The sequence below is a fragment of the Leguminivora glycinivorella genome, chromosome 1, assembly GCF_023078275.1.
Source record: "Leguminivora glycinivorella isolate SPB_JAAS2020 chromosome 1, LegGlyc_1.1, whole genome shotgun sequence".
NCBI lineage: Eukaryota > Metazoa > Arthropoda > Insecta > Lepidoptera > Tortricidae > Leguminivora > Leguminivora glycinivorella.
In genome coordinates this window covers 22,094,778-22,238,956 of record NC_062971.1, presented here as the reverse complement: position 1 = coordinate 22,238,956, position 144,179 = coordinate 22,094,778, and the positions used below count along the sequence as shown (strand labels likewise).

Here is a 144,179-nt window from a genome sequence, read left to right as displayed (position 1 = left end):
GTGTTGTGAATGTCACGAATAAATGTCTTTTACCTTTATATTTTATCTAAATTGTGTAAAAATTATATTTTATATGAACACTAATAAATATGTGGAATACGTTTCAATGGAGAAGCAGTCACGCTCGTCTTTCCATATTCCTCTTTAAGTTGAGATTTTGAAAGTGTGAAAGCGGTTCCTGGCGGCATGCCACGGCTCTTTGGCGAGCGCCGGAATTGGTCGCGGCTGTTGCCTGTAAAGGTTGCAACTATGAGCCGTGACCTATGGAATGTAAACGGGTGGGGTTGATGGGTTAGCAACGAAACGACATGTTAACTTCAGCAAGAGCGTTTGGATGAATTGGTCTATCGGTACGTACTCATTTCTGTAGTTCTATAAAAGACGCGAACCCTACTTCGGTTGACCGTAAGGAGTTCCTTTGGTACCTACAAAAATATAAATATTCGAAACATGTTAAACCCGCTTATTTAATGCTCATATATAGGTACCCCTGTTCTCAACCACACCATATTATGATCATACCTACTCTTTACTTCGTGAGAAATATTTATACATCATAAATAATGAGTTATATTTCCATTTTATCACTGAAAGACTTAAAACGATCCACATACATTATTTCAATTTACGATTTAAATTTACTAGTACCGAGTTTACCCACTGACAATATTCATCGCGCCCGTATAAACATAACACTATCATCAAAAAGGTTTCAAATTCAATATAAAAGCAAATCCTCAACGAATCAGAAGTGTTTTTATTTACTTTTTTATCGCCTGGGATTGGTTCGCTGCAGTCTGATGGCGTCGTCAACCTATCGGTGAAATTTTGTTGCACATTGAGAGTCGATTGTATTAGATCAATGCATAAAGGGTCGTTTCTGATATCCTTTATGAGCTCGCTTGGACACTTTTAGCGGTAAGTTCACAGATAGAAAAGATATTTTAATTTAAGACGGAAAACTCTCTCAAACACTGTTATTTAAAAGGAATAATATAATTCTTCATCTAATAACATGGTCTTAACCTAAAGGGATATTCCTTTTTCAAAGAAGAATCAAAATTGTTCAGTCGTAACTTTATATACATTTGGTACAAATAGGACAGATTTGAATCAAAGAAGTATTTATTTGCAACAAAATATTACACCGTTTTAGTATGAATATGCTAGTTCTTAAAAAACGTCTTTGGTTCAAGTAACCTTTATCAAAGCAAAAATAAAAACCTGTTAAAAGAAGATTCACCACAATTTAACTACAAGAATTCTGCGTTTTTAATAGGAAATCATAATTTCTTAATTTAACTTTTACGTTCTACAGTCAAGACATAAAAGTTTAAATAAAAAAAATACACGGTTTTACGTCAAGATTTAGTTCAATCTTGGCTTGATTTTAATAGTTCTTGATTTGATGCTTTGCAACTCCATTCAAAGTTCCAGAATAACTTAAAACAAAAATAAACACAGATTTATGTCAAGATTTATTAAGTTCTTGGCTTTGTGTCACAAATTCTTGATTTAATGTCTACAAGCTCCATTTGAGAATCAACAAGTTCAAATCAAAAAATATCAAGGTTTTACTTCAAGATTTAGAACAATCTTGGCTTGATTATAATAATTCTTGGTTTGATGCTTATAGACTTCATTCATAATTCGAGCAGGTTTTAAATAAAAAATCAACACGGACTTAGGTCAAGATTTATTACATTCTTGGCTTCATATCACAAATTCTTGATTTAATGCCTACAAGTTCCATTTGAGAATCAACACGTTTAGATCGAAAAATAATAAAGTTTTGCTTCAAGATTTAGTTCGCGCGCCGAGCGGCGACACCGGTTTAGTTACCAAAAAACTCGCTAGATGGCGCTGACCCCAGCCCATAGAATTCGTACATCGCGGTGTTAAGATTTTTCCCGATTTGGTTAGGCTCGCCGGTTGGAACTTGATATGTATCGAATCATAGGAATACAAATTCCGACATAATAGCCCCCTGCTTCCCTCTGGGAACTACGCGCTATTATTGAGGACTATCCTAAACGTGCTTCCGCTCCAGTTCTCTCTCTCTCTCTCTCTCTAACTGGCTGGGGAACTCGTCTTCGTTCTGAGTTATAAGCTTGTAACGTACGGGTTATTGAACATAATACACACCTCTCACGTCATTTCGGCTTTCCCTTCTCTCCCCGCGCGCACCCCGCTACAAACATTATTTACTCAATCTAAGAAATATAAAATTTCATTTCAAGAAATTATATATTTTAAATGAAATAAGATAAATTACATCCAAGAAGTAAGTATATTTGGTTTAAGATACTTACTGTTTCACCCCAAGAAACATTAAATCTAACTTCAAACATGTAAATCTTCATCTAATACCGTCAGAACTTTTAAAATGAAAAATGTATATATTTGGTGTAAGTAACTAATTGTTTCACCCCAAGAAACATTAACTTTTACTTTAATTATGCATAACTCTTAACCGAAAACCGTCATAACTCTTAATACAACAATTTTATTACTTAGAACCAAGAAATATTATACTTGTTTTTAAAACTTGCTGATTTGCTTCTGAGTAATAATTATCACTGAACAAAACGTTTACGCTCTTGGAATAAATGATTAAGTTTTTAAAAAAAGATTGTTTTGCTAATCATGTTAAGATATAAAATGGTTAGTGCAAGTAATAAACATCGAGACATTTTATGTTTTATATCAAGTAATTAAAATCTTCCTGATATGGGAAACTGGATATCTCTTGGTTCAAATAGGTTTCTTTGGTTGAAGAGATATTTTCTATCTGTGTTGTGTCTCGTAGTTTTGTATCAAAATTTATATTTTCGCATGACACTTTGGAATTGTTTTCTATAACTGAAAAAGGATACTTTATTTGGCACATAAGCTTGTAAGGCCCTGTAAGGCATTAATATTAGGATTTATGTCACATAAAACTTGTTATAAACGAGCTATTAAGGGCTAATATTAAACTGGATATTTTAAGATGAAATAAAATATGGACACCGGGCCGTCATGACAAATATGAACGTAAAAACCGGTGCATATTTAAATGTACTTTAGTTGAACGTAAGTGTATTTCGACGAAAGTTTAGTTTTGTGGTACATAAATTGATTTACATACAATTGGGACATGATAATTTTGTATGGGATATAAACACACATCTCACGGGGTAAAAAAAAAGGTAAAGATGGAATTAACATAAAAAAAAAGTAATAGTTACTTTATATTTTTCGTTCGTCATATATTTTTAAATTGACCTTGTTCACGGGACACAAAATTCACCGTAAACGTAATATTTTTCTGCAAAAATTTCGGTGTTTTTTCTGTAATATTTTTTGACCCAAATATGTTTATTAAAAAGCATAAAATTCATATTTGAGAAATAGCATACAATAGTCACGTACCAATTAATTCTAAACCAAAATACAAATTCTAAGGTGTCCCACGTGTTTCATAGTTAATTAATAAGTGGTTTCCAAGGAAGCACCTTTCCATCCTAATTAGTAACTGCCCGCGCCCGCCGCAGACATCGCTCCGAGATCATCCAATTATTCTTTACATAAGACCGGCACAGATAGCATTGCTATGCAGTGGATTCACTTAGAGGAAATGTATGGGGTACGTGACAGTGTATTAAACAATTTGACTTTAATAGGAGTGAAACTAATTACCTAAGTAAGTACTTACTTTGACGCGATAGGCCAAATTGTACATTATTACTATACCTACTTGTAAGCTGTCGGGCGGCCGATGGTGATGAACTTCAGCTGTACAGTATATTACAATTATGTACACAACACACACAGAAAAAGCAAAGAATATATACAAAAGTTGTGCAAAAACTATACATTTGTTGCTCACTGACATTACAGAACCGAGAGAGAAAAAAATCTGTACATAAAAACAAAAGACGCGGGCTGGCAGCGGCATCCGTGCCGCCCAGGCTGCCGGCACGCGCGCAGCACGGAGGTTGGTAGTTCCGTCGCCTACACTACTCTTATTATGAAATTGCTTCTGATTGCATATTACTTTTAGGTACTGCGGTTAGTGCGGTTAACCCTTGCTCGCCACGTAAAAAGACAAATAAAAGGGGAAGGCAGAGCACAAGAAACCGCTCAAGTTTCAATACTAAGGGCACCCACACCACAATTGAACGCGTATCCTAATGTCGACTTCTACAACACCCATTACGAAAAGGAATGGTGAAATTTTTAGCCCGTCACCAAATGGAACAAATAAATATTTTGCACTATCCGTTATTAGTTACGGCTCTCTAAGACGAACGACAATCGGTCTGTACATTCTTGACCGCTGCTTCAGACCGAGACGAGGGTTCACATTTATACGAAACCTTACCCCTTGTTCGCCACCTAATAAATGATAACTACTTATCCAAGAATGTACGTAGGCGTCTTTCGAACATTTTAAATTAAATGTTTTCAATAATTTATTTAGAATTATATCATAACGTAATTAAAATATTATATTTTATTACTATTCTGTTATTGCGACTCACTGCTGTGTGCGTAACTGCGTACTTGCGTAGCCGAAAGCCCAAACACTTCACGATTCGTGAGCGTTTCGTGAAGCGTTTGCGCGTTTGGCTCCGCACACAGGGCATATTAGGCCTTCGTCTGTGATTTCCACAGCTACCGTTGCAGTATTTACTATCTATGGTCAGTTAATCATGAAGATGTCGAAATCGTCCCGTTTGAGTTTGCCTCCCTTAACCTTAATTATATAGAAAAAAAAAACATTTAAAAGTGTATTCTAATGGCACATTAGTTTGCTTACATTCAATTCTGGTATCTACAGCTATCTGGTTCTATACCTAGTACCTACCTTTATCGGCTTTATCTGGTACCCAAAGCTTAATAGGTACACGAAAAGTTACTTTGCGAAGTCTAAATACTAACCTCAGTCTCAAGCGGTCTATTAGCGCCGAACCGAGTCGCGAATTGAAGCATTTTCCCTAAATTACAAATAGAAGGTAGTTCACCAGTCAGCGCTAATCCTAATTCAAATGAGGTAAATCCGCCGATTCGAGTACATTTGCATAATCACCCCGGGCTGATTAATTTTGTAGGCGGCGGTTATTCGAAACTAAACACTAATTTTGCATATTAGCCGTTTAATAATGTATGGAATTAAGTTAAAAGTGTGCATAGTTCAAAATGTATTTTTAGTTAATATTTAAAAATAACTTACTAGTTAATAGACATTAGACCTTGGTAACCCCGACCCTTATCTTATGGCTTAAGCTGACAAATATAAAGTTTTTCGCTTAAACTTTCTATACTAGCCATAATTTTATTGTTCTAGAAAAACTCTCCGAATTAAAACAATTTAAAGTGGTGCAGTAAATACATATCATCAACTTATGCAGACATTTCTAGGTATCTTTGTATAGATACTCGTATTATAGATACAAACCCTCTTATCTTAAGATTAAGCTCATTTAATTGAACAAAGCTGACTTCTTGACAAAAAGGGGCATAAGCCAAGTTTAATTACCAACTTCATAGTCCAGTTCCACACATAGTTTGAATCAGGCTTCACACTTTCCCTTAGAGATTTCTCAACTTAACGATGTACCTCTAAGTGTAATACTTCGAGCGAGTTTAGGTTTCTGTTCTGGTTTTATAGGTCCAATAAAATATTACGAGCAGTAATAATATATTTAGTTTTATACATTTGTTAAATATAACTGAAACATAAGTACTTAAACTGTCTAATTTTATACCTAGTAATTGACGCAATGGAATAATTTAATGTCATATTGGGTCTGGTACAGTCAGCATCAATAGTATTAGCAGATGAAATAACGCACCAAAAGTCCTATCTGACGTTTTAAATACTCGTAACTTTTCTAAATAAAGGTAATTCTGTAATTCGCACAATTTCTATGTATATACACTGATCTCTTTTTGTTCTGCGGTTACAGAATGGTAGTTACTTCTGAAGCATTGTTTGATCCGCGGTGGCTCGCTTTCCATACAAAAAACATCTACCATTTATTTAGTCACCGAACACTACAACTAAATAAAAATATGCGCATACATCTACTATACATTATCCGTCGTCGCGGTAGTGAATGAAATACATTGTTTCATACAGAAATCATGGACAAATCCTTGTGATTTTTTTATTAATTTTACGTAAATGTGCGTGCCAAATTTTGTGTACAGACACAGAGCCGTCATATTTCGCGCATTTTTAGTTGACATTGTCATCAGTGACATTTGGCTCTTGACAAGTAATTATTTAAAGATATTGGTTTAGTTAACTCAAGCAGACTCAGAAATAATGACGCATTTTGTCAACAAAGATACATATCGTGTATTTCGACACTGCTAATGTAAATCGAAATGGCGTCTCGGTCAAACGACTGACTATGATGCAGAAGATCGTGGGTTCGAATCCGAAGTTTTTTTTAATCATTTGAACTTTTATGGATTTATTAAGTATTTTTTATTTTTTTAATGGAATATTTGACTATTACTATATTGCTTTCCTATTTTTTATTTTCATACAAAAATACAATACAATCCTTTATTATGCCTTTGTTGATAAAATAAAATATTACACGTCTGGTATAATACATTATACATAGGTCATAGTGTGGGCATAGTATTAGTAAAGTATTGCATTTACTGAGCTGGTTGACCTATGTTATTGTTGTGTGAATGTTTTTCTTCAACTAAATGGTTATATACAAGAATATGGGTAGCTTTTGCACATTGTAATTTTTCCTCAGTCACCCGTTGATCACGAACGCTGTAAAGTGTTTGAAACATTGGGATGAATTTTAAACTCATTATACGCGATTTAATCCGTTTTCATAGTTTTTATTTCATGAGTAACTATCGCGGTAACTGAAGATAATATTAACTAAATGGTTACAAATAATAAATATCATCAATATAATCTGGTCCAGGCAGGCAATTATGGTCGCGCGATAAATGATAAAACATCTGGCCGTCCCTATAATCGCACTTACTAATAGTGTGACAGGGACGGCCTGATATTTTATCGTCTGTCGCGCGACCATGCTACCCGTGCTGTACTAGCTTTTGCCCGCGGCTTCGCTTGCGTTAGAAAGAGACAAAAGTAGCATATGTCACTCTCCATCCCTTCAACTATCTCCACTTAAAAAACATGTCAATCCGTCGCTCCGTTTGGCCGTGAAAGACGGACAAACAAACAAACACACATTATCTTTGGTGAAACAACGAATTCTTCCACTTCAGATTATAGAGTAACCAGCTTTATACCGCTTTATACAGCTTTATACCGCTTTTCATAAACTAGCTTTTGACCGCGGCTTCGCTCACGTAAGAAAGAGACAAAAAGTAGCCTATGTCACTCTCCATCCCTTCAACTAAATCCCCTTAAATAATCACGTCAATTCGTCGCTCCGGTTTTGCCGTGAAAGACGGACAAACAAACAGACACACCATTTCCCATTTGTAATATTAGTATGGATTTGACATTATTATTTATATTTAATTAATTATATATGTATAGCCCAATTTCGTCGGGAACAGCGTGTTATGTAATGGCGTCGTTGGTGTACAGTCGTCTGTCACGCCGTGAAGGTGCGTTCGATTCCCAGGATTCTATTAACTTTTTGTATTTTTTTGGATATAAATTTCGTATTTTTTATTGACCGAGCAAGAATGGAGAGCCGAAGGTATCAATTTTATCTTAGAGAACCTATTGATATTTTTATTGTCATTTTGATTTTCTATTTATTAAGTTGAGATATAAAACACAACTTTTAATACCCTCGCTAAATATAATATTTTATCGAAATTACTCCATAGATAAAAAAAGACCACTTGAGTTTTTAAAGCATTACGTTACTCAGTTAACTATTGCATTTTCATTTACTAATTTAAGATTTCAAAAGCGATTTGAATACCCTTGCTCCATCGAAAATAAACAATTAGAAAAAAAAAATCATTCGAATCGTAGTTTAGAAACTAAAATTTATCTATACTTTTTTGGAATTTTTAAAAATATCAGATTAGGATAATTATGTTAGAAATTCTGAGTTCGACGAACCCAAAAATTATTACCATGTAAGAGAATAGGTTTTTAATTTTTTTTGTGGTTAACGCTCAGTAACTACTGTACGAGTACATATACATTTATGTATAATAATAAAACAAAAAATAGTGTCTCATAGTGTTGTGTTCCTGCCGGTGAGTAAGGCTGCCAGAGCTCAACGAGGGTGTGGGGTGCTGACGACGGGAGGACTTACGGAACTAATTTGTTCCGTCTATTGTCCTTTGAGTCGTCGGCAACCCAAACCCTCCTTTGAACTTGTACACTCCTTTTTGCTGTGCACACGCAGCAAAGGGGAGTGTACAGGTTTCTAATGGGGCGGCAACGCGCATGCGACACTCTTTGAGTTGCAGGCGTCCATAGGTTACGGTGACCGCTTTCCATTAGGCGGACCGTATGCTTATTTGCCACCGACGTAGTATTAAAAAAAAAAGAGAAAAAGTCCTGGATTCGAACCCAGTACTTCCATGCAAATCATGCGATGGCACGTATTTACCGCAAGGCTATTTAAACAAGCTGTCGCCGCGTGAAATTATCGACTAGAAGGAATACAAAAACACTGTTTGTATGTGTGAGTGGTACTTAGAAATAGTGTAAAATAGTAAATTTATCTACATTAAGGGGATTAATGTTACAATGAGAAGTTGAATGTTTGTTGTAATACGTCAATTTTAATATTAAATGTTCGCGAAGCATAATTGAAAGTATATAAATGCCTGTACGACTCCACAAAAAAAATAAGACTGGTAATTTGAAGATTAACGCCATCTAACGCAGCCTGAGCTTCGGGTAACCTAAGCGAGCCACCTTAAGGTAAAATCTACGCTGCCGTCATCCATCGACCGCCCACTTTAGCGTGCCATACTTTTCATTTGGCAGTGGGTGTGTCGTAGTTCTTCGTTCACTAACACATAGACAAGCAGGCCAATAAGGGCAAAACATTGACACATCCGCGTTTCACTAATGACTTAATCCAAAGGCGAGGTGTCAAGACCTAACACTTTCCCAGTGGTCACCGAGGAAATGCTTGCTCGCTCGCGAGGGTCAGTCCTGTGTGCGTAGCCGAATGCACAAACGCTCACGATAATATATTTCGTAGCTATCTATCTCTATCGCTCTTGCGTATTGGCGCGACAGAGCCAAACTGCATTTCTGTCTGACGATTGCCATTCGGCTACGCCGGCTGACGTCAATTTGAGTGACAGCCGTACTAAACGCCCGATGTGTTTGCAAGTTTGTTGGCTTATTCTGGTACACAGTTGAGCAAAAGTACGGTCCGATATACCTAGCTATTTATGAGTCGCGGATCGCCCGTGACTTACTCCAAAGACGAGGTGTCAAGACCTCACACTTCCCCAGTGGTCACCGAGGAAATGCTCGCTTCAGGCGCGAGGGTCAGTCCTGGCGTCAATTTGAGTGACAGCCGTACTAAACGCCCGCCATCCCTGAGGGCTTAACCTTTGGAACTACGCTTTTGCGAGTGACGTGAGTTTGCAAGTTTGTGGTTTACTCCGTTACACAATGAGTAAGGGTAGCGATATTGTGTAGCTCTTTATGATTTTTCAATCAAAAACTCGTACAGCTAGAAGATGACAACTTTAATGCAGTCTTCTCCAAAACCACGGGGACAACGCCGTCGTCGAAACGTCGGAGCTCAATTGTAAACATTTATTATATTAGGTACGCGATTTAGTCTCGTTTCCAATTTTAATATGTGAAGAATTGTGTATGAAATACCAGTACCGATTTTACTTGTAGGTAATTGGAAAGTTCTGTCGTTAATCCGGTAGATGTTGCGGGCTGACAACCACTTGTGGTTGAAATTAGTAATTACCTATTGATGGCTGATGATGACCATTTTCCTTAATGTTTTTCATAATATAAGAAATTAAGCATTTACTTTATAACAACCAGGAAAGTGAAACAGTCCACTCTCTTGCTACCATATTAGACGTATTAGAATAGTAGTAGCCGTCAATTGTTTATAGTTTGTTAACACTTTACCAAGTAACAAATACCTAACTATGTTTGTAGAAGCTGAATAATCTTCATTTTCATATTGATCTTAATTATTGTTTCAAACAAAAGAAAAAAGGAAAGATGTACCCAAAAATGTACCAAATAAAATATAACAGATTATGTTACGAATCCGAAAATTATAACATCAGAGTTTTCGTATAGTTTATTAAAGCGTTCCAGTAAATTGCCTGTGGCCGTACCTATATCAGCCAGCTTGGCTCCAGGAAGATTATTCTAAACGTAATTATCATAAGTTGGGCCGCGACTGCACTCGCTTCCCGCTCCGCAGCGCGCCCCTGGGACTAAACATTTGCTTTCATGAATACCTTACCATAGCAGACGCTCTGAACCTACGCTATAAAAGCAACAATGTAAATTTAATCTTAATTTTCATTGTAAATAACGCTTTTCCATGCAACGAGACCAACCTTTTTCATTTCAAGATATTTTTAACGTCAGACATTTTGTATTAGGTAGCTCTAGGTATACTGTATTGTATAGACTGACGGCAAAGTAATAAAATTGGTGCCTTTGTATCTCAATTACTTCGCAAATTGAATAATCTCGTTTTTGATTACAGCTGGGGAAGGAGGCAAAAAGTTCATATTGTGTCAATATAAGTTCTAATCGCTTTTTAAACGCGTTAACGCGCGGCGATAGCGAATAAATTTAAATTTATTAACGAACAGATTTGACTCCGCCCACTTTGACAATTTTAGGGGGAACAAAATAGAGTTTGATTGAAATCCTATTTAGCGTTTTGGCCCAAATAAAAACACAAATTATCTTCGTTTCCTTGCTTGGAAACTTTCTTCTTCTTTACTTTTGGGTTTTTCATTTAACTTCCATACCTTGACTGTGGTAAAAATAAAATATTGCTTGTTGTTGTTTAATAAAACTGATTTAAGTAGTAAAAATGTTAACAAAATATAAATCGGTTAACATTGACCATATATAACAATATAATCGTTATATTTAGCTAAACAAAGATATTGAATGACTTACCAGTCGTTTCTATGTAAATTTGGAAGGACCCAGCAATGTATACTCTCAGATTTAATATAACGACTGAGAGCTGAGAGCAACGCTCCAATAAGCGTAAATTTGACAGTTAGTAAGAGACAGCGGATGTATTTAGGTATACCTGGGTACTTATTGTATAATGTTATGTTAAGTCTTTTTAGTATTTCGTCTTTCTTTATTTTGTTTTGTGTTGCAAAGCATGTAAGTTTGTGGTTGAATAAAGAATTTATCTATCTATCTATCTATCTATCTACTTAAGTATCCATTCCATAATTTCCATACTTAAAATTATAAATGGGAAAGTGTGTGTGTCTGTTTGTTTGTCCGTCTTTCACGACAAAACGGACTGTTTTTTGTTAGAAATAGTTGAAGGGATGGAGAGTGACATATGCAACTTTTTGTCTCTTTCTAACCCCCTACTTCCCTAAAATGGGGGGTGGGATTTTGTACGGATCATTCCGCAATTTTCGAATTTAACGCGAGCGAAGCCGCGGGCAAAAACTAGTCACATATAAATTTATTTATCAGTTCCACCATCAGAGTTTAAAATTCAAATGAATACATAATGGGGCTGCTGAATTAGGTATCACATTTAATGTTGTGAAACTGAATTACTTCGTAACTGAAATTACTTACCAACAATATTAAAGACATAGGTACCTAATAAAAATATAAATTGCAAGTAAACATTACTCCAGAATAAATCAATTTTCCGCTCATTTATCGCCGCTTCCAGTTAAAATATTTCATAAGGAAGGTATTTTCTTTGAAGCGTTTATATAGAAATCCAATATTATTATTATTTAAACTGGAAGCTGCAAAACGGCGGGTTTAATGCACGCATTCCTCTCTTATTAAACGACTTGATGCGGGTAGGGTCGGCAACCACTTTCATATCACACTTAGTAATATCTTAATTGTTTTTTTTTTGCATAAGTAGGTATTTTATTATATGTGTTATAATAAACCTGCGACTACGCAGGCGCCTGGTTTTTTTTACAATATAATAAAATATGTAATAAAATACATTAGTTTCCTATTTTCAACTCCTTTTATTTTAGAATATAATTCGTAACTATTTTTAAACTGAGAATACAAACATGTTATAGGTGAAAAACTTAAGAAAGTCACCTGTTGCATGTGTGAGTGACGTGTTCGAATAGGCGTTTGTTTTGTTTGTGTTACTAATTTTAAATATGTGTTCTCTATTCGAACACGTCACTCACACATACAACTGGTGACTTTATTAAGGTTTTCACCTAAAGCAGATTACTTCAATGACATTTTGGAAGCTCCAACGTAGTTCAATGACATTTTGGAAGCTCCAACTTAGTCCTAGTCACTGACATCTTTTAAAACATAAATAGGTACCTAACCTACACATGTAAGTATTCCATACAGTGAATTAAGAGTCTACTTGTACAGGTCAATTCACAAGAGCTGGGAGAAATATATGGAACGAATGAATAAATGAAAATCTATCTGTGTGACAGATTAATCAATAAAATAGTGGCTCTTGACAGTTACGACTGCACGCCCATACAGGTGTCACTCATACAACCAAAGTTTCGTTTATTCTATTCGTGGCCAGCTTTCTTGAAGTGTCCTGTATCTATAGTGTTTCTCTTGCTGCACGTTGTTCTTTAGTCAGCATTATTATTTGAATTTCCAAATTCGGTAACCCTAGCTCCACAGACTGAGCGGAACAAAGGATGCAGTGGAGCGTCGTCTGATAATTAATATTGTTTTATTATAAGCCGCGTATCTCCGGCCCCGCTGCCCGTGGCGCAACCATGCGTGCCTCATCCAATAACGCTGCTGCTGTTTAGATAACTCCTCATTCGGGGAAACACGGTAGGTAGACTACCTATCACATGTATTAAATAAAAGAAATAATTTAAAAAAAAAAACCGTCGCCTTTCGGGTTCTGGTGAAAGTTACTTGCGAATGTTGGATTATGTAGAAATGTGTAGGTATTTTTTAAAACTGCTTTTAATGCTTTAATTATTAGATGGCAACACAAATGAATATACGTATAACGTTAAGGTTTGAGGAGTTTCCTCAATTCCTCATGAATCGATATATTATATTATAAGAAATCGAAGCTTGACAAACTTTGACTTGAAAACTCAATATGCTTAACAAACATAACTAAATAAATAAATGTCACTGTTCTGAACTTAAATGCATGCTTTTCTTACAAAAATACCAAAGTCACTTATGAGTGTGCCGTTCAGATTTGAGGAGTACGGTTCTGACTATCATCAGCAGTTCCACTGCACCAAATGTCACTGTTCTGGACGTAAGCGCATGCTGTTCTTATAAAAATGGCAAAGTCACTATAAGCGTGCCGTTCAGATTTGAGGAGTTCGGTTCTGACCATCATCAGCAATTCCACTGCACCAAATGTCACTGTTCTGGACGAAAGTGCATGCTGTTCTTATAAAAATACCAAAGTCACTATAAGCGTGCCGTTCAGATTTGAAGAGTTCCGTTCTGGCCATCATCAGCAGTCCCACTGCACCAAATGTCGCTGTTCCGTACCTAAATGCATGCTGTTCCTTTAAAAACACAAAAATCACCATATGTATGCCTTTCAGATTCGAGGAGTTCCCTCGATTTCTCCAGGATCCCATCATCAGAACTGGGTTCTGAGAAAAATGCGACCAATCTGTATGCATATACATTCAACCAAAAAAAAAATTTTCAAAATCGGTCCAGAAACGACGGAGATATCGAGGAACAAACATTAAAAAAAATAAAAATAATAAAAAAAAAAACATACAGACGACTTGATAACCGTCCTTCTTGAGATATGAGGCGACGGTTAAAAATAAAGGTCATTTGAATTTAAATAGTGAAATAGTTTCAATTTTCGCTGAAGGAAAACATCATGAGGGAACCAGAGTAATCCCAATAGGGTTTATTTGGGTTAGAAGGCCAGATGGCAGTCGCTTTTCAAAAAACTAGTGATTCAACCGAATCTTCAGATAAGTTGCCAAAGTAGACGCCATCAGGCTGTCATGAGACTGGGCAATAATGCTATGAAGATTGTAGGTATGTAAGGTGTGTTGATGGGTTAAGAATGTCACCACCTCCTTTCCTCGTAGAAGTTGACTGTGGGAGATGGGTTCAATTGTGATGTAGACGATAGGGCAGCATCTGTCACTCCCATACCACAATTTCATTTTTTTCAACCTCTTAGTTGCCAAGAGTGACACTGAACTTGGGCAGTTTCATGATTGTGATTTTTGGCATTTGTTTTATTGACTTTTGAGAATACAGACGTGAGTTTACTTTCTATCTAAGTACGCTGGTGCTATTGTGTTTAATAATGTCGATGCTTGCAAAAACCAACAAAATACAATTGACTAATACATGTTTACTTAGGATGAAATAATTAAGCAATTTTAAGCACACAGTGGCTTTTCCCGCTCATATTCAGCGTTGAATTTGATATCTCAGCGGTTAAGAGTCGTGTGAAGGCTCATACATTATGCATGTGGGCGGGTTAGCCTCCGTTTTGGGTCGCCGGCCCTTGATTGATTGCGGCTCCATCCCCTGCCGTTGATGGACGCCTGCTACACTAATTGGTATTTTAGTATTAATTGCTTAGATTTTATTACGGGACGTGACAGTTTTATTGTTTAAAAAATGCGACAGGTAAAACAAAAATAAATGCTCGCTCCTCGGGGGATCAAAATATTGGTTCTACCTTTTTGTAACGTCGCAAATTAATGCGACATTAAAGAAGCTATTAAGAAAATGGAAAAAGTGAAACAAATTGACCTTTTACCAAGAGCAAAGATTGTTAACTTTTAGTTTACAAACTCAGTTACATACATTTTAGGACATTTTATTAAGAAATAATGTTCGAACAACGTAAATATTGATTTTGAGATACATAAACAGAAGCGCAGTCTCCGATACAGTGTCATTTCTGATACCTACCAATTCAGTGTTTTTATATTTATATTGTTTTGTTGTGGGAGTGTACTTATGAGACGGCTTTGTCACTGACATTTCACCAGCCTCGCCCTTTTGTGGATCGTTTTCAAAGTCTCGACATCCAAAACAGGTGTAATGTAGCAAGCCATCTTATTCTTATACGATAATGCTTGAGTTGCTTCGAAGCGTTTTCAGTTTCATCGAAACAAAATGATATGCAGTGTATTTATTTACCTAATATATTTTTAAATTATTTTTTTCATACTAGTACGGCTTACTACTTAAAAATAGAAACTTCGGAAAAAAGCGTACTTAAGCCTAAATAGCAATGCAAAAGAAAGCTTTTATAATGATAAATAGTTTTTCGTTACTTTTCTAACTCTGTGTCATTTAATTTATTTAGCATGTTCTGCGAAAAACATTTGAAAATGCAGTAGATTACAATAGATTTAGAATAGGTCCACAAGATTTATAACACGACAGGTGAATAAATAACTACACAACACACCGCTCCAAATCTTTGCATAAAATCTTCACAAACCCTTACAAGAATTTATGCCTCGAGAATATTCTCAGAGGAATTTTATTTACCGAGGCGTCACCGAAGGTGTCATAGCACCTGAATTTGCATACGAGTGTGGAATCCACCTTAATTTACCCGTAATGGTTTTGGAACGAGCCGCGAGTGTTGCCTCTGATTGCCAGACTCCCAGGAGACTGTATTACGGATAGTATGCGAGTACGACCTTTGCTTGCGTGGATCCAATCGTAATGGAACTCTAAAATGTCGTGTGAGTGACGTCAGTGTGGAGCGTAGAGCAACGTCTTTGCATTGATCTAAAAGGTAAAGTGCTTTCTTCTTTGGAGCGTAACGCAATGTGCTCATTAAATCTAGATAAGCTTCACTATGGGCCTGTTTCAAGAAGTTCGGTGGTCTGTCATTTTGCATCTTTGCGTCAGAATGATTTTTAAAGTCGCGTAATTTACGTTGTTTCAACTTATAATATCTACTCATATTATGGTAAACGGCTTTCTAGCATAATCGGGACTGATACAAAGCAAGAAGAATTCCAGGTTTGAAATAGTACGCATCTGTAAAATCCCTCTTAGCTCTTCATATCAGCCCTTAATGCGTTCTAAAAAAACCTTCATATATTTCTCGGTCTGAAACAAATGATAGCCAGTCAGAGTCAAGTGCGAGGCTGCACATTGCTCACCTGTCATATTCGAATTGTATCCAGCAAGGGTAGCCATCCATCTTGCAGGCGCCCTCTAATGGGGTGTGCTTAATATTCAATTTTTTACCTAATTTCGCCTACTGCGACGCGTCTGCATGGATTAATGATCCTATTCCGCGTAGTGTTGCGATACCTCTCAATGTTTGAAATTAAAACGACAAATTACATTTATATCGATAACATTTGTTATTTTTGGCTTTACTATGTTAAGTCAATTTAATGAATTATTTTATCTACAGCTGCTCTGCTTCATTAAAACAATAACTAATGGTACATTTTTCGTTCATAAGTGTTTCGGAATATTATACACCGTGTTTTTATTGAATTCCGTTAACTTTAAGGTAAGGTTCTTTAGATCAAATAAAATTAACTTCTCTAAGAAACTAGCGTCTCAACTCTTACGGTTATCGAGTTAGTGAAAAAATAAAGATAATTACTGGACACGTGCCTTTACCAATTCCTAATGTTATTTATTTTGACATGTGCCGTCAATCACCTGACACTAACTTGAATGTTATTCTTAAGGATCTCTCACAATAATAAATTCATTTATAATGTATGAAAATGATGTTTTTTTTTGCGAATTTAACTAAAAGTGATATACCTACAGGCTGGTTCCTGATAATGAACCTAACGACGTGTGGAATTTAACGGAAAACAAAAAAAAACACGGTGTATATCATTTTGGGAAAAAAATCGGCTAAGCAAAGTAAGCAATTGCTCAACCCGTTGAAGAGTATGAAATGAAATAATTTTAGTTATTTATTTCGGAAAATACGTAACGTTCTGACGTTATATGAATTAATAAAATACTAAGTAAGTATCGTGTTACCGCGAGTCGGTAACAATTTTGTTTAAAATAAACTTAATCACAAAAAAATACCTCCTTGCAAAGTTTGTAAGTTAAATCCTGTTGCCGCAATACTGTAGGAGATTATTGCTTGGATTTGTCGATGTTTTCCCTTACAACACTAATTTATCCATGCGATAAAAAATTGCGCTACAGGGTCGCGCCACATCATTGTGTCGTTAGTGTCGACGTACCATCAGTCATGCGTGCGCTAAATCTATTTTGGATATGTCCGATATGTAACTTAATTTCGATGGCGCCCAAAGGGTCTACATTGTTCGCCGTGACAGCAAATTTAATAGTAGCCGTTGACGCCAAAAGGGGAGTAGCGCGTTTCTTTGTGTCATAACTAAACGGATATATTCAATGAACGTTAATACAAAATAAGTGATTCCGGCTCTATTAACGACAAAGAATATAATGCACGTATCCGTCTTAAAAATCTACGTAATTTTTGCTAATTTTTTAACAAAATTAATAAATCCAATTCTCGAAGCGTGATGGTCACTCATTGTGACATCATGACATGTCTTGCTATAGGTCAATTGTAGGTGTCTTAACCCTTTGTCTGTGTTTGATAAGGATCCTAACATAAGGTGTTGGACTTTAAAAAAATATATCGAAGTTAATTCGTCACTACTTTTAAAAAATCTCGTATCTCACGCTGCTCCTCAAAGTTAAAACGCAGTAAGTCTATATGCATTCCATACATATACCTACTACAAGTTTCTTTTCATTGACAGACGAAGATACAAGTTTTTAGGGTTCCGTAGTCAACTAGGAACCCTTATAGTTTCGCCATATCTGTCTGTCCGTCCGTCCGTCCGTCCGTCCGTCCGTCCGCGGATAATCTCAGTAACCGTAAGCACTAGAAAGCTGAAATTTGGTACCAATATGTATATCAATCACGCCAACAAAGTGCAAAAATAAAAAATGGAAAAAAAATGTTTTATTAGGGTAGGTACTCCCCCTACATGCAAAGTGGGGGCTGATATTTTTTTTTTATTCCAACCCCAATGTGTGATATATTGTTGGATAGGTATTTAAAAATAAATAAGGGTTTACTTAGATCGTTTTTCGATAATATTAATATTTTCGGAAATAATCGCTCCTAAAGGAAAAAAAAGTGCGTCCCCCTCCCTCTAACTTTTGAACCATATGTTTAAAAAATATGAAAAAAATCACAAAAGTAGAACTTTATAAAGACTTTCTAGGAAAATTGTTTTGAACTTGATAGGTTCAGTAGTTTTTGAGAAAAATACGAAAAACTACGGAACCCTACACTGAGCGTGGCCCGACACGCTCTTGGCCGGTTTTTTTTAAAAGTAGTGACGAATTGTTTAATGACAATTTTTGGACAGAAACAGACGAAGGGTTAACAGTTATCAAGGTGGTGATTATTGTGACAGGTAACATGTTAGAATGCATTTTATTCATAAAATGTCAGTCTAGATAAACAAAAAGGTGAGTTTATACTACAAAACTAGGTTCGAACTATTTTCTCTTAACAACCTAACTAGGTAGGGTAACCAATGTAAACATGTTGTGACCAAAAAAACAGGGTGTAGGAAAACAATGATATTAATGATTATTAACTAGTTTAACAACACGCGCCCTAATAAAGTGTTTTAGCAATAGGAAGACGAGTTTGAAACACATGTTTTGTATTACGTTCATTGAAACATCCTGTATTAAAAAGTCACTCGTAGTAAGTTTGGACACCCCTAAAGATTGTTCTTTCCAATCCGGTCAATTTGTATAAGTCAATAATGGAACTGCTATCTGTATAAGTCAGGCAACTTTTGCTCAACTAACGTAATTACGACAAGACCAAGAAGTAATTCCACTTTCTCTATAACGTTATCACCGCAGCTACTAATTGTAAATGTATGAATAAATCATAGACTTGAGAAACAGGTAGACAACTATCTAGAATAGTAGTTATGAAGGAATATTGTTGGACATTAAGCCAGCAAGTGTCTCCTTGATTTATTGACTTGTAAATTGTCTGAGTAGCGGCATCTGAGACATCTACACCGTGTCCAATAAGTTTGAATACAGCACAAATAGCCAATAAAACAAAATGAACAAATAGTTACTACATTATTATTATATTTTATGAATGGCACTCTTATTTACTACATTCACAATAAATGTTTTGGAATAACTCCAGCATTAACTTGTTTACCAGCCTCAAACGCTTCTCAAACGGATCACACGCGGCACGCACCGTTTTCTTCACATTTCATCTCAAATACTCTCGATAACCTTTTTGAAATGATCTAGGTTTATGATTTTATAAAAATTTAGTCTTCAAAGCATGTATGACCATACAAAATAGTCTAATATGCCTAAACCAGGAGGCCTGGGTGGCCACTCATGTTTCGGATAAAAAACTGCCAAATTAGTCTGAAACTACGCTAGAATACCATTTGCCGAATGTGCTGGAGTTGCGTCTTGTTGGGACACATGATACTCATTCCCAAGCATCCTTTTTAACTTTAAGGCATTTTTTTCTCCAAAACCTTGGTTTTAAAGAAAAAAACGTTGATTTTAACGCTTTTATCTGTAAGTACTGAAGGTAGTTTACCTCGCTTACATACTGCATCCCACACCTGGGCCGATGGTGAGCTCTGGAACCTAGGTACATTTTTCTAGTTGCCCGGAACGTTATCTATCCTCGGTACCCATAATAGTTTATTTTGGACACGTGGCGTCTGTTTTATCACATACAGATTCTCCTTATAAAAAATAACTCGACACTTGCGTGCCGAGCAAGTATTTTGTTGGCACTTTACCTCTTTGTTTTTCTTAGACACTTCGGAAATTTCATGTACTTTGTGCTTGTATTTTATTAAGAGGAATATACTCTTTAGTTTAAATAAGAATTTGATGGCCTGTGATCCCTATATCTTTAGAACTGAGGTAAAATTTGAGTATTCGGACTTATTGGACACGGTGTAAGTGCCACGGCATTGTAAACGGAATCCTCTACGAGGGTTTCGAGACAAAGTAAAATGCAAATCTTCATGTATTACCAATTAGCGCCGCCAGCTGTTTGTAATAAGTTTGCAAAAGACGAGCCATAGACATATCGTTAGCACAAAATATACATAATTTATTAAGAAGTAGCAACGCAGATATGTTTGATATAATTATATAATTGAACTTCAGTAGGTATACGTTCAATATAGGCAAGAAGGTGTCACTATTTATACGAGAAGCATTATAAGAACTCGGGAAGTATATTGTATAAGTGATAAAATTAATCATAAGCTTTTTTTATAATATTACCTACACATTATTACAAAATGTTTCTATGTCGTGTTTTCACGGAAACAGACGAATGTAAGTAAATAAGTACTTTTTACTTTTTGAGCCAGTCTCAATAGACATTCATATAAGTGTTGTATCGATCTAAATTCGATATATGAGGTGTTGACTGAATAGGTACCTACATACGAATCATACAATATTATGCAAAACATCTGTACAGTTACATTCCTAATGTATGACATGTAGAAATAACGTGTTTTAAATTCAAAATTCCCGAACACGCGGTAAATATCTAAGTAATCTCGCTGATTTCGCTGCTTCGTGCGTCCCATGTACAAACGCCCTTAGCCGCGGGGCGACAATGCCTACTCTCGGAGACGTCTACTTTATAAATAATACATTTTAATCCTTCTACGGACCCTGGCTGCTTGTAAGATGCACTTTAGAGCTGTGGAAGTGTATTTGTCTAGTGGGTTTCTTCTTTACCTTTGAACTTTGTGTTCTGTCACTTATTTTTACACTGCTTTAGATTATAAAGCCTGGGGGCCGATTTTTGAATCTCACGGCGTTCGAATTCAGAAAATTGTCACTGAAAATAATAGGCAATTCACCGTTTTCAACCGGTATTTTAGTGACAGTGAGACTCAAAAATCGGCCCCCAGACCGGAAAATAATTTCATTGGAACTATTTTCTTCATATTAAAGTGAACGGTCATCCCATACATCAGAATAACAGCGCCCTCCTGACAATCCATACTAATATTATAAATGGGAAAGTGTGTGTGTCTGTTTGTTTGTCCGTCTTTCACGGCAAAACGGAGGGATGAATTGTCGTGATTTTTAAGTGGAGATACTTGAAGGGACGGAGAGTGACATGGGCTACTTTTTGTCTCTTTCTAACGCGAGCGAAGCCGCGGGCAAAAGCTACTAGTAATATATTTCTGGTCAGGCTTTCCATAGTTTGATTATTGTTAGCGACGCGTCGAAATATATGTAAAATAGCATAAGAATTCGATTAAGACTGTATTCGTAATAAAGATTATTTCGTAGGTAGGAAACGGGTAGAACTGCGTTAGTTAAGTTAATTTTGTCAATTCCGATTATTAAGTATGATAATAAGACTCATATGTGATGTATTCGATAGCAGGCAATTCCCATATTCCTTCCTTCCCAAGTCGCGGAAACCGAGTCCAAAGTTCAATCTAAACTCAGACTGTCCATTGGACTACGATTAATAGCCAATAAGCACTAACGTGAGAGGCTTAGAGCGAGAAAACCGAACTCTCCTCTGATTGGCTAAAAATATTTCCTTAAAGTTCCGAAATCATTTTCCTTTCACCCGAAAATTGCCTTAGGATTACTCGAATCCAAGCCAATAACTCGATAACTATAAGACATATGAAGATGTAAATAGTTTTAAAACGTAGCTGGGAACTTACGTAACACGATAACCTACATTTCCATAGTAATATGCCGTTATCGATAACAATGGAGCTCAAGGCAAGCTGAGAAACCAGTCTATTGTATGGCCCGAACGGCTAATCACCTCTTCTATTGTGTAAAAACGTAAACAAACGCAGGTGCATTCCACTCGAGGTGAATGACCCTAGTGTCAGGTGCATTGTTACGTAATTTCGAAGCGATAGCCTAATTAGTTTATAAGTAATTAGGATTTGAACGAAAAATGATAGCGTTAAATTCACGTAATCGAGCGCCGTAACGCGTTCGACCAATCACGACGCGCCATCCGTCGCCTATCGGGCGCAATTATTTACCTCTCTATCGCACGGAGCCTCGCGCTCAGCCGAGTCGTGATTGGGCGAATAAATTGAAATGTTTCTTTCCGTGAAGCGTAGGCGCATTCTGAAAAGGGGTATAAAAGGAACGATCGCTCGGTATGGGACATTCGAATTCGACCGGAACAAGAAGAACCAGCAGCCTCCAAGGAAAACCAGCAGCCAGCAGCCTACTACAAGCAGCCTACAGCCAGCAGCTAGCAGCCTACAGCCAGCAGCCAGCCACCCTCCACGACGGGTAGCGGCAGCAGCAGAAAACGACAGCATCGCGACGTATCGTCCGTACCGAGCGTTTCGTTAGGATCAAGTTAGGATATTAGCTTAGGAGTATTTTTATAACCGCGTTAAAATTAGAGTCGTTGATTTTTGTAAATATAAACCATTTGATTTGATTCGTTTTTTAGTTAGTTTAATCCAAAATCATAATCGGTACGGTTGATTGCTGAGGACGACATCGAAGCTCAAGGTACAGGCCCGGGACGAAAGAGTGAGTCGCACGAGCTCCAGCACATTCTCTCCACTTCGAGCCGTCGATAGGAAGCTTTGCGGACGCGGTCTGCAACAGTTTCTGGTCCTTCGAGCCGGATCTTCGTGCGGACTACGGGTCTACAGCGACGTACCTGTCATGAGCGACGACAGGATGGTAAGGACGAGGTCCAGGTCCAACCGAGCTGCGTCAGTGACGAGCGAAGAGGAGAGGCAGCAACTACTCGACGAAGGCGCGTCGGCGGCCCGCGAACGAGAGGCCGCACGCGCAAGCGCTGAGAGGGCGATGGGCGCCGACGCGGCGCGCCCTCCCTCACCTCCCTCCGGACCCGCTGGCGTAACGGAAGGGCTTAGCGTCGCCGGCGCGCAACCGATGGGCGCGGCGACAGCTAACAGCACGCTCAGGTATGGATTAACCGTAGAGACACCGAGGTCACCGTCCTACGACACGACATTGCTATGGCGAAGGGATTTAGCCAAGCGGTTACGGCGTCGTTCCAGACCCACGCCGATCCCAGCTAGACATCCCAAGGCTGCCGTCATAGACAGAACTACCGAGAAACGAAAGTCGCTGCAGGAAACTACCAAGGAGGTAAATAAACCAATTATTAAAGCTCAGTCCGTCAGATCACATGCGAGCAGTCGCACTGTGATAGAAGCGCAGCTGTCTCAGGCGGAGCTCGAGGCCAGCGAACGGCTAGCGGAGATATCCCGGAGGGAGTTGCAGCTAGAAGCGGACATGGTACGTAAACGGCTAGACGCCAGAAAACTGCAGATCCGCGCTAATGCGGATAGCGCAGACGAGCACGAATCTGCTGGTAGCGTGCGGAATTCGAATCAAGATCGATTAGACGAATGGCTAGAGAACTCGCGAGACGCGACGTCAAAACCCATTTGTAAGAGGTTAACCAACGAACCTCTACCCAAGTACGAGACTCCGAGACGACCTGCGCAGGCGGAGCGGCATATTCGAGGCCTCTCACCGGACCGCCAGGTATATCGGCGATCGATATCGCCACCGTCGGAGTCGCGTAGGCGATCGATATCGCCACCGGAGCGACGCAAGCGATCGACGACGCCGCCGGCGCGTCGCGAGCGATCGACGTCGCCACAGCTGGACGCGCGTACTCCGCACACGGCGCACACGCGCGCCACCGAAGGTACTGTAGCAGAGTCCATGCTGCACCTGTTCGAGAGGATGCAGATGGCGGCCCGTCCAGCCCCGAAGGATATATTCGAGCTGCCGCATTTCTACGGAGACGTCAGCGAGTGGAGAAGTTTCTACAATACCTACGCAGAGACATCGAAGCGGTATAAGTTTACTGACTACGAGAACGTGGCGCGGCTCAGGATGGCTTTACGCGGGGACGCAAAGACGTGTGTGTCTCACGTGTTATCGACAGCCACCAGACCCGATATGATCGTGAGAATACTGAAAAAGCAGTTTGGACGCAGCGAGGTATTGTTAGACAAGGCGATTGACGACCTGCGAAAGTTGCCGCAGTTGGGGCCTACCGCGAACGACCTCAACACTTTCGCGATAAAAATAATGAACGTGGTATCTACAGTTATGGATATCGATCGAAGGCACTATGCCGATAACCCCATGCTCATCAGAGAGGTTACGGACAGGTTGTCGCCGCATCTTCGAAGCAGATGGTGCGACTACGCGAAGAAACATCGAGACAGCAAGGACCCGGAGATTCTGCAGTTGGCGGATTTCCTCATGGAGGAGAGCGAACAGGAGATGTCCTTCTGTCACGCCCGCGCCGCCCCGAGGCGAGCGCAGGCGCCGTTATCAGTGCCGCACGCGCGCGCAGCCGGCGCTCGCGTGAAAATATCCGCAACGCACAACCCGCCGAGAGCTCCCACAGGACGTCAACACGAGGTGCAGAAAGTGACGTACGCGACACGTCAAGCCACAACATCCCGTTCGACGACGTGCCTGTTCTGCGGTGGCGGTCACCCGACGCCGGACTGCCGCAAGTTAGCCGCCCAATCCGTGGGCGCTAGATGGGAGTGGGCGAAATTAAATCGTATATGCTATCGCTGTATCGACGCGAAGCATATGAAAACACAATGCAAGGCCAAAGCGTGCGGCGTTGCAGGCTGTCCTCACGTACACCATCGACTGCTTCATGCGGACTCGCCGCAGGAAGTGCGTGAGGATACGGCTATGGTGCTAACACAAGAAATCAGGTCAGTACCTACATCGTCAGCAGTGACGTCATCGGCCGAGCCAGCGGACACGACGGAGCCGCGAGCTGCGGACGACGAGAACGACGCCCGCGTGTACGTGTCGTCAACACCGGACTACAGCGTGCTGCTAAAGGTACTACCCGTAACCGTATCAGGTCCAAAGGGAACGGCGCATATCTTCGCTTTCCTTGACGATGGATCCACCTTGTCAATGATCGACCAGGACGTCGCGGACGAGATCGGCGCGGTCGGTCAAGACGAGCCGCTATGCATAAGAGGTATTCAGCGGTTGAAACTTAGCTCAGTGACACAGACGGTCAAGGCTAAAGTAAGCCCCGCTCGTGGCGGCTTGACATACGATATATCCCTAAAAACGGTAGACGGACTAGGGATACGCTCGCAGTCATTAAATAAGAAGCGTCTATTGGAATACGAACATCTGGCGGACTTGGGCGACGAGTGCTACACGGGCATGGGCGTGCCGCAGATGTTAATAGGCGGAGACTTCAGTCATCTTATAAACCCGACGGAGGTGAGGCAGGGCGGCGAGGACGAGCCGTGCGCAGTTAAAACCTCGTTAGGATGGGTTTTCTTCGGGCGAATGCCGAGGTATGTACCAAATAACGAGCAGGTCGTGATGCACTGCCACAGTGACGACAGTGATCTCGTGGAGCAGGTCAAGAAACACTGGGCAGTCGAGGCGCTTGGCATAACGGCAAAGGACAACATTCGACCCGACGACCAGCGAGCGATCGATACATTCGAACGAACAGTAAAAAAGGTAGGACAGAGATACGAAGTCGGCCAACTATGGGCTGCCGACGACATAAAGCTGCCACCGAGTTTCAACATGGCGAAGGCGAGATTACGCAATCTAGAAGCCCGCATGTCGAGAGATCCTGACTTCGCCAACGAGTATCAAGCACAGATACACAAGCTTCTGGAAAAGGGGTACGCAGAGCGCATCATGGAACCACCGCAGTCAGATCGGATGTGGTTTCTGCCCCATTTCAGCGTCTACAATTTAAATAAAGGAAAGTATCGCGCTGTATTCGATTGCGCCGCGAAAAGTCAGGGATGTGCATTGAACGATTTCATCCTCGCGGGACCGGATTTACTACAGAGCCTGCTGGGGATACTACTTCGATTCCGTGAGTGGGAATTCGCCGTCACCGCGGACATACAGGAAATGTTCCTTCAAATACAGCTGCGAAGAGAGGATCGGCATAGTCAGCTCTTCATCTGGAGGGGATCGCGGCGTGACGTGACACCGTGGACGTACCAGCTAAACCGGGTATGTTTCGGTAACATCTCTTCTCCTTTTCTCGCACACTCGGTGCGGAATAGGAATGCGACGGACAACAAGGATCGCTATCCGGACGCGGTCTACGATATCCATAATAATCACTACATGGACGATTATGTGGCATCATATGAGACAGAACGGGAACTCATATCAACAGCGACACAGGTGAGACTAGCACACGCGGAGGCTAGCTTTCGGCTGCGCAGCTACGCTAGCAACAGCGAGTTGTTAATGCAAAACATCGATCCGGAGGAGCGAGCGACGGGACCTTCTCATCTCGGAGAAAAGCAACAGACCGTCCTCGGAATGACGTGGGACCCAGAGACGGATACGCTGGGGTACAACACGAAAATGCTACGAGTGCCAGACGACGTGAAAAGGTACGAGCGATCGCCCACTAAAAGGGAACTTTTGAGTGCCGTAATGTCAGTTTACGACCCATTAGGCCTCATAGCGCAGTATATGATAAGCGCTAAGATCATATTCCAACGTGTGTGGACAAAGGGCACGGACTGGGACGAGCGGCTGCCGGCGGAGGAAGCGGAGGACTTTTTCCGGTGGCTGAGGGCACTGAGCGACGTGTCCGCGCTGCGAATACCCCGACGATACGCCACGCCCACCGGTGCAGTTAGAAGAGAACTGCATATTTTCAGTGATGCATCGACCGAGGCCTACAGCGCGGCGGCCTATTGGCGAGTATCGAACGACGAGGAGGAAACGCAAGTGAGCTTAGCTATAGCGAAAAGCCGAGTTTGCCCGCTAAAGGTAATGACAGTTCCCAGGCTCGAATTAACCGCAGCAGTCGTCGGCGTGCGGCTGGCGGAGACAATTTTACGCGAGCAGCGTTATCCTGTGACAAAGGTGACTTATTGGACAGATTCCATGGTTGTTCTCGGATGGGTTCGCGATGACGCGCGAAACTATCGTCCGTACGTGTCACACCGACTTGCGGAGATCGCCGAGAAAACAGATAGAGACGCGTGGAGGTATGTACCAACCGCTCAGAACCCCGCAGATCGAGCGACGAGATGTCAACCAGCGCAGAGCGTGCGCATCGAGGACGAGTGGTACGAAGGACCGCGCTTTCTCTATGGACCCGAGACATCATGGCCTAGTCACACATCGAATCGAACAGACGACCTGCCTGAGAGGAAGGCGAGGCCGTCAACCGAGACATCACTGGCGATCATCTCAGCGAAGCCAGACCCTTCGAGCGTACTGCCAGACGTGAGACGATTTAGCAGTTACGACAGACTGTTGAACGCGACAGCGAACGTCTTGCTATTCATCGAGAAAATGAGAACGAAGAATAGAGCCTTGCAGCTACAAGTCAGACATTTGAGAAAGGCAGAACACATGTGGTTGCAATACAGTCAACGACGAAGCTTTCCCGAAGAGCTTCGAGCCTTAAGCCAGAATAGGCTCATCGATCGCAAATCGCGATTATACGACCTGGCACCCGAGCTAGGCGATGACGGCGTGTTACGCATGAAGACGAGGCTGGGCAGCGCTCCAGTATTGTACACCGCGCTACAACCGATAATACTGGATGGCCGCGAGCCGTTCACCCGTCTACTCATCCTGCGAGCTCACCGACGATCAGCGCACATTCACAACGAAGCAGTAATCAACGAACTGCGACAAGAATATTGGATACTACATCTGCGGCCGACCGTGAAGTCTGTAGCTCGAAACTGCGCGCTATGCACACTACGACGAGCAACACCGAGAGCGCAGCCCTTAGGCGATCTCCCGCCCGAGCGACTACAGGCGTATCAACGTCCCTTCACTCACACCGCACAAGACTACATGGGACCGATGTTCGTCACGATCGGACGGCGCAGAGAAAAACGCTGGGTGTGTCTATACACGTGCCTAGTGACGCGCGCTATTCACCTTGAAAGCGTGCACAGTCTTTCAACCGACAGCGCGCTACTATCACTACGAAGATTCGCCGCGAGAAGAGGATGGCCCAGGACGATGTACAGCGATAACGCGACGTGCTTCAGGGCGGCGGCGACGGAACTACGTGAGGCGTACCGGCAATGGCTGCCTGTACTGCAAACTTACGCCACTCAGAACCGAATGGAGTGGAAATTCATCCCACCTGGCAATCCTTCGGCCGGGGGCGCGTGGGAGCGAATGATAAGGACAGTTAAGATAGCGATGTCCTACACTTTCAACGAACGAGCACCGAAACCCGAAGTTTTCGAAACTCTACTCGCCGAGATAGAGAATATCGTCAACCGACGACCACTTACACATGTCAACGTCGATCCAGACTCCGAAGAAAGTTTGACTCCAGCACACTTTCTACTTCTTCATAACGCTAACCTACCGATGATTGGCGTTTACGACGAGAACGAGAAGAAGCAATGGAAGATGGCCCAAGCGCTTGCCGACCACTTTTGGCGGCGCTGGACCAAAGAGTACTTTCCTCTACTGGCACCGAGGAAGTCGTCCCACGACGGAGGGCGGCAACTTCAACCAGGCGATGTGGTCATCGTCGCTGAACCCAATGGTCCACGCAGCGTGTGGCCCCGAGGCGTCGTCGAGACTACCTACCCGGGACCCGATGGACGGGTCCGCTCCGCTGACATCAGAACGAGACACGGGACGCTACGCAGGCCCAGCTGCAGGCTGGCGGTCATCGCGTCGCAACCCATGCACCAGGAGTCTTCGACTGCGGGGACAAAATGTTAGCGACGCGTCGAAATATATGTAAAATAGCATAAGAATTCGATTAAGACTGTATTCGTAATAAAGATTATTTCGTAGGTAGGAAACGGGTAGAACTGCGTTAGTTAAGTTAATTTTGTCAATTCCGATTATTAAGTATGATAATAAGACTCATATGTGATGTATTCGATAGCAGGCAATTCCCATATTCCTTCCTTCCCAAGTCGCGGAAACCGAGTCCAAAGTTCAATCTAAACTCAGACTGTCCATTGGACTACGATTAATAGCCAATAAGCACTAACGTGAGAGGCTTAGAGCGAGAAAACCGAACTCTCCTCTGATTGGCTAAAAATATTTCCTTAAAGTTCCGAAATCATTTTCCTTTCACCCGAAAATTGCCTTAGGATTACTCGAATCCAAGCCAATAACTCGATAACTATAAGACATATGAAGATGTAAATAGTTTTAAAACGTAGCTGGGAACTTACGTAACACGATAACCTACATTTCCATAGTAATATGCCGTTATCGATAACAATGGAGCTCAAGGCAAGCTGAGAAACCAGTCTATTGTATGGCCCGAACGGCTAATCACCTCTTCTATTGTGTAAAAACGTAAACAAACGCAGGTGCATTCCACTCGAGGTGAATGACCCTAGTGTCAGGTGCATTGTTACGTAATTTCGAAGCGATAGCCTAATTAGTTTATAAGTAATTAGGATTTGAACGAAAAATGATAGCGTTAAATTCACGTAATCGAGCGCCGTAACGCGTTCGACCAATCACGACGCGCCATCCGTCGCCTATCGGGCGCAATTATTTACCTCTCTATCGCACGGAGCCTCGCGCTCAGCCGAGTCGTGATTGGGCGAATAAATTGAAATGTTTCTTTCCGTGAAGCGTAGGCGCATTCTGAAAAGGGGTATAAAAGGAACGATCGCTCGGTATGGGACATTCGAATTCGACCGGAACAAGAAGAACCAGCAGCCTCCAAGGAAAACCAGCAGCCAGCAGCCTACTACAAGCAGCCTACAGCCAGCAGCTAGCAGCCTACAGCCAGCAGCCAGCCACCCTCCACGACGTTAATACAACCATTTCAGTCGCAAAATCTTCAAATCAGTAACTAACTGTCAAATGTGACATAACGCGTGGTAACGTCGTGCAAACAATGCGACCGTATTGATACAATAACAAAATGTAGTCGTCGTGTGCACTCGTTACGGTAACAAAATGTGTACGAATTTGTGGCTGTCAATGTCACTGTCAGAATGACTTTTAACGACACTTTATTAGTCGACGTTTGCACACATAACGGTAACAACATGTGGACGAATTTGTGGCTGTCATTGTCACTGTCAGAACGGTTTCTGACAGTGACATTGACAGAATTTGTACACACATGTGTAGGTCTGATTACCGAACTGCTCCTAAACCACTGTATCCGCAAATGACAATCTGAAATACGAAGGTTTCTCAAACTGTCTTGTGAAGTTGTGGACTGGTTGCTTTGAATCATTTAAATATGAGCGAATTAAATAATAATAAACGACGACGACCATTTAAGCACTCTTCGACATTTTATAGAAATGTGGGAAAGTTAAGAAAAGTGCAGAATGATAATACAAATAGATAAGCACTTTATAGTTACTTAATGTATTAAATATATAATTTTTAATTCTTATTGATAAAAATGAAGTGTAGTGTTGCTTTACACAATAAAAGTAGGAATCAAATGAAATAGAGTATTTACTGTGATATTAATAGAATTTCTGTTGCGCAATGATAGTTTTTTCAGTACAGATGCTGCTTTTTTTAACGCAGTAGTGCGAGCAAATCAAGCAATGATTCATTTCTTGTCTGGTCGAAACTCTTAGCTTAGATTTAGGTACTGAAAATCGTCGTACGATACACGTGCGAAAAGGACATTCACAACTCGTGTCGATTTAAAACACTCCCTTCGTTCGTGTATTAATTTATCGCTACTCGTATCGATTTTCCTCTTTTCCGCACTCGTATCTACAAGTATTTTGTTTGGGTTACAAAAAAAACACATTATTTACTCTACTACGTTTTATTTATGTCTCTTTAACATTACAAATTTGTAGACACTTATCTATACAAAAATCTTGACAAAAGAAGTACAGATCGCTGAAATTAATGTTGATAGTAATATTAATGACGACTACTTCAACAAGTGTCAATTGTGAAATGCCGCAAAATACTAGTTGCTCTATAGAAGACCATAATAATATGATCCCCGATCCTTTACAACCCAGCAGCTCGGTACGCACGTTACAATTTTTTTTTAATCTTCTTTAGTGAGGGCAACTGAGTACGACGGCATATTTAATTGTTTATAAAGTTTGAGGATACCTGGAAAAAATTAATACAAGAAGCCATTTTGAAAATATAATAAATATTCACTGCTTTCGGTCACGCGTGTACGCTGCGACCATTTTGCGACCGTTTGTCGACCGTTTGGTGACCGTTTGGCGACTGTTTTTTACATGGAATATTACCGTCTTAATCCATATTTTAACAACTTTATTGGTTTTCTAGGCATTATTTTTATTATTTCAGTATAGTATATGCACCGGAGCACTAAAACTTCACCAATCAATATACATAACACGCAAACACCGAGTAGTCAATAATATTATTACTGGTTAAACTGAGGTAAATTGATGGCGCGTTGATAAATTTAGACTTATTTTATGAAATCACTCGAGCAATTTAATTGGCCATGGTAATTAGCCCACATTATATTACAAATGCAAACAATATTTATCTTTAACAAATTCTTACGCCATTACATTTTAATGTCAAATGATTTTATTTCTTTTTTACTTTGACGTCTCTGACAGTCGCCATTTGAAAAGAATGAAATGAACGAATGATTTTGGGAAAGTAGTCGCCAAACGGTAACAATGTGTGCACGCGTAGTGCACACTTCTGTCACTTCTGTGACCATTTGTGCCTGTTACCAATCGTCCCCATTTGGGTCGCCGCGACTAAACGTCGACCGTACTGCGACTAAGCATTGAGACCCGAAGACCTGTGTGTACACAAAATAGGAGGATTTGCGTAGGAACGGCGACCGATTATGGTTATATGGGTATGTATGTATTTAAAAAAAAAAAAAAAATATTTGTATGACTTAAGGATGTCAAATACATTATAGGACCCATATGTGCACGAGGAAGATGTTAAACTTCGTAAAATAAAAAAATAAGTAAAGATTACAGTACCTATTTATTTAAAAAAATCTAACACAAAAAAATCCGAAAAATTGGCACGATGGTTCCTAGGATCCTAGCCCTCGTCTTCAAATAACTCTAAATCCAATTCTATATCATCTTCGATGAATGCTTCGCGGTCCATTACACTGTAACAAAAAATAAAACAATGATTATCCAAAAAAGTTGAAACAAACCAGCAAGCAAACTAAAAGTGACAGTTATTCAAACACTAATATACCTAGAATTATCACAGTTGCCATTACTGGTCTTGCATAGGAGTGTGCATGGCATTCCTTCTCGTCTACAAGAACAACGGCCTCTACAGCTGTTCTTACATCCACATTTTACCAGCTCTCATATGGACAACCCAGCACATTATCTGGGATGCGGCGCGAGAGTTGGTAAAATGTGGATGTAAGAACAGATGTAGAGGCCGTTGTTCTTGTAGACGAAAAAGAATGCCGTGCACACTCCTATGCAGGACCTGTAAAGGTGCGTTTAAAAGGCGCGCGATAACGCGAGCCGAGCCTGGCTCGGCTCGTGATCCGGCGCGCCACGCGCCGTTTAAACAGCTACGCTCGGCGCGGCTCGGCTCGGCTCGGCAAAGTTCGCGCGATCCATCATTTGTCGGTTTTTTCGACACGGATCAAAGGCGCGCGCGCCATCTTCGGCTCGGCTCGTGTTAATACGCGCCGTCTAAACAGATGGTACAAAGCGCGCGACGACGGAAGTCGAGTTTTAAGTTTTTAACACGCTTTTATTAGGTCGTCGTGTATGTAACTAACTATGTAATGGAATCTACGGAGGCTAATTTAACCATCTTCCAAGGATCGTAGCGTAATGAAAATTGGCAGCTGTATGCAGTTCTGATGACAATACAATAATATGGTACTGTTGAACTGATCTGATGATGGAGCCGGAAGATATGAACTGGAACTGCGATAATTCTAGGTATATTAGTGTTTGAATAACTCTCGCTTTTAGTTTTCTTGCTGGTTTGTTTCAACTTTTTTGGATAATCATTGTTTTATTTTTTGTTACAGTGTAATGGACCGCGAAGCACTCATCGAAGATGATATAGAATAGGATTTAGACGTATTGGAAGACGAGGGCTAGGATCCTAGGAACCATCGTGCCAATTTTTTGGATTTTTTTGTCTTAGATTTTTTTCCTGTCCTATAATGTATGTGTTCCTGCCGGTGAGTAAGGCTGCCAGAGCTCAACGAGGGTGCGGTGCTGATGCCGGGAGGACTTACGGAACTAACTTGTTCCGTATATTGTCCTTTAGAGTCGTCGGCAACCCGAACCCTCCTTGGAACTTGTACACTCCTTTTTGCTGTGTACTTAACACAGCAAAAGGGAGTGTACAAGTTTCTAATGGGGTGGCAACGCGCATGTAACACTGTTTGCGTTGCATGCGTTCATAGGTTACGGTGACCGCTTTCCATCAGGCGGACCGTATGCTTGTTTGCCACCGACGTAGTATTAAAAAAAAAAATACAAATATGGTACCAAACTTGGAATAGTAGCATAATGAATACCTCTATATAGATTGAGACCCTATTTTCCTCCAGAGCAGAAGCTACCAAAACCTCAAAAAACTAACATCAATAATCACGGTGGCCCCACTTCGAAAATCCATCCTTGGGCCCTAAGGACCAATCCTACCAAAGGAAATCTTTGGTTCAGCAATAGCCGTATAATTTACCCTACAGACGCAACTACATATAAAAATAGGTACGGTGGCCTAGATGGCGTTACACTTTTGGGGGACGCTCGGCTAGATGGCGCTAATATTAACATTTGACATTTTAACACATATCAAGCTGAGAATATGGGCCAAATTATCAAAACTGAGGTTTAAAAGTTTTAAGCTTGTGTCGAGGGATGGCAGTTTATGCACTGTGATTACATATTTTACTTTGACAGTAACTCTCTATAATACTTGATCCTCTTTGCGTCGGTCGTCGATACGAATTGGGTCGAACCCAATTACCGACGTTAAAAAACTCCTACAAGTTGAAATTTCGATGAATGAGATATTATAATATTAAACTTTGCATGCCGCTCTACATTTTAGTTGCGACATTTTAGTTAATTTATAGTCTCATATCAATATCATTTTCGTTTCTTAAAAACTTTTAAGTTAGAGCTAATTATATTATAATAAGCAGGCACTTATTATATAATTAGCTCTAACGCCTCTAACTTAACTAGGTACAGTCAACCAATTGAAACCCTAGGCCACTCTACAACCATGTCAAAATGACAAGCAGTAAGAGATTTTTGACAATCTGATTTATAACGTCATTATGACATAGTTTTACAGTGGCCTAGGGTTCCAATTGGTTGACTGTACGTTGACACTTTTAATTAGCCGAAAACGTCTGCATTCTTGCGTTTTCATGAATTATGGAATGTCAACGCGTCGCCAGCCACCGTCTCAAGGCGTCGCGTAATGACAAGAAATTAAATTCAAAGTGTCTCTTCTTTAATTTTAATGTATATTATCAAGGTATAGCTTTCACAAGGCCCTATTATTGCATATTTATTAAAGAAATGTATACTTTATTGTGTAGAATAAACGGCTCTTTATTAAATACACCGTTGTGCCAAAAACGATTGAAGCAAGTTTGTCTCTTTAGTTGTTATTCAGATACTTAATCATGTTAGAGGGTGCAAGGTCTCATTATAACAAAAGGTAAACGTTATAACAAAAAGCTAATAATATTTTAGTATACTAATTGGCAGCGTCCATATTAATTACATTATAATTATTATAATGGATTATTTTACTTGTGAACCTACGCTTTCAATATAATAAAAATTGAACAATACAAAAAAAATAAAACATGAAATAAAAACATTTTATGTGCTTACGTTTTGCAAAGCCAACGTTTAAGGCAAAAATCCAAAAAATATTACCCCTACGATACATTTTGGCAAAACAAATGAATTTAATAACATCCAATCCAATGTCAATGCCCTTAGAAACTTGAGGCTGAGTTTATCGCACTGAAATCGTTATTTGCAAATTCTTGTGGACGAAAAAATCTACAAAATGGCTGCAAAAGTGCAAGGTCGTATTACAAATTAATTAGTTTCATAATCTGTGCATGCAATTTGCATCTCGCGGTACAATCAAAATCTTAGTCATAAAAAATATCAAAGATCCCTACTCTTTGTCCCTAGTGCTTACCTAAATAAACAAATTACCCTATGTATGTGATGACCGTACCGGGAACCCTTTGGCTTAAAAATCCCGACCTGTTGCGGGCATTTTGCGATTCAATAGAAAATCCGGCTTGAAACGGTGGCGTTGAATAGTTATTGACCTTATCACGGAGGAGTTTAACTTTATACTGTTTGGGACTTTTAGAGCTTCGTGGAGCAAGCAGTTGTGACATTTTATCGGAAATTCATCTGAGGTCTATCCATACTAATATTATAAATGGGAAAGCTTGTGTGTATGTTTGTTTGTCCGTCTTTCACTGCAAAATGAAGTAAGTGGATAAAGTTTAAGAGATGGAAAGGGACATATGCTACTTTTTGTCTAAGCTCTTTCTAACGCGAGCGAAGCCGCGGGCAAAAGCTAGTTATATTATATATTTAAAAAATAGACAATACTATTTTAGGACATTCTGAGAAATTGACTAGGCATGGGCCATTTATTACCTCAATAACTTTGTAACATCGGCAAGCGTATATTATACTTGATTCTTGGTGTCTTTATTTTACGTTTAATTAATATTCCTTAAATATTTCAGTTCGTTTAAAATAATAATACTCGCTTACAAAATCTAACCACATAAATTTTCATTCAAGCAAAATATTTATGTTTGCCACTCAAATGAATTTGGTGAAAAATGCCTGAAATAAATGCCTTATAGCATACTAGGAGACCAGGAATGCGTAGCGAAGATCCCGAATACCGCGGCAAAAACCAAACTTGGGTAGCGGTGCCACTTATACCACCGGTATGATAACATTGATAACTAAATATTTTATTAAAAAATACGTATTATTTTTGTAACTTGTGGTATGAGCACCGATAGACAGAGAACTGGCCCCGTAGCCGAATGGCATTTATCCGACGCGAAACGAAACGCCGCGAAAGGTAGTTTGGCTCTGTCGCGCCAATACGCAAGAGCGATAGAGATAGGTATCTACGAGCGTTTCGTTTCGTGAGCGTTTGTACCATTCGGCTACGCACCCTTGAAAGATAGACTGGCGCCTTTCAGCAGAGTTAAACACTCTACTTGTTTCTTAATTCGAACGAGGAAGGTTAATTAATACATACGGGTTATCTAATAATTACCTAATTACCTGGATGATTAAGTAGAAGAGAAGAAGTAAACTAAAAAAAAATATATTCTACTTTAAGCTTCCCAATGTCCGGGAAGTTAAATGCCAGAATGAAAATTTTATAAACAAAATAATTGTTTACGTTTATTTAATAGGGACCTAAACATATCCACTTTATTTATAGATAAACCTAGTGTCCAATCTTGTATATGATTAATCTGCGACACGCAGCACCGCGAGCCATAAACACGGCGGCAACCTCCCGAAGCCCGCTCCGCTTATGCCAGCTATTTCTCCATTTACCCCCACTTAAATATAAATCTCAAATAAAATATATTGTTTGGGTGGACATGCGACGGACCAAACACTTAACCTGATTGACCCCCGGCTGGTATTTTTATTGCATCTCAAGTCGCCGGTGTTTCGGCCTCAGGAGACACTTCTGCGTGCATTCGTTCCCTTCAGCGTTTTTCTATAAAATAGCTTTCGCTATTTATTTGAGAGGAGTTTTATTTGGATACGTAAGTGAGTACCTCGGTGTTTGAGAGAGTAATGAACTTGAGATTTTGCGGGGTTTGGGACAGTTTTCAATTTCAGAGTATTTAACCACTGTGTAAATTTGATTTTCTTGGCTTGCTTGCAATAATAGTAGGGTAGCCCGAAAGGGGATTTTTGTAGTTACTTCGAGTTAGATTGTAGAATTAATATATAGAGCTTTTATATTAAATACATATAAATCATAGCAATAACTTGAGCCAAAATGACTAAATACAATCGAGTGACTGTACCTACCCATTTGGCATCACTGGGTTTCCGTCCTTTCCGTGTTATTTATGTAGCTACGCGTATTATCTTAACACACTGTAGCACCTATCCTATCTAATGTAAAATACCCTATAATGGACGGTGATGCCATTACACCGGTCAAATCTTACATGAAAATCGGCTAAAAAAACAAAGTGTGATGTAAAGCTGGATTTTTGGTATGTTATTTAGAGTCCTTGGGGGAATGTAAGACTACATTTTGCAAGCAAAAAAAAAGTGTGCTAACTTCGTAATTTAAAAAAAAAAGGAAAAAAATCGGACATTTTTTGATCTTTATTTTTTTATTAAAAAACTATGCGTTTTTGGTCAAAAGTTGCTGTGTAATGTTGAAAGCGCATTAAATTTCAAACAGTTTGACATCTTTTTTATCAATGTCCGTCAAATAGTTTTCGAGATATGAAGCGTCAAAAAAGGTAAATTTTTGACGCATTTATAAAATGTAGCGTTTTGCCAATATTTTTAAACAAATATCTGCAAAATACTTCATGATATGATATATATTGCAATATAACATTGTATAAAATTTATTTTGCTTTAGTTTTAGTGCAAATAAAGGTCAGTAAGACGAATAGTTACTTTGGTAAACAAAAAAAATCTATAAATAGAGAAGCCAAGAGTCTGGTAGATTGGTTAAGGTAAAATAGTTTACGCTAAAAGTTTTAGGTTGAAAGTGCTATCTATTCGATCTTACTTTCTTTGATATCCGTTTATCTGAAAAAATTGTCTTTAGCTAACTTTGCATCGATTTGACTATTACTAATGAAGAAATAAAATACAGTAAAATTTTGAAGTTTAGTAAATTAGAAAAATAAAACAAAATTAGTTACATTTTACTTTTCCTTTTTGAGGGTCCTGGTTCTGCATCTTGATGGCACAACTCCTGTAGTGATAGAAAGTCCACTTGAGTTGTATTTGACCACCAATTGCTGTGGAATAAACTACGGGAACGGAAAGCGCCCACGCCAATTATTAAGATACTGGAGAAGTGGTATTCCCAGCAGAAGAACGTAGTAAGATGGAAGTCAACTCTGTCCACAGCCAGCGGGCTAAACTGTGGCGTGAGACAAGGAGGCAGTATGTCTCCGGCTCTCTTCAGCGTGTACATGGATGGGCTGTCGCAGGCTTTGACCAGTACCGAGGTTGGCTGCTCCATCAATGGACAAATGATAAATCACATCGCATATACAGACGATATGGTCCTACTAGCACCATCTGTGGGAGCTATGCGTAAGTTACTTGCAGAATGCGAGAGATACGCCAGCCAGCATAACATGAGATACAATCCGGACAAGTCTGAATTTATGCTCATGGAGGCAGCACATATGCCCACACATGTACCACCTCTTTTGCTTGATGGAGTTCAATTGCGGAGAGTACACGAAGTCAAATATCTTGGTCACATCTTGTTGTCCAGTTTAAAAGACCAGGAGGACATAGAAAGGCAGAGGCGAGCCACCGCAGTAAGGGCAAACATGTTGGCTAGAAGATTCGCCAAATGTAGTGACAGCGTTAAAAGACAGCTGTTCCTCAGTTTTTGTACAAGCGTGTATACTGTCGAGTTATGGTCCGACTACACCTGCGCGGCTGTGAGAGACCTGCGCGTGCAATACAACACATACTATGTACTGATATTTCGTTAAACGGAGAATACTATGATTCGGGCACGTCCACGACAACGCTCGTGAGATTACATCGATGTTATTGACCCTCAGTGATATGCTTTAAAAACCAGTCCGTACAAGAACAATTTCGAAACAATCTGATTCAATTACTTAATGAGGGTTTTCTACTCGTAAATATTTTTTCCGGCAAACGGCGATCCTGAGGTCTTTCTGACCGTAAACTTAACTTACTAAATAAATGTTGATTTGATATACGCAAATATGTGTCTGAGTAATACTTGAACAGCTCCCAAATAATAATAATTCGTTCTCCGCTACGCCTCCTGTAAATATATGTAAACTATCCCATTTGGCCATTACCATCCACCGACTATTTCTGATCCAGTTATACTAGACTTATGATATAATCCTATTTTTTAAATAACTGGCACTCTTTTCGTCTTAAATGAAAGCTAGTGAAATTTTCTACATCTTTATTTTACAATTTATGTAATAGACTGAGTTGTTTTGCTGATATCTGTCTCAAAATATTAGCAAAACGAATATTTTCATAGAAAGGGGAAAAATGCTCTTTTTTGACGCTTCATATCTCAAAAAATTATTGACGGACATCGATAAAAAAGATGTCAAACTGTTTGGAATTTAATGCGCTTTCAACATTACAAAGCAACTTTTGACCAAAAATGCATATTTTTTTAATAAAACGGCAAAAACCAAAAAAAGTCTGATTTTTTTACTTTTTTTTTTAAATTACGAAGTTAGCACATCATTTTTTTGCTTGCAAAATATAGTCCTACATTCCCCTAAGGACCCCAAATAACATACCAAAAATGCAGCTTTACATCACACTTTGTTTTTTTATTTCTCTTTTTGACCAGTGTACATTATGGACAAAAAGAACAGAAATCCTTAAAAATTAGTTTCTAAAAACAGACGGCATTGTACCATAAACAAAAGTCATAGAGCTTTGAACTTGAAGTCATATAAGTAGAATTCTGAAGTTGAAGTTTCATTTAATACGATTATTTTTGAAGGACTTGGCGGCAAGATAAAAGTCATCAGTTTACTGAAAAAAATATCAGGACGAATTCTTAGTAATGTTGCTAAGAGAGTTGAGTTAATGTATAAAATAATTAAAAAAAAAAATACTCGGTGTACACTTGAATGAGTTTTACTTACTGCACTAACCAATGAGATAAGGTATAAAACACTAGTTTGTTACTCCAAAGATATAAAGAAATAGTGTTATTTTGCGAGTGTCCATAACTGTAACCGGAAAACTGCGTACCTCCTATGATTGACAAGGAACAATTTACGAAACCAAAATTTACAAAAAACAATCCTATGTTAAAATAACGCAAATTAATTTTATTTGGGGTTATATAAAATTGACTCATTGAGTATCAGTTAGCTTTAAAAGCACAATTAAACTTATTTCACTGTCCATAATGGGGGATCCATTACTGGAGAACTGCCGTCCATGACTGGAGAAAAAACTCTTTTTATTTGTTAACTATGAAGAATCCAATAACAGTATCTATTCTGCAATACGCTTGAATTGTAAAAGAAAGATAGGATATTCAAGTTTTAACACGCTTAGGGGTAGAATTTTTACATGTATCAGTGAAATATAAAAAACCGGCCAAGAGCGTGTCGGGCCACGCTCAGTTCCGTAGTTTTCCGTATTTTTCTCAAAAACTACTGAACATATCAAGTTCAAAACAATTTTCCTAGAAAGTCTTTATAAAGTTCTACTTTTGTGATTTTTTTCATATTTTTTAAACATATGGTTCAAAAGTTAGAGGGGGGGGACGCACTTTTTTTTCCTTTAGGAGCGATTATTTCCGAAAATATTAATATTATCAAAAAACGATCTTAGTTTACTAAGATCGTTTTTTGATAATATTAATATTAGGTATTCAAAAATGAATAAGGGTTTACCCTTATTCATTTTTGAATACCTATCCAACAATATATCACACGTTGGGGTTGGAATGAAAAAAAATATCAGCCCCCACTTTACATGTAGGGGGGGTACCCTAATAAAACATTTTTTTTTCGATTTTTTATTTTTGCACTTTATTGGCGTGATTGATATACATATGTATATCAATCACGCCAATAAAGTGCAAAAATAAAAAATCGAAAAAAAAATGTTTTATTAGGGTAGGGTAGCACTAGAAAGTGCTAACGGTTACTGAGATTATCCGCGGACGGACGGACGGACAGACATACATGGCGAAACTATAAGGGTTCCTAGTTGACTACGGAACCCTAAAAAATAGTAAAAATTGTATTGATTGGGTCCGTTACCTTATCTATAAAGCGATTTAATATTAAACATGCAATAGGTTTAACGAATACAGGATACCTATATATATTTCACTATATATAGGTAAAATTTCCATCGGAAATATTCGGAATGTTATCCACACGTGGTCCCTATCTTTGCACATTTCCATTCCCGCTCAATATTCATGTCTTCGGCAATGTAATTGTAACTTTAGTGACTGCAGAGATTGAAACAATAAATTGTATGGAACAGTAACATGTGGCGACACGCAACCTACAGCAATTGGCACTAGGGTTGACACTTTATATCAACTACTTAGGAACAAAGTACATGAATATATTGATAACCATGAAACGTTTGCAATGGTAGCTTAGACCTACATATTTCAGCCGACTCCGGAAATGGATAGAGCAGATGTTTTTATCGTCCTGACACTTTATAGACATTAGGGGATTTAAATCTACCGTACCTAACCGCCTTAAAACTGTTTGAATTGTATAATTTCGTTGTACCTAATTAAGTACCAAAATTAAAACCGGTTCAGCTATCACAAACTACTCACAATTCAACCCAATGTTGCCAAGCAATATGAAAGTTGGCAGCCCTACCGAGCCGCGCCCTACCCGACACCATTAGAGCGAAATTAAGACAGCTTGCGCTACCAATATGCAAATCCTGTGTACCTACACATGTACCCAGTGTTCCGAGCCTAAACAAATATTGTTCATAACAAAGTACCCGCGTCAAAAGCAACATTTCTGTAAATAAACGGTATTAATGAAAATATTACTTTCTGACTTGTGTCCACAATTACGCTCGGAATGTGTTGAATTTTATTTCGGTTCTCCCTTTTAGTTTGTAACTTTGTTTATTTTCGTGAGGATGAAAACCTAATGATATTTATCAGGAAATAAGATCCATTTGTAGAGCTAGAAGACACAATATTTTTATTTTGCGTAGCAATGAAAATGGTAAAATCATAAAGAATGATTTCGGTACCCACTTATTTTAAGCGTTATCAAGTTTATTCAAGTTGGTCAACATTCGATACAAAGGCTCATTTATGGCGATAACAAATGTATCGTTCTATTTTATCATCAAGATGCCGAATACTTTAACCACTAAGCTGTGGCCGTAGCGCTACGCCGTAGTCGATTACATGGATTTCCCGGTGAGTAGCGATGGTAGCGAAAACGCGTCGTAGACGCAAAACGGCGGGCTCAATGATTTAAAAGGATCCCCGATATTTTTTATGTTTGCCTATCTACTTCTAATTACGTAATATTTATGTTTTTAAGGTTTCAGATTTATCAGTTTTCTAAAAAGTGTTAAAATTAAAAATTGCAAAGACAGCTGAAAATACTGAGTTATATTGTTATTTACGTCCCCAGGTAAATCTGGCTGCGGCAACTATTGCACCCTTTGTTACTTTGAACTTAGTATTCCTTTGATTCGCTTCGTTTTACAGAATAAACGCGAGTTTCCATTTCCGCAACGCATTTGTTTCTCGTTTGTCAGAGGAATCCTTAAGTTCCTTTCTATTCGCGATAAAATATCGCAAGGCAGTGCGCATTCCTGCCGCGGCCCGCCGGGCTGGAAAACATCCTTTACGTTCAAAGATACCACTAGTAGACCGCGCTTTAAAACTTTTCTCGAATATATCTATTTTGACACGCACGCAAGCACGAATAAGCGCGCTTTCCCTCCTGCAATAAAAAAAACAACGTTCTTTTATGGAATAAGTTTACTGCGTCGTAACAATCCTACGTAGCAGTTAGGTACCTTGTGTAAAGAAATAAGAATTTTCTCAAGCTCATTTAACGAGATAAAATTCAACGGTATTGTAAATTGAAATTCATTTTCTCACCACTAATAACTACAACGTAAACGTGCAATCACTACGTATCGTCGAGCACCTCTTCACAAAGTTTAAATAAAAATCAAGTCTGAATCCCCTCGGGGCGTTCCTGAGCAATTTTCCAATACAGCCATCAGAGCTGGTACATCCGAGAGCTAGTCATCTTACAAGCTGAATTGATACTTCAGACATCCCTTGAAGTGCTATTCTCTTGAAAGCTTTTATATTATATTATCTAAGACCTTTCAACACGTGGCGACCGTCTGTCGAAGCGATCTATCGATTTCGATTCTCGCCTCATGGGTAAAGAGCAAAGTGCTTGCTACAGCAAAGCAGGTGATATCGAGACGGCTTAAATAAATTTGCGAGGTACTCACAGACCGTACTTGCGCATCTTAGGAATCTATAATAATATCACACTCTCTTCAGTGCTGCTCAGTAATACCAAAAGCTTTTTCTTTAAATATTGACTACATATTTAGGGATACCTGTAGTAGGTAGGTACCTGTTATTTTCTTCATCAGATTGATAGGCTTATTCATTCTAATATTAATAAACGTCAAAATTGCGACATCGATATTTTACCATAGTCTAGAGAGTGCAATTTAGACACATTTATTAGAATCATAATAGGCTTGTAAATCCTGTAATAAACCGACTGTAACCTGCTTATTACTAGGAGTGCATGCTTAAATGAAGGTTAAGGCATCACATTCGCGAAAATTGCTCAGGGCTCAGACGAGAGGTTCCGCTCAACGATCTCGCGCTTCGTATAAATCCACATTATGCAGTAACAACGTTTTGGTTCCCTGCCAGCAGACGAGCATATGCACATACTCTATACCGGCTTGCGATTTAAGTGCTGGCGTTAAGATAGAAGTACTATGTATAGCACCAAAGTCTCCTTGCTAATATAATCAATCAACGTCGATTTGCATATTTTCAATTATGTTTTCGTCCTTTAACTAAGTTTTATTTTAACCATGTAGGTATTATTTATTATCTACCGTAGATACGAGTAGGTTAGCGTATGGTAAAATTATGCCTATAATTTCCACCTATTTAATTACTAACGACCGCTGTTTTTATATAGGTACCTATTAATCAAATGTGCTTTCGTAAAAACAAGTGCCTATGAATGAGTCGAGCTCTCATGAGCAGGATGATGATGAAACATATCAGTGAAAAATAAATTCCAATTCCATTACAATTATCTACTGCCAGCTACCATTCATTCTATTAGAGATTTTATACCGAAGTCCTCAACTTATAAACAATGAAATCCCTCAGTAATGAACTGAACTAATCAGATTAAGGCTCGATTTACATTAAAGAGCCTTCAGGCTCTAATATAATTAACGATTCTTTTCGACTGTCTCAGTTCCGTGGGAGGGGAAGCGATTGAAATTCAAATCCCAAGTCTCGAGCATATCTAATGTAATTTGTCGCCCTGGTAGGTAATGGAGAAGACATCCGTATCTACTGTTTAATTTAAGCGGTAAAGTTATTAAGGCAAAAAACTTTGTTGTCTGGCTTGCATGTCATTATCATTAGGTACTTACTTGCATTAATTACTTAAACAACGTACATAACTATTCTTTTAATCATCAAAAGAACGTTCAAGTTGATAGCGCTTTCAGGCACTTTGGTCCTATAATTCCCATAACTTTTTTCATCAGCGCAGCATCACTCACAATAAATCATAGGCATAATCCTAAAAGTAGGTAGATACACCGATATAGCTTTAAGATTGAACTTTTTTCAAATCAACTGCGATTATTCCAAAAATGTATCCGAATGTGTGTACATAATTCTCATGTGTACATAACTCGTACTCCTAGATACTCGTACATACAGAGGTAACGTTACTTATACCTAGAGGTAAGTATAGGTGGAGCCGAAAGCGCGACCTCGGTAACGTACTAATAACATTACACTACGAAATCTACTTTACCCAAAATGGCTTTGTCAGTAAACATTAGTCTGAGATTTAATACGTATCCCGCACGTCACAACGTCAACGCATAGTAACAAACAATCTAATAGGAATGCCATTAGTGATACGTAAGTTGTGGCGTGTCAGACAGTGTAGTAACAGTATGAATAGGTATTAAATAAAATGTCATTTACTATTCTAACTTATTCAATTGCTGATTATGTTGTAAGAAAGGTAGCTTAGGCTGTAGGCACGTTTGTTTTTAGATAGGTATGGCGAAAGTGTGATACCGATGGAAACATGACGAACATAATTCTATCGGTGTAGTGTAAACTACCACTTTTAATACAATTTGATGTTAATTTTTTTTGGTAATGTCATTTACCGAGTACTGGCAACCCGCTCTGCGGGTTCTCTGTTTGTACTCGCTTCCGAAGATATATTATAATTATAGGATATGACCTTAGCGCTACGAAAACAGTGAGCAGTGAGAATGTGTCAACTGGACGGGCCAGACACATTTTACAAAACGACCTTTTTTTCTAGGCAACGCGAATGCTACACACCGTAGACATTATTTTATAAAACTTTCACCGGGCTTGCATCGTCAAAAGGTACAGATATATTGCATAATACCTACACCTACCGATGTAGGAAACATATAAATATTTTTAGGGGTGAAAAAATAGGTAATTGAAATACTTAACCGTATTTTATTTATTTATCAATGTCATTAAAAAGCTAATGAGTATTAAGCATACATTGAAAACCTATTTGTTTCGATCTACTATGCGAAGACAGCACCGTATAAGTATAATATGCAAATTAGAGCAGACGTTAGCCCGCAAACACAGGGTGAATTAATGTCTTACCAACGTCTCAGTCCCGGGGGTGAACAACTTAAATTGTAACAACATATCCATACGCACTTATAATTTGCTATTTAAAATTGGAAACGAAGCCCCGGGGCTTACGTGACGGGTTGTCTCACGTGTTGGTGCAGTTTATATTGAATTATCTACTTGCGAATACTTTAATTACTTACTGATTAATAGGGATGCGTGTTTTAAAGTGAGGTTGAATCATAAGGGCGAGTTTCAAATGAGAAGAAATAAATTAATGTGTTTAACTGTTTACCTACCCTATATCCATTAAGGTACTTACATTTTATTTATTAAAAAAAAAGAGGTTTAACGTGAACAAATTAGTAAAGTATCTACTTACTTATTGGATAAGAGGGTGTTTTTCATGTTGCTGTTGAATTCTGCTGCTACTAGCTGAATGAAATTAAGTGAAATATACATTACTTACAAAATATTTTATGCGCTCAATTAGTGCAAAGAAGAATTAGTGCAAACGAGCATAATGTTGAAAAATACTAGGTAGTTATTAGGAGAGTTCAGTGCGACATAAAGTAGTAGAAATTAAATATAGAACCCCAGTGGCACCACTTTCACAATTCGTGTAATTAATAATCTTTAGTTCCATTAACCCCTGGAACCCCGTTCTTAAAAATTTGCTACAGAATTAGAAACCTTCAAAGTAATAATTATAGTTTAAATTGTCTGTGACAGATCTGGAACACGGCATTTTAGGGGTTAATTGAATATCTACTATTTCATGTCGCATTGAAGGTAGAGCGTGTAAAATAATAACAAAAAATTAGTAAATCAATTAATATTTATTAGCTACGCAAAAATATCTCAACGTCTAAATTGTTCACAATAATCGGATAAACAATTAATATGGCGTGTAGCCAATCACATGGGCAAAACTTAACGAATGTCATCATTTAAAACACTGGGAAAAAATACAAAACTATGTATTTACGAGTTGATGATTTAGTTTTTCTAACAAACATTAATATATCCAAGCCAATTTGAGTATTTTTAACTTTCTCCTATATTAATCGTAAGTTTTCGACATACATTTTGTTAAGGTACCTACTCAAAGATTCCGTAATTATCTATTGACTTTATTATTAATTGACACTTATGGGCCTTATCCACCATAAGTTAAGGCTTGGTAGTAAGAAATCAAATTATAAAAAGGAACGTAGGTACATATTTTTTTACATTCCTAAAATATTATTCAATCGTAGATCGCCCCTTTCGAAAAAAATAAGAATATTTTTTCAGTTTTTTATACTGATGTGCACTTTCTGATGCGCCTTAGTTGTCTTACGAAAATACACAGTGGTGTGAGATAATGAAGTAAATTTCTCGTTTTACGAGTTGTTGTATATCACTTAATAATGCTTATACATCTTAATATAATCTTCATTAAAATATGGCACAACTAAATAAAATTACGTATTGCTCATAATTTTGCACACTTCTTTATCATATCATTTATCCAATAGGATTTTACAAAGGTGTTTAGAGACGAATCAGTAGAAACATGGACCCTACTAGGTTGTAGCAGTTTATTATAAATGTGAGTGTGTTTTGTAAAATATCCTACTTTGTCGGTTACCATTAAGGCGAGATTTACTTGTATATTCATATGAATTAACTGACAACGCGGCTTTATAGCAATCGACAAAGTGGAACGTTTTCCCACGCACACTTACAAATATTCTCACCATCAAGGAGTAGCTATTAAGAGAAAGTTGTACACCTCGGGATTGATTACTTTTCAGGCAACTACATAATATTTCTCTCAAATTGTAGCCAAAAACAGGCAGTGCGCAGGACCTCACTTTGACTTATAATCAGAGATCGGAAAAATTTGCGACATTGCTCGCAATAATGTGGACATGTCTCCAAAATTAATCAAATAATTAATCATTTAATTAATTTCTTACTTGACATATAATTTGATTCCTAGTCAATAAATATAAAAGTTTGTTAAAGTGTAGATTTATTAAACTAGTTCGTCTATTTCTCCTTAAGACCTCCGTGGATTCACTTATTCTTAATATATATATTTTGACATTGATAGCTAGTACTTATTCAAATTACAGTCGTATTTGCCGTACCTAAATTACGTACGTACCTTATATAAACGGCAGCAAAATTAAATAATGGCATTTTCTTTACTGATGAGTACCCAATATCGCCAGTTTAAAAACGAATTAATGGCGAAAATTGAATTTAATATAATACGACGTGAAAATGGTACGTATGCGTATTTATCTATACTATTTATATTGATGTAAATTCAAACAATTATGCAGATACTAAATCCCGATTTTGAGGTTATCGCCCACAACTTAGAACAGAAAATAACTCTGAATTATACTGGAATAATAATATTCCTATAAAACTACTTAAGTTTGCCCCATTAACATCAGTGGATTGCGAGCGGAGTTTTTCAGCACTTAAGTATGTTTTTGATGTAAACAGAAATAAACTGACTGCTGAAAATTTGGAAAAAAATACTGATTATTTTATTTAATAAATCTATACTTTAACAAACTTTTGTGTTTATTGACTAGGAATCAAATTATATGTCAAGTAAGAAATTAATTAAATACTTAATTATTTGATTCATTTTGGAGACATGTCCACATTATTGCGAGCAATGTCGCAAATTTTTCCGATCTCTGCTTATAATAGTGGCTGATTGGTTATAGATGTTAACCTTTTAACCGCCTAGTATCTTTTCAAAGAGCGTGCTCGTCTTGTCGCGGGTTCGAAGTTGCACGAATATTTGTCTTATTTTTCCCGGATATTTTATCTCTTATAACTATGAGACTACGACGGTTAAAAGTTCAATAAAGTGATATGGAAGGTAATATATAACTAGTAACTACAATGTTTAACATTTATTTCTTCATTTCCAAACCAAAACCTAAACAAGTAATCGTAATTAGTGCATTAATTAACGTTGTTATTTCACTATTTAACAATATTATAATTTCGAAATTTTAAACGTATACCTTTAGCAACTAAATATCGACGTTAATTTAGTTTGTAGTACTAACAAGCATTTAATTTACAAAGGCACTGTTGCTTATACATATTATTGTAATAAAACACTAATGAGCACCATTAGTTTGTGTACTGATTTCTAGACATCATGTTCATGTAGTATGTAACTTAACGAAAATGGGAATTGAAAGTAAAAGTTTACACTGACACACAAATCATATTCGCATTTTTAGGGTTCAGTAGCAAAAAGGTACAAAAGGAACCCTTATAGTGCGACTCTCCGTTTGTCTGTCTGTCACATTATTTTTATATGGTTGACTTTTCGAATACAATTTTGTAAGGTTTTACCTTCGAATACACAGGAGATCACTAGGTACCGTTGATTTTAAAGACTGGTTATTATTTTCACTTTTTTCAGCGACTAAAGTGGTTAATTTAGCCATGATCGCGACGTCGCAAAAATCTCATGTCTTTTAGCATAAAATGTATAGACGATAAACACGACAGCTAACAATATATGAACGTAATATAATTATTAGAATCCCATATTTTTATGTGATAAAAATGTTTGGAGATTCGGATCTGATCATAATTTTACATTTTAATATATATTTAAACAACTTAACATATGATACACTTATATTATTTTGAACTTTTTATGCAGCCGATAGCCTAAGAAAGATAGTATTAATTTTAAATATTCCTAATATTAAATAAAAATGTAAATATGTTATTTACAATAGATCGATTACAGTATAATACCTATCTCTGCGATATCTAGATACATATTACATAAAAATACCTATATTTACATAGCGTTATATTGCGGGTGATACACTCAAGGCGTCAAGCATGTTTATGACATTAGACGAATGAACAAGCAAATTAAACGACACAACTATGCAACAAAATGACTGTCAGCATTATTACTCATAGCAAATTCGTCTATTGGGACGAATCGTCTTATTATAAATTTAATTTGGTAGGTACATGTTTTTACGTATATATTAGTCGTTTAGGGCAAATGATTAGTTAATGGCATCAGCATCAATAAATGATATAATTATAGTCTGTCAATCCGTTTCCGTCAATAGAAAACAGCGGAAAATTTTAATTATGTAGGCCAGGGTTTACATGGACTCATTTAAATTTTGTTTTTCGCGCCATTTTCTGGTGACAAACTTGTTGGACCGACTATAGCAGCGTTAATACTAGACAGTTAAAGATACCTAAGGTACATGTCAGTACAAAATTATTTGAATTATAAGCTATTTTTATTCCAAACTCTCATATAATATTATACGGTTATTGATAAAAAGTACCTAGTAGTTCTACACTCAAATCTACACAGATATGCTTGTCAGGTACACCAGCCGCAAAAAAGAATGGAAGTCATTCATTAGGCGTGCATGCACTTTTGCGGTTAGGTGTACAAAACCCATATATTCCATATATAACGTAATTTAGAAGTACATATTGCCTTAAAATTGCTTGCACGCGTGAAATGTAATTTACATACTTGCAAAATAAGTCAGCCATAAGGGTGCTTGGTATCTCATTGGTCCGTTTGAGATTTGTGGACCGGCAGACAATATTGTTTTTTGTCCTAGACCAATCGTGATAAATTCTGACTCAGCCTTATCAACAGCTTCGCATCGATAACCAAAGCAAACTTGCTACACGTGCACGAACTACCTACATGTACTGGTGTGTCTCCAAACTCTCTGGAAGGACTCCATCGGAAACTATCTGAAAGTGCGTATCCGAAATCGGACACTTCTCACATTTTTCCTAAAGGGGCTTCTAAACGGACCATATTTTCACTGCAATATGTGAATTAACACTTTCGAAACCGGGCTCTACGCGGCGCTACGACATTTTCGCTACATACGGGTTTCCCCATGTAATCGGCTACGCTTCTACGAGCGGTGTGCCCGACAGTCGGGTTCTTGGTAGCGAAAGTGTTAAACGAGGGGTTAGTGGTCAAACCCGATAAATCGAAATTATGTTTCATAAATTGCACATTGTTCGAATTTTGAAAACAAAGCTCAACTTATCTGATTTGACCACTCACCCGTCGATATTGGAGTGAAAATATAGCCCGTAGAAGCCCATTGAGGCCATTACAATAGGTTTAACGATATGGATTTGTAACTAGAGCCCGGATTTCTGAGACACTTTTGAATTTCTAACTGTAAGGCCTGAGTGCACGTTCATATTGAGCATGCAGCGGAGCGGGGCATGCGGCGTGCTTTTCAAACAATGGAAGCTCATACAAGTCTCCTGAGTCGACGCTGCATTGGGTGGACGCGGGCAAGTTTGTACCGCTGCACGCCCCGCCGACCGAGCCTCCACTCAGACCTTACACTAAACTTGCACGTTGCACAGTAACACGGAACCAGCAGCTGGTTTTTTTTTTTTATTATAAATGGGCTTACTCTTGGCCACAGACTAGCCAAAGGCAAAGACGTGGCCTACGATGGAGTGAGCTCGCCCAGAAGGTGCCTGTTCACTCTTGATTTGAAGGTTGCCGGGTTATATGAGCTCGGAAATATAGCCGCCGCCTATGGTTACCGACGCCTGGAAGCCCGCTACTGCAGAGTGCACCACCCTCGTAATTGTCAAAGGTTGACGATGCCGTTGTCCGCGTAGTACTCGGCGACGGTCTCGTCCCCGTTCGCCTGCTGACGGATCACCACCGTCGGGTTGTTCGAGCAGTTTGTGTTGCTCGACATGTTGGACATGGTACGCCGCGTGGATTTACATCTGGATGAACGAGTTAATAAGTAAGCTTGATGTCACATTAAGAAGTAAGAGTGTGTTTTTTGATGGGATTTGCAAGTATCAACGGTTTACATAGTTGGCGCCATTATAACTAGAATTTATGTTAATGGCTGGAACCCGGGACAATCAGGGCAGGGTTATTAAAGGGCGTCATCTGGATAATATTTCTACTGGCCAACCCCATTGTTTTAGTCTAAATACTTGTTTTGAGATGTGGTTTCAAGTCTATACTAGCCGTCATTAAGTCAAGAAAGGTGACAAATGTATTCAAAAATTCAAACTGTTACTGTATATTATGTATAGCAATAGCGGAGGGTTAATAAATATCATGATATAACAATATTTACCCCGTAACCTCAAAGCACCATCGTTAAACGCCAGTTTTGTTAAGTATTTATGTAACTAATTGGATTATAATAACTTAGATATGTTAGCATGCGTAATAAGATGTATTCCACATACTTAGGACGGTAGCAAGCCGGTGGATTGCGGCCGCCTCAGCCGGTTACGTCGTGCGGACCCAACCGCCGTTTACGGTTAGTATTGTTAGTATATCTGCGTTAATCAAGCACCGGTTTTATAAATAATAATACGAAAACTAAACTAAAAGAGCTCTTTCTCACTGGCCAGACATCTAATTTCTTGGAGTACAATTTGTGTAGGCTACTTGACCCTTTTTTAAAGCCGGTCTTATATGATTAAGTACTGTCCAATTAACCGAAATAAAATATAACCATATTTTAGTATAACTTAAAAACAGCAAAATATATTTTTAAAATATACTTTTTCAGTACAGATGGTGTTTTTTTTACGCACTAGTGCGAGAAGTGGTTCATTATATATCAGGTCGAAACTTCGGAGGGGCATCTGTACTGAAAAACGTCGTACGATACACGTGCGAAAAGGAAATTCGTAACTCGTGTCGATTTAAAACACTCCCTTCGGTCGTGTTTTAATTTATCGCCACTCGTTTCGAACTTCCTTTTTTACGCACTTGTATCGTAATGTACTATTTCTTACTTTAAGTGTGAAGGCATAAAGTTCAATATGTCAGTGACTGTTTTGACATGCAGTAAGGTTTGAATTCGATGACGTCACTACATCGCTGACAGCGTTTTCGGTGGCCAAAATAAATAAAAGATTACACACATTGTTAATCGAAAATACGTCAGTCATTATACACTTTTAATACCCAAAATCTATAAATATTGTTGTTTTATGTCAAATACTACAGAAGACAATCATTTATTGTGCCCAATTCGATATGAGTCTAGTAGCCTATTGCAGTCTGTTTGTGAGACACTGAACGCATACCTACTACAGAAAACTGGCCGGCTGATGCAAAAAAAAACTGAACGTAAGTACGAGTAGGAAAGAACTCTTAGGCAGTTGTTATCTACGAAATATACTTTGCCCACGTAATAAAAAAATATGTTGCAACTTCAGAGCATTTAAGTTCATGGTACATGGTACTCGATAGCATAAATGTCACGGAAGATGACATTTATTACACGGAGAAAGTAAGCACTGAACGGAATTCCCAAACGGTTACTGACTGTAATCAAAAAGTTACGCGACGTTTGCTATATCGAGTAACGTATTCTAAAACGTCAAAAATTCAAGAGAGGGGCTCAGGAGTTTTCGTCGCAAAAGTTAATACATTTAAACTACAGTTAATACATCTAAACTACACACAACAAGCATTAGTAGTTGAAAAGTAAACAACATACCTCTGACATTCAACTACGACGATGGAATTGTTGTCTATGTCAGTTTCTGTGCTGCTGGTCCGCCGTAATCGCTCCGACCCATTTGTTTGTAGCCGGTGATCTACAATCGCTCGCCATAGGCGAAGCTCTACGCCACCTCTGTGGAATTTGAAAATGCACTGAATAACCTTGAAATAAAATGATAATGCTTATACATTCATTAACATTGTCGACAACCCATTGCCGTTTGTTAAGTTATTAAAAAATTGTGACCTTCTGGTGCAAAAGGTATCACATAGTTGCTGGCCATAATTTGCGTGTATCTTTTTGCGAGTGATTTACACACACATTATCCTTATGGTATGGCAAGCGCTAATGTGGAATATTTTATACGAAGTCGAAAACGTCGCTATTAATCAATACCCAACTCACTTGAGATTCAACCTCGCCAAATCGTCTCTCTGAACATGTTGCAACACGTCTTCCAACGTAAACTCCTGATCAATCAGAACCTGCGCAGCACTCGCGGGCACCCCTCGGTCCGTCAGCCAATCACGGAGCGGCGACGGCGTGACGTCAATTTCGGACACGACGGACATTGGCTGAGATAAGTCAGGGCTGTTCGACGGTAACGGTGTAGGACATTTGGTTTCCTCTGTTAAATCTATATTTTCTTCACGATTGCTGTTTCTGGAATCAAATTACATATACATATTGTTGTACATACAAAAATATACATTATGAATTTATTACTGAATTGACATTAAACCTACGATGTTTACCTGTTTCTGCTATTGACGAAGTCTCGAAGTATTTGTGTTTGTAATTTTTGCTCTTCCAGCATTTCTCTGAGTAAAGATTGGTACTGTTGGTAACTCTCCAACAGTTCTTGGTGTAACCTGAGTAATAGAAAGAGCGATTAAACGCACACTTATATTTTCAGTCAACAAACTACATAAATCAGAGTTTCTAACACCTTGCGATCCTAACAAACACATAATTGTCAACACATAAGTTACTTTTGGTCAACGAATAAATAAATTGTTCTACAGAATCCATGGAATAAGTTTGACTATTCACATATTCCATCATTACCTCATACAATGCAATGCAATCAGGAATAAATATACTCATATAAAGCAGATGGATCTACCACAATATACCAGCAAAGAGGATCGAGTATTACATATGTCTGTGATACCAGTGACATTTCATCTCTCACACATGTTTCATAAGAATCATAAGTGTGTTTGCATTACGAGGTTCGAGGTGGTGTACCAGGATATAAGGAGTGTGGTATAGTTACTTTTGGTTCTCCTGGCGCAGTTGCAGCATGTGGTCGCGGGTGGAGGTGGCGGTGGACATGGCGGAGGGCGTGGCGGCGTCGCGCCGGTGCTCCTGCCCGGCTATGCTCGAGGTGGTGTACCAGGATATAAGGAGTGTGGTATAGTTACTTCTGGTTCTCCTGGCGCAGCTGCAGCATGTTGTGGTCGCGGGTGGAGGTGGCGGTGGACATGGCGGAAGGTGTGGAGGCGTCGCCCCGGTGCTCCTGCCCAGCTAGGCTCGAGGTAGTGTACCAGGATATAAGGAGTGTGGTATAGTTACTTCTGGTTCTCCTGGCGCAGTTGCAGCATGTTGTGGTCGCGGGTGGAGGTGGCGGTGGACATGGCGGAGGGCGTGGCGACGTCGGCTGCGCCGCTGGGCGAGCGGCCGCCGCCGCGACGGTGTTCCTGCCCGGCTAGGTTCGCTCCCAACTCTGCACAGTAAATAGTCTGGTCAAGTCTTCAAAAATATTTCTTAGTATTGTACATATGTGACGCTAAAGTAGGTAGGTATTAGGGGTCTAGTTTACTCTTCGGGTTGGAAGGTCAGGTGGCAGTCGCTTTCGTAAAAACTAGTACCTACGCCAAATTTTGGGATTAGTTGCCAAAGCGGACCCCAGGCTCCCATGAGCCGTGGCAAATGCCGGGATAACGCAAGGAGGATGATGATGTGACGCTAAGGTAACACATTGTTGGATGTCGATAAAATCGATTCCAAGTTGAAGCTGTTATGGAAATAAGGCTATTTTGACGACCGACAACAAGACCCATTTTTATTAAAAATAGCACATAATTATGCCAAATAAACGAAGAATATTTCAATGATTACTTTGATCTGCGGACTTCTACGGACCCCTTATAAAAGAAACTTATATTATAAGATAGTAACCCGAAGAGAGACGGAGCGGATAAGGGTCAGCAGTTAAAATCTGTGCTGCTGCTCTAAACTACAGGAAGTTGAAGTTGACTAGTGTGTAAACTGCATACTCCAAACAGTTCCTTGATATTGTAAGCCGCTACAGCATGATATGTTTTCTTTTATAAATTGTCAGCACTTACCAGGTGTCAGCACAGTAATAGCAGCCTGCACAGCGTTCCTCACTAAGTTATCAAGCGCGAACATCCAATGCGGCTTGATGCTATGCATCCTCAGCACTACATTCACCGCCTCTTGGAACATGTAGGTCGCTGCGTTCAGTTCATTAATGGCGTTCGAGTCGTAATCCAGGTCTTCTTTTATACTCATTATGGCTTGCTCGATGACGCTTCTGTTCTGGTCCATTATGTAGTCTTTTAGCGCGCATCGAAGGGTTTCCAGATGATTCTGCCAATAAAACATATTTACATACATAAATAAGACTTTTTTCTAGAAAGAAAAGGGTAAATATTGTCTCACTTCGCCTAATAACTGGTGTAGCATTTTGTTCTAACTTAGTATTCAAATAAGGAAGTTTGTACAGGGAATCAATTAAAAGAAGATTGGAAAGCTACACAAATACTAATTTCGCGGAGACAAAGTTGCGGGCAAAAGTAAGACTTATCTGAGCTGCTTTGTACTTAGAATAATAAGCAACATCATATTGTGTTCGAATCAAATCAATTATCTTTATTTGCTAGAAGGTGTCTTATGGGTAAGTAGTAAGTACCTATCATGTCAAAATACCTATCCCGACAGAAATCTTACCATTGTAAGCACTGTGTTGCCAAAATCTTGATGAATACTGTGCATCCACTTGGAGCAGATTTGTTCGCTGTCCTGCTCTAGCACCCGGGACAGAGTGAGACGGCGCTGCGAGTCCTTCTTCAGTAGATAGAAACCGTCGTGTTCAACGTCTATAGATGAGCGCTGTACGGTTGCCATGTCCACCTGTTCAAAATATGTGTAAACAGTTTCGATTTATGAAGAGTTTGAAGAAACTCAAAGGACATTTTTTATGTGTAAGTAGCTAATACCATTATTCCATTAGCGTCCATACACTTGGAGGTCAATAAGGGTAAGTGTGCCATACGGGATAAATGTGTATGGCATTTTTATTAAATGATGTCTTTGTGAGGTTTCTACATTTGTTACACATTTGCTACTCGTCTTTAATGGCAAATGTATGAACTGATCATTGATTAAATTGGCCAAATATGAAGGCTCAAATACATTTCTCTGTGCCTTATGATATCGTCACTACTTTAAAAAAAACTTGTATCTTCGTTTGTCAATGAAAAGAAAATTGTAATAAGTATGTATGGAAAACATATAGACTTACTGCGTTTTAACTTTGAGGAACAACGTGAGATACGAGATTTTTTAAAAGTAGTGACGATATTCTAAGTGCAAGGCCTGAGTGGACGCTCGGAGCGTTCGGTTCGGTGCCGTCCACCCTATGCAGCGTCGACTCAGGACACTTGTATGAGAGTTTTGAATGATTCACGGTTATTTTCATTAGACTTATATTGACCGGGATATAGACCGTGATTACCTTTTTGATTTTTGTCGAGCTCCCGATATCTATCTATCTATGCAACTTTAACATCCACCCGCCTTCGTCAGTTTTCCGTGATCATGATGCATGCAACTGCGTCGAAATATCGGGAGCTCGACAAAAATCAAAAAGGTAATCACGGTCTATATCCCGGTCAATATAAGTCACTTGTATGAGCTTCAATTCAGAACAATTATACAAACATTCGCTTAGAATCTGGTGAAAAGGGAGAATATTTACCTCGGGTGAAAGCAATCCCCCTGAGGAGCTCCGCCGGTTGAGCAGACTATCGCTCGTGTCCATCTCATCCGTTGACGGCGTATTGGGCATAGTACTGAAATACAAACGGCAAACTAAAATTAGGTCCTATCGCATGTACAGGTCAATTTAGAAATTGCTTCTAAGGGTCACTTGTGCCACCGAAAATGGAGGGTTAACCCACTATTTTATATGGAATTTGACAGTTGACAGGCCACTATCCTTGAGTTAAGCGGGTGGTTCAAGTGGCCCTAAGCAGTATAAGGGCTGATTTAGACGGTGCGAGATCATTACAATTCGGCGTTAATCGGTCGGCTTAATTGTATGTAATCTCGATCTAATATCGCATGCGAGATCGCGCGCCGTCTAAATAAGTGTGACGGTTCACTTAAGAAACATTTTCGTCGTTGTATTTTGTTTCAAAGCAGAAACTAGCAATAGATGATGTAAACAATTTAAAAAAAATCACTTAAGTATTAGTCAGAAGATAAAATATGTAAAAAAGCGTTATTCTAAGAAAGCTTTAGCAGTTTAGGGAACATATTTTATTTATATTAGAATAAGAAATTTGTTAAGAGTATAAACTATGTGACGTAATATAAAATGTGCAGTGAAAGGAATATAAACAGTGAGCTTGGGGATGTGTTACTATTTAGTGGAACGACATGCAAGTATAGGTGAGTGAATAAAATATTATTGATAATCAAATTCATAGAACATTGTGCTTGCATACAGATAAAGCGAATGTTCTATGATTTTTTATCAAAACAAAACTGATAACTTTGAACAGTGGTCCGAGTGTGTGGTTTTGGTGTAAAGCGTTAACTTTACATTTATTAAATTATTCTTGGTCGGCTTTAGGATGGGATGTTGAGAAATGTCTTCTTTCACCATAGAGGAATAAGTAAGGAAATTCGAGTTATTTGTAGTGACATCTTGCGTCAAACTCGCGTCAAATAGCGTAAATTATCAGTACCACTACTCGACACTAGGTGTCACGACACTAGAGGTGTCAAGTGTCGCGTCAGCCAAAAAAATAATATTAAAACACTACTGATTAATACTATTGTAATACTAGCTAAATATTGTTCAGCATTAGACTTTTCGTTCGTCGCGACATCTATTGACAAGTAGCAGTACTGATAATTTACTCTATTTGTTGTTTGACGCTAGATGTCACTACCAATAACTCGAATTTACTGATGTATGGAGTTACAACTCTTTCCTTACTTATTCGTCTATGTCTTTCGCATACTTTCGTGGTGACGTGCACCTCATCATAACCCATGTATATTACATACGTGTTTTTATGTTATTTGACCACTCAAGCACAAATAAATATTTTGTGAGAAATATATTTGTTTGTGTTATAACCATGCGTTCAAACCAATGTTTCAAGTAAAGTAATGTATGTTACCTGCTATTGGACAAGTCCGGGGGGTATATCAGTATCGGTGAGAGCATCGACGAAGCCGTCCTAGTGATGGTCGGGTTAGACCGGATCGTTTTCACCCTTAACGCGAAACAAACACAGGCTTAGGTGCAAAGCAATCGACAAATGTTAAAGACGAGTGGTCTACTTTAAGTGATCATGGTTAAATTCAGAAGTTTTTTCCGTTGTGGTTTTTTTGCAGTTTAATTACAAATTAACGTCAAATACATGTAATTATTAAATCATAAGTGATTCATCCACTTTTTGATTATCATTAGAAACAGGTGTTAATAAAACCCAGTTAAAATTATGCTATAAATAGTCTTACCCCCTTATTCATAAACGTACTCTAAAGTTATCAAGCCGATAAAGTTCGTTTGTCCTTTTCTATCACACTAATACGTCGGAAAGGGACAAACGAACTTTATCGGCTTGATAACTTTAGAATAGTTTTTTTTTTATTATTATTATTATAATCATTGTTTTGTTTAATAGCAGACATTTTTATTGGGGGTATTTATTGTATAATATGATTAATATGTTTTTGTTTGTATTATTTTATTGTATATAGACTTACTAGGTTAATATTTATTGTACATACACATTCAAACACGATGTCAAATTGTTCTTGAATAAATAAACTAAACTAAACTAAAATACGTTTATGAATAAGGGGGTTAATATTTAGTTCCAATCAAAACGCAAATAAATTTGAAGCCATTCTGCACTTATGTGTCATACAGTGAATAGAGTAGAACAGAACTGACATTAGATGTTATCCCTCTTGCCTCGATCTCAAAATTTTGTATCGCTGTGTGTCTCGCCTATCTACGCAGAAACAAGTATCTGAGACTATGGACGTCATGGTATTTTACTATGTAGTATGTATTTATATTTGAATAGATTTTCAAAAAATAATGTTATAAGTTTTAACAATGCGAATGATACACAAAAACACGATTTCTTGAATCTTTGTTTATTTGTGCCTTGCAGTTTACGACTAATGGGGTTTTCTTATTCTATTGGAACAGGCATATTGAAAATAAAGATTCCTTAACAGCTATGCCCTTCTCGGCAATCAAACAAAGATATCTCTGTCCTGATTTGGGCTCGACCTCGATTCACTGTTTTAACTTAAGATTTAACTATAAATTCATTAGCGGCCAAATATGTCATGCATCGATGTTAGTAGAAATCACGTACTCTTGTTTGCTCCGCGGAACAATAGGACTACGTCCATTTTGATGTTACGTGTTCTCACTAAAGTCTATACTTATTGACATGCTTCTTAGGGCATCAAGACTTAATCATCATCAAAAATTAGCAACACTAAACTTCTCAATTTCCCATCACAGCATTCGCACTTGTTCTCTACGTCCCAAACTTAGCATCGCTGACCTTACTAACATATTCGATAGCGTGTGCGTAAGTTACTTTATTTGCATCGTAGTACCTATCACAGTACGAGCGAAATGTACGAAAAGTAAGTTACGCAGACGATAATAAATGTGTCAGTATCCCGTCAGTGGCAAGTTCGTGAGTGCGTGCGGTAACCGTACTGTATTTGAACAACGGGTGATCAACATTGGTGGAAAGGATACATGAAGATGCCAATACAATAAAACTGAACATTGGCGGCCCACGATAAGCCCTTTCACCAAACAGCATGATTGTGAGGGAAACGTCACACATGCAGAACGCAACATACGAAAATAAAATAAATTTGGAAATGGTAGTTACTAAGTCATGCCAAAATCCCTGCTTTATCATTGAAGATATTAATTTTATAAAACCACGCGTCTACGAATTTGGTCAAACTAATGTACTAGGTTTACATGAGTGTGAGCTTACTCGATCTCTGGAGAACTGGGCAGGTTGCCGGGCAGACAGGGTTCGGAGATCTTTTTCTGCGGTGGCCGGATTTTATCGGCAGGGACGGAGACACTTCTGCTGTAGTCTACGTTGCTGCCTAGGCGACTAGATGTTTTCTTCTTCCTGTAAGCAAATAATACGTTTAGTTAGCCTGTATACGAAATAGACAAAATGTAACCTATTGCAGACACTATCCTGTAGTTACAATCAGCATCAAAATGAAACAAAAGTAGAGAATTTCCGTGCCAATACTAGTCAAACGCTTCTCGCAAATTATACGGATATTCATATTCATTTATTCATAAAATTAAAAATTTTACATGTCAAAGTTAAAGTTAAATTATCATAATTAGGGTACAATACAATGGGTGCGTATCGATCGATATAACTTTTTTTGATATATTTTTAGTCGTTATAACGATCATTTGATATAATTATTGAATCATATAACAACAAATAATATACTAACAAATTGTATAATTCTTATTTAATATAATGATCACTTTTTCGAATAACATTTATTATAACATAATTTGAGTACCTATAATGCTTATTTCCGATAATAAATAAAATGTATAACACAAATTCTTTCTAAAGCACAGTTAAAATAAAAAACAATTGTACAATAAATTAGATCTATCATTTACTCTGGTAAGTAGATTACGTTAGAACTGTGACCCCTACACACAACGCGCTGCTACCAGAAAATTAGGTTAGGTTAGGTTAGAACTGTGACCCTTAAACATATGTACTGCTATCAGAAAAGTAGGTTAGGTTAGAACTGTGATCCCTTCAAAAAAGAATAAAATTAATTCATGAAATGTTTTATACTGTTTGCTAGTTATATTATACTAGTCGTATACCATATAACGGTTATTATAAATAAGTGTTATACGAAATAATGATTATACAAAATAAAAGTAGATATTTTGTGGTTATACCAAATGTTAATTATGTCAAATGAGTAATTATATCCTTTAAATATATACGAAATGTTGATATATCAAATGTTATTATACCAAAAAAAGTTATACCAATCATTACACACCCACAATACAATATTACATTTTAAAAATAGAAAATACTCTCAAACAAATTCAATAATTAATTAAAAAAATAAAAAATAGATGTCGAACAATAATTTCAAAATAATAATAATAGTATGTAATTTGGCGTAGGGATGTGACGACCCCATCGCCCATTGGTTTTACCAGTGCAATCAGTCAACGCAGGGCAGCTTGTGGCGAGCTGTTGGGGAACAGCGACCCCACGTACCCGAGTGCTCCTGGGGAGTTCTGTTACCCGTAAGGCGGGTGGGTGGGACAGGACTCTCTACCTCTGGCTTGCCTTGGCTGGCCGTCCAGAGTGGGGTCGTTAGGGCTACATGCCCCAGGGGTGGAAGTGAAAATTTGCATAAGACGCGAGTTGGTACAGTGGCTTAACGGCCACTGGGCAGAAAGCGGTGTACACCTCTCGACACCCTTGAGTTCTCACACCGGTGTTGCCCTTGAGCCATCTTGGATGTCGCTTTTTGTGGGGGCCCATCTTGTGGGGACGAGTCACCGTCTGCCGGAAATAAAATTGGATACCGTTTTATTAGGCAGGCGTCCGGTTTTTTATCCATAGCCCAGTATTTAGTCCATCACTTTCATCAAAATAGACCAGTTCATTTTAGATTCCATTAACTCTCAAATAGTCCTTACACCCTGGCGGGTGTTGCCTCTGCGTGTGTCCCATGATACGGGCAAGGGCAACATCCGCTCGGTGTACCCCTTACATTTCATTAAAGTGTCGAAAGGGCCTCTACGCGTTGGCTTCGGCCCCGCGCACGCCTCCCAAAGGTCCGGAACACCATTGTTCCGTGATGGGAAAGACATACAAATAGTATGTAATTGTATTGAACATTATAAAATGCATTATTATTATAATATTCGGAGATGTCATAAAAAGCATTAATAGTCAGCCATTTCCGTAATTTATTATAGAATGTGGCTTCACTTTTAATATTTTTTATGGTGTCGGGTAGTTAATTATAGATACCTGGTCCCGCAATGAGAACCGTTTCATTCGATTTCGCGAGTCGACAACATGCTGAGTGTAATATGTTTTGATGTTTTTGTGTGATACGTGAACTTTTAAATATACGCGGAGGATCCCTATCCCCTGAAGTCTCCGACCAGTCTCTGTCATCAAGCTCAATTTTGGGCGCTATTTAATAAGCTATTGATACTTAGTATACGTTCGCTGTCATGGGTCCTGGAATGCTGTCTGCTCGTTTGCCTCCTATCGTATAAAAAAATGGAATATGCATATATAAGGTACTTACTCGCATAAGAAAGAATCTTCTAACAGCTCAGCTGCCGTGGCGCGATTTTCCGGGTCCGGTATGAAACACCGCTTTATAAAGCTCTTGGCTCTAGGAGATAGCTCGTTGGGGATTTCTGGGTGCACTTTGTAATATCCCACCTGCCACAAAAAAAAAAGTAAATAGGTAAGTCTTCGCTTCAGAAGATTTTAAAATATTAATATTGGACAAATATTTTACCTTAAAAACCGCTGCTTGAGGCGATCCCAGTTCAATGAAAGGCGGGTTTCCTGTAGCCATCTCTACAACCGTACATCCAAGTGACCAGATGTCCGCCTAAAACCAAAAATATTATTAAACATGATGAAAACTGTGTTTTTGAAGTGCCCTGGCCTCTATGCTTTTTTGATCTTAGAGAAAAAGGGAAACTTTTGGCTTTTTCTGAACTATGTAAATACCAATTAGTGATTTAAATAGAAAAAGTTTCTCAAGACCATTTTCACCCTGGATATATATTTCTTACCGGCGCTCCATATCCTCTCTGACCCTTATCAATAACCTCAGGTGCCATATACTGTAGGGTGCCCGCGAAAGTCTCAGTGGACGGACACAGTCCCGCCAGCCGCTTTGAAGTCCCGAAGTCCGATATTTTGACGACCCCGCTGTACGTGTTTACGAGGACATTGTCGCCTTTTATGTCGCGATGGACTATTTTTTGATCGTGAAGGTATTTTAGACCTAGAAAAATGTACTTAATTTGAGTAATACATAATTATAAATGTTCTTAATCCGTATCCGCCACATGTGATAGCTAATTATTGTCTACATAGGTTGCATCACCAGCAATATTGTACTTGATGCTGAAAACTTACGAATGAAAAAGTCAAAATACTTTGCAAAGATGATAACTTATCAGTATGTATAATAGGCTGCAGGCAGATCTGTGTGTACTGATCTGAAAGTGGTTGGTTACTCTAAGTTTAAATTGATTGGGATGCCATGAAGGCTTAATAATTTATAATCTACCTTCTAAAATTTGTTTCGTATAGTAAGCGATTGTGGCTTCGTTTTCCTTTAGAGGTCCCCACTTTGATCGAAGCAACGCAGATAGTGACCCTCCTGGTACTTGCTCCATGAATATCTTAAAATAGTTGTCTTCTGATATCGATCCCAGGTACTGAAACAAAAAACATAAATTTAATATAACATTGTTAAAAGTTGAATTTACCTTTTTGTGATATTTCTATTCTTTTTATCAAAATTTGATCGTCACAATCACTTGAAAAAGTTAGTAAAATTTACACCATTCGAAACATGGAATTCTTTGGTGCTTCTAAGTCAGAAGTTCTGACCATTAGAGTCGATACAGACTACAACCTGACTGTAATTTGTACCGCGCGCGTTGAAGGTTGAATGGTTTGCCTGCTTGTGACCTAGATTGGAAACTGAAACCAGACAGTTCACGGCCAAGCGTCAGCCTGTAGAACCTGTGAAGTCAGAGGTTCAGATGACGTATACTCAGCATGCGGTTGTCATAGGGTTGCAAATAGAAAAAAAAAACAAATGTTTTTTGTTTAGAATTATGAAAAAAAAACCAAGCACCGTGCTTTTTTTTTCTAAATATGTTTTTTTTTAGATGAACAAATAATACGACAATGACGGTTTTTCGTGATTTGTAACGTTTCAATAACAGTAACGTACATTTTAATTCGACAAACATTCAATATAAAAACGTTTATTGGGGTTTCCCCGATGCGGCGTGGAGCGTGGAGGCGGTGGTGTTGCCAACTACGGGTTGTGTAAATGTTAGTTTTATAAAACCAGAAATTAAAGTTATTAAACTTATTAAATTAAATTTGTTTAATAGTTAACATAAAGTCTAAAAAACCGTATAAAAGTATTAACTGTTCTGCAAATTTTGAGATTTCGACCTTTAGAAAAAAACATACTATAGAAAAAAAACTGTGTTTTTTCCACGGTTTTTTTTTCATGTTTTTTTTGAGCCAGAAAAAAAACCGTTTTTTGCAACCATACAATTTGCTGCAGTGTTACCTGCACTATGTTCCGGTGTCTCAGCTGCGAGTGCAGCAGGATCTCCTCGTGCAGCGGCTGCACGTCGCCGAGATTCTTCTCCGGTATCTCCTTGATGGCGATGCGCACTTGCGTGTTGAGGTCGCGCGCTGCGTACACTATGCCGTACGTGCCTTTGCCGAGAATCACGCGCTTGTTGCAGTCATCTAGCTCGTATTCATACTGGAATTAAGAGAAACATTGGTTATAAATGATCCGCACATTAGAAAGAGTATATTTGTGTAGTCATCATCATCATCATCATCATCATCATCATCATCATATCAGCCCTTTATCGCCCACTGCTGAGCATAGGTCTCTCTTCTAGTACGCCACTTGTCCCGGTCCTGAGCTAGTCTCATCCAGTTGTGACCCGCAATTTTCCGGATGTCGTCCACCCAACGAGCTAACGGATGCCAAGCGCTTCTTACATCTGTGAGCGGCCACCATTCTGTTAACATTTTAGTCCATCTGCCATCACTCTGCCTAGCAACATGTCTAGCACCTTGGTGCGACGACGGATCTCGGCATTCCTCAGCCGATCTTGAATCTTGATACCGAGCATGGCGCGCTCCATGGCTCTCTGTGCAACTCGGATCTTATGCACAGCCTTTTTAGTGAGCGTCCATGTTTCGGCACCGTAGGTCATGGTGGGCAGGACACATTGGTTAAAGAGGCGAGTCTTCAGGCATTAATAATAATAATAATAAGCCTTAGCCCATAGCCCTTTAACCAGTTCATCCAACTTTCAAAACAATAACCCATGACCTTAGCTCCCATCGCAGCACAAAAGTGCTGCACTGCAATAGTCTTTGCACCTGGCGGGGACCATCTCCGGTTGTATCATATTGTGCGCTTGGGGATGGTATCCGCCACTGTATCCCTTGCCTTTAGATTAAAATGTCTAAAAGGGCCTCTGTGCTGTTGGCTTCGGCCCCACGCATGCCTCCCAAAGGTCCGGGACCCCATGGTCCCGAGAGATGGAAAAGACAGACAAATAATAATAATAATAATAATTGCATTGGTTTAACCAGTGCAATCAGTCAACGCAGGGCAGCTTGTGGCGAGCTGTTGGGGAACAGCGACCCCACGTACCCGAGTGCTCCTGGGGAGTTCTGTTACCCGTAAGGCGGGTGGGTGGGACAGTACTCTCTACCTCTGGCTTGCCTTGGCTGGTCGTCCAGAGTGGAGTCATTAGGGCTACATGCCCCAGGGGTGGAAGTGAAAATTTGCATAAGACGCGAGTTGGTACAGTGGCTTGACAGCCACTGGGCAGAAAGCGGTGTACACCTCTCAACACCCTTGAGTTCCCACACCGGTGTTGCCCTTGAGCCATCTTGAATGTCGCTTTTTGTGGGGGCCCATCTTATGGGGACGAGTCACCGTCTGCCGGAAATAAAATTGGATACCATTTTATTAGGCAGGCGTCCGGTTTTTTATCCATAGCCCAGTATTTAGTCCATCACTTTCATCAAAATAGCCCAGTTCATTTTAGATTCCATTAACTCTCAAATAGTCCTTACACCCTGGCGGGTGCTGCCTCTGCGTGTGTCCCATGATACGGGCAAGGGCAGCATCCGCTCGGTGTACCCCTTACATTTCATTAAAGTGTCGAAAGGGCCTCTACGTGTTGGCTTCGTGTTGGGTAATTTATTGGGTAGTGCAAAAATAAACTACATAAGTATTAAGATTGTAACATAAGAAAGTATAAAGTACAGATAACAAAATATAAACTACATAGACTACACATATAATTGAAGCAACAATAATATACTACATAAACCTACGTAAAATACAAAAATAAATAAATATTTGGCTTCGGCCCCGCGCACGCCTCCCAAAGGTCCGGAACACCATTGTTCCGTGATGGGAAAGACATACAAATAATAATAATGTGTGTGTCCCATGATACGGGCAAGGGCAACATCCGCTCGGTGTACCCCTTACATTTCATTAAAGTGTCGAAAGGGCCTCTACGTGTTGGCTTCGGCCCCGCGCACGCCTCCCAAAGGTCCGGAATACCATTGTTCCGTGATGGGAAAGACATACAAATAATAATAAAATACTTTATTGTGCACTACAAAAAAGATGCAATTTACAAAGCCAAGACCAAAATAGCAGATTACAACAGGCGGTCTTATCGCTAGAGAGCGATCTCTTACAGACAACCTTCGGATAGCGAAACGGTGTTAAGAAATAATTTATTGGGTAGTGCAAAAATAAACTACATAAGTATTAAGATTGTAACATAAAAAAGTATAAAGTACAGATAACAAAATATAAACTACATAGACTACACATATAATTGAAGCAACAATAATATACTACATAAACCTACGTAAAATACAAAAATAAATAAATCCATACTAATATTATACATGCGAAAGTAACTCTGTCTGTCTGTCTGTCTGTCTGTCTGTCTGTTACGCTTTCCCGCTTAAACCACGCAACCGATTTTGATGAAATTTGGAACAGACAATCTTTAGACCCTGAGACAGAACATAGGCTACTTTTTATTTCGAAAAAAAGGGATGAAGGGGTTGAAAAAGAGGTTGAAAGTTTGTATGGGATTTCTTAATTTTAAATGATAAAACCATGAAACTTTATATTTTAGCACTTGATAAGAAATCATTAAACATATATTTAAAGTCACATACAGGTCGAACGCGATTAATTAACATTATTTTTACCTTTAAAATAAACATGGTGGGAAATAAACATTAACTAAAAGCGGGTAGATTATATTTATTTGTCTACCCCGAACATTTATATAAATTAATATCGGGTAGTTTTGTGTTGTTTACATCTCCGGTGACATTTTGCTGGGACGTCAGTCTTCCGCGACCACGGCCAGTGCAACCTGGCCGAAACGTTGGGAAAAAAGGTAAAAATAATGTTAATTAATCGCGTTCGACCTGTATGTGACTTTAAATATGTGTACAAAGCGCGAGAACTTAAAGTGTTATATCATTAAACATCTTGATAAGGGATAGGGATAGGGACAGGGATAGCGATAGGGATAGCGATAGGGAAAGCGATAGGGATAGCGATAGGGATAGCGATAGGGATAGCGATAGCGATAGCGATAGCGATAGCGTTAGCGATAGCGATACGGATACGGATACGGATACGGATACGGATAATATGGGTATCGTTAGAGGGATACGGATAATCGGTCGGCGGTCTCTTACAATCAATGTGCTCTAATCGATCGTTGTTTGCTTGCTTGAAGATTACGTTTGCGATAAGTATAAGCAAAATGTAAAAAATTGTAAGGGATAATAGAAAAAAGTACTTTTTACCCACCGATCATAGTGTCGAAATACGGGCTATGTGGGATGTTTATAAAGGTTTCCCCAGCGTATATAGAATTACCTACGCTGTGGTCGATGTGTAATATTTCTACAATCATTGCAAGCAAAAGTATTATGTGCAATCGAAATAATCGCAGATAAATATACCTACAGAGAAACCTACGGTCCCTACGGATCCAAATGAAAATTTATTATTTATTTATTTATTTAGATATGAAACAAACGGTCATACAAAAATATTTATACAGTTTATTTTCTTAATCTAGACCTATAGTTTCCATTTTTCTTTAACAAATATTTTTTTAAAAGCACAATCAATACCTACTTAACTTGTGTGAGATTTAGTCTTAGTAAACAGTCTTAGCAAAAATTGGTTTTACAAAAAATTCAGATACTAATTAATTACATACAATAGGAAACATGTTTATCGTGTATAAAACACTTTTTGAATAAATGTGATATAATATCTATTCTATTTCTATTCTATTTCTATAGACATACTACTAGAACTGAACTTCCTTTTTATAGAGCCTATGGTACTATTAAATCTTAATGAATACTTTTATTACGCGGGCGAAGCCGCGGGTAAAAGCTAGTATTGACCATCAGCAAGAGAATATACGACGACCGGGTAGCGTAAACAAAAGATAAATATTAATAAGTAAATTTACATAAGTGAACTTAACAAAACTAACAAAGTGATAAATAATGTTCTTTTAGACGTTTTTTGAAATTAGGTAAAGATTGAGCGCGTCTTATATCAATAGGCAAAGCATTCCACATCCTTACAGACTGAAAAGTAAAGGATTTGTTGTAGAATTTGGTTGATGACCGAGGGGGAGCAAGAAGAAGATTTTGAGAACACCTAACTGAAGAAAGAAAACTAAATCTTTTTTTGAGATAATCAGGAGTATTGGGGAAAAATAATGTGCTATAGAGAAGAGAAAGGATATGCATATTACGTCGGAAACGAATCGGTAACCACTTGAGCTGTGACCTAAAACTGGAGACATGATCAAATTTTCGTAGCCCAAAAATGAAACGGATACACACATTTTGGAGACGTTCCAGCTTATTTAATTGTTCTTCAGAGAGATCCAGATAAGAGATGTCAGCATAGTCAAGAATAGGAAGAAGAAGAGATTGAGCCAGCGCAATCTTGGTGGCCAATGGCAAAAAGTTACGGAGACGCCTAAGTGACCCTACGGATGCAAATATCTTCCGACCAACCTCGTTAAGCTGCGGACTCCAAGAAAGAGTGCGATCCATAATAACTCCCAGATTTTTAACTTGGGACGAGAACGGGAGCTGGACCCCATCGAACAGGATAGGAGGCAGACGCTCGAAGTTAACCCTTGATATGTACCCAGGACTTCCAATAATAATAACTTGGGTCTTCGCAGGATTAACCTTTATTCCGTAGGAGGAACTCCAGTGCATTGTGGAATGTTAACAGGTTTGAGGATGTCCGCCAACTTGTTGAATGCCGCCCAACCCAGCTGGGTTCTCCTAGAGATCTCCTGCTCCTGGTGTGTTTTGTCAAAAGATAGAATATGTCCAAGACACACGTAATGCTTGACAGACTCTAGCTCTTCGTTCCCCACCATTTGTGTAGTACAGTCAAGTGCAAAAATACGTATCGAAATAATCGTCTCATAAATATGGTACTACGCTCTTATTACACCGGACTAAGATGCTATAGGACATATTTTTGAGTAAGATGTGTACACCCATATTTTTACACTTGACTGTACTACTGCCGATGTGATGAAACCTGTAGCGGTCAATGCCTATAAAAACGTATTTGTTGTACTTTACGCATAAGAACTCTTTAAGCATGGGAAACTAACAGCTACAATATGAAAGGTCTGTAGTTCTATTTATTTAACTTTAATCTACATATTTCAAAGTTTGGCACCGTGTACCAACCGCATTGTAAGATATATACCTCGCTCCATAACTTATGAAACGAAGGATGGATATATTAAAATGTTTGACATTGAAAAACAACTGCGACTCGGATCAATACATATTCAGTATCCCCCTTATTCATAAACGTACTTTAAATTTATCAAGCCGAAGTTCTCAATCTCTAAAGTTCGTCTGTGCCTTTCTGACGTATTAATGTGATAGAAAAGGACAAACGAACTTAATCGGCTTGAAAACTTTAAGAGTACGTTTATGAATAAGGGAGGGATTTAAAAACGGCTCTAATATGGATCTGCCGTAATGGCACAAAAACACAGTTTCAGATATTCCGGCACTTACTTTCAACTGATCTTGCATCACCGTCGTGTCCAAATCCGTGACCTTCTCATGATCGGCCGTCAGATCTCCCAACAGATCGTGCAACCGTTGTCTGCAGGCTTCGGAAGGCAAGAATATTTGGAAGTCGTCAGAGTTCTCGCTTACGTATAGAAAGAGACAGCGCTCGTCGCGTTTGTACAAGCTGAAAAGAGATAACTGATAATGTAACAGGTATCTATAAAAATAAAATAAATGGCCGACGGGCCGAACTAGGTAATATGCAGACATTAAACGTCGGTACGAACTCTACATTATCCCAAAGTTTCATCCTTGAGAAAATGAAGATCTGGGGCTCTAGGCTCTTAATTAGTCCAATAGTAGGCTTTGATCTAAGAGTTCAAGTTGGCAAACCAAAAGATCGTTAAAAGATTGTCCCTTGCATAATATGGATATGAATTTTATATTTCAAAAACTTTCGAAAACAATGTGGCCACACAATGTGCGCCGACATGTAATTTAACACTACTACAATCTAACTGACCTGTAGTCGAGGTTGGTACTAAGCTATGCTAATAGGTGGCTAGGCTGGTGGTGGGCCGAAAAAACCTTCTTGATTGAATTTCCAAACGGAATATTTTCACTACAAATTACCAGTTACCAGGACATAACTCACCTGTAGCTTCTAATCATGTCCGAGGTGAAAAGCCACCTATGGACTTGCCTACACTGCCCACGTATAGAACTCAGACAGAGGTTGAGTATTTCCACGGACTTCTGTTCTGCGCCCATGTTCACATTCAAGTACGAGGGCATGAACTCTTTTGTGGTCTCCAGAATAAGAACCTGAAACATGAAGTAGCTTACAATAAATTTTAAAGTGATAATAATTACAGGCCTGGGTGAGAATTCACGACCTGACTAGCTTCAGGACATATAAAAAATTCTGGTGTGTAGAAATTATACAATACTAGCTTTTGCCCGCGGCTTTGCTCGCGTTAGAAAGAGACAAAAAGTAGCCTATGTCACTCTCCATCCCTTCAACTATCTCCACTTAAAAAATCACGTCAATTCGTCCCTCCGTTTTGCCGTGAAAGACGGACAAACAAACAGACACACACTTTCTCATTTATAATATTAGTATGGATAATTGCCACAACGAACGTAGATTGGTCATGTCAGATGAACTCACAGGAAACCTGATGATATTATCACAGCTGCCGGTATTAGTAGCCTCAACAAAATACTCCATCCAAAATGAAAATACTTGCTGCTCCGGTGATGATTCTTCACTCTTTTTCCTGAATCTGAAATTGAAAATAATCATTTAATGAGAATCAGTTGAAAATTACGACTTGTAGGAGAGAACATTTGGGCATACGAAAGCATTTAGCTCGGGTAAAACAGAGACCGTCGGCAACGCTTCGATCGCAAAGAAGATGGCTAAATCAAAGATTTCCAAAGTGCCTACTTATTAAACCACCACCTGGTTCCTTATTATCATTACAAGTAATTTTTCTAAGTAAGGTCACGTGGGGTAACAGTATGAGGGTTTCCTACAAGTGTTTATCTTACATAATCTAGGCTTATAATTTCTACAAAGGAATTGTGCAGCGATTATGATTGCACATCGGTTTTTCGTCTTCGTGGAGCGTTGTCTCTTTCTTGCTTATGCGACGTTAATTGTCTCTTTCCAAAGACCGATGTGCATTCTTTATCGCCGTTTACTGTGTAATATCTGGGCCACCGAGCTTCGCTCGGTTCTGTTTCGTATCCTTGACATGTGTCGCCATCTAGTTCAAAAATGAATAGTACCTACATCGAGCGAAAGAATTCTCAGCCTTAACAACACAACTATTCCACACGAGATGGCGCGCATTTCGCCACAAAAACTCAAATAGTGTATTTTTCTATTCGTTTTAGCCTTGACCTGTGTCGCCATCTAGTGTTTGCAATAAATAGTACTTACATCGACCGAAAGAATTCTGTCTTAACAGTACAACTACTGCACACGAGATGGCGCGCGAAGAAAAACGCATGAAAACTCGAAAATTCGCGTTTTCCGGGACCTAAGGATAAGTTAGACCGATTTTTCACCCCCAAAAACCCCCACATAACAAATTTCAGCGAAATCGTTAGAGCGGTTTCCGAGATCGTCAGTGTAAATAAATATATAAATAAATAAATAAATAAATATACAAGAATTGCTCGTTTAAAAGTATAAGATAAACATACCTGTCAATAAGCTCAATGTTTCCTATCGTGCTCTTCAGGTACCAGTTGGGCGGCTTCAGTTTGAACATGCACTCGGCCGCTTGTATGGCCTTCACGTAATCTTGCGCCAGTACTGAGATCTCGAAGAAAGTAGCTACGTCCCAGTAGTCTTTGAGCGAGGACAGGCTGCCTTTCTTACCTATTAGATGGTTTAGCATCATACCTGAATAAAAAAACAGAAACATTTAATAGGTAGGTAGATACTTAGATACTTCAAAAGGAGTCACTGTATGAGGCATTGATGATCATGTTGCTTTTACCAATATAATTATTGCTATTTTCATTTAAGACCAGCGAAGCTAACAAATTGATTCTTGGTTAACTGACAAATTTTAATTATTTGAATAGATCAACCTAACAAAAAATAACAATGCATTTTTTACTTACCAATATGCTGAAGCTCTTGGGAATTCTTAAAGTCATTGCCAGCAATGACGAGCAAAGTTGCCAGATTTATGCCTGCATATTCGTTTGGTTGAACTTCAAATCCTTGTCTGTACCTAAAGAAACAAAAATAATGATATATTAAATAGTTACTTTCAGGGTTCCGTATCAAAAAGGACAAAAGGAACCCTTATGCTGCAACTCTGTCTGTCTGTTTAATAGGAGGTAACTTCAAAGATGGGCGGCCTTGTAAATACGGCCGCAAAACACAGCATACCGGTTTTCCTTCTTCTCCAAAGCTTTCAGATATTTTCTCTGTCGGGAAGAACAAAAGTTCAAGAATAATTGTGTCGCTCAACTTCAAAACTGGGTATTTACTTTTTAGAATCTACCTTAAAGATATTTACCTTTTCTACCCTAATGGGTGGGTATAAATAAATATTGTAATAAAATGGGTCATAAATTGTAATAAAATGAAAATTTTTAATCGTGAAAAAATGTTTTCTTGGTATTGTATAATATATTTATATTTTATTAATATAGTTCTATAAACATATATCGAAGTATTTGTATTGAATAAGGAATTTGTTAAATATCATTGACATGCTTGTGTGTTTGTTACCTCCTCCTCCTAAACGGCTGAACCGATGGGGATGAAATTTTGTGTGCTTATTATAGTTCTTCTCAAGTAACAATTTCTGGTCCTATAGTGGTCGAGGACACCAAATTAAATCACACTAAATGGTCCTATAAATAGTCTATATTGGTACTGTAGAGCCGATTTGGCGCAATTATGCAGCCATTTAGTGATATAATAGGCCTATAGCAGTATCATCCGTGACGTTTAAGGTCTATAATGGTGATGTAATGATGACTATTGTGCTAATTTGTTGACATAGAGGACACAGTAACGCTATTATAGTATCAATGTATGCTATAGTAAGCATTTGAGATTCCGTTATACAGGTTATTTTGTTCTATAATAGCAGTTGCCGTCCCTTTTAATGCGAAATTTCTAAAATAATTAATGTGTGTAATATTTAACAAAAACTGTTCTAAACGAGGAACTTAACGAAAAGTGGCGTGTGAACTTGTGAATTTTAGTGTCAATTAACATAATTTGGATTTCGTATACTTCCATCATTACTGCAAAAAGGTATGCGATGGAAATTTTACCGTTAAAAGAATATTAGTTTAATGGAGTATTTAAATGCGCCCTCGATTTATACCATGTTTTGAATAAAATAAATAAATATAATTTAATACAATAAAATTATTGGCACCATAGTTTCTACTATGGATCCAAGAAGTAAAACATACGCTTTTATAGTTCGACTATATCACTTATCATACGCATTCACTGCCATAAGCCCGCCATCGTGGATTCAATTAGGGTTGCATGAGAATTTAACTATGATCCAGTTTAACTTATAAGTTCTTTATATAGAGAACAATACTTGTTTTCAATGTTTTACTATAGAAAGATCTTTTAAACAGTATTAATAAATGTGGTTTTCTTTTTAGTATGACAAATCTAAACTACAATTGGTCGCTATGTGTATTTTTAAAGTTAATTTCTAGAAAAACTGTACGGAACCAGATACCGCATCTTTGGCCTGATTTCATAATTACGATGTATAAACACCATAAATCAGCCTTTTAAGGTCAAAATTGTCATTTAAAAGTAATCGTTTTCTACTCTTATATATCTGATTTGGTTTATAAAACATATAGTAAACTCAGCTATAACACTATTGTGTTTTAAAAGAGATACCGAAATCATTATTCAACAGGTCTGTGATATTTAAAGAGTCATTGTGGCTAGTACGGCGATGAGATATAAAAGGCATTAGAAAACGACTATAACCTTTTCAAAGCTATATAAACGTATCCTGAAAACTTCATTATAAAAATAGCTCTATAATGGTATTCATATCACTACTATACAGTGTTAAATACTATAGCAGTGTTTTCCAAAGCCACTATATCCCAAAATAGTGGTATAGTTAGGTTTTAAATCTGTTAAAACACAACTACTAAAAATACTATAAGCGGCTTGTTGGTAACCTTAATAGCGCAAATTGATTGCATAACAGTGATTTCTAACACCATTATACAGTAATATTGTTCTATAATAGTCATATTTGATCCTGTTATAGACCAGGCCTATAGCGGCTCTATAAAATGGTGATATAAACGTTTACATCACTTCCTAATAACACCTTTTAGCTGTATAACGCAACAACTATAGCGGCTTGTCGGGAACCTTAGTAGCGCAAATTGATTGCATAGCAGTGATTCCTAACACTATTATACAATAATATAGACCTATAGTAGTCATATTTGATCCTGTTATAGACCAGGCCTATAGCGGCTCTATAAAATGGTGATATAAACGTTTACATCACTTCCTAATAACACCTTTTAGCGGTACAAGCTTATAGAGCTAAAAGGTGTGACTGGAGGCTTTTATACGACAGGCGGTCACGCCGAAAACCTTTATACGACATCTATAGTAGCTTTTAGCGTCGAAAACCAAAATTATAGCACTAAAATGTTACTTGCTGTTTGTTTGGTAAAGCCTACTATCTAGCCGAAGTCCAGTATCTAGCCGAAGTCACATAAAAGGCATTATTACAGTCCGAATTCAAAGCAAGTGTTAATTAAAATCACACATGGACGTGGCGCTTGTTTAACTAAGTACAAACTAAATTATAAGTATCCCATAAATAAAAATAAAAAAAAGTAACTGACCGGTCAACTGACTTATTGCACCCTTTCAATACGGATGCAACTACCTGGCGTTTTGCAAAGCTGTGACCTCATTGGCTAATGAATTTTAATTTGTCTGTCCACCGTATTTAAGTTAAGTAAGTTATTTGAATACTTAGTGGGCCTAAAACATCTGGGGAATACAACTTTTTAATTGAATGTGGTAAATTACATATGATATATGGAATATTTGGAATCTCTGTTAACATTTTAATATTAGTTAGTCAAATATATATATTTATTTTAGTAGAAAAATATATTTCAGTCATGTAAATTAAGAATAATCTTTAATTTCATAGATTATTTTTTATACCCGCTCATTTGGGTAGATACGGGTAAATACCGGGTAGATTGGGTAGATATGGGTATTTTCCCGGTATTTACCCGTCAGCGCCCATCTCTAGTGACAACCCGTTTTAGGGTTCTATAGCAACTTAGGAATCCTTTTACTTTTGCCATATATGTCTGTCTGTCCGAGGCTTTATCTAATTTGGTATGGATACATGTTAACCATAACAAAGTGGTACAATAAAAAAAACAGTAAGTATACTTCCTTCGTAGTAAAAAAAACATGCGAAAGTACTCCCTTCCAATTATAGTTTACATGTTACTATTAATAACCCCTTTAGACCAACTAACTATAGAAACCTACACTGACTGAACATAGCTCAACAGGCCCTTGGCTTAGTTTTTCAATGTTCAGTTGAGGATATACCTGGATATACAATACTACACATAATATAAGTATTTTTAGTTTTCACGAAAGGCGTCTGGCTCAAGCATACAATCGATTAATAGATTTGACTAGACATTGTAGTGATGATTTGTGGCAATTGTGGCATGCTTCCAAGCATTTGCTCCTTTGTCATTCATATTCTAGCGCATGGCGGCAATAATTACATCAAACCGCCTTAGCATCTTGGCATTTGACACAATTGTTCAAGACAGTTTCAAACGCTTAAGATATCTCTTGGCATAGCCGTATCGTGTTACATTGGACGGGACTAGAACAGGCTCATAATAACGTAAAATATGTGTTCAACTAGATCTCATGTATAGATCCGCCCACGTATCAATTAAAATGCTAATGCAATATAAAGCCATGAGAAAGATTAACATTGGAACTGAGTTAGTAATGCAATTACTTGGTATAATGGGAGCCAATTCCTAGAATAAACAGGTCAATTATGAATATAAAAATAAATGATAATGGTTTAATTAGCCTCGTATGTCGAACGGTATTTGTGTACAAAATGATGCAATATTTTTAAACTACGCCAAATACGTGGTGTCGATTAAACATGTACTTTTGATCATACTATACAACGCGTCATATTATTATTTGTTTTGGAATATTTCAGCGCTACATTTCTGCTGACTCAGGCCCGAAAGTTGCTCTTGAAGGTGTGCTCTGAAAAACTTCAAATTACCGACTAAAACTCACCGATTCATAGCGAACGCGTACAAGAACCGTATAACCGGCATGTTGACATAGTTCTTCCTGTTCATGACGGTTTTTAGGTCATCCACGACCTGCACTATTGCGTCGTAGTCCTGCGTTTCTCTATACGATATGAGCATGTTGAGTACGGTATCACCAGAGAGTACAGCCGGGTCGTCGAGCCGCCGCCGCATGGCGTGAAGCACGTTGGCTAGCTCGGCGCCGCTGTATAGCTCTCGAGCTTTGCGAAGGTCTGAGAGGAATTTCTCTTGGAGGTGAGCTCTGCAAACAAAAAGTTGAATCATATACAACTTATACTCCCATATGATTCTTCAAAACCAAGTATAGTAGAGCGACCGGAGGGTCTCGGAAAAAGTTGATGTGACTGGAGAGTATACTGCTGACAAGTGGTATCGTTGTGATCGGTAGACTTTACTGAGTACGAAAAAATGACTTGTCGCATTCTCAGACTGTAACTATGACGTCACAAAGATCGCGGTCCTGGGTTTCAATTTGACTAAGAACCCCTTATCCGATTTTGTCAAATGAGGTGTCATTTGAAAGCTTATACAGTGCCCTTTAAGATTTGGTATCACGTTAAATGTATAGTGTTGTAGTTTTTTTTTAATTAATAATAAGGAAAAAATATTTTTTTTTATTGTCTTTTTTACTTTTGTCACACAAAAAAGGCAATAAAAAGGACTCTTAGATAAAAAATATGTTATATAAATCATTTAGCCACATTATTAAGCTATCCGTTACTTTTTAAATTTCTTCTATCGGATAATAAATAAGCAAACTACAAGCATAATATACCCGTAGGCGGGAAGTACCGCTTGACACGCGTTCCCATACGGCTTCAAACAAATGACCCTCGCGCAAAATTCGTTTTAAGCAGATATACCTCTAATCTTATTCATCGTAACCTATCAATATTAGTATCGTTTGAAAGTACAATTAAAGTCCTTTAAGAATCAATGTCTACTATTTTCTTAAAATCGATAATCGCCAATCTACGGTAGTTACAAAGAAAAAAGTGGGGATGAGATTTGAGCGCTTCCTTAGGTGTGTCAACCCTAGACGAGTTTAAAAGGGGAGGTAAAGGTGACATAATTATGGCTCTTTCTCTCGCCTGAAAGCTACACGGAGGGTCAGAGGAGAAAAAAAGTATGGTTTTAGTTTAGTTTTAAGTATTTTTTTCCTTTATTTGTTGATTTTATTGTGTTTAATTATTTTGTAATTTTACCCAGAATACTCGTGGGTTTCTGTTGCTGAAAATTCCCTTTTTTTTGAAAAATGTGATAAATTTTACGGCATTTTCCGATAGAGACTAAACTTAACTTTCAAATAAGGCCACATAGTCATACTTTTACTCATATATTATTAAGGGTAATACAGCTTGAACTCAAACGACTCAGAGGTGCGGTTTTTTGACCCAGTATTAAAAAGTAATCGTAAAATCAAAACGATTGGACTACGGTCGTTATACACATTGAATTACTAAAATGAAGTTACCTATAATTTTTATCGGAAAATGCCATGAAATTCATCACATTTCTCATAAAAAAGGGAATTTTCAGCAAAAGAAACCAACGTGTATTTTTGATAAAATTACAAAAAAAAACAACAAATAAAAGAAAAAATTAATTAAAACTAAACTTAAACCCTAGTTTTTCCTCCCCTAGCCCTCTGTGTAGCTCTTAGGCCAGAGAACAACCCATATGTCACCTTTACCTCCCCTTTTAAACTCGTCTAGGGTATCAAACCTAGGGAACCACTCAAATATCATCTCCGGTTTTTTTCTTTGTAACCACCTTAGACTGGCGATTATTGATTTTAAGAAAATGGTAGATATTGTTTCTTAAAGTACTTTAATTGTACTTTGAAATGATATCAATACTGATAGGCTACGATGAATAAGATTAGATCTGTATTTGCTTGAAACGAATATTTGCGCGAGGTGTATTTTTTTGTCGCCGAATGTATGGGAACGCGTGTCAAACGTTGTGCCTCGAATGCGGTTATATGACTATAGTTTGATTATTTATTATCCGATCGAATAAGTTTAAAAAGTAACGGATAGCATAATAATTTAGCTAAATGATTTATATAACATATTTTTTAGCTAAGTGGCCGTTTTCATTGCCTTTTTGAGTCACAAAAGTCAAAAACGAGAGTAAAAAAAAAGTTTTTTTAGCACTATTATTAATAAAAAAATAAGTAACAAAACTATACTTTTCACATATAAGAAATCTTAATCACCATGTCATACGCTTTTAATCGACACCTCATTTTTCAAAATTGAATAAGGGGTTCTAGACAAATTGGCAAAAAATTAAAACCCGGGTCCGCGGTTTTTGTGACGTCATAGTTAACCCCCACAGTCTGAGAATGCGACAAGTCATTGTTTCGTACTCAGTAAAGTCTACCGATCACATCGATACCACTTGTCAGCAGTATACTCTCCAGTCACATCAACTTCAAAACTAGACGACTTTTTTCAATTCCGCCGCCTTACTAGTAAAATTACCGTTAATTTTCTTAACGTTTGTCTTGGGCTGTCCTATTTAGGCATAAGGTCACACTATTAGTTCCTAAATATAAAATAAAGGTAAGGCATCTTGCAGTTAGCATTAAACAATCAAAACCAAACTAGGACATCAGTAAGTAATCAACCTTTTGTTACGAGGGCCACAAAGACGGTTAACTGTTGTAATCCCAGGAGATACATTTGCTTAAGGGTGACAATAGATTTACGAGCGGGTCTCCTAAAAAACCCCGGCAGACCGCAAGTTGAGTAGGTGAGTACTGCTTAAATAGAATTGTTATTCCTTACTTGGTCTGTACTTCGACATCCTGCAGTATGTTCCTCAGCCGCAGGGTCAGATGTTGCTTGGGGTCGGCAGCCTCCTCTCCCTTGAACTTGGTGGCGGCCGGGTTGGTCGTCACGCAGGTGCCCGCGTCGGTCAACTTGTATGACACGAACAGGAAGTTAGGTAGCGAGGCCTGGAAGGAAAACCACATTGAGCTATGCATTAACACGTACTGTGGGATGGGGGAGTTTGTGCGTCGACAATAGTGGTTTGTAAGTAAGTTTCAAGTTTGTAAAGTTTTTTGCGAGAAATTTTCGATGCACCTTCATGCAAAGTATTAGATAACTGCTCGAAAGCGAAAATCATCATTTCATCTTCGATAAAACCATTTTAAAAACTTTATCTGTCCAGTGTGAAATTTTGTGAGAAACTAATGTTGTTTTTAGGTAATTGAAAGTTGAAAAACAGACTGACCTTTATTTCTTGTTAAAATATTTTGTTGGACTTGTTTTGTATTTTTTTTAATCAGTTAAATATAAAATGTTTTTCCAAATGACGTAGCTATAGCCAGTCACTATTTTTACAAATATGCTAGAATTGGTTATGAACAATACGATATGAAGCACTTAATATCTTACATATTGTTTCTTTAATCATACCAAAGAGGATTAGTATTATAGAGAGTTACTGTCAAAGTAAAATGTATAATCACAGTGCATAGACTGCCATCTCTCAACACAGGCTTAAAACTTTTGACAATTTAGCCCATATTCTCAACTTGATATGTGTTAAAATGTCAATTATTAATATTAACGCCGTCTAGCCGAGCGTCCCCCAAAGGTGTAACGCCATTTAGGCCACCGTACCTTTTTCTATATGGTTCTGAGGTACGTTTTTTCTTAGACTGTAGCTGTCTATACAGAGTTACATATGTCTTTGATCATACTTAACTATGATATGCTATGCTAATGATAACTGTGAGCAGTCTCGACTCTTGAGTGTTTCATTCCAATGAGGAGGAGAGGAAAAATCAGACTACGTGAGTAGGTACTTAATGTGCTTACAAGATATTAAAGACAGATAAACAAGCTCTATTTAGAGATAAGATCAACTAAAGAGTTAGAAATTGCTATTAAAGATAAAAAAACTGGGAGGTGATCTTGAGTCTTGACGTGGAAACAGATAAACTAAGTATGTAACTACATATGTACCTACTATAGATTCTAATACAGTATCTCTCATGGTCACCCTTGGATTCCTAAATGTAGTTAATAATGTGTTTTTTTCCTTATGACTTATGACACAAAAATCCCGAGATTATGAACATAGTATCTATAGTTTGGCAGCAAAGTCAATCTTACATTATTTTAGCCTGCCAATTTTCTACATGTTAATGTTATTTATGTGCCGGTCTAAACTAAACTCTACAAATTTAGAATATAGTCCATATTTCTGTACACTATGCATCTCGGTTACAAACTACTTTTTGCAGCAACAAATCGTCCTCTTGAAATAGGTATCGAAACTAAAACGTAGGTACAATAGACGTTTGTATAGGCACTATGTATGTAAGGTAAGGCCTGATTTAGACGGCGTGCGAGCTCGCACGCGATTTTAGTTACATTGCGGGCTCTTGAGGTTACATACAAGTTTGCACAGCTATCAAACACCGCAATGTAATAAAACTCATATGCGAGTTCTCGGACCGTCTAAATGGGAGAAGATTGAAGGGTTTTCCTTGAGGGGTAAGATGGAATACGTTCCGTATAACGAAGCAATAAAGGCGGCTTTCTATTTTACCCCGCATGAAAAACCCACCAATCTTCCCCCACCTTACCTTCCCTACACCAAATACGAGCATTTTCAGAATTTGGGTCCCCCAATTAGCAAAAGTTGCTGACAAAAATTAACTCGCTGTCAGTTTCGTGGCGACTATTAAGCATAAAATCTGTCTAGAAATTTAGTTTTTTCACATTCTGAATGTAGATTATCGCTTAAAGTTTATGTAATTAACACAATAACAATATTTTTATTGAAATTTCATGCTTAATTATCGTCACAAAAATGACAGTAAATTAATTTTTGTTAACAACTTTCGCTAATTGGGGTGTCCCAAATATTGAAAATGCCCATACACTCAATGAGCACATGCATGCATTGTACTCGCAGCTCGTAGCTATAATTCAATAAGCAAGGTAATAAAGGTGTCGTGGCATGATTGCGCTCATAGGGCAATTGATAAATTGAGAGTAATAGTTATTGAGATATCTGCAAGGACGGATCTTGTATGACATGCTGACGTAGGTACCTTGATCTACAGGTCTATTCTTGAAGCTCTTTGAAGGATTGTATCGAAATGATTTACGCTCTAGCGACTCATTAGCGTTGCCAAATGTGTAACTACCTACATCGCATTTACGGCGAGATTGACTTTTGAAATGAATTGCGATCGCAATTTCAGGCAAATCCCAATAGGTGCATAAATCTGAGCCTAGTTTTGCATAGTACCTTTATCAGTCACCTATTCACCTTCTGTTTGTGTGATTTGAAAGAGTTAGAGATTCAGATTAGAATTGCGGAAATTACCCTAATAAGTTCAACTTTGGATTTTAAGATATACAAGGAAAATTCTATTTAAAAAATATGGATTCATGTAACATTGGGCCAAATTTTCAACGGTTTTAAGTAGCTAGTTGGCCACCGTTTTACACTTCGCCACCAAAACGGCACCTTATGTTCACGCGGCTGCAATTCATATTTAAAAACAAACCTAACTCCTACTCACGACATCGTCTGCGTGATGACGTTGGCGATATTGACGATTGATAAAAACGGACTAGGTATTTCCCAAGTCTCTAACTATCCATATACCAAATATTATCTAAATCGTTTTCATGGCTTAAGTGTGAAAGTGCTTACAAACAAAACAGAGCATTTCGCTACATGTTACTTCATTCTTATCACAAGGTGAAATCCGGAAAGAAGATTAGTTTATTGATAACTATTTCTCTTATCCTGTAGTAACAGACAAGGTCACTCGAGTTGCAAACAATAACATGAAGTATAATAGCCAATATTGATTGAAACATTTGACTCATTCATTCATTTTTGTCTCCTCATTCTTGGAATCTGTTTCATTCATTCATTATAATTTATGAAGGAAAATATTGTGAGTAATGGTTATGTGCATATATTGATTTAATGTCTTAAAAAAAAATAGTAAAAAAGTAATAATATGTACTTTTACTTACTACTACTAACCTACTACCTTTTTTAGCTACTACTAATACCTTTACTTAATACCATTTAAAAATTTGAAACACATTATATATTATATATACCTACCTAAATTGGAGCTGGGTTGCAGTCTGTACAGTCAACAACACAGCTTTGAATAGGTACAGACAAAGTGCCAAAAATGTATACAGAACTTTATTGTATACAGAACTTTATTGCCAGTACATTTGTGTGCATATTTTTGGCAGTTTGTCAGTATTCACAGCTGTATTGTTGACTGTACCATTCCAAGCTGTAGTGAGGAATCTGAATCTCTACCAAAGTGTATAATATCTACTATGATGAGATGATAAACATAACTTTGGCATGTAACAAATTTATAGTGTAATTTTTATCATGAAATAAAGAAATCTAAAATCTAAATCTATGTCCGAATATTTGTCTATACATATAATATAAGCCACAATTCTAAACTGATTCCCATAAAATATTGTGACCACATTCTGTAATATTATAAGGCAAATTTGTCTATGGTCCTTGAGGATAAGTGCGGAAATCGGAGCCCATAACCATAAGTAAGATAGTGTCTTAAGAGTCTTAAGACTATCATGAGTTAACAATCTAATAACATTAACTAAATAAATTAAAAATTACTCTAAATTACTTACTAACTAAATCCACTCCGAGTCCCTCCCGAAGCAAAGGAGCCCAACACGCTCGCCACGTTGAACCGCGATGGACAACCTTTGCAACAGGAACGACCCGGAGCGAGGGTCGTGACCACGCTCACTCAGCCTCCCGCCCAATTCCCCAATAAAAGCTTTGGCCTCTGCGCACCAGCAAATCTAATTGCACATACCTTAAGCCGAAGTGTCGAATCCGGGTCTACATCATTATACAGCAGCACATTCTCCTTCATGTCAAAGCTCTCGCGAACCCCCAGGTGGTACAGCAGGGAACTCTGCTGCACCTGGATGCTGAGGTCCACAAGCGCCACGTCCGCATTGTAGAATGTGTCCAGGACACTTGTTTCTCCGAAGTCAAGTTTTTCAAACTGGAAAAATTGGTTATTGATGACTTAAAAAAACTTAAGCTAAGTTAAAATTAGGTAGCAGACTAACTATACAAGATTTTTTTTTTAGGAATAAATTCACATGACTTTTTTGTTTGTTTATGACAAGTGTATACTGCAGCAGCAGCTGATCCATACAAGCCGATTCCCACCGGCTTGCCTAAAATTGATTACTAGTAAAGTACCTAATGTTAAGGTAGGTTTTTTTTGCTTTGGTGTTGCCTAGCAGAAATTTTCACCAGCCGCCACTGGTATACTGTAACCGTAACCGTTCTTGTGAATTATTAAATAAATGAATGGCCTTAATAGAGTGGAAATTCATAGTTGCTGATGCTGTAATTTTAGTATGTGTGCAGAAACAGTATTTAATCCTTCTTGTGGCAAGTTGGTGCCTCATGTTGGATAGTATTATTTTAAATTGAAATTCTTGTGTAAAATTTAAATTACAAGTACTGAAAAAATATGTTTGCCAGTTCAAGAGCTAAGTATTTGACAAACTACCACTGTCTTTCCAATTAATGAGAAAAGTACATAACCATTACAGTACCCCTCATCATCCTCCTTGCGTTATCCCGGCATTTGCCACGTCTGATGGGAGCCTGGGGTCCGCTTTGACAACTAATCCCAAGACACCAAGCCTACACCAAGTAGGCACTAGTTTTACAAAAGCGACTGCCATCTGACCTTCCAACCCTTTCGAGAACTAGACCTTACTGGAATTAGTCTGGTTTCCTCACAATGTTTTCCTTCACCGAAAAGCGACTGGCAAATATCAAATGACATTTCGCACATAAGTTCCGAAAAACTCATTGGTGCGACATCTTAGGTTATCTTTCACATGTATAAGTAATCTTAAAATCAAATAGGTACCAATAGGAAAAATATTTTTAAAATTGTAAATATTCCTACATGTAGACTCTAATGTGTTTAAATTTTTACTACTTTTTCAATTAAAATAGGCAGAATTACGACATAAATATACTTACTAACAATGACCAACTGTCTACAATATCGTACAGTAGGAGCTTTTTACTCTTTTCATGTGTTTACAATAGTGTTGAATACTGAGTGGAGCACCAGCAGAAGCTACTTACATGTATGTGGTGTAGGTTCCCATTCACAAGATCAGCAGCTAACCTGACTTCTTCCAAAGCTCGCTTTCTGTGCCCTAGGTTGGTGCTTTGTGTAATATCCACAACACACGCAATATCCATCCGGGGTCTCGCATTAGCGCCCCCAGCCTGCACCGTCGCGTTAGACCCATCACTGCACACACTCTCGCATATACTTCGTACTTCACCTAAAACAATAACACAATAATAACACCAACATAAAACTTCACGAAAACAGTTGAACAAAGTTCACGACTTCGCACCAGTGTCCTCCAGCGCCGTGGAACTGCTTGCAGCGCCAAATGTTATCATTTTCTCATGTTACCATCAACATTTGGACAGCCTTAATAATTCATTTCAGTCTTAATTTTCTACTCGAAATAAAACTCAGCGTAAATTCCCAGCAAGTGGCTTTGGCTTGTTATTTAACACTAGTGATGTGCCACATACAACAATTACAACATAAGTTGTAAATGCAACATAGAGACTACGCAAATACAACATAACGAAACCAAAAAGTATGACGGCAGAATTTTTTTTATTCACATAATATAATAGTGGTGCCGGGTCGGAGACTTGCGAAAACCGAAGAATCTGAAGATACAAATATAAAGATAGAGACATATTAAAGCCTGACCAGAAATATATGACTATTGTAAGGAGGGCGCTGTTATTCTGATGTATGGGTTGAATTTATTATGAAGTTCAGTATATTATGAAGAAAGTAGTTCAAATGAAATTCCACAACATGGCGCGTAGTCATATATTTCTGGTCAGGCTTTAGATATTTATTTGCTTCCAAGTACCTACACATAATTTTTTTACATTTGAACTAGAGATGGGCCGAATATGGACTTTGCCGAATACTAATATTTTTAAAGCTAATGATAAGATTAAAACTATGAAATGATTGATAATGTTCATACATACTACATCTATGTTCTTATGATTTAGTGGATAACTAAAACTTAGTAAAACAACTCTGAACTCTTCTCAACTCTTAAACTACGGTTTTAAACTTTTTTACAAAACAATTGTGTTTATATTTTGACGCATTTTTAGTAGTTCCTTAGAAAGCCACTAAAATAGGAGCTTATTATCCAATGGAATACGTAAGATCTTCATTAGTTATTTACTTTGTTTATTCGGTAAATATTCGGCAATACAACCGAACTATTCGGCCGAATACGAACATTGAAAAACGTGCCGAATATGCCGAATACCGAATATTTACCGAATAATCGGCCCATCTCTAATTTGAACTATATACGCGTCATGTTGCGGAATTTCATTAGAACTATTTTCTTCATACTAAACTGAACTGTCATCCCATACATCGGAATAAGGCACGCCACAGACAGTCTTAAAAATTTATAATCTTTAAAAAGCTTTGTATGCAGTTCAAACTGACAGAATTTTCAGATTGAACTGACAGATTGCATAAATCTTTTTTATGATTATGAATTTTTAAAACTGTCTGTGGCGTGCCTTACAGCGCCCTCCTGACAACAGTCTTAAATTTCTGGTCAGGTTTAACATGCTAGCATTGACTTTTGCTTGGTTCCAAAACGAAACACATTGTATGTAACCTGTCGATTGAAAATCATCGTGACATCAATAAATTACAACATTAAAAGATATTCCTTAATCAATGACGCACATCACTATCTTGCCCTTGAATATTTTTGATGTTAGCGCCATCTACAATAAATTATTCGTACTTGTTCACGTCAAACAGCTAACAAGTTGTCAAACTTCATTACTTCACGTCTTTCTAGATGTCGCTGTCGTGTAAACCAAACCAATATTAATTTTTTCTGTATTTATTATTAAATTGGTATTCTTCTCAATGTAAGTTATTTATTAAATTACAATATTGTTGTTACCTTTCATATCTTCCAATAATGTCCTATAGAGAATAATGACCAACTAAAAATCACATTTTGAAAAGTAGCTTCCATGTACAACTGAAGGTGCGAACCGACTGATGAATTTTGGATTTTACCACGATACACACACAGTGCAGACTAAACAACAAAAATGCCGATGACGCAAATTCAAATTACATTCATGCAAAATGTAAACATTTTCACGATTCCGTTCGTAAACGTAACACAGATAGGTAATTTACAATTTTATATTCCTAGAAGCTTCCTAGAAAGAAAAATAATTAAATTCAAAAATGTGGACCGGTACCTAATAACATTTAAAAGACTATTTTAGTAGAAAACAGAAAAGGAGTTGGATATTTGCTACGACACCATCTTCAAGATCACCGTAAAAGGAAAAATTAAAGGAAAGAGAGGAATACCTAGAAGAAACTATTTTAACCAAATAAAAGAAAAGCTCAGAAGTTTAAGAAGTTGGCAGATGACCGGACTAGTTGGAGATTGCTCCACCGACAAGAGCACAGTTCTTAAGGGAAGAAGGAGAAGAGATTCAGTATTGACAATTTGACAATTAACACCGAGTACCCACGTTGTAGGCGGAGGATTCAGTCTTGCTTTTCCTGCATCTGCAGGCCATTCCCTTACGCAATATTTGACATTGACAGTTTGTTACTGTCCGACCGGAGCGGTCCGACGTGGGTCCGACCGTTTCCAGTGGCCAGCCATGACACAACCATCAAACCAAAATAAATAGCAACGTCATTTTAATGGTGAACTAACTAATCCTACCATTACGTAAGCGAAATGATACCCTATTGTACCGTTCATGCGGTTGATTTTTTGTTGCGCTCATAATTCGCTACTAAATGGTTTTCGACACATTTGCTGCCTTTTATACTAGGTTTGCATGAAATTCGAATGGTGTACGACCAATCGACAGCGCCACCAATCGTCGTCAAGGAGAACTATGTAAGTATAGTAGCAGTTCTTGCCGACCTTCGTTCGGCTACTCACCAAGAGATGTCGCCACGTACAGCAAATATGATGTGAAGGCACACGTGAAGGATTAGATTGCACCGCGACTCTGTTGTAGGAATCCCTTCAAAACGAGAAATGGTTGCTAACTTAATTTCTAATTTTAATGACATGTATTAAAATAGACATTTATATGTTAACAACCCTCACGATCGTATCAGCTCGTATTTAAAGGGGTACATTGATTACAAGATTCCGTTCCGTCTTTGTTATATTATGTACAAGGGTGCAAAGTTGTATTTTAACTCCGAGTGTGGGTTTGAAAAACGACCAAGTGAAAGGATTCTACAGCTGAACCACGAGCAAAGCGAGTGGTTCGAGAATACATACATTTTCACCACACCAACTGGTAACGGCTTACTTTGCTATTCGAAAACAGATAGAAAAATTGCATTTTATCCACAAGAGTGCAAAGTAATTTCATACAAATTTTAACTTGATGCCTTAAGCTGGCTGGTAGAATTTACCTTTATACTTATGATGATTTTGAATCATAAATATTGAATAGGTATAGTGGCGGATTTGATTTAGTTTAATGTTTTATAGTCAATATTTTGTTCATGTTGGTGTGGTGAAAAAAAATGTGTTTCACTGGTGGCAAAGTTTGTTTAACCCTCGCAACGCTCAAGATTCCACTTTTTGAACTACTCGCTACGCTCGCGGTTCAATATTGGAATCTTTCGCTTACTCGTTTAGCAATATTCAAAAAGTGGAATTTGAGCAATGCGAGGGTTTCAAGGCAGGATAAGGTTAACCTTAAACAACAAACTAATATCTATAAATGCAATTTTGCCTGTTTTCGAATAGCAAAGAGAACTGGCAAAGATCAATTTTGCTATTCGAAAACGATCTATTATCCACAAGAGTGCAAAGTAATTTCATACAAATTTTAACTTGATGCCTTGAGCTGGCTCATAGAATTTACCTACAAATAATTATTTTGAATCATAAATATTGAATAGATGCTGGATTTGATTTAGTTTACCTTACAGAAGACCGCAGCCAAATAGCACTAGACCCTACTCATAGTGTTGTGTTCCTGCCGGTGAGTAAGGCTGCCAGAACTCAACGAGGGTGCGGTGTGCTGATGACGGGAGGACTTACGGAACTAACTTGTTCCGTCTATTGTCCGTCGTCCGTCGGCAACCCGAACCCTCCTTAGAACTTGTACACTCCTTTTTGCTATGTACTTAACACAGCAAAAGGGAATGTACAAGTTTCTAATGGGGTGGCAACGCGCATGTGACACTGTTTGAGTTGCATGCGTCCATAGGTTACGGTGACCGCTTTACATCAGGCGGGCCGTATGCTTGTTTGCCACCGACGTAGTATAAAAAAAAAGTTTGATGTTTTATAGTGACGACCAGTCTTAGTAAGTGTCCAAATTGTATGCAAGTGTTATATATAGAAAAAAAAGCTTTTGGCAAGGGAATTATGAAATTTTTAGTTTCTAGTTCACTTTTTTATCAATTTAGTTTAACATATTTTTTTTATTGCAAGTTTTAACATTGTGTATTCGTGTATCTCGCTCGGGGCGCAAGGATACTGTAAACTCGAGTCTTTAATAGTTATTTGTTATACAAGGGGCAAAGTTGTTTTTTATCACACGAGAAGTAAAATACATTTGCACCCGAGTGTAACACAAAACTTTTCCCCTCACTATAGCGAGGAAACTACAACGCAAAAAATGCGTGTATCACTGCTTCCAGTAGTTCTACAGGTGGTAAATCATCTTTATTACTGATTCACCTACTTTTATCAATTTTAAAGCAGTTAATTTGACTTTATTCAAGGTCAAATTACTTTACCCACTAGTGGATAAAATGCGTTTTTGGCCCCTGGGGCCCGTTTCTCGAAAGGTACAAGGCTTGTATTACAAGTGCGCGAACTGTCAAATCGTATGGATTGTCATGGAAACACACTTGTAATACAAGGCTTGTACCTTTCGAGAAACGGGCCACTGGTATTAAAGGACAAAACACGTGTTTCCGAGCTAGTGAGGGGAAAATCTAATTGTACTCTCGTCTGCAATATGTAGATAACTAAAGCTTACGTCTGCTCCCTTGTGACTCAATGGCCAGTCTAGACACACCCAATATATCTAATAAATAAAAACTCAGCAAGAAATAGTAAATACAATTTTATTTATTGCTACATTACTTCCTTAAATTACATACTTATAAATATAAACATTATAGTAATAATAATATAAGGTTAAATAATGTACCTATTTCATTAAAGGGCTAAATAATAAATAAAGTTATTGCTAACATTGACTAGCAGGCCTATTCTAACTTACACTGATATCATTAACACGTCTGGGGCCCATTTTTGAATGTCGACTATTCGATTTGGTGAATTAAATTCAATAACGATTTACGAAAACGAGTGTTTAGTACCACTAGATTTAAAATTACTAGTTGTCCTTTTTCAAAAATAGCAATAAAATCGTTTTTCCACAGACTTCGAACGGCGAAATCGTGCATTCGAAATTTAAAATCGGTCCCCTGAAGAATATAATTCGGATATCTCGCATTTCGCTCGCGCTTGCCCGTAGCTGTATTGGCGCGTTCGCGACGCACGATGGCCGAATGATATCTTTCGGATAGTCTGATGTCGGTATAAGTTTGAATTGGCCTTTACGCGTCTCCTGAAGCATCCTCGCGCCCTGGTACTTCACTTGCCGAGGATGATCTTGCGGGACGCGCCAAAGTTCTGTCCGGACTGCGTCGCGTGCTTGTTTGTGCCGGCTTGTAGACCGATCACGGTCTGTCCTGCCCGGACGACGTCTTCGCTGAATTCGCGTCTGTTCTCTTCAGCTGGCTTGGGGCCGAGGAAGGGACCGCGCCATTCGGGGTGTTTGTATGCCTGGACAAAATAACATGGGTTGAAACACAACAATGATGAGTTAGTTAAACTATTGCAATGTAAGTAGGTAAATGTTTATGGTTTAGCGATCATGTACCTACAGTAAGTACAACATAATTCAAGTTCAAAGGAAAAAAAATGTGATGTGTACTAATATGACTTTTCTAGTATTTATCCAGTATTTTAAAATAAATTACGGAACTCATACTCCAGAATGGCATGGCATGTGCCATGAAATGTACTAATATAAATATTACGCGGGCAAGTATAGCTATTTTGGTCGATGGTGCCTTGGACTGGACCAAATAGTGAGAGTGAATTATGGACGTGTTCTAAATATGAAGAAATGAAGATGCAGTATATGAGGCCAAAATATGATGTCATCATAATTTCAGCCAAAATACGTCTACTGCTGGACATATATGCCTCCCCCAGATAATGCCACATCGATGAAAAATAAACATGATATCATTTATTACAATATCAAGGTGAACAACAAACTACAGAACTTCCTACACTATACTATGTAACCTAATAAACAAAGTTGATTCTAATGGACAACAGTCGTTTTCGAAATACAGGGGCCTATACCTTCAATTATTTGGATTAATTGGCAATGACTCCAATGAACCATTGCAAATGGCCGGAATAGCGCAAAGGAAAATGATGATGATTTTTTTTTAAATAATAAGGTAATCGCCGGAGCGACATGGTGGAGACGGACTCCATCACCTAGCAAAGTGGCAGTGTCTCGTGTCGTAAGTATGCAAATAAATATGTCTAAGTAATGTGACCAGTTCTTACAGTCCTGCCAATGGCGAAGATAGTCGTGGTGACCAGAGCAATGTTCTTCTGGTCCCACAGGTCCGTGGTCTGGAACAGGTCCACGTCGGGCACGCCGTATTTAACACACGCCTTTTGAAACCTGAAAAAGAGAAGATAGAACGAATTATACATGAGGTATGTAACTACCTCTGATAATATAAATATGTAGGATTTAGTCTCCATTTAGCGCCACCTATTAAATACTATCATAACTACACTGACGTAAGGCCTACTACTTTATCAAAATGTGTATTGACGTGATATCATGACATTAACCCTTCAGGTGGCGAAATCCGGGAGCCGACCGCACGTAAAGTGGCAGGTAACCGGGAGCCGGACTTGAAATAAAAAGCTGTTGAGTGGCAAGGATACCGATAAAATGACAGAAAAAGTTTACCCTTGAGTGGCGGGGCCCTCACGGGTGGTCATCGCGGATGTTACTTATGTTATAAAAATTATAATTACTCAAAAAATGTAGGGATGTTGTGCATAAACCATATATCACTGGATTCATTATGAAACGGCTAAAATCATTCCGTAGAAAAAAAAGACATCCCATTTATGTGAATTTTGCTAGACTCGATCAAATATCAGATGGCTACATTTTCCACTTCCATTTATTAAAGTAACTTTATTTAGGCAAAAAAACAATAAATTGGAGAAAAAAGTCATTCAGGGACTTAAATATTAGGGTGGTCCTTATTTTGTCGATGTTATATTTTTATACGGGGCACCCGCTTAATGTAAAATCTAACCCTAAAAAACCAATGTATTTTTTTTTTCAGAATTTTTAAATACATTTTAGGGGTCGCTACCTCACTTTGTAAATTTGGATCCTCCATACAAAATGCAATTTTTTTTATCTATTTTTTTAGATTTTTCGTTGTGGGGCGAAAAGTCATGGTGTATTAAAACCATTGTAATTTGTTTTCAGAATTTTTAAATACATTTTAGGGGTCGCTACCGCACTTTGAAAATGTGGACCCTCTATACAAAATGCTATTTTTTATTTTTTTTTCCGATTTTTCGTTGTGGGGCAAAGAGTCAGGGTGTATTAAAGTGCAACTTAACATAAAATAACGCCGCTGATTTTTTTAAAATTATTTATTCATATTTTAGGGGTTCTAAGACTTCTAAAGTAAGTTCTTCCAAATTTTGAAAAGTGCGGTAGCGACCCCTAATTAATGTATTTAAAAATTCTGAAAACAAATTACATTGGTTTTAATACACCCTGACTCTTTGCCACACAACGGAAATTCGAAAAAAAAAAAAAAAAAAAAAAAAAAAAAAAGCATTTTGTATGGAGGGTCCAAATTTTCAAAGTGCGGTAGCGACCTCTAAAATGTATTTAAAAATTCTGAAAAAAAAAATACATTGGTTTTTTAGGGTTAGATTTTACATTAAGCGGGTGCCCCGTATAAAAATATAACATCGACAAAATAAGGACCACCCTATTAAATATACATTTATTTACACTCATATCTCTTTATCTCTTTGTCTCTATATACACTTTAACATATTACAGTACATTTTTTGCAAAAAAGACGGTTTTTAAACACGTGTCTCAAACATGGCAGGCGGATGGTCCAATCAAATTGGGTCATATTTCAAGTTGTTTTGAAGTTGAAGGTGTTGAACCTTTACTGAATGCCGTCCTTGTTTAGTGACAAATGGTTCGTGCAAGTATGAGGAAGCTAGATATAGTTTTGACGGTTTTATTTATATATTTAGGCATATCGTCGCACGGGGTCCGGGACCCGGTCCCTGCCACTTAACAGCTTGTTTTTCCCAGAGTCCGGCTCCCGGTGCCTGCCACTTAACGGAATGTTTTATAAAATGACCGCGCCACTTCTCCCCTATGCAACTTGTAGCTCTGCCACCTGAGGGGTTAAAATAAAGAAGCATGTCATTTGTTTTTATAAAAAATAAAAACACGCAAAAATATTTCGGGAAAGTCAGATTTTGGCCACTTCCAGGCTGCGAAACAGCGCCATATAGTTTTAAGCCTAAAAGGCCCATACATTTCAGGGGTACGCTGTTTTGTATGGGCTTTGTCTGTCCCGTATTATATGGTCCTTGCTAGTAGTATGACAAGTGCTAAAGGTATCTGCCATCCTGGAATAGTATTTACTCTAAATTACCTATTGACCTATCTCCATAATATACGTCTAGAGTCTACATACATATCTCTTTTTATTAAGACTGTAGGTGTACTCGTATATATCAATTGGTAGGTACCTACTAAGAGACCTTTCGACGCGTATTCTAATTTGATACTTTCATGTTGATATTGTACTTGTGTGTTGCTGTTGGTCATGTTGCTGTCTGTTTATAGTTCACTATTTTCGAACAATTGCCTCATAATTCTCAGGATATCAATACTACACTTGTTGATATCCATCAAATAATTTATGTTGTAGGGCGTGCCAAATATTAAACAACCATGTAAGTATGTTATTTGCCAATAACACATGACAAGCATGACGACAAAGAACTATCGTAATTATTTAATCCAGAAAAGGCACCGCTGGTTAGGGATCCTCTCTCCGATTACGATCGCCATCCAGGTCTGAGCTTGTTCTTTATACTCACTGGCTGGTGTTGTCCATGAACTTGTAATCCCCGCCGGAGATGTTGACCTTGGTGATGATGCCGGGCTGCAACCGGTTCATCAGCTTGCAGAGGATGACACCATCTCGCAGCGCCAGCTCATACAGCATTATGAAGAACCGCTTCTCTAGTACTGCTTCTATCCAGTGCTGAAATTCTTCCTAATATGTTATACTCACTGACTGATATTGTCCATGAACTTGTAGTCCCCGGAGACCTTGGTGATGATATCGTGATGATGCCGGGCTACAGCCGGTTCATCAGCTTGCAGAGGATGATGCCCTCCCGCTGCGCCAGCTCTACAGAATGATGAGGAACCACTTCTCGGGTACTGCTTCTGTCCAGCACTGGGATTGTTTCTACTCTTTACTTACTGGCTGATATTGTCCATGAACTTGTAGTCCCCGCCCGAGATGTTGACCTTGGTGATGATGCCGGGCTGCAGACGGTTCATCAACTTGCAGAGGATGATACCGTCTCGTAGCGCCAGTTCGTATGGCATGTTGGGGAACCTCTCGCCGATCACGGCTTCAATCCAGCGTTGGGCTTCTACCTCCTTCTCGGGCTCACGTTTGCCAGCGCACTGGAATTTGAATTTGGAGAAAATAAGTAAACGTGTAGTTGAAGAGGAAATTGAAGAAGTGGAAAATGATCGCGGAAAAAATAATATTTACTGCATAGCAAGAAACCCAAGAAGGGAATGTTGCTTAAAATATAAAATATAAAGAAAACGTTTTAAGAATCTGTTTGGATAAAACCAACCCACTATAAAAAAAATTGACAACCAGAATAGGCTATCTTATAAGCCATAGACAATATAAATGGTTTGGTTTCCGTGAAAAAAATAAAAAATAAACGCAGTTTTTCCAAATGTATTACTAGATACATTGTACATACATATTAGGGTGGTCCTTATTTTGTCGATGTTATATTTTTATACGGGGCACCCGCTTAATGTAAAATCTAACCCTAAAAAACCAATGTATTTTTTTTTTCAGAATTTTTAAATACATTTTAGGGGTCGCTACCTCACTTTGTAAATTTGGATCCTCCATACAAAATGCAATTTTTTTTATCTATTTTTTTAGATTTTTCGTTGTGGGGCGAAAAGTCATGGTGTATTAAAACCATTGTAATTTGTTTTCAGAATTTTTAAATACATTTTAGGGGTCGCTACCGCACTTTGAAAATGTGGACCCTCTATACAAAATGCTATTTTTTATTTTTTTTTCCGATTTTTCGTTGTGGGGCAAAGAGTCAGGGTGTATTAAAGTGCAACTTAACATAAAATAACGCCGCTGATTTTTTTAAAATTATTTATTCATATTTTAGGGGTTCTAAGACTTCTAAAGTAAGTTCTTCCAAATTTTGAAAAGTGCGGTAGCGACCCCTAATTAATGTATTTAAAAATTCTGAAAACAAATTACATTGGTTTTAATACACCCTGACTCTTTGCCACACAACGGAAATTCGAAAAAAAAAAAAAAAAAAAACATTTTGTATGGAGGGTCCAAATTTTCAAAGTGCGGTAGCGACCTCTAAAATGTATTTAAAAATTCTGAAAAAAAAAATACATTGGTTTTTTAGGGTTAGATTTTACATTAAGCGGGTGCCCCGTATAAAAATATAACATCGACAAAATAAGGACCACCCTAATACATATGCATATTTAAGTTATTGCACATAGCTTAAGTACCGAGACTAATAATAGGTTTTAAATTGTATTGAGACGTCTGTCTATGTACATTAAAAATTAGAATATTTGATTATTTTTAGTTTCTATTGGAAATCCGCAGCCTAAAGAAAACAGATAATTTTCTTGGGTATAAGCACGGCCTATGTACTGTATCCAAAGTCAAAGTTTGTTGAAAGTATTTTACGTTAAGTATACCATAAACAAGGAAATGCGTCGTAAATAGATTTCACACAACTTTCACATGTCTAAGAATCATATGTCTGCGGAAGCGTTCCTACCGTGGGATATTCCCATGTTACCACGTGTGTTGTAAAGGACAAGTTACGTTTAACTGCAGCAGCTAAGCACTTAGCCGAGTACATTGCAACACAAACAAACTACGCAGTTAGATCTGCTGATTATTTGTCTTGTTAGGCTAACTGAGCACTGCTGGATGCTTATTTTGTATTTGCGTAACATTATTTTAAATAACATAGGTACCTAAGCGAACGTCTACTTTAGCTAGTTAATTAGTTATAGCAAAGAGGATCGAGTATTATAGAGAGTTACTGTCGAAGTAAAATGTGTAATCACAGTGCATTGACTGCCATCTCTTGACACAGGCTTAAAACTTTTGAACCTCAGTTTTGACAATTTGGCCCATATTCTTAGCTCGATATGTGTTAAAATGTCAAATATTAATATTAGCGCCATCTAGCTGAGCGTACCCCGAAGGTGTAATGCCATCTAGGTCATCGTACCTTTTTCTGTATGGTACTGAGGTACGTTTTTTTCTTAGACTTTATCTGTCTATACGGAGTTATACGAGTATATGTCTTTGGTTATAGTAATTATCTGTATCTAAAATGTAGAACCTTTTCCTGACTCAATAATTTATATTGAAGGGTTATTCTCTGAGAACATTTTGTAAGTTTGCGAGTTGCGTCTATTGCCTCGACTCTTTTCTTGTTAGGGTTCCGTACCTCAAAAAGGAAAAACGAAACCCTTATAGGATCACTCGTGCGTCGGTCACAGGCGTCACAGCCAATTTTCTTCAAAACTACCGAATCGATTAACTTGAAATTTGTCACACATATGTTAACCTGTGACCCAAAGACAGAAATGTACTTTAAATTAAGAAAATTTAATTATACACACTTATTACACTTTTGGGGGGGTAAAAATGAAAATAAAAAATCAAAGTTTTTTTGAGCTATTTTGTGTTACATATGAAATGAAAGAGCTTTAGTATAGTTTTTAGTCAAGTAATTTATGGAAATAGGAAAATAATGACCACTTCCCCCCTATCCCCAAACCTACTAAGCGTAAAATTTTCAAAAAAGAATACGAATTTCACTCACTGCCGCTGCAAGGAGATACAAAATCTCTTGAAATTGTGTAAGCGCGTTTGAATATAACATAAAATTATTTTTTATCTGATATGGCAAGGAAGGAGTAGTTAGTAGTATTTTCTTTTGAGAATGAACCTCTCGGTTCTCAATTTTGAAATGTTAGGGCTTCCCCAGCCACGTGGCCAGTATGTTGTTTCAGTTCAGCTTGGATAGCGGCCAAACTGGATCATTTATAGAATGTTTTTGATAGCGCTAAAATCGTGAACTAATATCATTCTAGATCAATTTAAAATAAAATTAGTTGTCTAACCTTAAAAGTTAATGTGATGTTTTTATATGTAGGGTAAACTCGCCTCATTCGGTGACACGCCTAATTCGGTGAAACAACCAAAAATCTGCTTTCGGAATCGTTTTTCAAAGCTTGTATCACCGAATTAGGAGTGTCACCGAATGAGGCGAGTTTACCCTACCTAACCATAATGTAACTGAAATTATTTTGGGACTGTCTCGAGTCAAATAGAATCTGTTGTATGATTGTATCGCAGAATTGGTGAAAAGCACGGTTGTTTTATGCGATTTGTCGCAGCGATGAACAGATTCAAAAGGAAAATTACATTGAAAACAGATGAATAGTCTTCGCATACAGTCTGTATTATAATTTTACGCGGTGAGCGTACTTAAAGCGTTTTTTAATTTTTCATACATTCTATCAATCGCCTAAAACATCACTGCGCCTACAGACCCGATGAATATTAAATTGAACCCAATCATTTAAAAATGACTGCGTCTGCGCAGCGACGCGTTGACAAGTGGCGTCATATATTCTTTCGACCAATTTTTCACCGACTGTCCAGAAAATAGAAATACTCATTTCAAATTATTCGAAAATACATTATTCTTGGCAAATGGCGGATCGAGTGGCTCTTATGTAATAAAATTTATAAAATAATCAAAATATGCATGGTGTTACACCAGCCACTGAAAACCTTATACAATTAAGCATACTGAGCAACTTTTACTACGGGTCCGACTCCGAAACTACAAAATTGATAATAGTTTTATAGTACCTATTATTAGAAATGACCTCTACTTGCGTACAATATTAAAATAATTCATGCAGTAAAAATGACTCAAGTGTTTGATTCCACTGCAGTCAATCTAATTTTAACCGAATTCTTTACATGCGCTGGTATCTTTGACGCGATAAGACAGCTGTTCTGAGAATTAAATAGCTATCTAATTCTAAATAATTTGTATTGTTAGGCCAATGTTTAATGAAAATAAAAATATATTAATAACCTAGAAAAAATCTTCCGAGAGTTATATTTATTAAAAGTGTCATTATTGGACAATAAAATGGCACAGGAAACTGATTGAAAAGCTACAGATTGCTTCCTTACGCCTGATAATTTACGTTATTCATAAACGTTTTATACTTAAATCTAAATTAGCTACACTATGTTTGTCTTTATCTTAAACTAGCTTTTACCCGCGGCTTCGCCCGCGTAATAAAAGTATTCTTATTGAAACGTTTACAAAAAATAAGATTTTCATTTGGATCCTTAGGTTTCTTTGTAGGTACAGATGTCCGCGATTATTTCGATTAAGGTAAAGCGGGGCCATTCTCGACTGGAGGGCCATTGTAATTGTAACTGATCTATTTGCTGTACGGTCCGGTTTTGGCTGACTGTACCTTACACATATTACTATTGCTTTAAAATAAATTCTTGCAATGATTGTAGAATTGTTACAAAGCGACCACAGCGTAGGTAGTAGGTACGAATATGTATGTATTTTACCTATTTAAATATTTATACTGGGGAAACTTCATACAACCCACATAGCCAGTATCTCGACGCTATGGTCGGTAGGGTAGAAAGTACTTCCTTGCATTATCGCTTACAATTTTTTCCATTTTGCTTATACTTATTGCAAACGTAAACATATAAAAGGCAAGCAAAACAACGATCTTCTTACAGCACATTGAATGTAATAGTTATTACGGATGCAGGATATATAGATAGATAGATACATTTATTGGTACTAATCATACACCGTCAAACACTGTTACAATTATGTAAAAAATAAACTATACTCGCCGATGCCTACTTACTAATACCTTCCCACTGAGCCACCTGCATTTTACACTGCCTTGATATCGATTGCCGACCGATTATTCCGACCCCAATCCCTATTCTTATCCCCGTCTCTATCTCCATCTTTGTCCCCGTCCCCGTCCCCGTCCCCGTCCCCGTCCCCTTCCCCGTCCCCGTCCCCTATTTCTATCCCTTTTTCTATCCCTATCCCTAACCCTAACCCTATCCCGTTCCTGTCCCTGTCCCTGTCCCTGTCCCTGTCCCTGTCCCTGCCCCTGCCCCTGCCCCTGCCCCTGCCCCTGCCCCTGTCCCTGTCCCTGTCCCTGTCCCTGTCCCTGTCCCTGTCCCTGTCCTGTCCCTGTCCCTGTCCCTATCCCTGTCCCTAACCCTGGCCCTGTCCCTGTCCTTGCCCCTGTCAAATTATCATGCTAGGAGGTGAACTTTAAAAAATCCTTTCTTAGTGCTCCTCTAAGGAACTTCCGTGTTAATTTGAAATCTCTTGAACCAGAAGTAAAGATAAAAACTAAAGCTATACTTATGGCTATTTTGGATATTTTAACCCCATTGCACAACAACAGGGGAGAAAATTTCTTTTCTACCTCATTAAATTTTAAAATCGTTGTATTTATCGTGATCAGCGACCCGATAAACCATAAAAACGATACCCATATGGTGCTTTTGACTTTACCCCCTTTGCACCCCTTTAGGGGTCAAATTACTTTAGGAATCCTCCTGTGAAGTTTCGAATAAAATAGTCAAACTAATCTTGTTTCCCCATACAAACTTTGAACCCCCATTTCACCCTTTTAAGAGGAGAATTTTGAAAAATCCTTTCTTAGTGCTCCTCTACGCCATATAAGGAACCTATGTGCCAAATTTGAAATCTCTAGGACCAACAGTTTCGGCTGTGTGTTGATATGTCAATCAGTCAGTCAATATCTTCTTTTATATATTTAAACCCCATTGCACCACAACAGGGGAGAAGGTATTTCACTTCCGCCTCGTTAGATTTTAAAAACGTTGTGTTTATCGTGATCAGCGACCCGATAAACCATAAAAACGATACCCATATTGATTTTTTGACTTTATTACCCCCTTTTCACCCTTTTAGGGGTTAAATTTTCAAAAAACCTGAAACACGTAGTCAGTCATATGTCTTAAGGAATCTTCCTGTGAAGTTTCGAATAAAATAGTCAAATTAATCTTGTTTCCCCATACAAACTTTGAACCCCCATTTGACCCCCTTAGGAAGTGAATTTTAGAAAATTCTTTCTTAGTGCTCCTCTACACGATATAAGGAACCTACTTGACAAATTTGACATCTCTAGGACCAGCGGTTTCGGCTGTGCGTTGATATGTCAGTCTGTCAGTCAATATCTTCTTTTATATATTTTTTTGATATTTAAACCCCATTGCACCACAACAGGGGAGAAGGTATTTCACTTCCGCCTCGTTAGATTTTAAAAACGTTGTATTTATCGTGATCAGCGACCCGATAAACCATAAAAACGATACCCATATTGATTTTTTGACTATATCACCCCCTTTTCACCCTTTTAGGGGTTAAATTTTCAAAAAACCTGAAACACGTATTCAGTCATATGTCTTAAGGAATCTTCCTGTGAAGTTTCGAATAAATTAGTCAAACTAATCTTGTTTCCCCATACAAACTTTGAACCCCCATTTGACCCCCTTAGGAGGTGAATTTTGGAAAATCCTTTCTTAGTGCTCCTCTACACTATATAGGGAACCTACGTGCCAAATTTGAAATCTCTAGGACCAGCGGTTTCGGCTGTGCGTTGATATGTCAGTCAGTCAGTCAGTCAGCTTCTTCTTTTATATATTTAGATTGATGACTTGTATTTGTGAGAAAAGGACAAAACACAATTTAACTATTCAAGGCTGTAAGTTTATGAATAAGGTGGTAGAATAGGTCTTATTGAGCAACTTTTACTATGAAATCAAAATAAGGCCACGTATCTTGGTACAATAATTTTCACTTTTATACCAGTTGTTTTTCCAAGCCGGCCATCATCTATAAATTACGCCAATTCATCACTACCGGAAGCCTCGAAGTTTTCCGTCTCGTACGTCACGGCGAGTTTAATTCTCATCTCGTTCAACACTTCTATTTCTGTGCCCAGTGGTTGAGTTCATTGATTACTCCTAACAACTGTCTAAAGTGTTGATATAATATCTATGTCACAACTATAAAAGTCTATATGAATAAGATAACTGATATCTACTAAATAGAAAAAGTAATCCAGGCTAGGATTCAGCCGGTCCCGATTCATTAGGCATTTGATGCTTATACTATACATTGCGTTGCGTACGCGAGATAAGTGTGTTACTTGTGTTACCGACTTTTACTAACCATTTAGTATTTTTGCAATATATGGTTGTTTTCGAATGTTTTTAGCTATACCACCCAGCCTCTAGTCACGTGTAAGTGCGTTTTAACATTATCCGATCCGATATCGGATGTCAGACCGATATCCCATACATTACAGGCGCCATCTTGGATTTTTTCCATTGAAATCCTTCTGACATCCGATGTCGGATCGGATAATGTAAAAACGGACTAACTCCAGAGGGGCAGACCCTTTAAAGACCTGTAGATTCACTAATTTTTTTCAAGAGTCCCCATACTAATATTCATAGGCAATAGGCTACTTTCCTCCTAGTCAAATCAGTTTCTTTTTAAGAACTGTCAAAACGATTTTGAACGACTTGCTAATATGGAATTCATATGACATCGAATTGAGTGACGTCACGGTCAACAGATTTACTTTATATATTTCTATCTGAAACTTCTGTCCCTGTTTCTCTTATAATTATCTGATGCTTTATTTCGTGCATGGTATAAAATATTTTATTTTAAGTACAGTCAAGTTGCCTATTCCATAAAGATGTACACCTTGGTTTGACTCTTTGAGTACTTCGGTAGCGGTACAATGTAATGTATTTTTCATTACGTAATAATCATAAATATCGAAAAAGATAAATTCTTCACATCCGGAGAGAGGTCGGTGTTGTGGTCGGCGGTGGAAATAAAAATAAAAATCACGGCTCTTAGCTTTATTAGAGTTCAGTGGTCACAAATAAACAAGACCGCCGAAAACCGCGAAGAAAAATACAATGTAAATAGGAAGTTTATAGTGGGACTGCACCGACGCAAATAACTGGCCATTCATAAAAACTTAACAATATTGAGGCCACTATTTCTAGTAACCAATTTAAAGATACGTATGCAAGATTTGGTATAACAAGCACACACCGAAATATCGCTCCGTATAGTCTGTTCCCCATAACAGTAACTATACGTCAGTAACAGTAAGTCACATCAGACACAACACATCAGTCGGCTTTTAATTACCTACGGGACCCAGTGTTCTGCCTTGTTGGCACTTGACTGTTACATTATGATATGTTTACAGTGGCGTAGCAGCATTTGGGCGTCATCCCGCCCCCGCCGCGCCGTGCTGGGCGGGCGGCAACAGAGCGCCAGTCCAGTCGCTGGTACCGCCGCGAAAGCTCGCCCCAGTGATCAGTGCTTTTAAATCACCAATATGCCTGTAAGTTTTTTTAAATTGGCAACAGTTTCCGTAATAACGAAGAGTTTTAAGAATAGTTCATTAAACTTTTTATTTTTTTGCCAAGATAAGCATTGTGCTTTCGACATTGTCTTGACCTCTCGCCGTTGCTTTTAAATACAGTCGTATGGTTAATTTAACATTAATCTCTACAAAAGTTTTGTAAGTGATCCCTGACGTCAATGACGGATTAACGAGCCAGACGCGTATGCGCAGCTGCGCGCACGCGTCAGTGGACGCAAACGATCTTTTACATCTCTCCCCAACTTTCCAGAGGGGCTCTTTCGGCGCCCGAGTTACTTAAGACGTTATTTTAGGAGATGATGCTGGAACGGCCATCAAACGAGTTGGCACTGGAGCTAGCGCTTTATGGCCGGCGTTCAAAACGTTTACGACATCGCTAATGATAATTATACTAATTTCAGGCCAGGAATAAGGAACAAGAACAGGAAGTCCTGAACTGGATTCAGGCGGTTATCGGAGAGCCTCTGCCTGGTGGTGATTACGAGGATATCTTGAAAAATGGCATCGTGCTGTGCAAACTGGCCAATAAACTGTCGCCTGGCTCCGTTAAGAAGATCCAGGAGAAAGGAACCAACTTCCAGCTGATGGAAAACATCCAAAGGTATGTAATCAAAATTAAATAAAGTCATTAATAACAAACAAACTGTACATTGGTTTCATTACATATTAGTAAACAAATAATTTTGATTTCAGGTTCCAGGCTGCTATCAAGAAGTACGGAGTCCCTGAGGAAGAAATCTTCCAAACTGCTGATTTGTTCGAGAAGCGTAACATCCCCCAAGTTACTCTCTGCCTGTACGCTCTTGGCAGAATTGTAAGTGTATCACTTTTATATGTTTACCTAGACACAACTATATATTTAAACTAAAGGTCAAAATAATTGCATTTATTACTGTATCTACATATTTTTTTTTTTTTTTTTTTTTTCTTCTAGACCCAAAAGCACCCTGAATGGACAGGTCCTCAACTCGGTCCCAAAATGGCTGACAAGAATGAGCGTACATTCACCGAAGAACAGCTGCGTGCCCACAACGCTGAGCTGAACCTTCAGATGGGTTACAACAAGGGCGCTTCCCAGTCCGGCCACGGCGGCTTCGGTAACACCCGCCACATGTAACTTGTCTATGCTTCTTTAACAAGTATCTCAAACCAACGGCCAAAATCAGTATTTCTACAAGAACAGGCTATTCCATTCTTGTGGGTCGGATGACTTGTGTACTTACTGGATGTAGTTTTTGCGGTCTTCTTATGTTTCATGTAATGATAAATTATCATCGATATTTACTATGGAAACGGATTATATCGAGTTAATGAAATGTCTCCTGTTGACCGCAAACGCTGTAAAGAGTCCAAAACGTCGGGATGAATAAATTCATTATGAGTATACGCGATACAATTTGTTGTCATAGTTTTATGTCAAGCTACATTATCAATTATAAATAAAAAGGTTTACTAATAATGTAAGCTTAGTATTAAATGAAACTTTGATATTTCTACAGCCACTCCAGAGATTGTGAAAGATGTTATGTATACCTAATACTTAATCTAACTCGCTTTATTTTTGTTAAGATTTTTACAAGTATATGTGTATGTAAATATTTAATATTATTTTATAATAAACATTGTTTTTAAGAACACGTTTTATTTTGTTTTGTTGTAAATCTAAATCTTATAAGATTAAAATAGAAACATCTTCTAGTTTAATGATAAAAACCAAATGCCTATTTATTTAGGAATTCTGTAATAATTAATCACATTTAACACAATATACATATCATAACATAAGAATCTTAATTATCCGAAGAGGTGATTGACTCATCCCAAAAAACAGAAATGAACATCCTTAATAGTCTTGAGATTAATATTTCGCGATAATAAATGTATGCATAATTGAATTAAATTACTAAACACCCTTGGCCGAATTAACTTCTGTCCAGGCAGATATTAATTTTCCTGACTGGCAGAACAAATGCCAAGACACGTTCTGAGCACTCAATTTACATTGATGATTAATTTCAATGAGTACAAATAGACATACGTAATTAGGAATTAATGAAATCACTGTATGTCAATGGCACTCAAGTGTAATTTTATTTTACCTTAATTACGTTACCTTAATAATTATTTTAGACGACCGGTCTGGCTCAGTCGATAGTGACCCTCCCTGCTAAGCCGCGGTCCTTGGTTCGAATCCCGATAAGGGCATTTATTTGTGTGTTGAGCACAGATATTTTGTTCCTGTCATGGATGTTTTCTATTTATATAAGTATGTATTTATCTATTTAAGTATGTATATCGTCGCTTAGCACCCATAGTGCAAGCTTTGCTTAGTTTGGGGCTAAGTTGATCTGTATATAAGGTGTCCCCAATGTATTTTTTTTATTTAATTTATTTAAAATTGAGTAAATAGCCGGTGTGGTGTGTTGCATGGGATTATTTTATAAGTTATAATATAAATAACAAGTACATCGCCGCCTAGCATCCGTATTAGTATAAGCGTTACTTAGTTTTCGGCTATTACTTGTTAAAATTATAATTAAGGATTAATAATATGTATTTATCCCACACATCATACTTAGTAAACAACATAGACAGCAAATCTCTTAGTGTAGCTAGTTTAGCAACCTCTATATTTGTATAGGAGCTGCTATTTGAATCCATATTTATGTAAACCTGCAGAAGGGATAGCAAACAGGGGTTCAATAACCTGAGACTGTTAAGATAAATAAATACTGTATGTATTTTTCGTGATAATGATAATAACTGTTCTTACTTCACGTCAATGAATCTCGTTTTAGAATTGACGGTCTGAGCATTCGCTCAAAAAATCTCAGCAATATTTACGAGGAATAAATCTTTGATAGAGACGAGAATATTTAGATTTTCCTAACGCGTGCAGAGTTCGACGAACCATTTCATTCATTGTGACAAAGTAACTGGTTGTTAATATGTCATATGGAGCCATGACTTCGTTTGAAGCGATAAAACTGAAATAGTCGGCGGTGAGGGCTTCTTGTGGTTTTGTTGGAGAATTGTAAACTAGAAAATTTTGCGATTTGTGCCAAAATATTTCGAAGTTACTGCTGCGTTTGAGTCTAGGCACTCAATAGCTGATCTTGATGTTTTTATACGTATTTTTCTATCACGGAACAATGGTGTTCTGTTGTGGACCAAGGGTGGCGTGCGCGGAGCCAAAGGCAAGGCGTGCTGAGTAGGAACGATATTTTCGTTCAACTGTATGATTATTCAGACATTATTATACCCTGCTGGCAATCCATTGCGTGCGCAAAGAGCATGATCTTTGCGCACGCAATGGATTGCCAGCATGTCCTTTAGGCATAGTTTTTAAGATGACATAATGTATATTTTTCAAAATGATTACTGCTCCAGAAAGATCGTTCAGTAGGCCAAGAGGGGCGTGGGTTAGTACTTGCCTATGACCAGTTCTGTTTATCTTGACCGGTAGCCAACGAACGGGGGATGTGCGTCAAATATAATCTTAAACATGACATAAACCTTGACACACGCAACATTTTAACAGCTCATTAGGTATTGTGATTAACATTTATTTTTAACCGGTGAATTTCCTTGAACAGGTGGCTGGAACAGGTTCAAACACAAAGAAAATAAATAGTTGTTTTTCCTGTTTCTAAAGGTACTTAAACAATAATAGTTATTTGTTATACAAGGGGGCAAAGTTGTATTTTAACGCCGAGTGTGGAATTGAAAAAACGAGCAAGTGAAAGGATTCTATAGTTGAACCACGAGCGAAGCGAGTGGTTCGAGAATAGAATCCTGAACTTGCGAGTTTTTTAACACACGAGAAGTAAAATACATTTGCACCCGAGTGTAACACAAAACTTTTCCCCTCAATATAGCGAGGAAACTACAACGCAAAAAATGCGTTTATCACTGCTTCCAGTAGTTCCACAGGTGGTACCTAAATCATCTTTATTACTAGATTCACCTACTCATATCAATTTTAAAGCAGTTAATTTGACTTTATTCAAGGTCAAATTACTTTACCCACTAGTGGATAAAATGCGTTTTTACCCGCTGGTATTAAAGGACAAAACACGTGTTTCCGAGCTAGTGAGGGGAAAACAATTTTATTACGTTTTAGGAACTTGAAGCATATAAGAACCAATTTGTAAATTTCGCCTTTGGGGTCATAATATGATTGCGTCCACTACATTATATATGGCACAATGGCACTTTAGTTGTTAATCATTGAAAATATTTCGATTAAGTAGGTAGTTGAAATTGTCCCTTGTCAAAATTGCCCCGGTGCACCTTGTTAAATTGGCAATTGACGTTAAGTTTATGTTACTCGTACCTACGAAAAATGTTGATGAATTGCGATATTTCTAACAACTTCGCTTAGTTTAATGCCAATCTCGGAACTATCTGCCTAACATGTTGTGCAATTCTTAATGCAGCGGCCCACAGGTCAGATGGAACGAGTTTAATAAGCGATAGTCCTTTGTTGGCAGTTTGCCAACGACAAATAGGTCGTGAAGGACTTGCACAGATAAAAACAACACATTTAGGGATTTTTGACGTTGAACACGGGTATATGACAGCCAGCTAATTATCGCTGTCCGTGAATATTTTGTTCAATATTACACAACGATAACGTTAACGATTATTAGTAGAAGGTTTTTCTGTTGATATTACAAAATAATGTGTCCTGGATCTGTTCACGCAGAAAGACTTTGAGAAATCACGGTTGCATAAGATCTTGATATGCGGTGAGTTTGAAATGATTCTGGATTTATTTTGGAGCACGTCCATTTTAAACAGCGCATTTCGGTGTCTAAAAGGACTAATGCTAAAAGCACGCGATACTGTTAAATAAAATATTTCTTTATGATAACATTAATAACTTATAATAAAATAAAGACCTTTGCAACGTCTGTTTATATATGTATGTTTGTTTGTTCATGATAACCATAAAAATTACTGAACGGATTTTCATGCGGTCTTACTTATCGATTAGAGTGATTTTCGAAATGTTTAGGTGTATAACTTATTAAGGTTTTGTTTAACTCGTACGAAGTGGGGAAGGTCGCAGGGCATACGGAGAGCTCATTTCCAGAGTACCTAACTGATTAATGAAAGAAATAGTTATTTGTTATACAAGGGGGCAAAGTTGTATTTTAACGCCGAGTGTGAAATTGAAAAACGAGCAAGTGAAAGGATTCTATAGTTGAACCACGAGCGAAGCGAATGGTTAGAGAATAAAATCCAGAACTTGCGAGTTTTTTAACACAAGAGAAGTAAAATACATTTGCACTCGAGTGTAACAAAAATCTTTTCCCCTCACTATAACGAGGAAACTACAACGCAAAAAATGCGTTTATCACTGCTTCCAGTAGTTCCACAGGTGGTAAATCACCTTTATTACTAGATTTAGCTACTTTTATCAATTTTAAAGCAGTTAATTTGACTTTATTCAAGGTCAAATTACTTTACCCACTAGTGGATAAAATGCGTTTTTACCCGCTGGTATTAAAGGGCAAAACACATGTTTCCAAGCTAGTGAGGGGAAAATTATAATGTTAAATGAGCTTATGACATAGCGTGACACAGGTTCCGCCAGCGATCGCAAGCAGGGTAATATTTACGAATAATTACATTGATTGCACTACCGATTGCGCACACGCGTGGAAGACGATCGATGTTACGGAACGAATGTAACAGTTTGCTGCGTGTGAGCTCGATTACGAACGACCGGTTATACGGGTTTTACAGGAACTCAGGGTGTTTCGCTTTCCAGCTCTCCCATTGTGAAAGACAGACTTGTAGGTTCAGCGTCTGGAGATCTGGGGTTTTGTAATGATTTTCACAACGCCCTAGCAGCCCTAAGGAAATGCTGTCTCTGTGTTTCCTAAGGTTTCGGCTTTCTTTGAAAACGAGATCCGCCAAGAAAGCGCTCTTATGAAGTTTTTATGTAAATTTAGTTGACTACTTATGGTTGTATGACAGTTTGATAAGTAGAAATGCATTATGTTTAATCGCTCGCTCCTATTTGAATGTTTAGCACACGAATAGCATGTCAGTTGCTCGATGAAGTTGATTGCAATATATCTTTAGTAGAATTAATCCTGTGACAATGTTATAAGAACTACAAATCAAATGGCTCGCTAATTTAACCCCTGTTGCCTGTTGCTTGTTGGGTACAGTCCATAAAAGATATAGGTAAGATTGTAACGCAAGTTATTTCGTTGTTAATAAGTAAAGTTCAAGCTTTATTTACATACTCAAGAATTGCGTATGTCTCCCCACTTTCCTACATGACTGCAGGCCAAAGGCTGTCTTGAAGTTAGTCTTAAGCTTACACCGTAGGGATAGCAAGTCTAAAACAAAATTGAGGGAAATCGCTTACGAACTGAGGCAAAAACATGCCGTGGAAACTAATCATAGTGACGTGTGTGTTGTACCACAGTTCGGTGGCGGAACATTACAAAACGAAGCGTAAGTATTTTTGGATAACCTCTCTCGTAGACGCGGGGTGTTTGATCTAGATCTGATTTCGGTGGAGTGATGAAAATAACGTTATCAGGCGTGACGAATAAAATCTTTCGTGTACATTTAGATAAACAAGTAGCTAAAATCTAACTTTTGATTTATTTATTGCTGCAGTTGTGAACTAGATTATGTTTCAGATTGATTCTTGTATCTCGTACTCAATATTGTTTACATTTGGCTTTATTATATCAATAAAGTAGGAATAACACACGCGTGTGTAGGTATTTCAGATTATTCATATTCGCATAGGCGCAATAATGACTAACTTTATACAGGTACTTACTTACTTATTTTTTATCCGTAATAAATGGAATGTAAACTACCTACTGACGTGATTCAAAGGACAAATTTATTTTAGACTAATCCCAAACCAGTTAGATCTCGTATGAAATATAGAATTCATATTTTACGGTCCCATCCAACAAGCTTATTTGCATTAAAGATAGAGGTATTTTTTTGGAAATTTTACGCATCATAATATTTTTTTTAACCCCCGACGCAAAAACGACGGGGTGTTATACGTTTGACGCGTTTGTCTGTGTGTGTGTCTGTCTGTGGCATCGTAGCTCCTGAACGGATGAACCGATTTAGATTTAATTTTTTTTTGTTTGAAAGCTGAGTTAGTCGGGAGTGTTCTTAGCCATGTTTCATCGAAAATCGGTCTACTATGTCGCGGTCGGGGTTTTTTTTCAAAATTTTAATTTCGTGGTTAGGTTATTATATTAGCAAAATTTCTTAACACTTTATTACTGCAAAAGTGCCAGTAACAAAATAATAAATTAAATTCAAATATGCAACTGGCCAATATTTTAGTTTTACTCAAATGTTTACATAGCTGCATATGTGCAATGTGCAACGTACAAGATGTAAAAGGTAAACGGAGACTCAGGTAGGTTAAGTGAATAACCAGTCTCGCAAAAACTGCATGTGCTTATGTAAAAGATTACGTAAAGTACCTATCTTATGTAACATAAAGCCAAATGCTAATGTCACGGTCAGTGTAGTAGTTTGTTTGTGTTTTCTAAAATTATAAAAAATATATATATACATATATTATGATTTGTTTTACTGTTAGGCAAGAACGATTCCATACTGGACTGACAAAGCCCATTCAATAACCTAACCACAAAATTAAAATTTTGAAAAAACCCCCGACCGCGACATAGTGGACCGATTTTCATGAAACATGTCTACGAACACTCCCGACTAACTCAGTCGGACAAACAAAAAAACAAAAAAAACTAAGTCGAAATTGTAGGAAATGAATTTGTAGGACTTGATCGAGAGTTGTAGTAGGTGGCGATCACAATAGATCAGAAATGGTCGCAGTGATACATAAGGCGCTCTGAAGCCTTACAAAGCCCCTAACCAAGAAGAAGAAGAAGAAGAAGTCGAAATTAGTTCCGCCGTTCGGGAGCTACGATGCCACAGACAGACAGACAAACAGACAGACAGACAGACACGTCAAACTTATAACACCCCGTCGTTTTTGCGTCGGGGGTTAAAAAAGCGTACCCCTGAAATGTATGGGCCTTTTAGGCTTAAAATTGGATGGCGCTATTTCGCAGCCTGAAAGTGGCCAAAAGCATATTTTCCCCAAATATTTTTGCGTGTTTTTATTTTTTATCCCCCGGCGTAAAAACGACGGGGTGTTATAAGTTTGACGTGTCTGTCTGTCTGTCCGTCTGTTTGTCTGTCTGTCTGTCTGTCTGTGTGTGTGTGTGTGTCTGTCTGTGGCATCGTAGCTCCCGAACGGATGAACCGATTTAGATTTAGTTTTTTTTTGTCTGAAAGCTGAGTTAGTCGGGAGTGTTCTTTGAGCATTTCTTTTTTTTTTGCCACTTTTATGAAGTGTGATATTTTTGAAAAAAAATATGCTATTTCTACTCAGAATTACTAGCTTTTTCAATCCTAGTAGTTAGAAAAATTGACCCATACGATTTTTTCTTATTTTGTTACCATTTTCCGTACATGTTGTATGGGGTAACAAAAGAGGAAAGTAACAAAAATGTATGGAAATTCTGAGACACTTTTTGTCTCCCAGTGAGATTGAAAGTACTCGTGATTCCGAGTACAATTGACCTAAAATTCTCTAAAACAATCAATTTTTTTTATTGGAAAAAAAAAAAGAAATGCTCGTTTCATGAAAATCGGTGTACCATGTCGCAGTCCTCCGGGATTTTTCAAAATTTTAATTTTGTGGTTAAGTTATTACAAGAACAAATTACATATTTCTTTATTTTAAAATCATGATATCACCTCAATACACGTTTAAAAAAAATGTAGGCATCATCAGTTAGTTATTATGTATAGTATTTAATAGGTGGCGCTAAAAAATCGAGGTACGATTCTTAGTGTGATGTATGTAAATCCTATATTAAATAATCCTTCCCGTTAGGTATGTTAATATGTTTTCTTGTTGCTATAAGACCACATATAATATATTCATAAAAGTCCAAAAAACCCAGCATGCAAGTCGCGGTAAAACTTACTAAATTGTTTTCAAAGATTTCAAAATGTTGTCTTGTCTGAGTCTTCTTCATGACAAAGTGAATGACACTATCTACACCGTGTTTTTTTTGTTTTCCGTTAAATTCGACACGTAGCTAGGTTCATTATCAGGAACCACCCCGTATATCACTTTTAGTTAAATTCGCGAAAAAAAAAATTTTCATCATTTTCATGCATAATAAATGAATTTTCACCACACCAACTGGTAAAGGCTTTCTTTGCTATTCGAAAACAGATAGCAAAATTGCATTTTATCCACAAGGGGACAAAGTAATTTCATACGAATTTTAACTCGATGTCTTAATCTGGCTGCTAGATTTTACCTATAAATGATGATTTTGAATCATAAATATTGAATAAATTGATCGATTTCATTTATTTTGATGTTTTAAAGTCAGTATTTTGTTCGTGTTGGTGTGGTGAAAAATTTTTTGTTTCACTCGGTGGCAAAGTTTGTTTAACCTTCGTGCCTTGATACCCTCGCAACGCTCAAGATTCCACCTTTTGAACCACTCGCTACGCTCGCGGTTCAATATTGGAATCTTTCGCTTGCTCGGATATCAATATTGGCACGTGCGGTTAAACAACTACTTTGTCCCCTTGAAAAACAAATAACTATTATTAGTGTGAGAGACCCTTAAGAATAACATTCAAGTTAGTGTCAAGTGATTGACGGCACATGTCAAAACAAATAACATTAGGAATTGGTAAAGGTTGTCACACACGTGTTCAGTAATTATCTTTATTTTTTTAATAACTCGATAACCGTAAGAGTTAAGACGCTAGTTTCTTAGAGAAATTAATTGTATTTGATCTAAAGAACCTTCCCTTAAAGTTAACGGAATTCAATAAAAACAGGTTGTATAGCCTCTGAAATAAATGGCACATTAAGTATACACACACCCTGTACGCTTAGCTACAAAGAAAATTCAAGCTTGGGACACTGAAAGCGTTGGTCCTTCTTTGTTTGTAATATATGATATTTCTTCGGTTTATAGTTTAAAGTTACTGTATTTAGTGTGTCTAAAATAAATATATTTTTTTAATACTATAGTATCTTAAGATATTTCCTATTGTGAAATTTACAGTGGCATATATTTAGTAATTAGGTAGGAAACTAATTCAGTCTCGAAAGTTATTATCTATTTAAAATTTCAGCTGACTTTGTAAAGACTTGCTTCAAGAGCGATCCCGAATTCGACGACTGTTCAAAGACGGCTGTCCAACAACTTTTCAATGCTTTGGGGCCAGGTAAATAAATTAATATTCCATTTTAATTAAACTTTACAACATCCGTTTCCTTGAATTCAGTAAGTATATAAAAACTTCTTTTCACTTACTTTTTACATCACCTAAGTATCTAATTAAAAAAATCCCAATCGTCAACTAAATAAATAACTGTGTCGTATTGTATAATACAAGATATAGCTCGTGTAAATAAACCTACTTATAAACAAATAACGAACCCTGGGCGACCCTGCCCTAAAACTCCTTTTAAGATCTAAGTCAAAATGTTAGGTTAGGTTACGAGCCATATATTAGCCTGGTTACGTCTGGTCTGGTCGTACTTAAAGCTTAGTACAATCTAATATCTATTTTTTCTGTAACATCGGCCCAATTCAAGCATCAAATATAAGCTTTTGATACGATATGGATCGGATGTAACCTATCAAACCTGTCAGTGTCAAAAGCATAGATTAAATAAAATCTTAAAAAGTGATCTTATGTTTGAAAAAACTCGAACTATGATTTTTCGGATGTAGATTCTGTGCAGAAGGATCGTTCGTGCTTACTACGTATTCCGACTATTTCGTGACTCTTCTCTTTCCGCACAAACTGTAGTCATAACTTTACATGTATTTCAAAATAAAGCTATTGCTGGCATTTCATGTGCAATATGCTGTCGTGCCCTGTGCGCCTGGTTGGTCGCCATTGCACAACTGTGCTGCGCGCAAGCTACTGCACTGGAGTTTTGTGGGACTCGAATACTCTTGTCGAACTCTGCGCTCCTGTGTATTTTTTCCCTCATTCGTGTTTTATTTAACCGGTATCACAAAAAATGTTAAACCAGTTTTTAGGAAAAACCACGGGTATATTCATCTTTTCCGAGGAAAACTTTTCGATGTCTACTGATGCAAACAAATAATATATTTTTCCCCTCACTAGCTCGGAAACACGTGTTTTGTCCTTTAATACCAGCGGGTAAAAACGCATTTTATCCACTAGTGGGTAAAGTAATTTGACCTTGAATAAAGTCAAATTAACTGCTTTAAAATTGATAAAAGTAGGTGAATCTAGTAATAAAGATGATTTACCACCTATGGAAGTACTGGAAGCAGTGATAAACGTATTTTTTGCGTTGCAGTTTCCTCGCTATAGTGAGGGGAAAAGTTTTGTGTTACACTCGGGTGCAAATGTATTTTACTTCTCGTGTGTCAAAAAACTCGCAAGTTCAGGATTATATTCTCGAACCACTCGCTTCGCTCGTGGTTCAACTATAGAATCCTTTCACTTGCTCGTTTTTCAATTCCACACTCGGCGTTAAAATACAACTTTGCTCCCTTGTATAACAAATAACTATTCTGATGCTGCGTTGGTAGAAAAAAAATGCGTTTTATCTACACATTTTTACACAGATAATTTCAAAGCTGCTGATGAAAATTGTACAAAATAATTATGTATTTAGATTTTGATGTAAAATCGAACATTGCCTTAATTAGGATATCTGACAGAAAGATAAACAGTACGCTAACATAGATAGGCACATACATAGTTTTAAGGTAGATCTACGACCCACTAGTCACATTGCCTCATTACGACATGTCTTACTTGTTCATACTTGGTTGCTACTAGCGGAAAGCGAAAGCTAGGTATTTCTTAACTACTATGTTCACGGTGTTTCGGCACATATCTAGTTCTATCTAGTTGTTCGTGACAAATTGTTAAAATTCTAAACATCTGCGTTATCAGTGTTTACATTATTATAGACCGGTAATTGTTATTGTTAGTCAATAATGTCTAGTGACTACTAAGATAATATAAGATATTTGAAATTTTCAGGTCTTCCAGAAATAGGGATGGAGCCTTTGGATCCATTGAAAATTCCAAAAATAAGAATTTTGCAAGGCGATGGGCCAGTTAACGTTAATGCTGCATTGGATAACGTCACTGTGACCGGATTCGGCCAAACAGAGGTTTTATTGAGCCAGTGAGACACCACCTTGATCTTATTTACTCCTAGTACCGTACGCGACTGTTTGATCGACTGAGTCTAGAGTGACGCGCAAGTCGGATGTAGGAAAGCGATTGAAGAAGTCGGTTAAAAAGAATGATTAAAAAAAACATAAAGAATTATGATACAGCGCAATAAACTTAACAAAAAACTACTATACATTTTTGTCCATAGTGTTTTTCTGTTTTGGTTTAACCATATTCTATATTTCTTTCAGAGTGGATGGCAAAACATACGACTTTTACACTAGGGTAAGAGTGCCAAATATCCGGATAGAAGGCACTTATGATCTCAAAGGAAAGATTTTACTGATACCCTTGGTTGGTCGCGGTCTCTGCTGGTTTGAACCAAGTAAGTTCAAAAGAACCTCGACTTGGTAATTTATTAGATCACTACTACCCCGGTTTTATTTTCAAGTTAAAAACGATATTTTTTTCAGCGAATATGACAATTGATATTGTCAGCGACGTCAAAACCTATGACAAGGACGGCTTCGTGTTTTTTAATGTCACAGCTGCACATGTAAAATACAACATCGGCGGTATGAGTTTAAGGATGAATAATTTATTTGATGGCATTAAATCTTTAGGTAAGAAAATAGGTAACGTTAATTATATGGTTACTTTTTGAAAATGATTGAAGCTACCATAATTTATTCTCAAAGTAAACATAAAAGAACCACTGATAATAGAATTAAGTAATCTAATGATAATAGTTAACCAATTCTAATGATTATTAAGAATTAATAAATGCAATTTGTGAAACAACTATGCATCTACTGCGACATCTGTTGGCAAGTAGAAAAACTATGGCAGTTTCTTCACGTCCGTATAGATGGCGCTGTTATCAACAAACTTTGCTTCTAGCTTCTCAGTTTCATGCCACCCTGGTACTACAGTGTTGCAAAATTGCAACGTTGAGACGTTGAAAGAGCGACGACAATACCCATTTTGTTATTTGCGAATATTTCAAGGATTTCTTGTGACGTCACAACAACAACAACAAGCAAGCCACAGAGTAAAATCATATTAGTTTATTTTGTTGTTGAGGAATTTGTGTCTAGGAACATAGATCATAATATTTATACCTACGTTTCTTTTTCTTTACAGAGGATAGTACTAATTCGTATCTTAACGTGAATTGGCGGCCGGTATCTGAATCATTACGACCTATTCTGACCAAGACAATTGAGGATATTCTTTTGGCGTTTATGCAACAATTATTCCATAATCTGCCTGGAAATTTTATGATCGGGGATGTTAAGAATAATGCTGTTAACAAAAAACCAGATAAGAAACATTAATAAAATAAATATAAGTTTTTGTGTGAGTGTAAAGTATGTCTGACTATGTTTGATAATGATAAAGGATTGAAAAAGGTAATTTATATGATTAAATTATAGCTGACAAAACCAAACTCTTATATTATTGCCTATTGGATTAAGTAGTTATTGGTATACATACCGACTTATTTTGTAAGCTTATAATTATGTTTCATTGATACGAACTAAAATAAAAATATCAATATTATTGTCGTTTTATTTTTGAGGAAATGTATTTGTAGCAATAATTAATAGGTTTCATTTAAGTAGGTACATAGGTACGAGTATCGTTATTACATGATATATACCTAATTAAGTTATTAAATAATCTTGTATGGTACATTGGGGTAACTTTGAATCACAGAAATGCTCGGGTAATTTCGAAAGACTATGGTACATTGGGGTAACTTTGAATCACAGAAATGCTCGGGTAATTTCGAAAGACTCTTTCATGTTAAAGCATAGTGTACCTACTTTTTTAGTAAACTGATGTAAAGAATGTAAAGCTATCTAATCTATATAATATCAAGCGTTATAAAAACATAAAATCTCATTTTACTCATACTTCGACGAAAGAGGACGGCACAAATATTGTATTGTATTGTGTACCAGAAATATATCGTCACTACTTTTAAAAAAAACTTGTATCTTCGTCTGTCAATGAAAAGAAAATTGTAGTAAGTATGTATGGAATGCATATAGACTTACTGCGTTTTAACTTTGAGGAACAGCGTGAGATACGAGATTTTTTAAAAGTAGTGACGATACGACTATTTTGAAGAGGGCGCTGTTTAGGGTTGTAAATAGAAAAACAACCAAATGTTTTTTTTCAGAATTGTGAAAAAAAACATGAAAAAAAACCGAGCACCATGGTTTTTTTTCTAAATATGGTTTTTTTTTCAGATGAACAAATAATACGACAATAACGGTTTTTCGTGAGTTGTAACGTGTTTCAATAACAATAACGTACATTTTAATTCAATTAACATTCAGTATACAAACGTTTATTGGGGAATCCCCGATGCTGCGTGTAGCGTGGAGAGGCGGTGGTGTTTCCAACAGTAAATTGTGATAACTACCAACTACAGATTTCGTAAATGTTACTTTTATAAGATCAGAAATTAAAGTTATTTGATTAAATTCGTTTAATAGTTAACATTAAGTCTAAAAAACCGTATAAAAGTATTAACTACTTTGCAAATTTTGAGATTTCGTACTTTAGAAAAAAAACATACTCCAGAAAAAAACTGTTTTTTTTTTCACGGTTTTTTTTCATGTTTTTTTTCAAGCCAGAAAAAAAAACCGTTTTTTTGCAACCCTAGCGCTGTTATTCTGATGTATGCGGTGACAGTTCAGTATTGTATGAAGAAAATAGTTCTAATGAAATTCCGCAATATGGCGCGTAGTCAATCTTTAAAGAGAATCGGTCATCATTTTATCTTAAAATTTTCTAATTTCACCGTTTCCCCGCCATGCGACGTACTGCGGGACAGACTCTAGTTTAGCTGGAATCCTTGGAATGGTGCCAAATTTATTCCACGTTGTTTCACGACGTGTATTTTCAGGTAAGTCAAGGTGTGTTAGTCATTTACCGTTATATCGACGTGAAATTATGTTAATAGGAAACTCTATGGAAAGGTTATACATTTATTATTATTCAAATATGCTAAAATATTAGACTGGAGATTCCGCTAAACTACAAACAACTCTCCTGATTTTTTTTAACAAAAAAAAACCATTGATACATACTTACATACAGAATATATTTTACTTCTCGTGTGTTGAAAAACTCGCCAAGTTCAGGATTCTATTCTCGAACCATTCGTTTCGCTCGTGGTTCAACTATGGAATCCTTTCACTTGCTCGTTGTTCAATTCCACTCTCGGCGTTAGAATACAACTTTGCACCCTTGTTTAATAACTATTTCATTTATTAGAGCTTTGGCACCACATCGAAAATGATAACTTGTACATTCATAAAAAAATCATTTCCCTTAATTTATATAAATTAATTAAATTATAACCCTTTCATAAGTTTCTACGCTAACTCTATGTATAGGTTACGTATAGGGTAAAAAGACGTTTTGGTTGGCATTGATATTTTTTATTCGATACATGTTAAAGATAGACAATTTCCGTCAAGCGCAAATAGTTAAAAAAACCCGGCCAAGTGCGAGTCGGACTCGCCCACCGAGGGTTCCGACCACACTTTCACTTTAAATCTCATGTAAATCTAAAGACTTCACTAGAAGTATTTATGTACTAATGACCATTATTGTGTATAGCGCCATCTCTCGGTGAATTCGCAAACTAATTTTCGCGACCTGTATATAGTATGATGGTTTTTCGGGGATTATTCTTTATAATGCTAACTGATTTCGACAGTTTTTACTTTATTTGAAAGAAGATATTTTACTTAAAATCTCTTATTAATTTGAAGTACGATTTACACCCGCAAGAGTGATTAAATTGCAAGTTAAACTTGAAAAGTTTTTTGCAAATAAAAATCCAAGATACAGACACGGCATTATTTTTCCTGTAATATTTAGCATAAAATCAATGTTAGGTAAAATTTTCAAAATTTTTAATAGTAAACTTCGGAGATAAGGGTGGGCGGAACGGTATTTTTTTAACATTTTCCTTCAATATTCTTTTTTTTTTCCACAACAAAAAAGTTATAAAAAATAGTTTTGATATGTACAATTTGAGCTCTTTTTAACGATACCCCATTTGCCCTAGTATCTTGACATTTACAGGTTGCCCCCCTTTCATAATGGCTATTTTCTATACTTAATATTAATTTAAAAAAAAATGCTTTTATTTGGTAGAGGTTAACAAGTTACATAATTTTATTATTCCAAATTTCAAGTCGATAGCATAAGTAGTTCTCGAGATATTTAGAAATGTGACAGACGGACAGAGTCGCACCATAAGGGTTCCTTTTGTACTTTTTTGGTACGGAACCCTAAAAAGTACAATAAGTATTTAGTTTCAGTTATACGCTTGTAAAAATCTTAATTGAAAGAGAGACGTTTGGCATCGAAACAGATATCATCCTCCTCCTTGCGTTATCCCGGCATTTGCCACGGCTCGTGGGAGCCTGGGGTCCGCTTTGACAACTAATCTCAAGATTTGGCGTAGGCACTAGTTTTACGAAAGCGACTGCCATCTGACCTTCCAACCCGAAGGCACAGTATAATAAAGAGTACTATCGTACTGCCGAAGGCCTAGCTACGCCTTATTGGGATTAGTCCGGTTTTCTCACGATGTTTCCTACACCGAAAAGCGGCTGGCAAATATCAAACAACGTTTCGCACATAAGTTCCGAAAAACTCATTGGCACGAGCCGGTGTTCGAACCCGCGACCTCCGGATCGAAAGTCGCACAATCTTACCGCTAGGCCACCAGCTCTTTTTGCTGGTCAAGTGGTCACAATTTTGTCATTACGAAAAGGCGCGAAATGCTAATTTTGTATGGCAGATAAAAACTCGCGGCTACATTTTTTAAATTTGCTCCTTTTTAGGGCACCGTACCAAAAACGTACAAAAGGAACCCTTATGGTGCCGCTCTGTCCGTCTGTCTGTCTGTCTGTCTGTCTGTCTGTCTGTCTGTCTGTCCGTCTGTCACATCTCGAGAACAATTATGCTATCGATATGAAATTTGGAATAGATATGAACATTGTTAACCTGTACAAATAGAAAGTGTTCTTTTTTTTAACCGACTTCAAAAAAGGAGGAGGTTCTCAATTCGACTGAATTTTTTTATTTTTTTTTTTTATTTTTTTTTGTATGTATGTTACTCGATATCTCCGAGAATCGTGGACCGATTTACAAAATTTTTTTTTGATCGAACCGGTATAACCCCGAGATGGTCCCATTGGCACCAAGTCAGGGTCTGATGATGGGATCCTGGAGAAATCGAGGGAACTCTTCAAATGTTATAGGCACATGTAATGTTTTTAGTCTATTTTTCAAAGGTACACCAGTATTTACGTCTGATGGTAATAATTTTATGTGGCTGAGCTGATGATGGAAGGTCAACTCCTCAATGGTTAGGAGTTAAAGGATAATTCTTTCACTACTGTACATGTATTCGGACTGATACATATAATATCACTAGGAACCACTAAAAATCAACTGAGCTGATGATGGAAGGTCAACTCCTCAATGGTTAGGAGTTAAAGGATAATTCTTTCACTACTGTACATGTATTCGGACTGATACATATAATATCACTAGGAACCACTAAAAATCAACAAATAAATAAACTTTTTAACAAAAAATAAAACCGCCTTCAAAAATAAGCGCGTTACAAAACACGGAGAAACTAAAAAGCCAAAAATAATAAACCTTTCAATTTAGATTTCTTATCGTATTGCAATAAGCTAAACATCCAAATTATAAACAAATCAATTATTTTTGGAGTCGGTACCAGCCTGTGTATGGTTGGGTGGGGCAAACAGGCAATAGCAAGGCGACGAACAGGTCTGGTACCGACTACAAAAATAATTGATTTGTTTATAATTTGGATGTTTAGCTTATTGCAATACGATAAGAAATCTGAATTGAAAGGTTTATTATTTTTGGCTTTTTAGTTTCTCCGTGTTTTGTAACGCGCTTATTTTTGAAGGCGGTTTTATTTTTTGTTAAAAAGTTTATTTTTAATTTATTAATATTTATTATAGAAAGTGGCCAAAATGAAAGCCCGGGGGTCAAACTGTATGTCAAGTGACTGTCAAGAGGGAAATCGTTAGAAAGAGCTCAAACTTTACATATAAAATCTATTTGTAATATTTTTTTGTTGTGGAAAAAAATCGTGTTTTGAGGAAAATGTAAAAAAATACCGTCCCCGTCCCCCTTATCTACGAAGTTTACTAATCAAAAATTTTTTTTTAAACATGGCTATTATAGTAAATATTACAGGAAAAATCAAATCGTACACGTATCTTGAAAACTTTTTATTTATTTAAAAACCTATTAAATTTACATTTTCAATTTAACCACCCTTGCGGTGTTTATTTTACCTGTAATTTCTACAGAATAACAATGAAAATACCAGCTTTCAAATAAAGTAAAAATTGTTAAAATCGGTTCACGAAATAAATAATCTTATCCCATAAAAATCATCTTCCATACTTTAGCTCTCGCACATTAGTATTTACTTAATTTGCCGATGGATGTCGCTGTACGTTGAACGCTCATTCCCTACATCGCATTTTTCTTGCTATAATGGGGTCGGGTCAGTAGCGGCCTTACGACATGTCGCAAACTGTTGAATTTCTTTGGACGTTGTCTAATAATATAATTGTAAATTAAATATTACTTGTTATAGTTTTCATGGCTGTGGGAAATTGAGTCTTGAGGGATTTAGTCAAGTTTGTAGAGTTATATGAATAACATTGATGATTCAACTATTGAAAGTTTATACGGAACCCTCGGCGGGCGAGTCCGACTCGCACTTGGCCGGTTTTTTTTCTGATATGCGTCGGGGCTTTGGCTTAAAATACTTAAATTCTTTATTAATTTTACATAATTGTATGTATTTTGAAAATTACTTTGAATATTTTGTTTTGTCGTTTGTCGTCGTAATTCTAATTAAATACAATGGTAAACTAGTTAAGATATTTTATACAATTAAACTTCACTGTTGGCGCCTTCGAGAGAACAAAACAGGATTATCTATAATTAGAGAGCCAGATTGTTTACACAGCCAAGGTATTTGATAGTGTTCATTCGCTGTTAAATTTTCTTTTATATATTTTACAAAGTGTATTTATTAAGTTACTTATTGAAGTCATAACTAGGTCAAATTAAGCGCGATAATTTTTAAAATACCTAACATTATTTTCAGTACAGATGGTGTTTTTTTACGCACTAGTGCGAGAAGTGGTTCATTATATGTCAGGTCGAAACTTCGGAGGGCCATCTGTACTGAAAAACGTCGTACGATACACGTGCCAAAAGGAAATTCGTAACTCGTGTCGATTTAAAACACTCCCTTTGGTCTTGTTTTAATTTATCGCCGCTCGTTTCGAACTTCCTTTTTTTCGCACTTGTATCGTAATGTACAATACTAAACATGATACTTTTCCTACATAAATTTTACTCTTTCGGTATGATATAATGGAAACAAGTATTTTAAAAAATCAGGTACCTGCCAAATTGGACGTCCAGGCATTTTGAAAAATGTTACAAATCACCGCACACACAAATGTTTACACGCACTAATTTCAGGAAAATCCCACTAGATGGCTCTCTCACCAAAGTTGAGGACTAAATAAGCGGTAGCGCGCGAAAATAACCTGTTATATACGGGGAAAAGCGGGTGTGTAAATAAACCGGCGCGCTAACGGATTGAACGCAGAGTTGTTGAAAATACACCCTTACTGGTCATAAAAGATATTGAGTTGTTACAGTTACAGAAATATACGTGACTAACATCGGGCTTGCATTCTACGAGTAAGAAGTACTTTTCCTACTCTTTTTCGCTCCAAATCAATAAGGTATGAACGGAAATCATGTGAGTGGGTTTAAGCTTATTCAAAAATATAATTAGGTATATTTGAAAGTAAAGAGCGAACTTCTTATGGAATAGATAGGCTACCTTATTATATGCATCATCTTTAATCAACGCGTTATGCGGTAAGAAATAATCGAGTGAAGTAAGAATATAAAATGTGAGTGCATATATCGCACTTCATTATAAATTACGAGTGATGCTCTTAATGTTGATGCAAAATTGGATTACTCAAACTCCGCTAATTTTAGATTACCGCCGGATTCTGTGGCATTTAGGACGAGGTTGCTCGGATCGGTTTATTATAAACACACTTTCCTTTTTAAAAATTAGGACGGGTGCAGACAGGGTAAGAAAAACCAAATGAGTCACCAGAAAAAGTTGTATTGAAAAATGCATTGATGGATAGGCATTGTTAGTCGTGACGTTGCACTCGTTATACTACATATAAAGTGACTTATTTGTATTAGTATGTGACGGATTCTGAACGGTATACACGTTCAAAGCGACACCTCTGTTAATTAGCATGATAAACTGCATCGAACTACTTCTGCATTCTGCATTCCTTGTCCAGAAGTTCCTGGTACAACGAGTCGTTGGCCGACTTTTCCAAACGGGTTATCTCGATAGAACGAAGCGGTCATGACCGGGGGCCTATTTCCTTATTAGTAGATACAAATTTTAATATTACCGATAGAATATTAGACATTAGTTTGGAAAATCATTTCACAGTAGTTTTAAAAATATTCAAGGAGTACCTACCTAGCTGACACCTTACAGAATTTTATCAAATGCCTATCTGTAGGGTAGATCTAACATTGCTAAACATTGCCAAATCTTTATACGTGGTCCTTCTCTTACTGTGATAATGGTTGCATTTGTTAAATTATGTTTTTCTAATGAAATTCGATTATTTGCATTTGTTTCTGTAGTACAATGAAAATATGCGCAAAATATGAGTCTACGAAGGTCGGGCCAGTGACCGAGAAACGATCAGTGACCCAGAGAAGGGTGCTCGAAGGGGATAGGGCCCCTTTGGTGTCGCTCACAAAAGGAACGAGCACTAAGGCCGCATGAACGTGAAGAGGTGAGCTGCATGTATGCACTTTGCACCGAATGATGACGTCACCCGCTTTGCGTTGCATTGTTTGCTGCACCAATCGAGAAGTCATTAATGTCATATTCAGAATGAATGCAAACTAAACAAGCTACCTACATTGCGTTTTTTAGGTGGACTTTTTCACTAGTCGAATTAGCTATATTTTGGGACTTGGATAATAAAGTACGTAATTCATAATTTAAGAGCCACTCACGTAAATTGTGAATAACATGTTATTACAAACACAAGCAATGAGCTGTTGGTCAAAAATAAAAGGGTCGTTATTCTCTTCCAAGATATAAATAACATTTGTTTTTGAACATTAGTAGTTGTTGAGTCACTTTCTGACATTGGGAAGTGACGTCTGTCCATCCTACTCATTATCACGTAAGTAGGGTTCTAAACAAATACCCGACAACAATGAAGCCATCATTTATTTTTAATTAAAAAACTGACAAATAAAGTGTATTTACAAGTAAACCTTTCAAACTATTCAGTTTTCTTTTAAAAAGTATTTTATTAAAAAGAAACTCATAAAAGTTCGTCACGCAATTAAAAATTGATTATTTTTACTAAAAACTTATAACGTATCATAATATTTTATGGAGCACAAGTATTTTTTTAGAACCCAACTTAAGTTTTTAGGAGTAGGCCAGAATTTAGGAAACATTTGTCTGGAAACCGCATCATAACCGATTCTACTGGGAAGAATATATGTAGGCAAGGTAAGGGTAAGATGAAAAGCCGCCTATACTGCTTCGTTATACAGAACATATTCCATCTTATCCCCCAAGAAAAACCTTTCAAAACCCCCGACTAACCTTAATGATTTTGTACGGAACCCTTGAGTGACCGGCTCACCTTGGCCTTATGCATGTTTGTTTTTCGTAATTCATTGTAGCTTGACCTACGTGTAGAAAGACATTCACCGACTTATGTCGCTCGTTTGGAATTGGATACTTGTTGTAGTTCAAGGAAAGGAAATGTAGAGATGGTCACTGGACAGAATAATGTCTATGACATATATTAACTGTAACAATTAAAGCGTTAAATATATGTACAGGTCCTATTTCTATGGTAACAAAAGAGGGCTACGATATCTATAATATATGGCGCTTTGGCCGTCGCATAATATTTGGTGCTGACTGTACCAAATTGCAGGCCAGCATGCATCGGGCTCAGCTTCGAGTGGCGTGAGGAGCACTGGTGAAAAAAGTCCAGTCGTGATGTCTTTCAGTCATTAAATAATTGTAGCAATGAGCTTGGACATGTTGTTATGAGGGAGAAGACTTTTTATAATTCAACCCAATATATATCCAAATAAAGCTGACTTAACTAAAATTGTCCAATACCATACAAAAGCGGATAAGTTGGTATTTTTCAAAATAAACGTTTTTGGGCTCATTCTTCTCAGAATCACGAGCTGATTCGATCCCGACGATAAAAAAATGTGTCTCTTTTCCATACAAAATTCGTGTTATATTCGTAATACGTCACGCTCGTAGTAAGTTCATGCTAAAATCATGACGTAAAGGAAAAAAAATGAGGACACATTTTCTTATCATCAGGATCGAATCAGCTCGTGATTCTGAGAAGAATGAGCCCAAACACGTCCAGATCTGGTGAAATTCGATATTCGAGATTTATTTTGAAAAACTTTTTTCTTTTCTTCCCCGTGGATGTCGTAGAAGTCGACTGTGAGATGTGGGTTAAATTGTGGCGTAGGCGAGAGGCTGGCAACCTGTCACTGCAATGTCACAATTTGGATTTCTTTCAACCCCTTTTTGCCAAGAGTGGCACTGAATGAAACTCAGTAGTTCATGTGCTCTGCCTACCCCTTTATGGGATACAGGCGTGATTATATGTATGTATGTATGTATTTTGAGAAACGCCCAGTTATGTTTTCTCTATTTTCACTTGTATTGTATGGCGTTTACTTTGGTGTCTATATTCCACCATTGCACTTGTTACCTAGTATTAGTATTAGGTGAATATTTCTGTCATCGCAGTCATGCTAGTGGAAAAAGCTTTCAGCTTTACTACACACTCGTGGTTCAAGGTAGCAAGGTAAGAATAGCTCTTGACTCAGCCGCCTAAAATAACACAAGTTCCAGCGGTTTCCTTCGCAAAACGATATCCGTCTGTCAGCCATCGGCCCTTCAATAATGTTGCGCAATTTTAATAGTTATTTGTTATACAAGGGGGCAAAGTTGTATTTTAACGCCGACTGTGGAATTGAAAAACGAGTAAGTGAAAGGATTCTATAGTTGAACCACGAGCGAAGCGAGTGGTTTGAAAACAGAATCCTGAACTTGCGAGTTTTTTAACACACAAGAAGTAAAATACATTTGCACCCGAGTGTAACACAAAACTTTTCCCCTCACTATAGCGAGATTAGCGAGGAAACTACAACGCAAAAAAATGCGTTTATCATTGCTTTTAGTAGTTCCACAGGTGGTAAATCATCTTTATTACTAGATTCACCTACTTTTATCAACTTTTTATCCACTAGTGGGTAAAGTAATTTGACCTTGAATAAAGTCAAATTAACTGCTTTAAAATTGATAAAAGTGGGTGAATCTAATAATAAAGATGATTTACCACCTGTGGAACTACTGGAAGCAGTGATTAAACTCCTCGCTATAGCGAGGGGAAAAGTTTTGTGTTACACTCGGGTGCAAATGTATTTTACTTCTCGTGTGTTAAAAAACTCGCAAGTTCAGGATTCTATTCTCGAACCACTCGCTTCGCTCGTGGTTCAACTATAGAATCCTTTCACTTGCTCGTTTTTCAATTCCACACTCGGCGTTAAAATACAACTTTGCCCCCTTGTATAACAAATAACTATAACCATGAAAATTTATAAACATTCAGTAAAATCAAGGCATTGTTTGTTTTAGAATGTAGAGAGATATTAGTAGATACTCATTAGTGGCACATCTGTAGTAAAAAGATAATTTTAACCGGGTTACAAAATGTTACAAAGTATTGACGACCGGTCTGGCGCAGTCGGTAGTGACCCTGCCTGCTGCGCCGCGGTCTCGGGTTCGAATCCCGGTAAGGGCATTTATTTGTGATGAGCACAGATATTTGTTCCTGAGTCATGGATGTTTTCTATGTATATGTACCCACAACACAACAGGCTTGTGTAGTACATGTACTAATAGTACAAAAGACACGATTCCCTGCTTTGTACTAGACCGAACTACGCCCAAATGATTCTGCTCTCTAGTACATTTAGTACACTCACACACGCGCAACAAAATGAGAGCGAAAGGAGCGAAGTGCCAGAAGTGACAATGACAGCAAAGCGATCCGTGTGATCCGACGGCAACCGAACTAGAACCGACTGATTCTGATTACGAGCGAGCGTTAATACGCTCAATTTGTCTCTCGCTCTCTCGATGTACTACTGTACTAAATGTCCTAAAAGAACGAACTAGTACACTTCGGAGGTCGTACTAGTTGGGAGCGATCTTTTCAGTGAACGAGCAGGCACAACTCTACAACACAAGCCTTCTTGAGCTTACCGTGGGATTCAGTCAATCTGTGTAAGAATGTGTTTATATTTATTTATTACATCAAAATAGGTATCTCGAAAACCAGGACATTTTCATAATGTCCTAACACCACTTTTCGTTTTGGCGTTGGTTTTTTTTACGGAGTAGGCAGCAAATGAGCAGACGAGCCGCCTGATGGGAAGCAGTCATCGCCGCCCATGGACATAAGCAACATCAGGGGAGTCACTTATGCGTTGCCGACCTTTGAGAACCCTAAATACCTGCTTCTTGAAGAACCCCATGTCATAGCGCAAGGGGAACACCGAAGGTAGCTCATTCCACAACTTGCATGTTCTGGGCAAAAACGAGCGAGAGGCCCGTTTGTTCTTTGTTTGCCAAGTGTCCAGAAAGTGAGGATGAACTTTGTTTCTTTGGCGGGAGGTGCGGTGATAAAAGCGCGACGGTGGCACCAGGTCAAAAAGTTCTTCAGAACACTCCCCGTTGTAGACGGTAGAACAACCGGACGGACGGACGGTGGTTTTTAGGGACACCCGGTATATGAACATATTAATGTTCAAATCTGGCCTTACACTTACAGAAATTTATTATTGTGTTAGGGTCTCCCCAAACCTATCGACGCGGAATCAGCTTTCGTCGACCAAAAATCGCTTGTCAGTATGACCACAGAATATATAATAGTACGTGCGTAGCCGAATTGCATTTCTCCGACGCCAGACGAAAACGAAACGCCGCGCAAGTTAGTCTAGCTCTGTCGCGCCAATACGCACGAGCGATAGAGATAGATACCTACGAGCGTTTCGTTTCGTGAGCGTTTCGTGAGCGTTTGTGCCATTCGGCTACGCACCCTGGTATGACATGAACATGCATCTGCATGCGTTCAGCGACGCCGACGCGTAAGCGTCTTCATATTAACTAGCGACAACTGGTGGGCTAGAGCCGATTCCGCGTCGATAGATTTCAGGAAACCCTTAGAGCGTGCGCAGACAGAGAGCGGTCTGGAGTTCTGCGTTCCGCGTTCAGAGTTCTGCGTTCTTTAGAATGTACCGAGTCTGTAGCAACAACGCACACAGCGGGCAGTCTGCCCGCGGCGGTCAAAGCGGAACGCCGCGTTCTAGCGTTCTTTTCCCGCCGAGAAAGAGAACGCCGGAACGCGGGGTTGTCTGAGGTTGCAAACACAGAAAAAATAATGAATTGGTTAGGAAGAGGAAAGATTTCTGAGGTCGAATCTACGGATAGTACACGACGAAATGCTGTTATGTTTTTTTATCCTTAATAAATAATTACAATGCCCTAAAATTACAGCCAGCCTTTATTTTTTCTCAATTAATGAAACTATTCATCGACATGCGAATAGAAATATCGAATCGCTGTTCATATGTAAGGAGAATTTAATAGGTGGAATTTTTGAGCAATAATTTTTCATAGGAAAACGAACTTTTCAGTGACATTTTGCATGTACAAAGACACAAACGAAACTAGAACGCGAGAATTTGAACGCCGCCTGTGTGCGTTGGAACTCTCGAGCGGTCAACGGTCACCAGAACTCTGACAGAACGCAGACCGCTGTCTGTCTGCGCACGCTCTTAAAAAGGGACGAAGAATCATGTGAAATTGGAATTAGCAACGAATATCCAAACAATAGTAAAACATTTTTTTTATGGGATAGGAGGCAAACGAGCAGATAGGTCGCCTGATGGTAAGCGATCACCGCCGCCCATGGACACCTGAAACACCAGAGGTGTTGGAGGTGCGTTGCCGGCCTTTAAGATGGGTGTACGCTCTTTTCTTGAAGATTTGAAGGTCGTATCGGTCCGGAAATACCGCAGGCGACAATTCATTCCACAGTTTAGCTGTGCGGGGCAGGAAGTTTCTGGAGAAACGCACAGTTGAGGACTGCCAGCCATCTAAATGATGACGATGGAAATGTTGTCGCGTCGATAAGGTGTCAGTGACCTTAGCATTTTTTTACTTATCGGAACTGGAATTTTTATTCCCATTTTATGAGGGATCAAAGCGGCAATTTTCTGTTTAAGCACTTTATGTTGTTAGTATAAATTAAATATAGTGACTGTATTTTAAGTATAATTTCGTCATTATGTATTGTGCTGTGAAAAGCTATAGGTGTCACATGTTAGCATAATTATTTCCACATTGGCTGTGTACCCTCACTATACTCATTCTTTGCTTCGTATAAAAAGGTTACTTGGCTGGGGACATAAACATTTTTTAACGTTTGGAGCGATAATTTTCGAAAATATTAACAATGTCAAAAAAATATTTTCGTAAACCCCTATTTATTTTATCACATCATAATACATATATCACACATAAGGTTGAAATGAAAAAAAAAATCACTCCCCACTTTACGTGTACCCCAATAAAAAAAAATCCTTTTTATTTTACCACTTTGTCGGCGTGGTTGATATTGGTACGAAACTTCAGCTTTTTAGTGCTAACACTGCTAACAGTCACAGAGATTATCCGCGGACGGACGGACAAACATGGCGAAACTATCAGGGTTCCTAATTGACTACGGAACCCTAAAAAGATACCGACCAATTGAGATCCTCCTCCTTTTCTTCGTCGGTTAAAAATGATAATTGTATAGGTATTGTATAGGTAGAAGATTTAAAAGGGTTTTGCTGAGCCTATTTTATTTAATATAAAAGGTTTAGTACAAAAACTTTATTGCTATTGATAATAATTGATACTTTTTATAGCCTGACAAGATTTTATTTGACCCTGAAAGAGTGTCACTACAAACCGCTTTCATATGGCAATAATGTGCGGACGTCATATATAATGGGGACAGCGTGTACGGGAAGCATGGTCGCGCGATAGACGATAAAATAGCAGGCCGTCCCTATAGCACTATTAGTAAGTGCGATAGGGACGGCCTGATATTTTATCGTCTATCGCGCGACTATGCTTCCCGTGCTGGTTTCGCGTTAATATTTGTAGAAAATGAAAACAGGGTTTTAGAGAATCAAAGATTAATAAGCAAGGCAAGGCAATCAAAGATTAAATACTCGCTACTTGTTTCCGCACAGCCAAATCCATGAATCTTGTGCCTTTATCGAAGTCGTCGATGTTTATTTTCTTGGTTGGTTGTTTTATACTGGTGTCAATGATGTAACGGCCTTCTTATTTCTATAAATATTTTTCACGGCAGAGCTTGAAAAATATTGTTAGTAGACACCTTAAATAAGAACAAAAAATATATTAAGCTAAATTTAAACCAAATAATCAGTACAGGAGAACCGCACTATAAATTGTCAGTACCGGACATGTCAACAACCGATTTCGGAACATTGTTATCGAAATACTGTGAAATCCTTCATCTTTTTTGTTGTTAGTAATTTATCACCTTAAGTATAATTATTTTCACTTTTTTAAATATTATTTTGGGCAAATTTGCGATGAAACCGTTAGAAAATTGAAAATATTTACTTCTCGTTTAAGTACATCACTGACATTCAATGACTTTTGACGACGGGTGTTAAATATTAATCCTTGCCAGTAAAAGAAATTAGTTCAGCTGAAAATCCGCAACGTGGCGAGGGTCAAATAAAAACTTGTCTGGCTATAAAAATATACAAAAATATTTTGTTCAAATTAGGTAACTACTGAATACTCTACTAATATGTATTACTCTATCCTACCAATCTCCGCCTCAGAAGAAAAAAGAACAGCGAACGAAAACGGTATCCAAAACGGTGAAATTATCATAATTAAATTCATCTTGGTCGTACCGCACGATGTATTTCGCGCAAGCGGAGTTTTCTTAGTATTTTCTTACTCTATGGCAATGGTAGTCATCAAGCACGCGCTTGCTTCTTTGGTCGAGTGGCGCCATTCGGTAGAGAATGGAACGTTCGGAACGTGGGCGTCCCGCTGGTGGAGAATCTGGAGCAGGCAGTTACGATCGCCAAGTACTAGGGTATCATAGAATGCAAAGAGGTATTTTACGCATTTTGATTTTAACGCCATCTACTAACAAATAGCCGAACTTTTATCTCATAGCGTTAAACGATACTGTTATCTCTTTCTCGGGGTAATGCTTTTTCTTTTTCTATTTGATACTGATGTCGTATGTTGAAGCGAATACGAAAGAAATTGGTCAGATCAATCCGTGTTGAAGCTTTGCTAGTTAAATACTATGATATGTCAATCAGTGCTTATGCTATTCATCCACAGATGTCGCCACCATAAACTTTCATAATTACTATGCTCATGATCAACCACTACATCTCTGTGGCAGCTTATAAATTGCTTAACTATGTGAATATAGTTAGAATTTTTTGTAATTACGAGTACCTCAGTAATCTCAGTATATCCATTTTTTTCACATTCCAGAACTTACGAGGATACCTAGTGCTTACTGAGGATGATTTACATACATAATACATATAATCACGCCTGTATCCCATAAAGGGGTAGGCAGAGCACATGAACTACTAAATTTCAGTGCCAATCTTGGCAAAAAGGGGTTGAAAGAAATACAAATTGTGACATTGCAGTGACAGGTTGAGGTTGCCAGCCTCTCGCCTACGCCACAATTTAACCTACATATATCCCACAGTCGACTTCTACAACACCCACGGGAAGAAAGGGGGTGGTGAAATTCTTCACCTGTCACCACACGGGGGACAATGATTTAATTTTTTAATTGAATGTATACGGAGGAAGCGGTTGAGGAAAACCAAGCTAGTAATTTTAAAACTAGTGGTACCACTCGTTTTCGATTCTGTTGTTCTGTTAGTACAATTTAAATCGTTAGTAGTGGAGGTATTATTGAACGAATTTCACGAAATCGAATGGCCGAGATTCAAAAATCGGCCCCCTGGACAGTGTGGGATATTGATAGAGACATGGATGGAAAAGACATGCTAAGACGAATTCAAATAAATATAAGGGCAAACAAATGATATAATATATGCTGATGATGATTTATAGGTAAGTATCAGAATGTGAATAAAACAATTAGTTTCGTTTGCTAACATGTTATGTTTACTGTACTTATGTATTTTATTTAAATACACAGAGAAAATGTGCAAAATAAATAAACACAATTTGGTGGCCACATTCGGTGACTGATAAATTATTTCAAGAAAGCACATTTTTTTATGATATATTAATTATCCAGTGATTGCTAATAGGTAATTAGTGAGATCAGACTTATAATAAGAATTATACATTATTTTGGTACTATTTATTGCACATTATTGAAAGTGTTACTTTCTGTTTAAATGCTACTACTTAACATAATTATATTAAAACATTTAATGCACCTATCAATACCTATACTAAATATAATACATGTTACATATTTTATGTATAGGTGAAGCTTATTGCTTGAGAACACGTATTGAGTTATTTACATTAATCAATAAGTTTGTCATTTTACAGTTAAATAAATACAGTCATTCCTTGAAATTGAGTTACTTTGAGATTTACAAGAAAACTTATTTTTTGTTTAAACTATGAATGAACAGTGGAAAAAACGAAACCAATTCATAGAGGACAGTCGTAGGTACCTATTCCTTCTTCAAGCCTCCAGAGCATTCTTTGATTTTCGTCTTAACATTAAGGCTCTATACTAATTCGTATCCTTCATTAAAACTTGGATCTATCTCATCACTGTCGAAGGCTTCAACCTGTTTTTGACAAGGCTCCTTCTGCGCGAGCAATCTGTCACATTCGTTCAACTTCCCATGCAATACTTCATACACGTGCGTCATGGACGCCACCTTTTCTTTACACGACGGGTCAGTTTCTATAGCGAAGAGTCTAGAATCCAATAACTTGATCGCAGCTACAATGTAATTTCTTAATGTTTTCGTCTTATGCTCGCTACTTATGTGGTCCAAAAACGCGCACACTTGCCTTTCCCCACATAAAAGCACGTCGACGTCGTATGCCAGAGGTGAGTGTTGTCTGTGAAGGTATGCTATCAGTCTCTTAGCGTAGCGCCGATAAGTTCTGTAGGCCTTTCGTTTTCGAGCTCCAAGCGTTCTTCCCATGGTCATAGATTTCTTCATATTGTCTATTACAGCTTTGTAGCCCGCGTCTATTTTGGAGTCAAATATGTCATGTAAACGGGTCTCGACCGGCTGAAGTTCATACGGGGCTGGAGAGGGTGGAAGAGACGGAGATGACGGCGGTGGCGACGGTGGTAAGGGATTGGTTCTAGTATTTTCTTCTTCACTGGACTCGCTTGATGCTCTGCGTTCAGCTTGCGTCGTTTCTGGTACTGTATAAGGTCGAGGCCGAGTTCTGGGTCGCTGAACTCTAGTTGGTCTAGGAGCAGTTCTAGCGTTATAAGCGGTGAGAACGTTAGCGTCTTGTTCCGTTAACGGGCGTGATCTTTGTGTCGCTGCCAAAGGAATAATCCGAATTTTGACCAGTGCGTAGCTCTGTTGTATCTTTGCCCTTATCCTAGGGTCTTCGTAATCGCTTCCCCAAAGATCTCTGATAGCAGATTCTTTGAGATATCGTACTTGACACAGTTCTCCATTAAAAAAACGTTTTCTCTGCTGTTCGTTGAGAGCATCGCGTTCCGCGCCTGTCAGACCGTGGATTTTTGTCAGATGATCAGGAAGTTTGCCGTAAGTGAAGCGGGCGCAGTTTTCTATGGGACAAGGTATGTTCGCGTGGTTTTGTTTCTTCGTACGTGGTGGAGCTGGTCGCGCAGCCATTTTTAGAGACCTGTAACAATAAAAAGTAGACTTAGTTATACCAAATGTCGTCATGTTACTTGATGTCCTAATTACTTTTTAAATTTTCTGTTTAGGTATGTTTATTCGGAAAGAGACCAGAAAGAGACTCTTCTCTTCCACAACTCTTTTGTGGATTGGATGGGGCGCTATACAGATTCTAACGTCACAACATTCAATGGAAAGGAAAAAAGGCATGGTAAAACTATTTTATTTTACCTTCATCGAATTAATCTGTCAGAAATGAAGTTTTTATGATAGTTCAGTAAAAATATGTGAAATAATAGTTAAATATCTTTCTTTTAAACAATTCAATATAAAATAAAGTTACGCACGTATTTGCCATAAAATACATTTACCTAAAGTTTAGTGAGTATGAAGTGAAAGTACAGAGTTATACATTTAATGTTATGAGTATAATACTTAAACGGAAAAATAACGTAAGTAATAAAAGAAACAAATAAATCGAAGTACCTTATAGCAGGAATGAGAAGTCATGGATTCATATAGTTCATCCAGGCCGATGAGAGTATGTAGTGAATACATTCATTCGAATAAAACACAATAATAATATGGGATCGACAGATCCCATTCATCTCTAACAGAAGTCCTATTCTCAAATAGGACCTCCAGAAGGCTAGACAACACAAATGTTTTCACAAGTCCAGTTAATTTATTTAGAGGGTGTTTATTGACGCGAGGGTGGCTGTCCGAGTATAATAATTGTGTTGACGGAGCCCCGGGGCTGTTTGTGGAGCCCGGGCCTCTTGTCCTACGGTTAATTTATTGAAAACAATACGGTCTTGCGACGGCCGGCCGAGTACTCTCAGTGTCTTGGCTTCTAAAGTTGTTTTAGTGTAGAATTGCAGGACAGTGGATACACAGTTGGTCTCTAACAGACCATAAGACGGGCCGGTTACTTTGATATCTATCTAGTAGTTTTGTTTGAGCAGTTGCACCTAGATGCAAATTGCAGATGCATATGACTTACGTCTGACGACTTACGTTATGACTTACTTTACATATGTGTCTTCTTCGTTAATGTTTCGTTTTTCTTAATAACTAAATTAATAATTTATTTTTTATCATATTTATCACTAAGATTATAACCCTAAAAGGTATGTTTAAAACTAAACATATTATACCCGTGTGGTGACGGGTTAAGAATTTCACCACCCCCTTTCTTCCCGTGGGTGTCGTAGAAGGCGACTGTGGGATATGGGTTAAATTGTGGCGTAGGCGAGAGGCTGGCAACCTGTCACTGCAATGTCACAATTTCGTTTTCTGTCAACCCCTTATTTGCTAAGAGTGGCACTGAAACTTGAGTAGTTTCATGTGCTCTGCCTACCCCTTCATGGGATACAGGCGTGATTGTATGTATGTATGTATGTATGTACATATTATATTTTATATATTTCACGTTTGCAATCTAAAATTATCTACTTATTTCTAGTTTAAATGTCAAGATACTGGCTGCAGTCTAAATTTAGCTGCTAATGATGTTCACTGCGCCCTTGCCGTACACCTGAGGCCAAAATTCTTCATCATCTACCGTGGACGAAGGTCAAACTTCATGGATGTTAAGGTCAGTGGCGATCTCTTAGTGCGTTTTCACATTATCCGATCCGATATTGGAAGTAGGAAGGATTTCAAAGGAAAAAATCAAAGATTGAGGCGTAAATATATGGGATATCGGTCCGACATCCGATGTCGGATCGGATAATGTGAAAACGCACTTATTGGTTTATTTATGGCTCAAGTACTGACGAATGTTATTAGTATTCCATTTTGTATACTTACTTTATCATAATTCTTAGATTTCAAACATAAAATTAGTCCTTTTAAACATTACAAAAACTTAATTTATAAAATAAAACAAAAATTCCTTGTCGCTTGTCGCACTATGAAACTGGGTTATTTATTGCATTCAAACGTATAGCCATCTTATAAGTCTTATAACTTTGAAATTACAACAAAATAAAATAAATACTTATATCTCACGAGCTTGCCAATGCCAATATTTTAATTGTTGCGTAGATTGCTTATTGGCAGGGGCGGCTCACTCCGCGATTCTATCGCCGCGCTACAAGTACATGCTGGCGGCCGCGAGTTCGCGGCCTAATCAGGGGTGGCGCGCGTTCTCGCGGAACGCACGTTCGCACTTTCTATTGTTACTTTACGTTGCGAATTTTTTTTAAGGTTCATATGCGTTGTCCTCGTGTGGAATGGCTAATAATGTTTACTTAAATAAATATCTTGAATAAAATAAATACCATCGGACATTTTTACACATATCTACTATTGATTAAGTCCCCCGGAAAGGTTCAATAAGGCTTGTGATGATGGAACTTAAACAAAAATATATAAATACTTTATATATACCTAGAAAGTACCCAAGACCTGAATATAATAGTATAACATTTTATTGAGTATTAATTTGTTTTAATCCATAGGCAACCCTATCGCCGAACGACGCGCACGTGCGGCTCATTTCTTTGTTAGAATTTTGTAGGCATTTAAAAAGGCGGCATGTCGCGAACATCAAAGTAGTGGGCCTTCTGTACTTGTACTATTATATATTCTGTGTTATTGGTCTAATTGTTTTCACTATATTATTCACTAGCTTTTTCCCGCGGCTTCGCTCACGTTACAAAGAGACAAAAAGTAGCCCATGTCACTCTCCATCCCTTCAACTCTCTACTCAAAAAATCACGTCAAATCGTCGCTCCGTGAAAGACGGACAAACAAACAGACACACACACTTTCCCATTTATAATGTTAGTATGGATTAATACAATTTTATTATCTATTGTTGTAGTCATAAAGTTGAAATAATCTCTTATTAAAATTGTTCTTCGGTTAAATAGCGTCCGTTGATTACTTATTTATATTAAACCAAAAACCAATCAAACCGCCCTAATGTGAAAACGCTTTCTTAGCCAAAATTTATTAGAAGTTGCCAGGATGTAAAATGAAACAATGGCTATAGGCGAGGGTCTGATTGAGCTAATATTTATTTTGCAAATTAGCTTGTATTGCGTCGTCTTGGCCGCTCGCGATTATAAATAATATAAATTAAACGATTCTCTGGGGATTCTGCGGCCGACGATAGATTTTGTTACTGTTTAGATAAAATATTAAATGTTGTTCTGTTCTATCGTTTTAATATAGTTATTTAATTGGAGTTTGTGAAATATTAATTTAAATAACCGTCACACTCGTTTTTACATCACTTAAAATAAATTAGATACTTATATAATACCTACATATGATACAGAAAAATGTTCATGGGAATAAAATGTTAATACAATTAGAGCCAAAAACTGTTTGCATCAAAATTAAACAATAACAATGTCTAGACATGATGAGCTCGACAAAATATAACATGAAAACTGTCTAACTTGCTTTACAAACTTATAGAAATGGACAAATTACCAAAAGTGAATTATGCGTCATTGAAGAGCTCCGTGCTGATAACCCTCTACAGTTGTACTTCATAACATGTTGTGACTTTTAGATATTAAATGCTGGATTTGTTGCTGTAAATGGTCTTTTTAGGTGAGTTCCTGATTTCAAAAGAAAGAAATTCTTGATTCGGGTTAAGCCTTAATTTTGCAGAAAACACCGAAGGATATCAGCTCATAAACGTCTTGGTCATTTCTCGACAGATTTTCAATATGGTATGTCCCTCCTGAGAATGGATTAAGTAACTTTCAGAAAAATACCAAATTTCATTGAACTCTGTTAATGCAGATAATCGATAACAATTTTTGTGTTCTTGTATGTTACTTTTCAATATTAAAATCAGCAATATTCCAAAATTAACAATACCTGGCCCCGTAGCCGAATGGCATTTCTCCGACGCCAAACGAAAGCGATACGCCGCTGGCTCTGTCGCGCCAATACGCAAGCGCGATAGAGATAGATATCTACTAGCGCTTCGTTTCGTGAGCGTTTCGTGAGCGATTGTGCCATTCGGCTAGCCACCCTGAAGGGTTACAAGATCATTTGCACAAACGAAGTAACTAATAAACCAAAGATTACCAAACTCGTGTAACATGCTAATCTTTATGACAGAAGTGTCACGGAAATATTAAGGCAAAACTCCCCTTTCGCGGGCCGAAGTGGCGGGCTTGAATAAATAACTAATTTACATATTTAATAACAGGTATCGTAGCAGATTCAATTGTTTAAGCCGTGAATTATAAATCCGTGCCGCGAACGCTTATTACCCTCTGGCTTTGTTTTAATCAAATATTCAGATCTATTCTTTAATTAGCTCTGTGTAAACAAACTTTGAAAAGTATACCTGACGTTTTTGAAGGATTGTTATTAGATTTAATTTTAGTAAGTGTATTAAAATTCTGTAACATGTGTCTGTAGAAGTAGGTCTACATTGAATTATTTACGCCTGTACCCATTTAACTTGACAGGTATATGGGGGAATATATGAAAAACTGCTTACATTAATAGTAACCGTCAATATTGATACCCGACCAAGCGAAAGATTATTATAATATTGGTAGAATCTTGAGCGTTGCGAGGGTTTCAAGGCAAGAAGGTTAAACAAACTTAGCCACCGAGTGAAAACAATTTGAAACACAAAAATTTTCACCACACAAGCACGAACAAAATTCTGACTACAAATCATAAAACTAAATGAAATCCATCAATTTATTCAGTATTTATGATTCCAAATCATCAAGACATAGAGTTAAAAATTTTATGAAATTACTTTGCAGTCTTGTGGATCAAATGCGATTTTGCTATCTGTTTTCGAATAGCAAAGAGAGCCTTTACCAGTTGAGGTGGTGAAAAAGATTCATTTCATACAAAACATCTAATCTTGCGCGAATGCCCCACGGAGCCTAGGTTGGCCAACAACAAATAGACCACGTGACGTCAAAGGGGGAGGGGGGGGGGACTTGGGCAAGAAGCTGGATCCGCGCATGCATCTAATCTTTTTTCTTGATGTCTTTAAACGGTCAAATACGTATTAACCAGTAACGGAATTTATGAGGTATCTAATCTAAAGTCACTTTTAGTCATGTTTGTGCTCCGGAGGTGAGGCATTGGGGGTGTGGTTCACATCTTGCACACGAGGACCAAGCGGGATTGCTCCAACTTTGTAAACTATTGGTTTTATTCAATTGTTGATATTAATTGTCGTTGTGTCCGAGTCGATTTTAAGACATTTTTGCAATTTTAGAAAAAAATATTAAGGTACAGGGTGGCTAGCCGAATGGCACAATCGCTCACGAAACGCTCACGAAACGAAGCGCTAGTAGATATCTATCTCTATCGCGCTTGCGTATTGGCGCGACAGAGCCAGCGGCGTATCGCTTTCGTTTGGCGTCGGAGAAATGCCATTCGGCTACGGGGCCAGGTCCTGACTGCGGGATACTAATCTCTTACGTTACATATAATCGAAATATTTTCCATGATTAACACTAAATAACTGTGCCATGTGTGTCAACTGAATACTTGTTAACTACTAATTAAAAGGTAAATAATGCTAAAAGAATAACATAAATACATAAACATGTAAAAAGCAATACATACTACATAACAACCATACTAGTACATGTAAGAGCAAACGATTAAAAAAAATGCCAAACTTATTTAAGTTTAATCCATACTAATATTATAAATGGGAAAGTGTGTGTGTCTGTTTCTTTGTCCGTCTTTCACAGCAAAATGGAGCGACGAATTGACGTGATTTTTTAAGTAGAGGTAATTGAAGGGATGGAGAGTGACATAGGCTATTTTCTGCCTCTTTCTAACCCCCCACTTCCCTAAAATGAGGGTGGAAGTTTGTATGGACCATTTTTCGAAATTAACGTGAGCGAAGCCGCGGGCAAAAGCTATTAGTTAACAAAAAACCGTTCTATGCGTTACAAAAACAGACTTTTACTTCCAGCGTCAAAATTGAAGATGTTTTCAACTGGTCCCTTTGTCATGTCAATAAAAATATATAATAAATTGCCAGACAAAATAAAAGAGGAAACTACTGAAACAGCGTTTCTCCGCAAACTGAAAAATTTACTAATTAGCAAATGTTATTATACTTTAAGTGAATATTTAAATGATGAATTTAGCGATATTTAGAAATATTATAGCAATGTACAAATTTATACTTAAGTCTAATTATAAGTGCCTTTCTCACTATATCTTGCTGCGCCCAACAGGGTACATAATGCGATCTGTATAAATATTATATGCCAACTGTGTAACCATTATGTGCAATAAATGATTGAGTATTGAGTATTGAGTAGTTTAGGAATAAAATCTAGTACCTATCCTAGTAATGAGGAAATATAATCGTTCACTGTAAAAAGCGATTATATTTTCTCATTTAACCTCCGCCTGCTCGAAATCACCGGGGTTGGGGTAAGGGTAGGGTAATGCAAATAAACAAGGGTTGTAAACAACGATGCAGCGGGGAAATGTAGCTAGTTGTTGGCGATCAATGAGGGCCAATAAACGGAGGTATGGGGTTGTGTTTCTGTTTTTAAGTAAATGTAGAGAAACAAATATTTGGGTACCATCTCAGAGATTGAAAAACGTTACGTAATTACGTGTAATGCACGATTTACTCATTTTCTTAAAATACTTTTTTACAAGCTTTTTTTTATTCAACTTGCCCTGTTAGTATGTTAGTTTGGGTCAAAATGTAATAGAAGCTAAATTTGACCCACTTCCCGGTTTCTGATTGAGCTGAAATTTTGCACACATATTAAATCATGTGACAATATTATGGTATCATGAAGCTGATCTGATTTTGGAGCAGGAAGGTGGTCATAGGAACTCAGTTATGAAATGTCGTATCCCCATCGAGTAAGGGGTAGAAACGTCTCGGAAAGCAGTAGATGATTGTTGAAAGAAAGGTAGAGTCGGTGATAACAACTTGAGCCAAAAATGATTTTTTTGCAACTTGAGCCAAAAATGATTTTTTAAGCTTAATTCGAATTAGTCTCGTCTATTGTCAAGAGCACAGAACTTAATTTAGACAGAAGAAACAAATTCATATATTTGTATAGGGGCCGAGCGTGTCAAATTTTGTACTGAAGTTGATTCTTGCCTGTAATTTTAAATATGTCTCAGGCTCTTGATTGTTCATAATTTTTGTGTTGTTGCAATTGAATATCACGTAACGAGGCATTTTTTATGTTTTGGTTGACTTCAACTTACAAAAATTGACGCCCGAAAGCTGCAAGCTGCGAGTAAAGACGGACAACTCAGTGGATTTCACTGAGTTCATTTGACACGCTAAGTAGATACGTTTGCTTGATCTATGGTATATATGACATCTGTGGTCAAGAGTCAAGATAATGCTACATTACGAAACGAGTGCGGAAAAGAGGAAACTTGAAATGAGTCGCAATAAATTATCTTATAACACGACCGAATTTAAATCGACATGATGAGTTACATGTGGCATCTTAAAGTTTCGACATAAGCAAGAAAACGACTAATTACTTCGCGCTCTAGTGCGATAAAATAACAGCATCTGTACTGTAAAATAATATTATTATATTTATTATTTTTAAACACATATATGTAGAGACGATTCTTTACACAGGCAAACTATGTGTCCCGTTAGTATTAGTACGTGATTTTCTCAGAGTACGTACATAATTTTGTCGACAGCGAATAGAAATGCAGCCCCTCTAGCACAACTTGGCTTGTCGCGCGCGAGTCCATACTAGAAGTCGCGCTTGATGTATGGACTCGCGCGCGACAAGGCAGGTTGTGCTAAATGTGCTGGACATCTTTTTTATCTTATAAAATTAATATAAAGTACCCAAAGAGTTCTGTTTAGAATCGAGAAAACTATACTGGCTTTTAATTTTTTTGTGTTCACTTCTAAATTATTATTTTTATTAAGTTGTATTGCACTTTCGGATTTTCAGAGAATTACACGAAATTACGAGTAACTATTAATCGTTTTGTTAGTAATTTGTTACGTTTTTTATATTATCAGGTGATGTTTTCTATGGTAATGATTTGAAGTGACGATCTAAACGATAAATAAATTATTATTTGAGAAATAAAAAATATATGTAATATTACCTACTCAAATTTGTGTTTGTTCAATTAAGTATATTAGTTTCGAAAGATTTGATTTAAAATAATTATATTTTTAAAACTAATTTATCCTTGCATGTTTCTATGTGGCATCGCAAAATACTGGGCCAAAAAGTAACAATTTCTTTAACCCTCTGCTAACACACCAAATGTCTCTATTCTATCATGTAATATAATTCATAAATAAATAACAACAATATTATCTATAAAGAAAATCAAAAGGTTACTCACCAAAAATCTATCGCAGAGAAACAAAGTTTCGCGTTGTTGACGACCGTAAACACGTTGTTGTTATTTATGTTTTCCTGGTACACAAGCGCAGACGAGCGGCCTCCGAAGCTGCCGTCACTCTACTGCCGTTACGTAACGAAATCCTGGCGAAATTCCGTGTGCGATTTCCACGCATTTTCTCGCCCATCCCACCATTCTAAGAAGACCTCCACCCCCTCTTTCACATTCATCTTCTTCTATACATTCTTAAGGGACCCGCGAACACATCGAAAGTTCATCTTACACTGGATGAATCTTGATTTTGCGAATGCTCCACAAGCCTGTCGTTGCACTTCGGAAAACGTCGGCTGAAACCGGAGACAGGCTCCTCCTCCTGCTAGGATTTTCAAGTGACACGCAGCATTGCGGCTTTCAGTTTAATTTGTGAGGTTACATTAGTGTTAACTTGAGTTTTGAAATTTTATGTATTTTTTTATAACAGTGTATGTGTGAATTTTTCATTTGTATCACTTATAGGTGCATGTATAAAAACATCATTTTTATGTAGGTAATCCACAAGACTTTTTTCTTTTTGACAACCAAAAAACTGCTTCACAATACAGTTCATCCGAATTGGACTACTCTGGGGCCTATTACGTGGAAACTCATTAAAAGCAGTTTGTACTATTTATTTTTGAAGGGTATTCAACTATTCACGATTATTCG

The 144,179-nt window shown here is 37.7% G+C and overlaps 6 protein-coding genes across 7 annotated transcripts; 2 read left to right on the top strand and 4 right to left on the bottom strand.

Moving 5' to 3' along the window:
- Positions 1-52,099: 52,099 nt before the first annotated feature.
- LOC125232248 (mitogen-activated protein kinase kinase kinase 15-like) lies at positions 52,100-73,406 on the bottom strand. Its single transcript, XM_048137899.1, has 20 exons — positions 73,299-73,406; positions 72,873-73,074; positions 71,830-71,944; positions 71,314-71,483; positions 70,662-70,842; positions 65,062-65,262; positions 64,036-64,186; positions 63,533-63,747; positions 63,250-63,345; positions 63,031-63,170; positions 60,684-60,827; positions 58,818-58,913; positions 57,383-57,476; positions 56,353-56,535; positions 55,728-55,992; positions 54,952-55,102; positions 54,129-54,245; positions 53,779-54,036; positions 53,368-53,505; positions 52,100-52,192 (listed from the first exon to the last, which is right to left on the bottom strand). Exons 2-20 carry the CDS (start codon positions 73,070-73,072, stop codon positions 52,135-52,137), a joined length of 2,973 nt encoding a protein of 990 aa, XP_047993856.1. The 5' UTR covers positions 73,073-73,074; positions 73,299-73,406; the 3' UTR covers positions 52,100-52,134.
- A 4,082-nt stretch (positions 73,407-77,488) lies between these two features.
- Positions 77,489-87,751, bottom strand: LOC125232255 (mitogen-activated protein kinase kinase kinase nsy-1-like). Of its 2 annotated transcripts, none has more exons than XM_048137922.1 (5): positions 87,629-87,751; positions 85,725-85,930; positions 84,418-84,612; positions 80,345-80,514; positions 77,489-77,790 (listed from the first exon to the last, which is right to left on the bottom strand). In XM_048137922.1, the coding sequence occupies exons 1-5, from the start codon at positions 87,633-87,635 to the stop codon at positions 77,508-77,510; spliced, it is 861 nt and encodes a 286-aa protein (XP_047993879.1). In that variant the 5' UTR covers positions 87,636-87,751; the 3' UTR covers positions 77,489-77,507. The 2 variants fall into 2 exon arrangements, with proteins under 2 accessions (XP_047993879.1, XP_047993870.1); XM_048137913.1 differs by lacking the exon at positions 87,629-87,751 and adding an exon at positions 86,006-86,185.
- Positions 87,752-90,790: 3,039 nt separating this feature from the next.
- On the bottom strand, positions 90,791-123,607 carry LOC125232286 (muscle-specific protein 20-like). Its single transcript, XM_048137928.1, has 4 exons — positions 123,457-123,607; positions 95,344-95,552; positions 92,339-92,459; positions 90,791-91,534 (listed from the first exon to the last, which is right to left on the bottom strand). Exons 1-4 carry the CDS (start codon positions 123,478-123,480, stop codon positions 91,343-91,345), a joined length of 546 nt encoding a protein of 181 aa, XP_047993885.1. The 5' UTR covers positions 123,481-123,607; the 3' UTR covers positions 90,791-91,342.
- Positions 103,523-105,346, top strand: LOC125232302 (myophilin). Its single transcript, XM_048137932.1, has 4 exons — positions 103,523-103,667; positions 104,111-104,310; positions 104,403-104,523; positions 104,644-105,346. Exons 1-4 carry the CDS (start codon positions 103,662-103,664, stop codon positions 104,824-104,826), a joined length of 510 nt encoding a protein of 169 aa, XP_047993889.1. The 5' UTR covers positions 103,523-103,661; the 3' UTR covers positions 104,827-105,346.
- Positions 109,684-117,502, top strand: LOC125232270 (circadian clock-controlled protein daywake-like). The gene is made up of 6 exons (XM_048137927.1): positions 109,684-110,186; positions 113,910-114,002; positions 115,812-115,959; positions 116,201-116,334; positions 116,423-116,572; positions 117,093-117,502. Exons 1-6 carry the CDS (start codon positions 110,114-110,116, stop codon positions 117,284-117,286), a joined length of 792 nt encoding a protein of 263 aa, XP_047993884.1. The 5' UTR covers positions 109,684-110,113; the 3' UTR covers positions 117,287-117,502.
- Positions 123,608-133,435: 9,828 nt separating the features above from the next.
- LOC125230254 lies at positions 133,436-143,580 on the bottom strand. The gene is made up of 2 exons (XM_048135364.1): positions 143,475-143,580; positions 133,436-135,147 (listed from the first exon to the last, which is right to left on the bottom strand). The coding sequence occupies exon 2, from the start codon at positions 135,135-135,137 to the stop codon at positions 134,034-134,036; it is 1,104 nt and encodes a 367-aa protein (XP_047991321.1). The 5' UTR covers positions 135,138-135,147; positions 143,475-143,580; the 3' UTR covers positions 133,436-134,033.
- Between the last annotated feature and the right edge of the window lie 599 nt (positions 143,581-144,179).

Coding starts and splice junctions, on each gene's coding strand:
- LOC125232286 (XM_048137928.1), bottom strand. CDS start 123,480: ATGCCTGGACGTCCAATTTGGCAG. Junction 95,553..123,456: donor CTGGACGTCCAATTTGGCAG/GTACCTGATTTT, acceptor TTCAAATTCCAG/TGCGCTGGCAAACGTGAGCC. Junction 92,460..95,343: donor TTCATGGACAATATCAGCCA/GTAAGTAAAGAG, acceptor TCTCTTTTTCAG/GTTTCAAAAGGCGTGTGTTA.
- LOC125232302 (XM_048137932.1), top strand. Junction 104,311..104,402: donor CTGATGGAAAACATCCAAAG/GTATGTAATCAA, acceptor TTTTGATTTCAG/GTTCCAGGCTGCTATCAAGA. Junction 104,524..104,643: donor TGTACGCTCTTGGCAGAATT/GTAAGTGTATCA, acceptor TTTTTCTTCTAG/ACCCAAAAGCACCCTGAATG.
- LOC125232248 (XM_048137899.1), bottom strand. CDS start 73,072: ATGATGCTAAACCATCTAATAGGTAAGAAAGGCAGCCTGTCCTCGCTC. Junction 64,187..65,061: donor GACACCGGAACATAGTGCAG/GTAACACTGCAG, acceptor TTTTTGTTTCAG/TACCTGGGATCGATATCAGA. Junction 56,536..57,382: donor GGGGATTGCTTTCACCCGAG/GTAAATATTCTC, acceptor TATTTTGAACAG/GTGGACATGGCAACCGTACA.
- LOC125230254 (XM_048135364.1), bottom strand. CDS start 135,137: ATGGCTGCGCGACCAGCTCCACCACGTACGAAGAAACAAAACCACGCG.
- LOC125232255 (XM_048137913.1), bottom strand. CDS start 86,054: ATGATAACATTTGGCGCTGCAAGCAGTTCCACGGCGCTGGAGGACACT. Junction 85,931..86,005: donor CACGGCGCTGGAGGACACTG/GTGCGAAGTCGT, acceptor TTATTGTTTTAG/GTGAAGTACGAAGTATATGC. Junction 80,515..84,417: donor ATTCGACACTTCGGCTTAAG/GTATGTGCAATT, acceptor TTTTCCTTCCAG/GCCTCGCTACCTAACTTCCT.
- LOC125232270 (XM_048137927.1), top strand. CDS start 110,114: ATGCCGTGGAAACTAATCATAGTGACGTGTGTGTTGTACCACAGTTCG. Junction 110,187..113,909: donor GGAACATTACAAAACGAAGC/GTAAGTATTTTT, acceptor TTAAAATTTCAG/CTGACTTTGTAAAGACTTGC. Junction 115,960..116,200: donor ACAGAGGTTTTATTGAGCCA/GTGAGACACCAC, acceptor TATTTCTTTCAG/AGTGGATGGCAAAACATACG.